At 44.7% G+C, this 144,179-nt stretch overlaps 1 long non-coding RNA gene across 1 annotated transcript; it reads left to right on the forward strand.

Annotated features, from left to right (window-relative positions):
- The first annotated feature begins 39,335 nt into the window (after positions 1-39,335).
- Positions 39,336-110,862, forward strand: LOC128888952 (uncharacterized). The gene is made up of 3 exons (XR_008460351.1): positions 39,336-39,939; positions 70,180-70,232; positions 110,802-110,862. It is a non-coding gene; the product is annotated as an uncharacterized LOC128888952 (long non-coding RNA).
- The last annotated feature ends 33,317 nt before the right edge of the window (positions 110,863-144,179 follow it).

The following is a 144,179-nucleotide window of genomic DNA, read 5'->3' on the forward strand; positions in this document are numbered from 1 at the left end:
AAGTTTGTGCAAAAAGAGTATCAGCGATTATTTTCTCATGGCAGAATGCGTCCACTTGTCAGGAATCGTACGATTCCCTTCTATAAGTTTTCCTTTCGACTCTTAAGAAATATTTCTCTTCCCTCCAGTGCTGCTGAGTTACACAGTAAGTTCCACTGAATATGTATACCGGTGATCCCAGCTAAACCGAAAATAGAGATTTCGAGGGATAAAAGCGGTATTGATTTATGAATGTTCCCAAGCGTCTATCAGAGCGAAATAGGTTGCTCGAATAGCAGGTTGCGGGGTAGTATGGCTGTGATATGAAAACGATATTTTTGCACGTATATCCCTTCTTTGTTTAGTCGAGGAATTTATATCTACCTTTGAATCGATAAACGGGAACATCATTCACTCTTTTCATCCGCCGGCCAATATACCGCGGAACTCTCATAAACATTCGCTTTTACTGTTCGACCTATAAGGACCGAAGGGTTTAAGATTAAAAGAAATATACACACGCGTATGTATTACGTGAAACTTTGGGTCCAAGTTGCACGCGTTCGTCCTAAAATCTGATTAAATTTATCAGCTATAACTTTTTGTGTTTATTTTACATTCAACGTCCGCTTTTTCTTTTGTGTTAGTATCCATCGAAAATCGAACTTTCGTACTAGACACGTCGAAATAATAACAGATATAATACACGAAGAACAAATTTGTATTACTTCGTATTCACAGAGTACCTGGGGGGTGAATTAGAATTTAAATTATTGAATGAAATATTTCACAATGTACGGCATAGAAATTTAACTGCGGAATCGAATAAACGTCACGAATAAAGTGCTATACGTTGCTTTTACTCGTTATCCACTATCCGACTAAAATTTTGCCCATCTCCGGCCGAGAGTGTGGCTGGATTACCCGATGAAACGAAATTCACTCTATGGAATAACTCGGCAACTTTCGCGTTGGATTTGGTCGTCGCAAATGGATGTAGGGAGTCCCGTCGATCGTTTCCCGGAGACTTTCGTAACTTTTACTTGGTTCAAGGGAGCTAACTTTTGTTTCCATAATGTATTAACGCAAACGTTTTAACGCGGCCGAAGATAGAGGACAGTTCGAAATGTGTATCTTTCTGGAACGCGGTATATTGGCTCCTCTTCAAATGTGCCCACCGAATGAGCCGAGAGATAAAAATTGAATGCTATCACTATTAACCGTATAACGGAATTTTGTGACGCGTTCTCTCTTTTAATGGGACGCCCCAGAAAATATTGCGCGTTTTAGCCGCTTCGCTTCCTCTCGTTTTTAAACCGCGCATCGAAACAAGGACGGTGTACTAACATATTCTGGGTTACCCCTTTTTGCGGTGATTGCGAAAATATTATACAACTTGCTTTGTATTAGAAGAGTTCAAACGTTGGTGTTTCGCGCCGTTAGCAGAAGCGAAACAAAGACACTTTATCACATTTTATGATTACTGACACGTAAAAGTACCCAATAATATCGGTACACAAGTTTCTCACTGTAAGTAGACAGGAAGCTCCCGCGTTATCGATGTTTACAATATGGGACAGTGTCGTAATAGCACGCATCGACAGAAAACCACTTAACTTTCATAAATAAAGCGTAGCACGTCCGGATGTAATATGGCGCGATAAATCTAAGCGCCAAGGACGTGGAAGGGGGCGGAATAAATTCAGACTCGCCTAAGGCTCCACGGCGGCACTGAATCCAGCAATGTATAGACGGTTCGCGTGTAACCGACACGCCTGAGCAATATCATCGATGTAATTGTATGGAAATAAAAAGTATTCTTTATCGCTTACATCTACAACGTGGGTGGAAGTTCTGTGTCGCGGGTCGAGGACGAGGGAACGTAGGTACCGATGAGGGCAGGATGAAGGTGGAGAAAAGGGGGGGGGCGGGGGATTTATGTCTCGAGTAATATTACTCTTAACCATAGCTTATTATGGAAATTTCCTTAAATTGTCGGTTGCCTCCGCGGAGAACAATGCAAACAGAAAATGGATAATTATTGGACTGTAAATTGTGGCGGGTATTCGGTAATTTATGTTAATACCGATCGTAAAGTAAATTCCAGTGCAGTGCTATTGCTGCACGAGTGTACTTCTAAACAGAGGTGGACGGGATACTTGTATAGGTAAAGGTTTAGAATCGTGAGTTAAGGGGTAAAACCACTCTAGAGGCACAAAGAAGATCTAAATTTGACAATTTATTTTGGGAGTGTGATCAATGGAATAGAATCTTTTCAGAGGGTTTATTTAACACATATTGAAGAACGAAAAACAATTTTTTTATTGCCATTTTCATACAAAATGAAAACAGCTTTTTTGAAAACACCGCCACGGGAGGACGGATTTCTCGACATCGATATGAGTCATGGAACAAAAACTAAAGAAAATTTATAATCTATATACAATTGGCTTTGGAAGTACGTAGGGTTTTTCTTCTTAATCAATTTTTGTGGAAGTGGCGCACTTTTTAAGCAATGAATCGATTTTTTACCCTAAAAATGAGCATTAAATTGTTTATAAAAAAAAGTTTACATTCAATCAAAAAACGGCTACGTACTTATTAATAATGTTTAATCGAACACTGAATGATACTGTATGTATCACAAATGCTTAATTATGTCCGAGATATTAAGTTTCAGTTGTTCCGAACGATAGATATTAAATTATAGAAAAATACCTCACGATTACTTATTTAAATTTTATTCTCAACTTTTCGTGTTCGGAAATATTAAATCGCTAAAGTCTATTCAAAATTCTATTGCCAGTTTTAGATCCACCTCTGTTAGATCACCCCGTAGCTGGAACGATAATTCGCTTGCTAATTAAGGATGAAATTATTAGTGCAGTCTTACTGTGAATAATTGTGGCAACGAGGTTTAATAGAAATGGATAAATAAGATAAAAGTGTTGAATTTAGGCCACCAATAATAGCCTTTTCTTGCTTCTTCCTCTTTTTTTTCTTGTGCATCAGGCAGTGGTGCACCAAACCATAATTATTCCTCGTTGCATCAAGGATAGTAGGCGACGCGAGTTTGACAAACAAGAATTTCACGCGTTATAGTGACCACAGCAAACACCATTCAGGCGTACGTCATCAGTTTTGAAATTGAAACGATCCGCGGGCAGCGTTTTCGAGCTCGCATCCCTCGGCGCGAGCGTAGAAGCTGTCGCTATCGAAGCCTCTTCACGAGGGCAGCCGGTTCGTCGATCCCAGCCGACAATCGCAATTATCCAGTAGATAACGATTCCCGGGGGACCGCCGCTAATTAATATAACCGGCGACGACTCGTTCGCGATTGACAGGAAAACGCGCGAAGGCTCAGCATCGTGGCCGCTAGCACCCGGTCGCCAGGCTGGCATAGAGCAGCGTTTCCCAAACTTTTTCTGTCGCGAAACACTCTTCCCTTCGCGGTACGTCTAAAATTCACTCCAAATCTTCTCCTGGATATTTGATTATTAAAATAGATAACGCTTGGATACATTTTATTTCTGTGGACAAAATAAAAATGAAAATTTGATTATGAATAGATTAAAATAGTAATTGTATTTAACTGCATGTAAATTGCTAGTTCTTCGTGTTCAGAGTTCATGCAAAGCCTGTCAAAAAAAAATGTAGTCTGTATTCTAGCAGTCTGTACCGAAAAAGAATAAATATTGAAAGTAACAATGGCGGAGTCCACTAGAAGAGCCTATTAATTTTATCTTATCTGTTCAACTATCGGTACCGATTTTTCACGGAACACTAGTATTCCGCAGTTTGGGAAACGCTGGCGTAGAGGGAGCTCGCCGCGTCGGGTGGAAGGGTAACTGGGGGGCTCGCAATTTGTCAGGTGACAGCCGAGAGACTGGAATAAATGGACAATTACACAAATACAATGTTTGACGTCATTTCAATGACGCGAGAGACACCTGTGATTGATTGTTAATTGCCTCGGTTTGTTACCCCGACCGGCGATGGAGTGGGGCAAGGGGGATGGGCGTGTGGGGGACGTGTGGGTGGGCAGGTTGGGGAGTTTGGGTGATGCTGGGTGGCGGGGCCTGGGAGGCGAGAGAGGTAACACAGGGTGGGCGCGAATAATTTAATTGAACCGATCGATGCGCGGAGTGTTTTCACCGCTTTTTCCGCTACTTTGCCTCCTTCTTTTTATTCAAATTGAGCTCATTCGTCTTTGCCAGAGCCCTAGTGCCGCTTTCAAATTCCACGTTTCCATTACTGGCCCCGATAGGGAACGGTTCAGCTGACGAGACGTGTCCTGACTAGAAGCGCTGTTTAGGTCAATTTTTTCGATAAGCATCAGACGTGATGCTTCGTGCTTTAAAGAATCCATCGAGTTTCGATACAATGAAAAGCAGGTGGCATTCGAGATTTTATAGGATACATAGTTGATACGAGTATACTTTTATTATTTCTTCCAAGCCACACAGTTTAGCCATGATAATACCAAATTCTTAAAGATATTCATTGTAATCAATACACTCAAAAATAATTCAAATGAGAAATATACTAATAGTAAAAAAGATAATCTCTCGCGTTTCACAATATTTTCTCACCTTTTCGACATAGTCATTGTACCATCATCTATGACCGTTAGCAGTGTCCCTAGTTTCGACACGTGCTCCGTCAAGTTCTCCTTGTGTCGCGATTCCGTCGTTTCCTCTTTTTTCCCGTTTTGACTTTGGAAGTTACGACCACGGGAACGAGCACGGAAATTTCGCGTGCGACGTTTCGGTGGACGTTGGGCTGAATGTTTGAAAGGAACATAACTTGCCGGCTAAGAGGTAAATAATAGAAACGTCGTAAAACGAGGGGGTGGATTTGAAAGATACCACGCGAATTATTCGTTGCCCATAGGGAGGGATATTGCAACGTACGTACGGTTGCGATCAAAATATCGCGACGTCTATGAAACGAATGTTTCATTTCCGAATTACATTATTATTATCCGCGTTTTCAATGGCTGTGGAATTTATTAACAGACTCTTTGTTTGCTTCCCCGTAGATTTGCGTGCATGAACGTTTCTGCCACGAGTAATTACGAGACACGCGAATAAATTATACGGTTATTGTTCCTTGCTCGGAGTTTCCGTATAAAATATGCCTCCGTCAAATGTTATTATAAATCTCGCGCATTCCGCGATTATGAAGTCTCTGGTAATTCATTTGATCGCGACAGAGTGATTTTATTGGGCCGAATCGTTCCTTTAGTTGATTTTATCGTTATTATTTATTTATCGTCGTTATTCTTTCGCCAAGGATTTCGAGCAAAGATAAATTTGTACACGAATGCTTGAGACATGTTAACGAACAATTAAATCATATAAACTGGAGAGTATAAACGTATAGAACGTTCGAACGCATTCGTCAGTGCAACTTTGTTAAGAACGCGTCTACTTGCTTGCATCGCATAGGAACCCGCGCAGCTGCTCGATTAAAACTGCCAAACACACGTTGCTGCCTACCCATCGTTTCAGAACGTTCGTATCGGACGCTTATAATCGCGTAAATTAAAAGTTTCCATCGCGCAACGGAAACTTTCCCTCGCAGAAACGCACGCAATATAAAGCACTGCACAGATTGTGATCCGTTATGCTCGGGGCGAGGGATGTTTCCACGGTTCCAGGAATTTTCCTTTGTGTCGTCTTTTCGGAAGGCACTGGGTAGGAATAACGAAGCACTACATTTATTATATTCATAGATAATGTTAACACTAAACCTACCGCGACCGTACAAATTGCCGTTTTTCAACTTTTATGTACAGCTCTTATATGTATACAATACTAGCTGTGCCCCGTATGGAATACTATTCTTATTATGTAATATCTATTTAGTATCATGTGAAATAGTTTTGTATGCAATTAAAAAAAGTGTCTTGAAGACCAGTCATTTAAGCGATTACGATAAAAATAAATATCGGTAGATTTAGTGTTAAGTACGCATTTCGCTTCTGTCCGTCTTGTCCGACCGTGGTTGGACTAATGTACTTACCAGCCTTCCGTCTACGGTGGTCCCTAATGCGATCTCTCATATTTACCGTACAACCAACGGACAAACGCTAGTTTACCTTTCACTTTTCATTCGAAATGTTGTAGCCAGATAAGAATTTCGCTCGTCCTCGTCCCTGTAGACCCATTAGACCCATTTTCGCTCGTTTATTCGACCCGATGCCTCTTTTATTCGAGCGTCAATATTCTCCAGCAGAATAAAATCACGCGAACCGATAAATTCTACGAGCGTGGGGTGGTAGGGGGAGGCTGTTACACGGGTATACATTTAATTTCCCATTAAAATGCATGCACACGACCACGTTTATTTACCGGTCGACTACAATTTCGACTTCTCTCGCGTTATTACGTGTAAGCAGCGGTCGCAATCGGCCGCACGGTAGACCGTGAACGAGCGTGGAACGAGTGTGGACGAGCACGTGGAACGAGTGTGGAGAAGCGTATGGAAGGCGATAGGGGAGCCGCAGGTACGCGTACATCAGAGATTCCTAGGCACGCGGGCAAACACAGATAGTGCGTCAGCGTGTTAATGGAGCTATCAGTCAACATACACGGTTGAGCGACGTCTCAATCAAACACCGATGCACTCCTGACCTACGTTACACCAACCGCCCTGTTTTCGCATCGCCGTTCGATTCAGCATCGACCAGATTTCTCGGTCCCACCTTTTACCTCATTATATACGGTGATTACGGCTTCCCCTGGCCGGTAATTAATGCCGGGTTCTCCTAAGTTTTAATTGGTTGATTTCGACCGAAACGGCGGGGTAACGATTGTAATTCCGAGCGAGCTCGAGTGGGAACGAATCTTTTGACGTGATATTCCCGCTACGTGAGGCCGGGTCGCGTCCGCACGAAGGCGGATAATCGTCGATGCGACCGGAATTGGCGAATCGAGCGTCGAAGAATTTCTATTAAGCTCCGTGGGAATTTTTTTTTCTCATCCTCATAGTCGCGTATTACGGGGGTTAACAAGTTTTTTTTGGCATTTTTAAATGGAAGTATAAAGAGCGTACTATGAGTGTATTATCTACACCCTCTTACCTCTTAGAGTGCATCGAAATATTAACCCTTTGCACTCGAGAGGTGATCCCGGTCATCAGGTCTGCTGAAACAACAAAGGTAACCGGAAAGTTTACGGATAAACGATGACGTATATTGTCGACCAGTCTACGAAACAAGTTGATAGAGAAATCGACGCGTTCACCGCCGCTGGACGGGGTAGCGCGAAAAAGACCGGAGGCACGGGGACGAGAAAATTAATTTTCCGCTGTCTGTATTTTACGTTTGGACAGTCTACATCGGGAAATCCCATTTAATCGGTCGTATTTCCGCGTCACCCTTATTACGCGATTTTATAAATTTTCCGTGAATTTTCCCTGTAAAATTAATTAATGTACATTCTTGATTCGTCGAGCCAGGGGGAGCCCTCGGACGCGTCGGTTTGAACCCGTCCCTTGCCAATTTTCTTTCCACGTTTTCCGCCGATGATTTCGACCTGGTCGCCATCTATCCGTGGAAAATCCTCTCTGTCCCACCGAGGGGTGGGTGCGAGCGAGAGGACATCCGTCCGGGGACGGGTTGTCCGGTATGCAAATTCGTTTTATTGTCGCGGCACAGAGAGTCGACCAGACGCGGACCCGTGTAAACGGCCATCTTCGCTACCCGCCTTAATTTCATTCATGCCCTCTGTACCCTCAGGGTGGCCCCACCCGTCCCACCCTCTTCCCCACTTTAATTACTGTCAATTGCCCTTGCCGCACGCGAATTATGTCATTTCCACATGAGCAGCACTTTAGCGAAATTTTCGCTAGCTAGTCAGAAACGAGACGACTGAGCCCGGCTTTTCTAGCCCTCATTCTACTTTTCCGTGGACCCCTCCGTCCCTCTCGCGTGCCCTGTCGTAATAAGGGAATAATTAATTAACTGCACTTCCGTACTTCGTTTTTGCGCTTCAACCTTCCCAGGTATAAAATTTATGTGTATCCGGGACCTTAATTAAATGGTACAATTTGACGGAACTACCGTATGGAAGTTTATGTTAATTTGCGAACGTACTTGCCCGTCGGGGCACAGCCAGCGCTATGAATGTCGCTAGACTACGTTCTCCTTTATTCACGCCCTTAATTAACGTTCGAATGCCGGTTGCTTACGACGAGCTATTCGGTCGAGTGATAAGTCTGTCGTTTTTAGACCAAGTGGTTTTATTTAATCAAATAAAATAGTACCAAAGAGACTTGTAACATTAAACCTTTCGATGTTCATTTAAACTATTTTTATATCGATGGGACAAATGACTAATTTTAGAGACACTTTTTTCAATTGAATATAAAAATATTTTGCGTGGAACTAAAATGAATAATGGACGAAATATCATCTAAAATCACTTTCAAACACACTTAAGTGTTCTTATTACTATGCAAAAGATATGGCTAAGTAAAATCATCGTTAATCAAGCCAATATTCTTTTCCATTTTCATTAAGGGTTCGCCACTCGTAGGTCCTAGGGGACCGAGAATCCCACGCGAAATATTCCCACAGCGCTCGATTCTTTTCACTTTTTGTTTCCCGTACATTGAAAAAGGTATTTCACGATGTTTATCACGGTAACGCAGCATTTCGAAACCCCGGTAGATGAAATAAGGCGAGCGCTTTTATTTTTTATTCGCGCGCTGGCTACAAATCAGCACCGTTGCGACCCGTGTAGTCAGACTAGCAGAATGCACGCACGAGAATAACACCACTAATGGAGAAAAATCACCCAGGTATGATAACATGCCTCCGAACTAATGCCGTACACGATGCTACAACTACCGTTGTGCTGTAACACCGAAAAATTTTCCCGCTACGCTCCTTGTTTTCCCGGAAAAAAAATCTGCAGACACGTCGCGCGCAGAAAAAACCGTGTTGAATTTAGGAACGTTGCGCGAGCCCGTGTTCGATTTTACTCGAAATCTATGTGGACGAGGAACCAAACCGTCCTTCAACGCCGCGACGGTAATTTGTAATTCTCGCGGCGACGCAAACGGTGGACGTTTCTTGGCCGACGGATTTTAATAATAAATTTTAATAATACGTGCCCTAAATGATAAATATCAGCGCCGAGTAACTGAAAGTATTCCGGAAAACGTAACGGTGCATCTCCCGGGATTACGAGAATATGAATTGTACGCAAAATCGTAGCAAAGAGGTATAATTTTAGTAATGCATGGAAGGAGAGCTTTTGCAGAAACTCAAATGAAATTGGAACGAATGGAGTTTATTTTCCATCTCATACTTTAAGATAGATCATTTATTAATAATCGTTCAGCGAATGAATTTTTTAATTACTTCGTACGCTATAGATTCTCTTTACCTTAGTGTAATAATAAGGGGAAAGACATCAAGGATTATTCTGAATATCGAGTTTGGAATACTTGACCACCTAAATTGAGTTCTCTTCCAAATATACTTCAATACTAAGATGGAATGGACAAGAATTGAATCGTCTAGCCCATTTACCCTTCTATTCCGTTCCATTGAAGCTAATGCGACTGATTGATCTAGAATGACAAGTGCACGGTGACCATTCATCTAGGAAGACGGATCGTTTGACCTGATTTTCCGCGAAATTACTTCAGGATTTCCCTTCGAATTTGCTGGAATTCCGATATTTAGTGCTCCCAACATTCGTAGCCGATGAGAGAGGGTGTTCTTCGTTTATTTTACCGGTGTAAAAACCAAGGGCTCCCTTCTTCGATTAAGCATACGCGTCGGTGTGTGACGCGGGGTTAAACGGGGTTGAATTGGGACGAAGTCGAGGGAACCCGGGGATCTTTCGAATTGGTCCAAATTGAGAGACGTGAAACTTTTATGGGACTTCCCTTCGGGGTAGTTGGAAATGTTGAAACGTCAGTGCTGACCGTTCGATGGAACCCACCCCTCCGTGCATCCTCGTTTAATAACTCGAACGAGGGGGTGGCTTCTACGCGCGGACGTCGGATAACAAGGAGTAATTGTATCAGCGAACGAATTACGTGTCTTTCAGACGTTCTCCAGTTTTCATGTGTTATTTTTAAACCGACCAAACGACTCTGGCTTCCCGAGGAATTATATCGCCATTTGTAGAAATTTACGATACAATTAAAAGTATACATCGTTTGAGAATTATTGAACAGAGGTGTTTACGGAGTTTACGGAAGAAAGATAAATTATTTAAGAACGTAGGTAAATAGATATAATAAAAAAGCGGTGCAAGTTACAAACATAAAAATTCATTCATTTCATTCGATACATATTTTCCAATATTTTAATGATGGAAAATGTCGGATAATTAGAGGCACGAATAACGCGGTTACCCGCCAAATATTTAAACGGAAAAAAATACCACAAATGTGTTTCAGCTTTTTCCTTCAATTCTTCGCGAGCGTGGTACGTTCATGATTTGCATAATTGACGTTAGCCGAGGCAGCCTAAATGAAATATCCAATGTCTTTTCCTGGAACCTTTCAGTCAATCACGTTCGCCAATTTTATTTCGCTAATTAAATCCGTATTTGAGTTCATTTTTTACGCCCGTTTGAAAGCCAGACGGTATAAATTTAGTCTAGCCTTTAAATAGGTTTCGCAATTGTGTTTGCAGCACGTCGGCTAGCCATTCGTACAATCGGTTAAATGCAAGCTAGTCGCTGAAATGTTTAAATAATATTTGTTTGATACACAGAGAGAATATATCTTTTTTTGTTTTTATGGTAGCAATAAATTTCCTAGGCACCTCTGGGTATTGTAGAATTTCATTTCTTAAGTTGTGCCACTATCACTGCTTTCCATGACTAGAAGATTAAAGTCTGTTAAAGAGTACCATTTAAAAACAAAACCACGTTCGTTCTTCGGCAATTACATCGTGCAACGACATCAGTTTTAAATGTAGAATTTACTGTATGCTCGTCGTTGTATCGGCTTAATTAAAAGCCAGTGACAGAATAGGCGTGTAGGTCGATAAAACTGAACAATCGTCGCGTTTGAAGAGAAATACCGAGGACGGGGTAGAAATCGCGTAAATCGGCAACATAACCCCGGAAAAGTTCGACGACAGTTCCTGATGACTGTATCCGTCGTCGTGCCCGATCCATTAGTGTAATTGCAATTTATTTAGTAATTACTTTAATTAGTGAGCACCCAGCCGTGCTCGAAGAGGTTCGCGGGAGTTTCACAGAGGAGGCGGGCGGGCGTAGAACACGAAGAAGCGGCGGTACGGGGACTAACGGAATTAATTAATGAATTAGCCTTAAGGGATAAGGCGTAAAAACAAGTGGAAATCGGGTTGAAGCGGCGCAGAACGAGCGCCCGATTAAAGTAAGTGGTCTAAGGAACGTAAGTAAGCGAGTAACTAACTAAGTGACGACTAAACTGTTGCCGTGTCGGAAAAGAACGAGGGAGATTGCTGCGATCGGTAGGGTCCGAAGATGAGAATTAATGGCGACCTACCCAAATCCTTTCTTATCCGGCTCGCAGTGATACAACCGGGACGATTTGATGCAAATTAAATGGATCGGATCGCCTCGATTTTTTCCACCGCGATCCTTTACACCTCCAACCTTTTCTAACGCTTCGATTCGATCTTACTGTAGAAATAACTCGACGGGACATTTTGACGAGATTTTCGTTTCACGTCGATCACGGCCGGTTAATTATATTAAAATCTTTGACGAGATCTCCCTTTTTCTTGTGGACAGAGAAATATTTTTCTCGAAAAGGGCATGCCAGATTTCAGAGAGTTTATAGTCGTCGATTGTCAAATAAACGCTACCGGTGTGACGCTTTAATCGCGACTCTTACCTCGTCAAAAATTTTCTAAATGACGCGCTCGATAAACTGACAGCTGCAACTTTATTATTGGTCAATCGAATATTTCAACCGAACTCGGACATTAAAGGCTATCCATATTTTTACAAAAACAAAGTCGCCTAACCTGCTGGCGTGCGGTCCTTTCCAAATTTCTCGACTATCCGAAATTTTTCTCCGACTGTGGTAAAAAAAAAAAAAGACAAAACATATACACACGCACAAAGAGTTTCACGCATGAGATTTTGCCCCACGGTGATCAGTTTTTCAATTATTGGTCTGTACACGAAGACTAGGGAGGCCTTTGATCGAGTCGCGTTGATTTCTGCACTCCGCGGAGGCGGGACGGAGAAGCAAGGGAAAAAAGAGTAGAACCGAAATAGAGAGGAATAAATCGTTGCTGCCCGCTTTGTTTGATTTCGACTAAACAATAATAATCGGTAATATCGACTTGTTTATTGTACCATTCCACGGTAACGCGGAGCATCGCAGTTATTTGGAATTTTTCGTCGGGCTTCATAAAAATGAATAACCATTCGTTTCTGTTCCTATCGTTCTGTCCACTTTCCCGAACTCTGTTACAGAACATTCGCGTTCGTTAGGGCTTCGTTTCCAGCGATATTGTTATTAAGACCTAGAAAAAACATCCAATATCTGACAAACATTTATGGGAAGATATTACAAAGTGAATGGAGTAACTTAGGGTGTCAATATCGACAAGAAAATTGAATTATTTTCTATCATTACCAAGGAGACATTAACATTAAAGTTACCACACCGGACAAGTGATCGCTTTCAAATTTTTGAAAAATAAGGTAACGTGTCTACCTCGTCTACCTCGTATGAAAAGATTTATTCTGTATTTTGAAACGAATACTGTAACGTCGACAGCCATTACTCCACCTTAACTCTTCTCCATGTCAAATATTGCGCGGCGCTAAACATTCACGGATAGACGAATACAAAATTGACAATCCCGATTGGGTTTTAATATCCGTTTCAATCGAATTTTCCGGCTCAGTTTATTGAACAGAAATTGCGGAAAAGTACCGTCCGACGGTGTGTTTCATACAGTTTGCGGCGAGCAATACGCTTTTTTAATCGCATCCGTCGCGCGTAGGCATAGCCCGCACAAAGACCGAGAATTTTGTTATTATTTTCAGTGGGTTACCGTTTGTTTTCGCTGATATTTTTTTATATCGAGTCGCGCATACCCGTTGGGTCGAAAATGCGATCGCCGGATATTTCATGGTTGCTTAAAATTCAATAAAAAACATATTTCGACGAAGGTTCTCGGGGCGTTTCGACGATCGGCGGTGTGACGATCGCGACAACGATCGCGTTTGCATTTCGCCCCGGCTGCGATATGCGTTGTCCGAGGCCGATTCTGCGCTTTGTGACGGCAAATGAACTGGAAATCAGGAAATATTTCGGGCGTTGGGCGCCCAGCCGATTTTACCGGTGCGAAAGGTCGTGAACCAATCTCCCCCCCTGCCCGGAAGGAAGACGATCGATTTGTATGTATCGTGGTTTCGCGACCGTTTTCGAATCGTTTTTGCATTTGCGCTGCTGCACTCTGTTCCGCTGTATTTCGCGCGGCCCATTTTATTTTATTACGCGCATCGTAATCGGTATTCTGGTACGCGATCAAACCGTGCACCGTCCAAGTGCGTTCCACCGTTTAAATCGATTAGAAAGCACGGCAAAATGTAAATTCTGATCATTCGTAGATTGACAGAGGAAATGAAATTTTCTCGAGACGGACGTATTTATACCATTATATCTCAAAAAGTCTTTATACGTACAAAATTGTACACAGTGTCCTCTTCTCCCGAGGTATAGAAATGCTCTTTGATATCATTGATATAGAGATATCTTCTCAGTCAGATTGAAATAGGATCGCACAGCTTCGAGAAACGCTATTTGCATTTTTCTACCATCGGTACCTGGCTCGGTTAGACCCTCGCCACACCGCGGTGCGTGTTCGCAAACGCGATCATGCTTACCACGTTTATCTCTCAAAGGGACCACACAAGCTCACCGTGTTGCGAAACGTCGCCGTTGTCCCCTCCGTTGAAAAGATCGCGGTCTAAACTGCGGCGCAGCTCGAAAACCTTACTTTGCCAGCGCCTTGGAATCGATCTCACTCCCTTTCGCGTGGAATCGAAGGTGTAGACGGACGCATTGAAGAAGCATTTGCGTTCTGACACGCTCGGTTGCCATAAGCCAACTTCAATTGAAAGGTATTCGTGGGGGTTGGGGGGGGGGGGTTGGGAAGGTGAACGAGGACGGAGGATGTGAAACGAATCGGGCAAACGGACAGACGTGACAGACATAATTCCCCGGTAAGCAGTACTTAGGGGGTACCTACCCGGGGGACACCTGTCGATTCCCACTGGGAAATATTGCCGAGCTACACGAACTGTCTTCTCGTGTTTGGCTGATACTGTTGCGGGGCCGAGTGCACATGCGTCTATACGGGCTTCTCGCGGAGAAGGTTTCGTTCGACCGAGTTATTCGGTTATCGCGCGAACACGCCGACCTTTCAGTTTCTCCGCAATTTCGTATGCAGCGAAGGGAAGCTCCGCGTTTGCGATAGTACTTATTACACACTAGCTGTACCTTCTGATGTACGCTAACTTCCGCTTAATGCATGATAAGATATGAAAAAAAATGAAAGATGACGTTAATCCATGGCAGTCGTCAATCCTATGATAGCATCATCGTGTTTTGGAGAATATAATTGTGAATGATCGTAGTTTCAGTGGTTACTTGCACGCTACGCTATTTAAAATAATTTAGAAACTAAATGTATACATACAGTCAGTTTCATAAATATTTGTACCCTCTACTTCTATCAAAAAAGTGTGACTAAATTAAATAATAGTTTTGATATTACCAAATGAATTTTTCATTATAAATACGTATATGAATAAGCTTATACATGTATATATTCATATTTACATTAACATATTTATACAAATATATACTTGGAACGTCAAGTCTACCATTTGATTTAGACAAATTCTTTCAATAAACACAGAGGGTACCAGTTTCCTTAAAGATTCCGTAATATCTCTCAAATAGGAAAATACAGGCCACCCTATTCGGTACAAACAAATCCATACTTAATTTTTCAAATGGAATCCGTGGCTCCATCTTAATTCCGTCAGTAAAAGTGTATTTTTCCTTAATTAAATGGCCGCGTTAACGAAGGCTGCAATTTGTTTGCATCTCGAAAGAACGCGTATTGGCCGAAGCAGTTACGCCAGACGTTAATTAATGCGCCAGCTACAACTTATAGCTAGAAATACGATACGGCGGTGCAGTTTTCGCTAATTAAGCAGTGAGAGCTGCCACGGTTAGTGTTAAATAATAAAGTGAGGAAATCTACGGCAGATTGAAGCGTTGTTAATGGGGGTTTATTAAATATCGCTAAGGTAGATTTATCGCTACGCGAGCGTTTAATTTTGCGCGATATAATTGGAAAGAACTTTGGAATCGCTGAACGCGGATGAAATCCTAGGATTACGTGATTTATATCGTACGTTGGTTGGGGGTATCGGGGTATAAATCTCTTTCCTGTTCTTCGATTAAACGCGCCTTCTTCTTGGACGCGAGTAGGGGAACGTACTCGGCGTTGTTGATGTTAAAGTGAAAGTCGAAGTGCGAGCGAGCCATTGTTTGCGAATGTACACCTTCGTTAAAGTAATCACTCTTCGGTAATCTTATTTCTGCGCATTCGCCGGTGAGAGTATACTATAAACGGAATATTAATCGATTTTCACGATAATATCGGCACGATAATACACACGGTGCCGTTTTCCAATGCCGGAGAAGGCAAATCGAGTGCCCTTTGGTCGCCCTACGTCTGTATAGCCGCTTCTTCCATGAATAATGTCGAGAGAAAAAGTGAAAGGAACACGGAATATAATGCGAAATTCACGTCCTTCCTATAATAAATGTCAAATTTTTACTTTATGCCAGCGATTAATTTTTTTCTCTCGGATCGGAGGGAACCAGATTTGTCGTATCTTGTCTCCCACAAATCCCGACCTAGGCCATTTAAATCACGCTGATCTCTATCGTGCTCCGAGATTTTATTATTAAGTAAACGGGAATTGTATCATACGAAAGAATTTGAAGAATAATAATTAAACTCTGCTGTTTGAAATCTTGGAAGACGAAGTTTGAGAAATCCTGTTCCAAACAGACGAAGACCATTAACGATAGAATCATCTCTCTTCGGTTCGATTACCCAGGGAACTTCATAACCGGTTCACGAGGTCCATGTTTCTTCGAAGAAAACGAAACCACGGATTCCGCGTTATTTCTCATACAGATCGCTCCCGAGGCTGCGTTGCGCTGCATTATACAGTTTCCCTTGTCCCGTCACTATTCTAAGCTCGGTCAAAAATTTTCCCGTGCGGTCTTAGTCCTTTTTTATCCCGGGCCGTGTTTGCTTTTGAATAATAAAAATATGTTTGCCTCGGCGAGTCTTGGCGCGTACGTTATCTACAAAACGGGAAGGGACCACGAATACATTTTAGGTACACAAAATGGAAGATACGGTGCATACGGCGAACTCAGTCCGGATCTCGCCACAAATGGATGTAGCTCTATGTTCTTGGGAGAATATTATATGTCAATAGCAGTATAAGCGGCTTACACCCCCCGCGGCGTCGTCGTAGCCGCCGCGCAGAAGGAACCCCGCTATTTCTGCGTGACGCAGCCATTTAGATGGTACTTTGGAAAATTCCCGTACTTCATTTTTGTGATATTAATGTAACGATAAATGTACATAGAATAAAAGTACTATCAGTGAAAATGCACGGGTAGAAATGGAAAGTGTTATCGATTCATATTTTCGACATCGATATTACGCGTTGCGCAGCTTTTATTCGTTATTAAGATTCGCTCCTAACGAGCAGCTCTCATTTTGCAATCACCTGTACAGATATGCATCGGAACTTTTAATCGGCGTTGTATATCTACAGAGATATTTCTCCACTCGTCGCAGGCGTTCAGCCGTTGTGAAGTGAACAAAGCGTAGGTAAATGCTGGCCGACTAATGTGTCTACCTCCACCTTTCACTCACACGCATTCACACACGTGCACGCGCTCTTTTTCTCCCTCGTTCATTGTCGATCTCCCGCGTGTTCATCACCTTTCTCCCTCTAGGGTTCACGTCGGCTACGTCTCCGTCTCTGTTCCTCTTCGTTGAACCAGCTTCATTCCTCTGGCACGACCACTTAGAGGCACTTAACCTGTTTGCTGAAAATATTAAGCGCCGACAAATATCGTAAAATAGAACAAATTCGTGTCGAGTGCTTTCGCGTGTGACTGGCTGGCGCGAGTCTCTTTGTGGAAAGAGATTTTTTAAGCGACATGCTGCCTTCCACCCTTTTAAACTTTCGACCTAGCTCAACCGCCGGCGTGATTATATAGGGACGCACAGACGGGTATAATATATACGTTAAATCGTTTTAAAGGGGAAAATATCGTGAATTAATTTCGGAGACGGAACTAGTTCGAAAATCTCGTTAAGTAGCCGTCCCGTTTCGAATCCGAACCTGGCGACCCTGCAATATTTACGGCGCAACTCGCCGAGTTCGAGCAGGTATGCTCTTTAGGATAATAAACGACTCGCGCATTGGGTACTTTGATACCGAGTGTCTCCAGAAGAATTTAAGCCCAACCCAGAGACCGACGTTTTACACGTTTCGTTTCGTATGCTTTCGTAAACATACTATAAGTTGTAATTTTTTACTTTTTAAACACCTTATCTCTCTCACCTTTAACCTCTTCAGCTACAACCACGTGTGAGACTTGTGGTCGGATATTCGGGACAAACCTGATTAGCACCAGCCTGACCGGTGTTCGGTCCAAATGGAAACATCACATTTTAAGGGGTTCATCAAGATTCTTAGCTTTTAATTTATTCCCTACCCTATTTCATTCCCTTCACCTGTTTCATTTTTCTCTAGAGATGGTCATCCCCTTCTTATTTGAAATTACGTCCTGTTACAGAGTGACGCAGTTCGGAACCATCGAGAATCCACGAGGAACGGTGCGAGTGAAACGAAGGGAGCTTTGAAATTTGCAGGTAGCAGCGAATCAAAGGTATCTTATATCATTCTTTGCATATCGATGGTTCGTAATATCCGCGAGCACTGGAAGCACTTCATATTCAAAAATTACTTCAAAATCCCCCTCTAAGGTACGGGAATAATTAAAATATTTTCTTACAACCAATATTGTTCTTACGGAGCGTGGTAAAGCACACAGTGGGCCTTTGATCTGCAATGCAATTCGAAAGTTCGACGTCCGAGGTTTTCTCGGCCAAATACCTCGGATAGACGCTAATGGGACACCGAGTATCCCACGTAGGCGGTTACGTTCTGTCAATGTTTGCCTACCCTTATGGCGATCTGCTTGCACGGAGTGTCTTTTTAAATTGATTTTCCTTCTCGTTTAGGGCTTCGCGCGATAGTTGAAATTACGAAGGCACGAATTACTTTGGTTCCGCCGTTCATTGTAAAATTCCACTGGTTTATCTACGTTTTCCATCGGGTCGACGGTGCGGTTTTTGTTATAAAGTTACAGACTGTTGGAAACATTTTCTCTACTGTTTCGCGAAAACACGACTGCTCTTTGCTCTGCGACGGTTGGGAAAAGCTGGGGCGATGGAAAATACTTTGAATTCTGTCGGGAGATTTTGCCGCAATATGTAGATATCGTAGATATCAATAAAACACAGAGGATTCCTGTTCTAAGATCAAGGATGTTTAACGTCGCCCTTTGGAACATGTTTTTCCCCTTCTCGACCAAAATTAGCTATTACTTGTTCTTTCGCCGAGGAAAGCGTCCGGCTACGAACGGTTAGCGGTGCTTCCATCGCCGGGTGTTGTTACGGAGGTAAGCATTCGCAATCAATGTCTATAATTCAATCGTAATACATAACGCTGCCCGGAATACAATCCGGCTAATTAACTCCGAGACGTGCGTACATAAACGTACGCACGCTTGGGGGACTAATTACTTACTTACTTGCCCGCCATACTTGCTTAATTCGAGACACAATGGGGGTCGGCTCTCATTTGCAATCGTAAACTGGAATTCGTGCGCGAGACATTAAGCTCGGGGAGGGTGGGTCGACTCTCGCTCTTTCTCCCGGCCCTCTCGCTTTCCCTCTCGGTCGGCCGGATCTCTTTCTCCTCGTCTTTCGTTCCCCTCACACTGTTCCTGTCCCCCCACCTCCCGTTCCCTCTGCGGCGCACGCTCCGGGGTTAATTGCAAATATAATTAGCGGCTCGAGTCATAAGCGCGGGCGTTCGTATTTGAATGACTGCCTCGGTGTTCTCACGACCCCGATTGTCTATGAAGTGGATCTCGGGGCCGCACGCGGCAAAAGTAGCGAAACTCATTGCTAATTATCCGTGGAACGCCGTTTAATTAAGGCTGCGGCAATGACGGAGGGTATCCAGATATATAGAGGTGTAGGTACGTGGCTGCATGTGGAGGTAAGGCGCGCGCTCAAATTAGGTTTCCATGGAACGAATAGCCTGTTCGTTCGTTCGCTCGTTCCTACGACTGAGACTCGAACGTCGCGTTTCGAAATTTCTCTCGTTATTTTCTTCCCCTCGGCCGCTCTTCTCTCTCTCAGCGTATCTCTTTTCTGTTTAAATTTTCCTGCGCGCCTCTCTGCGCTCGCTCTTTTCTTGGCCCTCTGACTTTTCACTTGGGTTACGACCTATCCCCGCCCCCTGTATTTTTTCCTCTCGGGCTGCATATATTTTTATCTGGCTGAAAATGGGACGGATTGATTCGTTTATTAGTTTCAAGTATTACTCCGAGGTATTCCATACAGATTCTTGAAACTACGGCAACTTATCGCGTATAATATTTGTATTTTTCGAGCATCCTTTCGTATCTTATGGCAAAGAGAGCAAGATCGATATTCGATATTTAGTTTCCGTTATCTCACTCTGAGGAAAGAAAAGAAGCGTCTTCGGCGAGTTTAATCGTTCGGATAATTTCATAGGGGTGTTGTCTCACTCCCCTCCCCAAAAGGTTTACGGACGATCTTCTTTTTGCTAATTAATTAGTAATTACTTAATTCGGAAAAACTCGGCGATCGCGCGGAGTAAATTCGCGAGAAGGAAGGCCCCGCGGACCGAGGATTGTAATTGACTGGTAATTAAGAATTGCTAATTATTCTTGGTTGGCGAGCGGCGTCAGCCCTTCACAACCCTCCCTGTGCACCCCTTAGTCTTTCTACGTTTCCGAGCCTCCTTTGTGAGGCATCATAATGAGAGGCCGCACACCACTCGAGACTCGCAACTCTAACTCAGAGTCGTGGCATGGGAAGAGACGTATTATTATTTCCTAATTGGGCCATTATTCACGAAACTGAGACCACGTGACTGCGGCGCATTGTGCGCTGCAGGATGGCGCCGCCGGTCATGGTATTACCATTCACTATGTTTACACGTTACTTTTGCCACGATTACCTGGGCCTCATTTTTTTTCCTCGTTTTCTCGACCATGTAACAGAGAACCTCCGCGATTACCATTTTCATTTACCGCGCGACGTAGTTCTCCCTTCTACGGAAATCTCTAGAAAGCGTGGCCGTCTCGAAAAGAAATACTTCCTCCGAATAAAAGAATCGTAGCAACTCGACGGTTTTATCGTTCGGCGATACACTCTATCGTAGCATATCTCTTTTCAAAGCAAACATCGAAGGTTTTCCAATTAAATTTAATTGTATATTTAATTCTAACATTCATATGCCCTGAAGATGATTGAAAGCCGATAAAGCTCGTTGCGAGACTGTCAAATATTGGTCCTTATTACTTTATCGAATTTTAACCGCGGCCGATATTTAATGCAAGCGTTCCAAAGGCCATCGGGTACTCGTTACCAATCTATCGACACTAATAGCCGCTTTCAATCAATGTTTCGTGATTGATTTTCGATTATGCATAAGCAAGCGCGTTTACCCGGCGAAATACATATTTTGAAACGATCTCGTTACTATACCGCAACGAAGAAAAGGGTTACCACGGAACGGAGCACGGCCGAAGGGCGGGAAGCACACTCGAGAAAGTCTGGACCGCCAATTATCGTAATTACACAATTATTATAATTGACCGGTCTCTTAATTTACGCGTATGCTAATACGAGCGTGTAGCCCCGCGGGCCCACCCACAACGTCCGCGTATGAATTATTAATTGGAACTATAAGTCGGGCCGCGCTGTGATTATTTATTAAAACTAAGCTCCGCGCAACGACTAAATTCGTCCCGCGCTCGTGAAAGCCGGTAATTGTTCGCCGAAGACGAAGAGGAAACGTGAAAACAATGCTCACGACCGGGCCGTGACGAAAGTTCTCGCGCGATAATTGTAAATTCTATTCGAAGCTTTTTCATCCCAGCCGTTCGCGAGTTGTTTCTGATTTTCTATTCCTTCTATCGTAAATTCATCGCCGTGAGAACGAAGCGACAGCTTTAGCTATTCAACGCGGAGCTTCGGGTTTCGTTCGACTCGTTGCAAACAACATCATTGGGGGGCGAAATTTAATTTGACTAGTGGCTAACCGATCGCGACTGTGAATTTTAGTTTATTCGCAAGACCACTTTCATCTCAAAACCAATAATACAATGATTCGTATTATTATTCGGACACTATAGTATTTTTTTTTATTATTGCAATGCATACCTGACCATAATTCAGTTTATATATTTTTTGTTGGGTGATATATTAGAACGTATATTCTGTACAAACAATTCATTAGATAATGAATTATTTCCGCGTCGCATTAATATTTTTTATTATAACTCTACGCCTTGGTTACGTATATCTAGAAAGTTTTGCAACAGTGTCGTCAGTTTTTCTTACGTGGAGGCAATAATTTTCGTGAGCTTTCCTTTACTCGTCCTTGGAACTGGGTTGAAACGAACTTCGCGAAGAGCTGATCCGTAGAAAAATTTCCCAGTAACCGCTAGAAATTGAATAGAAACCGATGAAAGCGTCGCTGGAAATCGGCAAGGATCGTAATCAGCCGCATAGAGCGCGAACGAAATATAGTCGCTGATAGATCAAACAAACGTCGGATTGGATTATTTTTATCGTTGTTAATGGGGATGGCTCGACCAGGTTTCATTTCACAAAGCCCGGCGCTAAAATCAATTCCCCTCGCTGGGATCCCCACCCACTTTGAATCTCCTGCTCGATCAGCCTCACTAGGCTACCCTCGCGCTTCATACCTATACACCTCGCTTATATTTATACGTCTCTCTCTGCCTCACTGCGTGTATGCCGGCGTACATGCACACCTCGAACTTCTACATGCTCGTCGAACATTGGTAGCCATTCGTTTGTGCGATTCGACGGAATCATTTGAGCGAGCCGCTTCGCTATTAATATCGGCCTTCACGCACCATCACGAACCGCATGTACTATGTAAACCCACGAATAATCGTTGTACAATTCCTGGAAACTATTTGCGCTATTGCTGGACGAAAGAAGTCAAACAAGATTGATTAATGGACTCCTGTAAGAATCAATGCATGGATAATAAACGACGTGGGAATTTTTCGTGTTCTTCTTGCGCTTGGGATTCCTTGGGAAACTGGAGCAAATGATTTATGTAATTTTGTATTTTGTACACTTTTACATTAAACTACGTGTCATCGTTATATTAAACACAATTCGTATGCTCACGAATAATTATCTACAATCGCATAGCTTATGATTTCAAATGAAATTCGCACATTAACGAACGTGCTCTTGCTCCGCAGAAATATGTCTGCGATGGAGTCAAAGAGCGACTTGTATATAACCACGGTGTTTCAACGGAAAGCGTTTCTATCGAAACGTTTCGTCGGCACTGAACATCAAATAATACATCCACAGACAGCGGTCGTTTATTTTTCGGAATGGCCCTGGAGAGGGTGGAATCGGCGCGGGAGTATCTGTTTCCCGAAATCGATACATTGATCTCGAACGACGTCGAATAGAGGGGGCGTCGTGAATAATTTGGCGAAAGACAAAACTGACACCGCGATCGGGGCTGCGCCGTGTCAACAGGAATCTTGGCAATGGAAGGTACACAGTCAAATATTTGAGGCAGGCTGTCGAATTTCAAAAATATCGGCCGCGCAGTCTGTCGCGAGCCGATGGAATGTTTAATTCGCTGGGACGGGAACAGTGACAGTCCCGTGGAACTTCGCATAAATCTCTTTCTATCGTTCGACCTTTCGCCCTTCTTTCGTGTTTGCACTGCTCGTGCCTTCCTGACTGGCGATGGAGGCCGAAATCGGCTCTCGATTCTCATTCAGTCGAGGGCGGAGCACGACGGGTGCTTTTGTTCGATGGCCGTTTCGGTTTACAGTGCTCCGCACGGGTCATTCCCTTTTGGTCTTCTATTACGCAAATTTATAGCGGATTCGGGACCGAACGGAACCTTGCACGTCTGTTTTTAACCTGCGCCTTGTCGCTACGTTTTCCGCTCGTGATGTAGTTTAACGAACTGTTGTCAGGTACTCTGGTATCTGGTGTCGAGTTGCGATTGGACGATACGGGGGATGTCTTTGTAGCTGCGTTCAGTATCCCTCTCTCGTTAAGGAACTAACGAGGAGTCGCAGCTGACACCGATTTCAGTCGATTTGGTTTGGGACGGTATATCTACAGTCAGTCTCATAAATAATCGTAACCTCTATGTCTATTAAAGAAGTTCGTCTAAATTAAATAATAGGTTTGATGTTTTTAAATAAATGTTTCATTATAAATATGTAATGGATAAATTTTACACTTGTATACATATAATGAAAAATTTATTTGGAAACATCAAGCCTATCATTTAATATAGACAAATTCCTTCAGTAAACAGAGAGGGTACGAACATTTATGGGACCGGCTGTATACGTAAGAAAACCGTGGGTACAATACTGTGATCGCATCGATGATCCAAACCTTAATCACTGTCAAAAATAGAATAAACCCCACTCGTTCGCGAAACAGGAACCCCCGAAATCGGAGTACGCGGCATCCAGTGCGACCCTCTACGACGAGGAAACGTCCTTTAAAACTTTCCGCGGCAATTAATAAACGATTACATGGCGCATCGCGTGCAGCTGCAGACTTGGGTGGACGAGTCGCGGAGATAAAGCGAGAAAATAAAAAAAACGTTTACCCGTCAGTCGCCCTCGTGCCACCGCCCGGTCGTCGGCTCTCGTGTCCGCCTCTCGCCCATCGCTGTTCTCGCATCAAAAGTGGCAGGACACGGGAAAGCATGGAACGTCGTTCACCGACGGATAAAACAAGTGTCAGTGCCGTGCCCGCGAGTGGGTGGATTATCCCCCATAAAAATCCCGGTGCTGGGAACTATGGAACAACGGGGCGGCGAGCAGAGGTGAGTCGGGGAGAGAGAAACGGTCGGTGCAAGAGGGAGCGAAAATTACGCGATGCGCCGGAAACGACAGAAAATATAAACCAGGTGAATTTCACAGGGAATATACCGGTTTTGGTATAGAGAGTACAAATACTGGGAGGCTCTTCCACTTCTGTCTCCATTTCGCCGATTCCCGCCCTATCGCTCTCCTCCTCGTCGTTTTTACCGTGTTCCGAGTTGTGTGAGGGACCGCGGCGTTAAATGTTCCATACCGGCGAATATTTCGCGGCGCTTGCACGCCAGGGAGCCAGGGACCCCTTTATTCCCTCGAATAAAGGCATAAACTTCCGATTAGGCGGGAACAGGCGCGCGGATACCGCCAGGACGCCGCTGCCGTCTGCAGCCGCGCGAAAGTGACCGTTAAAAACAAAAGCCCCGACACTATGTTTCTTCTTCCTCTCGCGTTCTATCCGTGTTTCGTTCCGCGAGCCTCTTAATCGAGTGCTCCCGCGTTCCTTCGCGATCCTTGGATCGTAATACTGGAAAAATGGGGAAATTGGGAATCCCTTTGGTAGAATTACGCTATCGAACGAATCGTTCCTTTCGGATCGGATATTTTTTTCAGGAACAAGTTTTCCGTTCGTTCGCGATATTTAAAATTAATCCGGATTCTTTATGCGAAGTACCTCGCGACACCCGTTGAAAATACGATATCTTTTATCTTGAAATTTTTCGATTCGATTTCACGGAATTGTAAGGTACCGCGCGACAAGCCGAGAGAATTTCCCGCATCGTATTTCCTCCGTTTTCCTGCCGGTGTAATGCTAGATTAAGGTGGATAATGCCTCGCGGAACCAGATTCGTGAATGGAGAATTTCCCTTCGTTCGCTATCCGGGAGAACTTTATTGTTGGCGTATTTTTAAAAATTCACGATCTCTTCTAAGCCGACGTTTTGCAGGCACTAAACGTTCCGCAAACGGCCCGGCCGAATGTAATTCCTACTTGGCTTTAGGTGCGTTTTACTGGCCCTCCGAATCCCGCGGATATTTCACCGTTTTCGCGAAACGATCGAAACGGTACGTAGAAACGTTTATCGCGCCTTTTCCCGAAAATTTTCCGCAATGAAATTATTTAAAACGCGCTTGTACGCAACATTTGCTCTTGGGTTCTTTCTGCGTCGTCGCTTATCACTCGCTATCCGTGCAGAAGGGAATCCACGAAATTATTTTTATAATTTTAACTCTTTGCTAAAAGTCAACTTTTCAGGGGTTGTTTTTCTCTGCCGTTTTCAATTGTACAATAGAGGTTCGGTTACATTTGAATCGGAATAGTCCTCGCCAGTCTTATCTTTTTTTCACCCTTGAATCATTTATGGGTCCCAGGCTTGCGTCAGAAAACGTTCGTCTAGACTCCTGACTTGTTTATGATGGCGGCCCCCGTGCAGTTTCATTTCAGTTTCGCGCCTCATATGGACAGAGCAAATAACTTTTCCCGATAGTCGGGGCTCGCGCTCGCTTTCTCGAAGGAGAGCAAACAGGGTTCTGCAGGGGGAAAAAACCGAGATAGAAACAGAGGGAGCGAAAAGAGCAGCAACAGCAGGAAGGAGACTCATTCGTAATTCATGAGTATCGGGCCGACGTCCCCGTCAAAACTTTGGATATTCGTCCGTCAAACGTTTCTCCCGTCAACTTTCCCAGTGTCTAAAACCACCTATCCCCCTGGTCCTCGTCCAGCTGACGGCTCTTCCAGGAGAAAATGATAACCTTGTTTCCGTCCACTTTGCGCACGCCACGTACGAGCCTCGCCAACTACCATCCGCGCGATCCACCTCTGTGTACCCGACGTAATCGCGTTACCTTCTCAGCTTTCTTTCTCTGTCCCTGCTTTTCATCTCGATTTTTTCTCCCCGGGCATCGTGGATAATATCGAAATTGTTCTACGTGACCGCTAATCCGCGACAGTTCGCCGAACACGTAGTCGACCTATTCCCGTCAATTTGCCCGCGTCAGACGATTTCGCGAGAACAGAACGTTTCCAGACGCAGAGGAACGATAGAGTGCTCGCGTCAACGATCAACCCAAATCAACGTCCAGATAATATTAGAGGCGGTTTAAGTTATTTATTTTTAATCAAGTCCCGAGTTGCATTTTCTTCATAGAGAAATATTCAATGTCTTCCCATATGTATTCGTACCTTGTGTGTCTGTTGAAGAAATTTGTTTAAATAAGATGATCAGTTTTATGTTTCCAAATAATATATTTATGATGAAAAATTTATTTGAGAACATCAAACCTACTATTTAATTTAGACATATTTTTTTAATAGGCACATAAAGTACGAATATTTATGTGATTGACTGTATATTTCTCAAATAAATTCGAAATCGCCGAAACGATGACATAAACCTTCCCTAATACAGCTTGGACAAGTCGCGTATCGGTGTCACGAAAATCCCAGACGGTGATCCGAAAAACAGATCGACTTGTCGTGTACGTTTCCCATCCTCGAGGCTATCTGTTGATTCGCCCGAGCGATTGCGGCGCACAAGAGCCCGCTGACATGTGTAACCGAGACTAATATTTGAGCGAACTTCGCGGAACTTCGTCGAACGATCCCATCACCGTCTTAAATAACAATCGGGCAAACGTCGGGGAACGAGTTTGCACGATGACGGCGCGAACGTTTGCCTCTGGAGAACGGAGATTCCAGCGAGTATTCCCGACGAGACGCAACAGTAAAATACTCGGGTGTTGTTCCTGGTCGGAGCGAAGAAATCGAAACAAAAAGGCCGCGAAAATGCGCGTTTGCAGAAGTGAGAATGAGATAGCGGCAGGTATTCTGGGGGAGGCAAAGAAGTCGAACTCGGTGCCTAAGGCGTCGTTGGCTGGTCCGCTTCGGCGCGCTCTGTACTTACCGCGAAATGAATCAAGTCTCTGGTTCCAAGGCGGGCAGGTGCTTATTACTCACTCGCAGAGACCGCGGGTACCCAGCCCTCTTTCTTCGTCGTATCTTCCTCTGGTCCCTTCTTTCCCTCCATATATCCTTGCGCGGAAACCTCCCTCGCCCTCCGGCATCGTCTTCGAAAACTCCTCCCTTTATCGTTCGCGCCTCGAATGCCACGCGAATGGGACTTTCCTACCCAGAGCTGGGCGAAATTTTAACCCTTTGCACTCTGCACCATCTCGTTGCAAAATATGCGAACAGGAATCGCATTACAGGAAATACCACTGTCTTCTCTGAGTATTTCAAAACAACGAATCCTCGGTAAATGATAACTTCAAAAGATTTCAAAACAAGTTTCTCTTGCCTTGACGAGGATTCTTTCTGGTTCGCATTCAGAGGGTCGAGGTATCGCGCGTTCTTCGCAGCGCAAAGTGTTTACGTATTACGGCGTGGTCGCGCGAAATTTGGTCGTCGTGGAGTTTGTCGTTTATACGCTGTAAGGGAGGCACAAACGAGGAGAACAGAACGAGGGAGATGAGGGACGCGCTCCTAATGGCGGTCATCTCGAATGCCCTAAGGCGGCTATTGTCTCGGTTTATGCCCTCCTTGCGCATACCGGTACGTACACGCTGGAAGACCTACGACAACCACCCTTCCGTTTCAAAGGACGGTCTGACATGCACGCCGTTTACGTACACTAACAACGTTCGCTCGTGTGCGCCGCCTTATATTCCCTCCGAGGCACTGCTTCGTTACGTTAATACGCGCGATAATAATCAGCGGTTTGTAATATTTCGAAGCCCGCTCGAATCCTTAACAACGCGTAGTCAGGTAATTCGACGTTCCAAGTGCTGGTATTACGGGCTTTGCAGCCCCGTGTCCGCGGTGTTCGTGGATCAGCGTAGTCTTTCCTCTTTGACGTCGCGGACAATGTACCAGCGATGAAGATAGTATTATGAATGGATGAGATGTTATTTGCGTCGTTGATGGACCATGCAATTTTAATAATCGCGGTAATGGCGCAGGAAGAGGAGGAACAGAGGCTGGACAAAAAAAGAATAGACCGTTGGATGACCAACGCAACTAATCACAAATATAACAAAGACCATAGACTCATCCTTAACCAAATATCCTAATCTCCTAATTCCTCATTCATTCATCCAATATTCACCGACACATGGCGGACGTAGTTGTACGAATAAAAACCGTTAAGAGTTTCTCTAAAAAAAAAACTTGTCAGTTAATTCCTTTCGCTCAGAATCTAATAAAACCATGTAACAGCCATCAATCAATTATCGTTCTTTCTTTAAAGTGCATTTTGTCTCTAGCTTCATAGAGGGTACGTCTCGTCATTGGCTACGTGTAATTGCAGTCAGCCACTTGTGCGAGAGTTTCGGGCGAGGGTGCGCGCAGAGGGAAGTTGAACTCCCGAGCGCCCGGGGGGACGATTTCGATCTCTTGAACTATCATCCGCGGTGTGCCCATAATGGTGGTTTGTGTACGTATCACGCGGTACCTGGGTGCTTTCTATCGACGATGTAGTCGCGCGTAATAACCGCGAACGGTTCGTTCCTGGCGTTCCGTGAATCAGATTAGAAGGTTCCCGGTGTGGCGTGCGTATTAGATCCTCCCTGGCCGAGATTTTATCGGTGCGACGGTAAAGAGGAAGCCTGCTCCTGCTAGGATCCGTAGACCCTCGATCGGACACTTTCGGCTGTCCTATAAAACGGCTCGATTAACTGCTTACACCTATGTTGCGGGATAAGACAGATAATCTCGGTGTCGTCGCCGTTTCCTCGCCATCCCCTAAGTCCCGAGGACCGTTAGGGCGGTAGTAAAAGTCTTGATCATTTGTGCCCCCCAGCTGGGTGCTCCAGATCGGATCTTTGGATCCTGGAAATAAGGTTCGTTAGATTTTCGACCTCAGATTTTAGCTCCTCGGGCTTTGTCTTCTTTTCCTTTTTCTTGTTATAGCAGGTTTGGATGCAGACACGTGCGAGCTGGACAATTTTGTAGGGCAGTACTTTAACAGATTGTACGCGAAATCTGGATCGAGTAAAGAATTAACCAGAGCATCGCAAAAGTGCTGGAGGGGCTCACTTTGACGCCCCCGCGGCCGCCGAAGGGCGAATGACACGAACAAACTCGCACGGTATTATATTTCAATCACGTTTGTGCCGGCTTTGATTACTCGCGATTCGAGTGGCGACGGTAACTGGGAGACTAACGAACGATCTCTCTGATATTATTGATCGAGTTGTCTAATAATTTTATACGTTTCTCTGCTTCACTGATGTCCTTTTTTGCACGGAACGAGCCAGCGGTCTCTCGAAACAATAGGATGTTCCTGAAAATATTGAACATATCTCCTTTCCGCTTTTTCTGCTGAATTACCATTATTGACCAAATAAAATACCCGCATTTTCAAAGTAATTAAAAATGATGTTATCCCAACAATTACGATTTATTCATTCAAATTCAGATTGACCACACGATACAATTTTCTAGCACCGTCTGACCTGAAAAACTTACGCATAACCTGACAATAATAATAATAATACGTTTCTTCAGTAAGGTTTCACAACGTCCAATTTTTCTGGAACACCCCGATATTCTCCTTTCCGGTCGTTACAATATAAAAGCGTAATTCGCCGCGGAACCGAAAAGGAGACGTTTCCTAAAAATGATTCGAAAGCGCGTCGTGAACTGTTTTCGTGCAAATGGAAACGAAAATAATCGCCTTCTTTCGTCGAACGTCACGAATTACGTCCCATCCAGCAGTTTCTGCAGAGTACCGTTCGGTCGTTTATTGAAAACTGTCGAAAGTCAGATATTCCCTTGTTTTATTTCCTTTTTTTTTTCACCGGCTACGCCAGACGAAAGCGGGGACGTTAAAAGCCGACTTATTTTCATGAGCACGGGTACTTCATCGCTGCGCGGATAAATTCGGGAGCTCGGATATTGCGAGCATTAAGTACTTGCTAAATCTTTCCGTATCGTCGAGTGCGATAATTGTGCCTACGGTTCCCTGCAACTCTTCTTTTGTTAAGGGAAGAAGAATAGGGTAGATTTTACACGACTCCGGCACTAGAATTTACGTACAGCGTCGAGGAAATTTAACCGAAAAACGAAAAACAAAACGGAGTCACGGACATTTAGGGGGAGTTACATCTGCACTTGACACTTCCATGCACGACGAGCGAAACGAGCGGACGGGAACAGCAACGAAAACAATGCGAAGTTGGAATTTAAAGCACAGTTATTCTACGCCAGAGGGTAACTGGTAATCGTTATTCCGTATTTTTCTCATTTGTCCCTTTGAAATCCGTGGGATGCTCTAATCGCTATCGACGCTTACCATTCTGAGCATTATTGCTATGCAGTTCCCAATCGAGGCTCCAAAAATGCAGACTGCACCTATTTAAATTACTCGATCTAAAATAAACGAACACTCTGGTCGACCGTACTCCGTCTTCTTTGAAAATAAACAGAGAAAATGAATAAAGTAACTCGTTTCTTCATGCTTAATCTTGCATAGTGCATCCGTTTGGAGCCCCGCGCATCAAAGCTCCCAGTTGGCTGGTGAAAAGTATTTTAGGACGAGGTGGTCCGTTGCCGGAACCACGCTTATCGAGAAGCAGCTACTTTTAAAAAAGGGATTCTGAATGCCCGAAAAATCGCGCATCTTCTCTCACTTTTTCATTGCTCACTTGCTCTTGTAATTTACGGGTGAGAATGCTTGAGGAAGCTGGGCATCAAGGAGCCGTCCAACGTTTTCCACCATCTCCGTCAGCATTTACCCGACGTAACCGCAACATCGACGCAAAAAAAAGCATTTCTTAAAACTCAGAGCCAGGTCCGACTAAGAGGTAAGCCGGATAGTCCCTTCTCTTCGCTAAAGCTGGAACAATGGGGGTAGATTTCACCGAGATCTGTTTTACGTCCGCGTATAGGTACGCATGGCCTCCGAATGGGTTAGCTTCTCCGCGAATAAAATGAAGTAGAACGTAACGTCGACCTCGCGTTCGCTTTTTTGCTCGTAATGGCACACCCCTCATCCTCCTGTATCTCTTCATGCACCTACTTTCATCGTTGTACCTGCCGGCGAGATCGGAGCGCCGGTTTCCTAGGGCGAACATTTTCGTAGCTGAGGCGGTTGTTCTTCTTTTTTTACTGAGAGGCTAGCATTCTTCGAGTATTTATTTATTCGAGGGGAGTGGTCGAGCATGTTAACCATCAAAGAACTGTTTTTGAGATTTCTGAGCACGAGAAATGAATAGAGAAAGCCACGAACAGGTCGATCGTATCATACATGTTCGTACGAATGTTTGTTCAGGTCTGACGCAATTATTTTTCCTTCTGCGATGTGTTTCTTGACTGTTACACTGCCGTGGTTTATGCAAATTCATATTTCGCTTAAGCGAGCGATTTCTCGATCCGATGATATCCAGGCTCGAACATATATTTGTCTTGATTCCCGGTGAAACGTTAAGCGCGCCATTATCCATAATTTTTCCCGTGCTACTATCCTACTTGCAGCGGTAAGTGGCTGATAGTTTCACGAAACAAACGAGCGAAGGGTGCTCTTCCGCCGTCTACGTAGTAGAGTTTTCAGTTTATGAATTGCAAGGGACAAAATGTTCATCCGCTGTGCAATCATCGCCCGGAAGTGAAACAGCGGCAACTCGGAAGCGGTTGAATGACGCAGAATAAAGCTCAGTTCGAAAAGAACCCGCTTCCCTCGTTTTCTCCTTTTTCACTTTGAACGGTATATAGAATGAGGTCGATAAAAAAGCCGTAGGAAAATACAAGTTTTCGAGCCTCCTGCTTTCATTTTTTTTTTTTTTTATATTCGTTGCCGTTGTTGTTGTTGTTCCCTTGTTTCATCCAGAGACGCGAATTACCCGCGGATTTCGCTGAACGACCGCTTTCAATACGTTCACGGGCGGTTAATTTTCTAAACGACGGAGGGAGTAGGTACTTTTCGAAAATATAATTTGCTTATTGTTCGTCCGTTCGCGATTCAATTACTCTCGAACAATCGCCGGTATAATTACTTCGGAGGTTCCAACACAATCGAACCAGGTATTGGAATAGCATAAAGCGTGCCATTTAATTGCCGCGGAGCCGTGCTTTTTTAATCTTCGGAATTGCGCTCGTTCAACCGTCCCACGCCCCCGTTCTTCGTTGCACTCGAAAATTTGAGAAACTCCGGGCAATAAGGACGCGTATCTTTCGTTCTTATTCACCCCGTAACAGCGATACGCATTGTTTTTCCACCGCGCTTTATCTCGCATTATGAAGCCTTTCGCCCGTACTGCTCGTCGGTCTACAGCTAATTAATCCTCAGCAGCTATTTAAGTAAAAACCAGACGAAAAATGAATGATAATAAAAAAGCAGTCGCTTGAAAGGGAATTACGCGGAAGAACGGCCAAGCGTTCCATAAATCTGGGATGATACAGAGGATGATTGAGTGCTTGGTCACTCGCGGAACGTTAAGGTATACGTTAAAAACAATGTAATTACGTAATCTTACGTAATAATTATCTTCGAGCACTTTTTTCTTCCTGATTCGATTACCCAATCGAGAAAATCTATAGACACTGAAAATGTTTCGGAATAGATTTGCTAATGTACGAATAAGGATTCCATTTGGTTGAAACGAGAACTAGACGCGACCTGCTTAAGAACATGTGCTCTATATTTTAGGAGCTGGTCTCGCTTGGGACCTCATATTTCATGGAAAAGATCTCATCACGAAGTGAATTCCGGCGTGCGATGTTCTTTGCCTTCCGGTGTACATTAGCGAGTCTACGTAGGGTGAAGCAAAGTACCTGGTAATGGAACCGCATTCTTCCAATTAACTCGAACCTTGCATACCTACCCGTGTCGCCATCATTTATCGTTTCTCTTCGTGGAGAACATTTCGAGTTCCCTTTTTGTCACTTACAAACCCGACCATCGATACCTAATTAAAATTCGGGCGAGGTCCTTTGTACGTTTTAAAATCGAGGACTTTCGAGGATTTTCAAAGAGACTCGCGTGGACGACGTGGGCATTTAAAGTCGTGGCGGGTAAAATAACAACGGCTGACAGACTGCTGCAGCGAGCGGGCTCCTTCGAAAGTGACACTGGTGCGACAACAAAGAGGAGCGTATCGACAAGAACGGTGAGAAGAACAACGACAGCGACAACGACGACAGCAACAACGTCAACAACGCGACGGCAACGCCACCAACGTGCCTTTCTATGTAAAGACAAAAACTAAAAACAAAATAAAAAGAATTAAAAAAAAGTGACACAGAGGAAGAGAGGGAGGGAAAGAGCTGGGAGATAAAATCGTCGAGCGAGGAAGCCGTTGCCGAGCTCGAATTTAACAATAAACCTTCGTTGAAGAGAGAGCGAGAAACGGAGAGAAAAAAAGAGAGCCGGAGGCGAGTTTTCACATTTAATTCGCGCTCGTCGGAGTGAAGAGGGGGAGGGAGGAGGCCGGCTCAGGGATTAACGTCGCGAAATATCACGAAAATATGTAAATATATCGAGAGACAGGCAGCCCGGCCGGTCGTAGGTAGGGTTGAAGTGGGATGAAGTTTCGAGAGGGGTTTGCAGAATCGGGAGAAAGAGAGTGAGCTTTCCAGAGCGTAGAAGGCCCATTGAAAGATTAAAAAACTCGCTCGCGTACTCCATGTCGAATCTATACTCGCGGATCTTGCTGTTTTTTACCTATTCCTACCACCCATTCGCCTCTCGCTCGCGTAAGCGTACAAGTGTGTCCGTAAGCGGGACTATCTCGTGGAAAAGACAGCCGAAAAACGAAGTGAAAAGATGTGGGGACAAATGGAAGAAGGGAGGAACAGGGGCATGGGGATGAGATAAAAATTAAGAATGAATGGAAAAACCTACAAACGGGTCGATAAAAAAAAAAGGAATGTTTGAAATCCGTGATTATGTTGTAATCTCAAAACCATAAAAAATTGCAGCACACTCCTCAATTTAGAAAACCATCCCCTAAGTCGCAACCACACCTTCGCAACTCACACCTCGATCGACGTCGACCAACACGCTTTTTCCTCGTCAAACGATCACATGTGGCCACGGTGAAAACACATGTGTCGTCACGATGCTCGTTATAAGTTGTCACGAAATCGAAATTGCCCTCCGAGCGATTACGCGTACTACAGGTGGCGGAGTTTTACTAAGCGACCCCCTTCTCGAAGGCGTAGTAAACCCGTCGGGGTTGTAGTAATCTCGTTAGCGAAGTCTCTTCAGGTACCAGGATGGCTCTCGTGCATCTCATCTTATCTCGTTGTCTTCTCCATTCGTCTCCTCGTTATCGTTGAATCGCTCGTAAATCGAACGTGCTCGTAGAGGCCTCGTTCAGGTTGTTCGCTTCGGGGGAATCGATATCGCTCGTGTTTGCGGGACGGCGATCTCAACCTGATCTCGTAGACCATCGGGATCCCTCTTTGACTCCATAGTCTCTCAAATCCTCCCTTCCTTTTATCAGATCCCATCATGGGGTGAAAGCCAAACGAATAGGCAGACCGATCGGTCTAGTTCGATCGCTGCGAAAAACTGCTCTCCCGTGTTCCCGAGATCTTCTATCGAGCAACTTTAAAATAGCATCTTAAATAGCTTTTATTTTACCCCTCCATGAGCCGAATTTTGTTTCGATTTGTAATGTTCGGTACACCAATGTACAAATAAGTATTCTTTGTCCTCTTGAAGCTACTACACAGAATTCGCGAAAGGAAGCTTCAATTTCCATTGAATAAAATTCCAAAAAGGCTCCACTTCTCCTGACCCCCAGGAATTCCTGGTTAGAAATATGAAACTAGCAGATCGTGGCTCCGGCATTGATCCCGAACAAAGGTACTGGCTATTCAAAAACAATGGCCGCGACGCATTAACCGCGGTCCGAGAACACTCAAAGCTTCGCGGATGGTGTGTCCCGCTGGGCGATTAAAAAATATAAAAGGAATAACTTTGGTCTACGTATATCCCCCGGGCTAGCGGGTATCATTGTTGGATAGGACGGCCACGGCTTATTAGAATAATACGGTCGCCAGTAGGTCCTGGGCAGGGACGATGGCCGGCTAAATACGGAGGTAATTGTTCGAGGGATTGTTGTTCCAGGTTATTCTTATGTAAATCTTGACCAAACCTTCCATGAAGAGATAGAAAGGAAAGAGGTAAAGGGTTTCGGGGACGGAGACGGGACGCCCGGGGGGTGGTCTACGGGCGCCGACGAATATTTGCACGAGGTAATTATTTCGTTCCCGGAGGAAAGCCGGATTTCCGCCGGGGAGTTTTCCACGTGTTATTTTGCGCCGCGGCGCTCGCCCTCATTATATGAGCCATTGTTCTTTCCCTTAGCGCCTCGCCGACTTAACTATGTCCCGTCAGCCGATCCGACGGGGCTGGCATTCGTTTTGGGGGGCCATTTTATGCTTTTCAAGTGCCTTTTAACTCCCTGGAACGCGCATGTAAGCCCGATGACAAGATAACGCTGTGACGCATGGCCACCCCTGCCGAAAGTTTAACACTTGCTGGGGTTAAAAATCAGCGAACTTTCCTGCTGTTAGTTTGGAACATTGGAACCGTATTTGCTCCTTTTTCGTAACTGAGCGAAAATGATCGGGCTAACGAAACCCTACTTAATTTCTTTTCTCTTGTTTTCAAACTTTAAACTATAGGTAACGTTCTAGTATACTCTAGGCTTCACTGCTTACAAATAATATTTTCAAACTTTCTATTTTCGAATGTTACTGAAAATCACATGCCACGCATAAACATTTCAGTCACTCGTGTGACTTTGGGGGACAAATGAGGCTGACATGGAACAGAAACAAAATATTCAAGCGTAGCGTCGTTTATACATTACAATGATGTGCTTTGGATTAATCGACACCTAGTTCTCGTAAACCACTCGCCACGTTAGTAATTCTAAAACACGTTTACTTCATGCTCGACTGCATTCCGCGGAATGCATGCGACATACTTTTGGAGGGAACACGTCGCGCTTGCGTAATATTCTGACGTTTAAATAATTCATGTCCACGGCGGTCGGCCTGGCGTTCGCTCTGTTTAAATTTTATGGCTGAGGCTATTGTTTAGGGCTGTCGCGCCTGCTACAAATTTAACCTCTTAGCTGAAATATTACTGCATTTTTCCTGTTGTTTCGGGACTGTCGCGCGTTACGCACATTATTTTATTTCTGGAAATAATTTTCTAGCAATTACTTATGATACTTCCAACTTCTTTATTATATTCACACGTAGTCATAAGGTAAATGAGCTATTACACGCATGAATAATCTGACAGCTACATGTTCCCTCGAGCATGTCAGAATTGGCCTTCTTAATCTTTTACGTTGTTGTCTAATATTATAAGATAGCGATTTTGAAAATCATGCAACGTACATATTTATAATGAAAAATTCAGTTGGTAACATCAAAACTATTATTTAATTTATTCAAACTTCTTTAATAGACATATAGGATACGAATATTTACGGGTTTGACTGTAAATACTCGTATACAGAATGATAGTCGTTGCAGTTTTCCAGGGCCAGATAACTCGATAGCTTAGATGTTGATAACATTATTCGGACGTGTTGCGTGCGCTCTGGAAGTAGACGGTGGCCGTCCGTCTGTCACGTAGGTTATCCACTGCCGTAGGTGGTTAGCTACGACTTGCGCTCAAACGAGCAAAGTCGATTACCTTGGCCCTTGCGTGGGTCGCCGGAAGCCAGTCGGACATCAAAGTGCCGCGTCTGGCTTCCTGGGTAATTAATTCCTCCTGCTGCCTGCCAACTTTCATCGTAAGGATCGTAACTGCCTTCCGACGAGGCATCATTCGAGACGAAAACCCAAGACTATCGGTATCGACCGATCTCTAAGAGCTGTTTAAGGCTATAAGACTCGAAAAGGAAACATAAAATTTAGCATTATCGCTAGTATTACTCTTGACAGAGCGCAGCTTCGGCGACGGGGCATCGAATTTTAGTTTTGGACACTATGGAGGATTGGTGAGGGAGGTTATTTTTCTAAAGACCTCAAGATTGTAAGAGTTAACCACATTGGGAGAAAAAAAAGTCCTAGTTATGGTGCAGGAGGGAGGTTATTTTTCTAACGCTTCGAATGGAGTTATTTACGTCTCGAGATCCCAAAATTCTAAGAATTAACCACATTGGGAGATGAAAAAGTTCTATTTTGCCGATTTCCTACCTCTAGATTCCACATTTAGAATCTATCGAGAATACCTCCATTTCTCCGTGTCTTTTCGTATCCTTAATTCCGCGGGTTAACGAGGGCCTGTCGTTAATGGGAAGCTACAGAATAATGAAAGCCGACTGGCGGTACCAGTTTAAAAAATACTTGAGCACGGTCCCCAGGAACCGCGCGCCCGCGATCAATTAAAACTTCCTGAATGGCGCGAACGGTGAATCACGGTTCCTTCAATGGCTTCCCTCGGGGCATCAAAATATTCGTGGGATTGGCGGGAAATAGGTCGGCACATTAGGAGCCTGAATGTCTGATTATCAGCGGGGGCGAATCGATGCACGGCCCCCGTACGTGCACGCGTCATAAATTCATCATGGAGCTGTCGTCGTGGCTTATTATTCCGCGAGCGGAGTCCTCAAGACGACGTGTGGCTGCGTCTCGTCGGTCCAGGAACCGATGCGATCGTGTAGAGAACGGAAGATTAGCGTGAGAGCAGGGGAAAGGTGATTACTAACATCATGCAGGTGCATTAATAGATTCCGTTCTGGGCGCAGGAGGGGGAGTTCTGGGGGCAGGAGAAGGGGGATGGATCAGGGGAATGGAGTGCAGACGGCAAGGACATGGGGACCAAGCAGGTGAACAGAGTCGCCAATCACGAACGGCTCTCCGAATGGTCTTGCGTCTCGCTCCTCCCTGACAGAGCTTGCGGAGGTGTGGTTTGCACCTGCGCTTGCGCCGCACGCCCCGCCTCCCGCACCTGCGGCTTTTCCGCGCTTCCGCGTACGCTTTCCGCGTTTGTTGGTGGGGCATACAGACTCCCGACCGGAGGAACCACGAGGTTTCGACCGCCAGTATCGTCTGGACCGTTCCGTCCGAATCTACTTTTGTAGCTGAAGCTACTCCAGGCCAGACCTGAATTATCGATGACGAGCGGGCCTGCGGCTTTCACGCATTTATAGACCCATGTCGAAGCGGAATACCTTTCGTAAATTAATATAAGAATGTTCATTTGCTTATTTCGTTTTGCACGAGAGCGTATATTTCGCATACTTTTAGCAGGAGTTTTTCATATTCGTGCACATCGAACGGGAATTATTCGCGGGTTGTTTATGCAGCGATTTAGTCTCGATGTTTATTGAATTAACCCTGAAAGGAATTTAATTATTAAGTTTTTGGTTTATTTCATTGAAATTAGATTGTTAGCAAGGGAATTGTTAAACAAAAATTAGCGTCATATCTATATAAGGTTTCATCAATACAAACATTGATTCTAGATTTGAAAACAATAAAGTACACCCTATTCGGTGCAACACAAAACTATGTATCGCAGAAAAATCATGTGTGTGAAGTAAACATTGACGTAGTAGTCACCCTTCTGTAACATGAATTTATATTACGTGGTTTCCTGCGAATTTCCTGTAGTATTGCCACCTTTTTACTACTCATTCGCAGAACAAATTTCACCGACGTACATTCCTACTGATCATCATAAAATTAAAAGCAAAATTCCATTGAAAGTGCTTTCTCAGAGCAACTAGAAGCTATATTCGCCACATTAGGTATTCATCCAAAGAATTGAATTTTGTTATTATAAAATTAAGGAAAACGCAACTACGATCGCGAAGCATCGCGCAAGTAACGATTTCGAAGATCCCCTCGTCATTGTCTGAAATCACACGAAAGTTTCGTCGTGGCATTTAGGGAGTACAATAGCGCGGGCATTCGCAACTATCCCCCGAAGTAACAGTGGAAATGGATCGCCTTCCCCTCTATCATTTCCCCCTCCAACCCTGCGCGGGAGAAGGGTTGCGTTTTCAAGCGGATACCGCTAGATGGCACGTAGGCATACTCAGGCGGTCCCTCGCAGTCGCTCCGCGCTGGCCAGACCGTGCGGTTGTTCGTCTCTGCTACAAAAAGACCCGCCACGAGTAGCCTTATCATTGACGTTCTTCTCCACTGCGAAGAACCGATACACCACCCTCAGAATTTGATCTACGTCCGTTTCCCACCCATTGATTATCGCGCAGAGAATCCCTTGGCAGATAGAGCCATCGAAAATTCTGCCCGGACGCGTTCTCGCGGTTCCTGGAGATTGGAGCGCAAACTCCGCGTTCCTGCCTTCAACGTTTAGTCACCCGCGGACAGGCGTCGCGGTGTCACGTGTTCTTGGCCCCAACAACCGTGTTTTGGATCGGTGGCGCGCGTAAAAGCCACCGCTTTTAGTAACTGTCGCCCCAGACAGAGAAAAAGACACTCGAATGACGAATGCCGTATAGATCGTGATCTTTGAATTCTCGCGGGGCGATCGAGCCTCGTGCACGATCGTTCGCGTTTACTTTCCCTTTCCACGCGCTCTCGCTCCCCATTGGACAGCTCGCTCGTGATCGCCACGTGGTCGTGTCGCGATCGATGAGTGGTGCATATCCTGCAACCGGCTGAGAAAGAACCCACCACGCATCGGCGAGAGAGAAAGATAAGGAGAGGATCATTCGGAACTGGGTGCTGCTAGGAAACGTCCTGCCAGCTAGAGTGAGTACTCTTGTCACAATGAACAAACTTGTAGCATATTGCCACGCATCTCCCTCCACCACCCCCGTCCCTCCCATTTGCGTCTATTGTCGATGGGCCTTGAACTTGCTTTGCCAAGGGAATGCGTAGGGTAGGTCTTCTTTGTCGCGTCAAGCTCGACACCCCCTATCAGCACGGCTCCGTTTTGCTGTTTAGACGGGTCTTTAATTAGCCGTATTGTCACTGAAAACCGTATTGTAGAGCGATATTTCGGAGCAAAGCTTTTGTTATACGCTACAGGAGCGATTTTCAAAGTGTTCGCACCGCGTAGTAACATCATTTTTAATTTTATGTAGAAACAGCTTATTGGTTACGAATTCCTATAATTTTTGGCGAAGTATAGTAACTCTAATCATTTTGGAATACGTAAAAAAGTTAATTCTGAAAGTTGAGCGTAAAAGAAAATAAATTGGAATGGAATACTTAAATTTCGATGAAATTACAAAAATAAATAGCACAACCAATGTTTGATTCTGCAATTTTCAATAGTCCATGAACAAAATTTAATCACAGTAGAAATTTTCAATAGTATTAGTCTGCCGGTCGATGTGTTAATTTTGGAGTCTGTTTCCATATCACAGCAATAGCTAAATTATATTCTTCAGTAATCATTCCTCTACAACCAATACCAAGTTTACAGGAAAAGGATACTGTTTCAAATTATTTTTAAATACAACACCGCATTTAACTCTTTGCTTCGCCATCCTCGTCGCCCGTGAAAACACCTTCGTCGTACGTGTAATCAGACGTCAGTTGAGAAACAGCCACAATTTCCACGAACTTTCCGAACTAATTGAATCAAACTTTCCGCATATACGCGGGGCCGAAATTTCGCAGCCTTATCGTCCCTTCAGCGGTACGCCATCGATCTAATTGCATCGATTGTCAGCAAACCGCGTGAAGAGACTAGAGCAACCTCCGCCGCGCAGGCTTAGCCCTTTAAATGACTTAGCAGACAATTTGCCCATTAACTCAGCCAGTCTCTACCCGTAATGGAAGCCATTGTTCGACCTATCTTGTCAGTAATACACGGCCCTCGCGTTCGTGGTGTGTGTGCGTGTGTATGTGTTGGCGCGGGTTGGTATTCGCGCGCGCATGTTACAGGTAGCTGCCGTGTGCACGCGCAGGGACATCGGGACACTCGTGATATCGGGTAGCCTACATTGTGCGTCAAGATGAGATCGTCTCATTATGATTACGTTAATTAATCTATCCCATTATGGTCTGATAGCCCCTTAAGAAGGCTTTCCTGGAGCGTCGAGGAGCCCCAGCGAGCAGCCAGCTGACTCTTTCCACAATATCCGATGGAAGGGTGGCTGGAGCGAGAGAGTGAGATAGAGTAATTGCATGGTACATCGAGTTCTGGCAAGATCGTGTGTCAAAAGATACTGGCTGTGCATCAAGCGCCGGTGTCGGGATCAATGTATTTCAGGCTGGAGTGTTTTGCAACGAAACTCCGGTTTCCATTCGTCGCTCTTTCACGCTCTTGTCGAGGGGGAGCTTACACGGGTAGGCGTTTGCATTAGCGCCAATCGCGATGGATACGAGGTACCATTTTATTGGCGAAACTTCTTCCATCTACCAAGCTGTTATTGTTTATTTCGAAATTAAATTTGAAGACCTTTCGGTAGACGTCTCGGTTAAAAATTCCGCTTTTCAACTTTGAAGTGACCTGAAACAGAACTATTAATAAAATATCGATACATTGTTGACTGGAAATTTTACACAGAAGAGATTTCACGTTATTGGCTATTATTTCGTAATCGAATGTGAAATTAAAACAATCTAAATAAATTCCAATAAACTTTATAAACTTTAAATAAGAAACCGACAGGACTAAACACGATGCTCAAAGCTTTTGCAATATTTTATATCGTCGACAATGTGTTAATAAAATTGACGCAGAGAAAAATTAGTTACCAAAAATATTTACCAAGATAAAATCCACCACCCACTTCTGAGAGGTTGCAGGGTTAGGCGTACGCATTAGCGCGAACCGCGACGGACGCGAGGTACCATTTTATTAGCGAAACGTCGGTAGGATACACCGCCGAACTTTTAACGACATTCCGATGAATTTTTTCCATTCGTTCCAATTTTTTTGTTTACCGGGCGGGGGATAGAGGCCGATGTGATTTATTTCGAGAAAAATATACAGAGGGATAAAAGAGATTTCGCGATCCATTCGAGTACGTTCAATGGCAAATGCATTCTTTTTGCTTTCATTCCGCATCCATTTTCGGATCGTTTTTTTTTTCTCTAGGAAAAACCGGTTTTGGTTGCGGCGGTTGATGCATCGCAACGTTTCGCGTGAAATTTTACAGAAAAATCCCAAGTGGGCGGACTCTCGATTCAATTCTGCCATTGTGCTGTTCAAAACGATAGCCAATGCCTCGGTGCTTTAAATAATGTTAAAAGCGTGTTAAAATCGCTGCGTATCTAACCCCCCTGACGTCGATAGCAGTCCATTATTACTAGTAATAAGGTACTCGAAATTGTTCATAGCTTTGTTTTTCAATTTCCAAGCATTGGTAACTTTTTGCGTAAAATACAGCTAATGAGATACCGAAATTAGAGCTTACTTCATTTTGCGAGTGATTATAAAATTTCCCCTTTCAAGGGTATCATCATACCATTATAAAAACGACGCACAAGGCATCGTTATCGCGTGGCTTATAGATTTGCATAACGCTTTGTCAAAACGCTGTTTTTTTCAATCGTGTTCGTCTACGAATAACATTACCAACAAACGATGTCAAAGTTTGATGCTATCATTCTGTTCGTTATGATGGCCGTGGCAGCTCGTAATAAGCCAATTACTCAACCCTTCTCTCGGGGAGCATTTGAGTGAAAAACAGACATTACCAGTGAATATGGGGAACGCTAGAAGCAACACGCTGGATCGATAGCGTTTTAAGTGGATACAGTGTTCAACCACAATTCGAAACTTGCTACGTTAATGTTCGTAATGATCATAATTACTAAAGCGAAAGGTAGGACAAGATAAGTCATTTATTTAGAATGTTACAGAACTTATTCTGTTACATAGGTTTCGGTTATTATCAGATTATAAATTCCTTTAGAAAAAATTAAAAGTTCCATAAGGCTTTCAATATTCATACTTGTGTTTCATATATCAAACAAAATTCTCCACAGTCTCTCATCTTATTTGCTCATCTAGGAACTACTCTGTGACCACCTTCTTCCCTAACAATTAAAAGTAACGAAGAAATCACATCTTTCTTATGAAAACACATAAAAAACCATACAATAGAGGGAAAGAGTCTCGAATATCCATCTTTCATAAAAGACTATCATTCCAAAGATGGTAACCCTATTTGTAGACCATGTCACTGCACCAAAATCCTAATTTTAAAGAAGTAATTTCTTTTTCGAAAAACAAAACAAAATTCATACATTTGACGCCAGGATTAGATCCCATAGCTACGCGACCATGAGTTTAGACGGGCTTGCAAACGGTTAAAGGGCGCAGCCTGCGAAACAAGCCGAAGAACGAGCTCGATGAGGTGCTCCAGTACGGATCCTTCGCCGCGAGGATTCGCAGGCGACAAAACTCTCGCTGGACTGGAAGTTAGGAGTTGCGAGGTGGTGGGGGTTGTGTCGGCGCCACCGGCGGGCGCAGAAGGCGCGAAAACGTCCTGCCACGATTAGGCTGGCAGCTCGTGCCAGGAGGTGGCACAGGACTAAGCTAGATGGCGGCGCCGATCACCGAGAACACGAAGCACGAGGATATGGTGAGAAGGAGAGAGAGGGAGGATGTTGCGGGCATAGTCGACCGCGGTCCTTGAACGCCCGAGGAACAAAGACGCAGGATGCGCCCGGAGCGCTGAACCAGGACGTTAACGCTGGCCAAAGCAGCGGAAGTGTGTTAAGGACGATAAGGACTGTACCTGATTTCCAGGCTCCGACCGTCCTTGGTCAATCGAACGTAACAAAAATTAATGTCGATATTTTAAGTTTCAATGTCCTGTTAGTCGAGCGTATATTTCGCAATTGTGTTATATCTTTGTTGGGAAAAATCGTAAAATTTTCAAACTTAACGCTACTATCGGTCAAAGATATTTTTTAGTTAATCGTCGAACCACGAGTTAATCTATCAACGATCCCAGCGTCGAAATACAGCAAAGGACAGCGAACGCTGTGCGACACACGGTGTCCGATCGATGGTCGCCGAGCTCGTGAAACTCCGAGAGTTCAATAGGTTACCGGTCTAATTTAATTCTCTTTGAGAGGCGAACGTCGAGCGGACCGGCGAAAGTCCATTGTCCGAAGTCGTTTAAGAATTTAATAGAACGTAACTAGAAAATTATACGAGTTTGATTTTCGACCCACGACCGCCGAGGTCCTGTCACGAGCCGGGGACGGGCGCGAGGGATGAGACGAGAAGTTCGCGAATCAAGATTCTTCGTACAGCGTTTATTGGATCGTGACAAGTGGGGAATGGGAAGAGGGCACGATGAAACGCTCCGGGAGAGAGGCTGGGAAGGGCAGATGGCACAGGCACTCCATAAGAGAAAAGATGAGCAGCTCTCATTAAAAGTCGAGTATTAATATTTTAACGGACGGTCGTCGCTTGGACGGGGGTTGTGGTGCCCAACCGAATTCTCCTTCCGATAGAAATACATAAAAACTTGCGATCTTTGAAGGGTCGAAAATCGAGCGTTTAAAGATTCAAGTCATTGAGAATTTTTGGGGATGTGGCAAAATAATAATTTTTTGAATCTTTGTTCAAAGCGTTGCACTTTAATACCGTGCTCGCGTAAAACTAGCGGTTTCGCTATCATATCTATCCTCACTAATGGCCTCGTTCCTCCGACTCTTGGAAAATTCGAGACACTGGTAAACTGACTTTCGTCAATCGATGAAACGTGCACGGATACTGTTCTCGGATCGTTAACTCTGTCAAATTAAAGAGTCGAAACGTAAAGTAAGTAACATTTTAATATTATTACCACCATAGTGAAAACCATTATTAGAAGACAAAAATAAAATATACATAGTATACGTAGTGGCAAAAAAAGCAAGGAACTTGCCAACTCAACTAAAACTTGTATCAAAAGTCACCCACTCTCACTAACTAAATAATGCTTCGACCAAGCAGGTCTTAACGCTATCAGATTGCATACCTCGCGGTTAATTTCTCATAACCAGATCCTGTATCGCAATCGAGAACAGAACTGACGAGTAATGGGAAGCTAGCACGATGAAAAAAAAAAGGCAGAGGAATACCGAACAAATTGCAGCGGATGCGATCGCGAGATGAAATGATGCGATAATCGCTTTACGGATTGACGGGGCAGAGCAACGCGGCGGTTGTGCGGAAGCGTGTCACATCGATGCTCCGTCGTCGATCCTTTGGGAGCTTACGAAAGCGACGCTTGTTTCCGTGACGCTTGAGCACCGCTGCGTCCGCTCATATTACATCCGGGATTAATATTAAATTTCACACGATGAGTGCAATTTCATTACTCCCCTCCTGACGGCTTTCCCGTCGTCCCGCCAGCATCGCTTCTCGGCCTTTCAGCCGAACCGTACTTGTCGTCGCCCCGTAACAAATTGCTTCCTTAGAAAAATTGCGGTACAGTCGAAGAAAAGGGCTTCCCTCGTATTCTATTCGAGGACGGGCTCGCGTTGCGATACGCTTACGGATGGAATCGAATTTCCACGCCTCTTAACGTCGTGAATTATCGAGACTTCGAGGACAGGCTTCTGGTTTGCGTTAAAGAAAAATTGATTCGTTAATGACATTTTTCATAACTGTGGAATGTTAAAATTAGCTTTGGTAAACTTTTGATCGACAGGTAGGAAGAACAAGTGCCAGATGGGAAGGCAACCAGACTTGTACCTCCGCTTTAAAAAATTCTCAAAGATGACCCATTTTTCTGGACAAGAAGACACCTTAAAGAGGAACCACCTACTTCTCCCAAAAATTGCGAGTCGAAGATTTATATCGCTATCAGGCTCTTAAATTTAAATGCACTTAGACATGATCCTCTTGCCAGTGTTAACAAAATAATTTCAAGACGAATATACTTAAAGTTTGTACCTACTAACCCACATGCCACCTTCCACGAGAACTTCCATCGAACGACTCTTTCTCAATTAAACAAAATTTCAGTAAAATATTCCCGCAATTCTAATCTCTCACCTCCTGATCGATTCAAAAAATTCATTTTTCTAAGTCTGTAATCCTGGTATCCCTTTCAACCCTCCGAAGAACCTCTCGAAAGTGAAGAGTCCGACGCTCGATAGGGGTAGTCATCGTCGAATCAACGCGGTAACTTCTTTCGTTCGCGGTCGTCTGGAATTTCAGACAAACGGGGAGGTCCCGCGAGGCTTAAAACCCAGGAAGAGCCGAAAGTTAGACGTTAAACCTTCCACCTTTCGCGCTCGTTTGCGTGACCTACAGGCACGGATGCGGCAGACCGTGTGCAGGTGCGTGCACGTATATGATTTTACGTGCAAGGTTTACGTACGTGTAGGGCCGAGAGGGTTGACTGGCTCTCCAGTCGATCAATAGCACCCCCACGTTTGCGTCCCTGGGTGAATGCATGCGATAGGCACCCCATTGCTATGCCACCCCGAAAGCCACTTTATATTTTAGTGGGAATGTTCTACAACCCTTCGAAAGACACTCTCGAACTGGTTCGAACCGTGGAGACCGACGGCGAGTGCCGCTATCCACCCTTCGGCACCGTTTCGAGCCTCCCGGATGAATATGGCAAGGTCATTTCTCTTGTTTAATCCGCGTAATTAGCCCTTCGCCTTTTTCTCGCCGTCTCTTGTCGCGGAAATTGGGGGACTCATTCCCTACAATTCTTGAAAAAAAAAAAAAAAATAGACTATAGCCTTTGCGCTTCTAAAATTAATTTAAATAACACCCATTCGCTAAGTCTAGGTAATTTTGTTGCTCAGAAATTAGCCCATTTCATTCTCTGGTAATTGTTTTCTCCTGTTGTCGTTCTCAAGCGATAAGCGAAGTCCGTTCCACGATTTATGATTCAACTTGGGCGAACGCTGTTACCACGTCAAATGTTATTTTTACGAGCAAGCTACCGTTCCGGTAATTATTTCTGCTAAAATTGACAGAAGTGACAATCAATTTAAAAAGACGGCTATCTCTATCGCGTCAGCCGCGACGAAGAAACAGAAGCTGGCGGGTAATTATTCCGCATCGGGCAGCGCCGCGCGCGCATGGTAGCGAATCAGTACGCCGATCGTAAAAAGCGAGATGAAACGAAAGAGATAAGTTATATACATGGAACATGCGACGGTGAATTGGACGACACCGGCAGACAATGTTTTAAAAGCTACCGTGATGCCATTAATTATAAATTACGAACATTAAACCGTATTGCGTGCATTAATACTTCATTCGACACGAATATATCACTGTCAATGCCCTGTTAGGCGCTGAAATATTAAAACAAAGATAAATTACACGATACCGCCGGCAAAGGTGGCCATGTTAATGCCGCACCAGCTGAAACGGGACGCTGAAAATAATTCAAACCGCAAAGGGTTAAACTGTACTGTATGGAAGCGATAAATATTTACCGACGCGGCCAAGAATTTACCGTTTCGGGTCAGCGAATAATATCGATCACCGAATTCCTTCGAAAGCTGCGTTTCGTAACGAATTTGCGATGCCGTGGCACCTAATTACCTAACTGATTCGGCACTACAATGCGTATCTGAACTTTAATTCCATTTTTCACTAGAAGATCTCTTAAATCAATAAAGTCGATTTTACAGCCAACTATAAAGCAGGTACACCTTCTTTAAAGCAATTGACGAAAATATTTCCATTCTGTAACTCGATTACGTTTGACGAAGCCTAAATAACCGGCGGCACGCGAAGGGTACTCTTTCCACTCGAAGGGAAAGATTGAGGATCGAAGAGGTTAAAAAGGTGGCCGCGAGAGGTCGAAGCAGCGTCGCTTTAGCGATGAATTAAGGTCGCAACATTAATCCTGGCCGGGGTACACTGGCATGCTATCACGACATGTCGTAAATAACGACGAAGACAGGGGTGGGGGACAAAAGGATCTCTAAAGAAATGTAAATCAAGGAATAAATTGATCCGTGCTACTTGGTACCAGCGTTAGTTAGCCCTAACTGGCCGCGAGGAGTGGCTTCTTGCCACCCGCGTACTTCATCGACGCAGCCGGATCGAAGTCACGCAAGAAGTTAACTCAGTCGCAACACGGTTGTAGATTACCACCACGTGTAACGTAATTATATGAATCTACGAAGCCGACTCCACGCTCTCTCCTCTTTGATAATAGGGGCCACGGACGCGACGATTTATCGTCGACCAGATGCAACGATAGTCACGTCCTGTCAGACGTAGCATCGATGTCTCCTGGAAGATTAATACAAAATATAACAATAATCGTACGGTTGGAAAGTATACATGAAACGTCATTATGCGCATGGCTAATGATACGATTAATCCTCGAGTGAAACCACGTTTTCTTCCAAGCTTTCGCCTCGTTGAGACTCGTGCATTTTCTGTGGGATTAACATAAGATGGCCACTCTACACGAATGGAAATATCCAATCCGTAGATTTATGGGAAAACCACTTTCCTGTGTGGAGAATGACGGAAGCCTTTAAAATGCCAGTGAACATAGTGGTATGTTAATCTATAGCTATACTGAAGAGATGCGTCTATGCTTTATCTATTAAAAATTCATTATATGATGATAAAAGTAATATTCCTTTTAACATTTTTATTATAATATCTATAGCTTAACAATTTACCTTAGGATTGGTACCACTAATTTTGTTCACGATTTCGCGGGAACTCGTTCTGTGCGCGACGCCCGGATGTTTTCATTTTTCCGGCTCAGATTTCCGTCGACACAAAGCTCGCCGAAGGAATCCCATCGGTGAGAGGTTTCCCCCAGTCGCGGGTTGGTGTTCCAGGCCGCGTCCACGGGTGAATTTTCACTTTGGTCGTGGAACAAGCCGCGACTGCGACGGTGATTTACTTAATGAGCAGAGCGAGATGAGCAGAGATGGAGCGGACGGTGTCGGTAGTCGGTTCGACTAAGCGCGATAGAAAAAGTTTAGTAGCGAGCGAGCATTGTCTTCGGCGAGGACCAGGGTGAGAGAAACTGTGTCGAAAAAACAATGGCGAGCACCCTGCCCGCCTCTACCGTTGCTGCGTCTTTCTTCCTCGTTCTTCTTCGGTTCCCCTTTTCTTCCCGGATCAGTGGGATCTCGTCTCCAGTCTGCGCCTCGAGGTCTTGATGAAAACGTGACCCAGTATGGTTCTCGCGGCGGATACCTGTCGTATCGGCCGTGTTTCACGTCATCGTCGAGAAAGACGCTCTGGGATTCCCCTGGTGCGCTCGTCGCTGTTCGTCCCGTTGCCTCGCGAATGGACGATAACCTTTTTATCGCCTTGCTTACGTACCCGTTGGCGTCTTCGTGCCGACGCTTCGATGAATTTTTCAATTTTCAGCAGTCTTTTAGGGGGATGCAATTTTCCAGCAGTCTTCTAGGGGTTGAAAATTCATTTGACGACTTAAACTCTGCTTAAATGTACGTAAACTACGTGAAGTTTCATGAAATACATCGCTCTAACGGCCGACTTTCGTTCTTGAAGCCCTTACGTAAGGAGAACGGCGTTCGAGATAGAGAGGATACGTGATCTTGTAACGAGACGAACCGGGCGCTTTAACGAGGTAATGAGAATAACAGCGCATCGTCCTGCTAGCGATATTAAATGGCCGTTCGAGAATCTCGTGCGCGATCTGTCCGGTTTCGAAGAAAGTATCACTCGCGGCGAGAGAACTCGTGAGAAATAATGAGCCTTCGTTGATCGATACCCCGCGCCGCTAACGATGCAATTTCGGCCAAGTTATAAACGATCGTTCGATCGATCAATGAGATCGAGTCTCGCAAACCGGCGCGTCGAAAGGATCTCGTCGGCCAATCAAACGATACGATGCAATGGGATTCAATCCTTCATTGCGTGAATTTTATTTTACGAAATTGTTTCTTTTTCGTATGTTTGTTAATGGATTAATTAACTCTCGATCCGAGCGATGGGTGGCTGAAGCTGTAATAAAATTATTAGATGTGAAAAATAGGCTTCCAAGATAAACGAGGCAAGGCTTGACGACGACCAAAAACACCATTCTAAGGCAACATAATCGATTAAGGTAGACACTGGAATTAAAAAATTCCAAATAGGCTCATCAATAGGATCTCGATAGATAAACTGCTAAGTACTCGCTCGGACTATATTTTTCTTCAAGATTTTTCGGCGTTTTTCCTCCCCCTTTACTTCCTATTGCCTCCCCTTCTCGGCCAGCGCTCGCGTGTTTGCGTCCCGCTTCTCCGTCTCACTCGCTTTCCTTCCTCTCACCTTCTGGATTTGATTGAATTTTTTCCCGAGGAAGAAATGTTTCCACCAAATGAATCCGTCGAAATATTGCATTCCGACAAGCACGATCCAATTTTTCGTTTAATAAAAGAGAGCTTTTCTCTGCGCAGATCTTTCATTTCTTTCTCGCGCCTTTTCCGTAACCTTCCGGCTAACCCTCGCATTCCCTTCGATTCCCGATTTATCGATCCCGCCCGCGACTCGACCGTGTGTGCGAGCCCGTGTTCGCCCCTTTTTTTTTTACAGCTTTTGCTAATTTCTTTTCCGAGTATCTCCCAGCGGGCAAGTTTGTTTCCCAATTTGATTCGGGATGGGAAGTTTCGCGACGGTTTTACTAAGTACTCAGGGTGAAGGATGGGAACAAACGTAAGGAACGATAGAAAAGATTTTCTTATCTTCTCTTTCTTTGTCTTGAAAAAGGCTTCCCACATTTGAGTCGAAAGCGTTACAAGCGACAATCATTGTCTTCACCTCCAGCTTTATATGTATATGTTTAAAATTGATATTTACCCTCTGAAAGGATGGACAACTTCCTGCATTCCGTAAAAGTGTAAATTTCCCTGCATTCGTGTAAAAGTTTGTCTTCTCACGTTTAATAGTTTCCAGTGAAAAAATTCCTGAATTCAGAAATTAAATACAAGGAATACCCCGGTAATTGGAGTGGTTCGATTGCGAGGCGAGCCGACCGTCGATGGAATGATTTTTTATTAGTCGATATCGCTCGTGGCTTCTACTTTTCAATCTACGCGACATTTTAATATTGCATATCGTTGCTTCGCAGGCTTGTAAATACGGCTGTCTCGCTTTTGCGCGATCGCCACGAGCTGCGCGCAACTTCGTCTCTATCCCTGCGGCGTGGCGGCAAATACGAGAGAGAAGAGGGTCTGATAGTACTGAATAAATATAAACGACGACCAATAATACCTGTAAAATTAATAATAATCATGACCGTATCGCGGAGGTTCGTCCTTGCGACCCTCTTCGCCTCCCATCAATCGTATCAAAAATTCCGAGTTGGTCGATACCAAAGCTTGTGTGTGCGCCCGAGGATCGAAGGAGGGGGAGGAGCAAGGGGGTGAAACGGGGGATGAGAACTCATTTCGATGAGTTTGTAATTAAAAAATTAATTAAACGAAATCGCAGTCGCGGAGTAATTTTTTCCCTATATATCACCGCCGTCATTGTGTACACTCACACTGCATATCGCGAGGTCATTATGGGGACTGGATTTTAACGATTCCCCCCCACCCCGTCGTCGCCCTTCCGCCCACTGAAACGCTCCTCTTCCACCCTTTCGTCGACCAATATACACGCATAATTGCCTATGGACGATATATTCGGCTTCTCTGCTCGCGATTCGAACGATATTTTTCTCGATGATATTTTTAACCGATTCAATATCCTGAATTATTTTCCTCCCGTTTTATACCAGGGATATTCATGTAGAATATTGGCGATAATCTAACGACATGAGATTTAAGCTTCTACGAGGGGTCAGTGTTTTATTGTTTTTTTTTTTTATTTTTGATACGACGAAAAATATTTGACACCTCGACGAAGGATTGTATCGTTCAACCCTTCTCATTTCGTTAAGAACTGGGATCGAGCGTAATTACCTACGCATACACGGGATAATTAGACAACGGGATCCCCCCGTGGTCGCTCGGGGCACGAGTGGACCGAGGGGATCTCTCTCGTCCAGGGTCTGGTAATTCCTGGAGGACGCCATCGTCCGGCGACAATAAATTTCTAGAAACGCGGGGGCCAGGTAGGGCCGACCGAAAAAGTCTGAACTCTAGCAACGCTCTAGGATCTGAGAATCGCTTCGAAATTAAATAACTTCCCAGGGGGATTCGTCGGCAGAAAATTTACGTCTGCCAAATAAATTCTACGCGGTCCAGCATTCCACGACCCGCTACTATTTTAACTATGTGTATAGAGAGCCGGGGGCGCGGGGGGTCGGAGGAGTTCCGACTTATATCGCGCGAAACGAAAAAAAATAGCAGGAACAGAGGAACGCATATATCGGGGCCATTTAGAGCGCCCGGTCGACAGTTCGAATTGTTAGCACCCTGCGCGCCCTGTAGCGGCGGTTTAATTTACTCTTATTGGCCTCGAATGGGATTGCCTCTGGAAACTTATCCGTTCTTCTTTTTCCTGTACGGAGACACGGTTAGACGCGTTCGATCTTCGAAATGGCACTTATGAGAAATTGCTGCCTCTTCCTGTAGATTTCCTTTTCGTGTGAGCGTACCTCGACGTTTGTCACCGTACATTACGTTGAAATTAACCCTTTATAGAGCAGAACACCCTGGGCATTTTTTGCACTTTCTTTTTATGGATGAGCGGAGAAACTTAAACATACAAAATATTCCTTTCTTAGTGGTAACAATGAGTACCAGTGACCTATAAAGGGGGTAAATTAGAAGAAAAGTGATGGAGTTGGACTAGATTATTTAAGGCCATCCCATCGTGTTCTACCTACGACCTACATCGAAAATTAGGCTACTACCAAGGATAGATCCACTTCTGACCACTTTTCGCTTACTCGGTTTCTCCCGTTTTATCCGAGTAGCAATAAGGGGATGGCGACTGATTCTGTTCACTTTCCCGCTATCTTACCCTTCATCATGTCCGCCTTCTTTTTTCTGTTTTCATTTATCCCCTGTCTTCTTATACTTTCTTCGTCTAGCTTCTTTCACTCTCGACCCTCCATATCTATCAGGTTTTCTTTTTCCTTCTTCCGCTTCGCGTGCACCCTTCGTTCCTCCGTCTCTCTTTCTCTCTCTCGCCGCCCTTCCGTCCATCCCTGTCCCGTTTCTTCGTGGCCAGGAGTGAGCCAGTGGTCGTGTGGATAGGAGGGCAGGGGGTTCGGATTCAATTATCCGATATTAAACTGCCCCTAACCACGTTCGTGTCGACCCCTTTGGCTGTGTGAGTTGAAATGGTTGTTGCTAGCCTCCACCCTCCCTCGTCCGCTCGCAGAAGTATTAGATCGAATGGACTCGGTGTTGTAGTCGCTGTTAACTCGCCAAAGATACGCCTATAGGTGGTAGTTATGAAATCGCGTCGGATTCGTTCGTGTACACCGGTTTTCTTTCCGCCTGCTGCTGTTCCTCTTTCGCCCCCTTGCTTCGATTCGTTTGTTATCGCACGACCCGGTAATGGCGCCTTCGCTGTAAGCGGAACTCTATTCAATTTTGCGGCAGTTTAAAGGGTGTAACATCGGCTCCGCGAGATATTATATAAATCAAGCGGCACGGATTAACTCTTTGCACTCGAGAGGCGACTCTCAGCCAGATCTTGACGTAACGCAGTAACTCGAGACGTGACTCTCGGTCGCCACTAGGTTCGACGTAGTAAATCAACCAGCAATAATGTTTGTTTAGCTTTAATTTTTTTTTAAACTCCAAGTGTCAATAAAATGATGAGGTAAAGGTGGCCTGATTTTCGTATTTCAAATTAGTTTGCGATCGCGAATCGAGCTTTATCCGCAGAGTTCAATCACTCTCAAATTCCAATAAATCGAACGTAGATTTTGAAAGCGACTGTAAAGTCGAGAGCTTAAATACTGCTCGCTTAGAGACTCCCAAGTACTCCTTCCGTTTCTATTAAATATTCTATGTAGCTAGCGAAGACTCTTCTATCTTTAAAAAAGATCTATCCAAAGCCACAGTGAAATATTACTTTCATTTCCTTCGCCAAACGGCGCTATCTAGCCGGTCGATGAGCGTGCGGAGCAAATAAACGAATAAGATACTCGCGTCAACCGAACGAACTAATCGAATCGAATTACGTGTCCCCTTTCGCCGTATTAACAACATAATGTCTCGGTACATACCGATTGCCATCCTCGTGTAACTCGTCGAGGCATTTGCGGCACGGCGAAGCAGCCGTGGAGACCACTGATCTTGCGGCTCCGATGATAATTAAATTGCCCCGCGGAGCTAGCAGTGACTAAACAGTCATTACAACGACTACGTCATAATTGCTGGGACCGGCAACGAACATGCTGGCAAGATAATCGCCCGGCCGAGATATATCTATCTACCCACCTAGGTCAGCCGTTAATTTACCATTATAATTGATTTGCATATAGATTGAATCAGATAAATTCGCGTGGCGAAGCGTCGTGCTTTCGAACGAAACAAGCTTGGAAACCATGCTCGCGGGAACTTGAATTTCTGCTCGTTCAGACGACGGGGGAAGGGGGCGAACGTTTTTCTGAATAATCCTCACACTCTGGGACGTTTAACGGAACGTTCGTCTTGTAACTTACGATGAGGCATGAGTGGCGATTATTATCGTTGCTATACGAAGAAGAATTTTTCCAATGTCGGGGGCTGTTAATTCTCATCTTTCAGTTGTTACGCATGCATATACAAAAGCACGATAATACAAGGCAAGATTGAGGATAATACTTGGGAAACGGTAGGATCTGAAACGAGACATTGCTGTACGCGTTGGAGCTTGTCCTCTGCGAGCAGTTGCAAGATGCTATGAGTGACGGGGAAAAAAGGGCGATGTCAGATAAATAGGGGTCCAAGGGTACTGCTTTTTGGAACTGCGCGCGTGACAAGCCCGCAATGAAGACATTCGTGGACAATTTAGAAAATGTAGCAGTAATTGGTTGGACAAGTGTTGATAGATTCGATATAAATATTCAAGACGCGAGTAGTCGAGTGGATAGCGAGAAACAGGCGGTATCCAGGCGCAGACAGATCCTTTAAACCGGAGCGGTACACAGGCCGATCTCGTTGGTCGATTAAAAGCAGCGCCAAGTGTCGTCCGTGCGGACGATAAATAACGCCTCGTCGTTAGAGACCTTTCGATCTATCGAATGGAAAAGAATGGCCGCTCTTAATCGCTCTTCCAATCGGTTAATGCACCGTTCGCGGCGGCGCGGTAAGCTAAATAAATGGTCTCATTCTCTTTCCCGCTCTTTCCTCCACCGCGAGCGATACCCCGCCGTTACCGAGGTTCTCTGTGCTCCTTTCAAAGACATCGGCAGAGATTCGAATCGATGCTGAAATTGAAGTTTGCGTCGCCGATACGCGTCTAAAAGCCCATTGTAATTCGAATAACAGTTGCCGCTACTCACCGACCTCTGTTCACTTGCTCGCTTAAATAATCCAGCGACTTTAACGGATTTCGAATATTGCTTTCCTTTTCTGGACGGAAATAATGGCAGCCGCTGGCGGGTACAACTTTTGATCGTTGGGACAGATATTGGCTGGGATGGGGTAATGAGGGGTAAGCTCTGTTTTATAAGCTAGAACACATTTCTATATACAACCAGTCTCATTAATATTCGTACCCTCTGTGTTTATTGAAGGAATTTGTCTAAGTTAAATGATAGGTTTGATGTTTCCAAATAAATCTTTCATTATTATATAATACAAGTGTAAACTTTATTCATCTACGACAAACGTGGTTGTCCGAGGTACGTGGTTGCACACTTCATTACATATATCAATAAGAAATGCTAACCATCTTATTTATGTAATAATTACACTATACGTATCTTGTAATGTTCTTTTATTTTTCAAAGAAAATTTGGTATATTAGCGAAGTATTTAAAAAAGCAAAACATAATGCACTAGGCATGGCGTCGTAGGTGTGTATTCATATTATTAAACGTGCCATAATCGACTCGGACAGGGATTTGAAATTGCCAGAAGATCGAAGTCGCGAAGAAAGAGGCCGCGTCGTGATTAATCCTGCGATAGGCGTTAACAAGGCATCGAACTCGGGGCGTTTCACGTTTCGTCGAACAATTTAAATTTTAGCCTTGTATCGAACCTCGTCTGACCACGATCCATGGAGAGATTTGGAACAAAAGGCCCGGTCCACTATGATTTCGTGGCGCTCTCGGATCTATTAGCATCGATTAGCCTTCTTGCCTCCAGGATATCTGATCTTTCGGTGCCGCTACTCGGCTGGTACCGTTGCGTCGCCGTCGACGACTCGTGAATGCTGAAATCTCCAATCGTATTAATTATATTATCGAGTCTGCCGTTTAGATCGTTCCACGAACGGACTCTTCGGGGACGGGCGGTTTCGAGTATGATTATTAGCCTGTGAGACCGCGTGCCAGCGTGAAAATAATGCTGATATACAGATTAATCGCTGGTATTATATTTTTTAATCGAATATTGCACATGCGGAAGTGTTCCCTCCACCGAATCACGCGTAGTCTTTCGAAATTGGACATCGTCGAATTTGAAAAAACAGCTTTTAACAATTTTCCAACGGTTAACAAACAGAATATCCCGGCCAACCTGTTCTCAAACGGTTACATTGAAATTCCGTTATTTTGCTTTGAGCTTTGATTCTCCATTATTTTTGTATCCGCGCTGAAAAACCGTACAAAGGTATGTTTTACGATTATTCGAATTACGTTTCGCAACCGGCGCGAGTGTCAAAGTAACTGAAGATTAAAAAAAAAGGGGGCGGGGGTTTCTGTGCGATAAACCAGCCGACGCGTAATGTTTCATGCCATTAACCATAATTTGTTAGCAAAAGATTATCGGCTCGCGATATCGACGGGCTTTTAGCGAATGCATTGATATGTCGCATTTCAATAGTGCAATAGCACTCGGGGGTGGCGAGTTAATGAAAAAACATTTGTAGAACTAATTGATGATTGTGACACCCATCCCGGAAATAAATCGATCCCCGCGCCGTGGGTGTCGCAATTTTTTGTTTAGGACGATCGGAATGAGTATTGTGATAAACGTGGATTCATTTTTCCGTGTACTATCAGATGTTAATCGAAGAGAATTAATTATTCCTACTTCAAAATATTTCTCTAGCTTGGCAAAAAATATATAAATATGTGTTTAAAGTTTGATGTTGGTACTCTCTGTGCCTATTGAAGAAATTTGTCCAAATTAAATGATATGTTACTAAACATTACACATGTATATATTTATAATGAAACATTTATTTGGAAACATGACGTCTATTATTTAACTCAGGCAAACTTTTTCAATGAACATGAAAGGTACGAATATTTATGGGATTGACTGTAAGTGGAGGTACAGCTGTGTACCTATAATTAGTGCTTCGAGAAAATGTCCCTAAGAGGAGAAGCAATTTTTTCGAAAATTCCAGACGAAAGTGCTCACCTGGAATTCCCTAGGAGGAACAGCGACTACCCAACCGACACGAAACACTGTTAATCGATAGCGGCGTTTGTCCCAGCCTCCTCGTGAAAGCTATTACGGGTATTAAATGGCATTAATTGAAAAGTTCCATGTAAAAAGGCACTTTTCGCTTGTAAATCAATTAATTTCACCTACTATCGCGAAAACACTTCGGTAGGTCCACCCATCTATTTTCTTCTTTCCTCCGCTTGTTTTTCTTTCTTCCATATCGCTCTCCTTCTTCAGCCGGTGAAAATGTCCTTCCATCGGTGCTCGAGTGTTACAAACAGAGCCGGGCCGTCGAATGCAATGAATCGGATAATTAATCTGTGCTCCTCTCTCGCATACTCGCAATATTTGTTCGCGAGTTCGTTGGCGAAAGCCACTTTAGCGATTATTTTCCACTCAAAAAAGCCCATAGAATAAACCCGTGGAGATAGACGGGCTACGCGAGAGAGATGGGCCCCGGTTTAATATTTTTTAATTGCGTCGCTGGCTGTGCCGGCCGGCTTTATCACTAGCACGTAATTAAACTTTATGTTCAGCTGTCATATTCGCGTTCTATCTAAACTAGCCATTTGAAAATTAAAAAACGCAGCGACGTAGGTGACGGAGAGTGCGTGGGACTAGGGCGATGGTTTAATTTCGTGCCCCGCGGTTACACTCGAACGGTAGATTGTTTACGGGGAATTTACATAAAGTTGTTCCGTGGCCGATATATAAACTTAACGAATGAATATTCCGTTACGGACACCAACGACGCTTAAACTGATTTTTTATTAGACGCGTTTGCGTGACGCCCGCGAAGGAACGAGTGCGTTCCCGCAAATTGCAAAAGTTAACCCGGCGACCAAGTGAAATTTCAGATTTCTCCAACCGAGGAAAAAGGTCGCGGAAAATTGCGGGAGGCGCGACCCCGCGCGACTAAACGCTGCGAACTTTTGATTAGATAATAAGTTCGTTTGTGTAAATAGAGACTTCGGTAGTTCAATTTTAATAACGAGCAATTTATCAACGACTATACGAGTTTCTACTTTTTCTTTTTTTTTTTTACACAAGTGCTCGCTTTAACGCGTATTTTTGTGCCCGATACGAACCGACCCGATTGTCCCGCTCGACAATTTAATATTAAAACAAACGTACGGAAAAATTACTCGAATCACGCGGTAATTAGAGATAGACAGTTGCTGTTGACGCTTATTTTGGTTGCACGGAACGCGAACAACTTTTAATGAGATATGTCTGAATTATAGAAAGCCGTTACCGAAACGTGGAAGACGGAAAGATTAAAGCGGCTGTAATTACTTCATGTTCATTAATTGCTTTTCCAAACCTTCGTGAATTAAATTATTGCGAACTTAGGTCACGCTAACCTAGACGCTCGTTCGAAATCCATTGCGAGACCCGTTACATCGCGCATGAAACAATTTCCAAGTTAAAAACCACCAGGTCTGGTCAAACTTTACATTTTCCTTCGTAGGCGAAATTTTTTGATTACTGAACTTCGTATATAGATACATTGTAATTCCCATCAGGTTGAAACAGAATTCATTTCTATACATAATATACAGTCAGTCCTATAAATATTCGTACTCTCTATGTCTATTGAAGATGTTCCTTTATAAATATGTACCTGGATAAACTTTACACTTGTATATATATAATCATTTAATCAAGACAAATTCCTTCAATAAACACAGAGGGTACAAATATTTATGGACTGACTATATTAACCGAACACCATGGACTTTATCCTTCAAGATAGGTTGAATCACTTTACATAAAATAAACTACAAAAATTTTTGACTTACGCTCTAACAGTTGCACGCAAACAGTATTAAACGCACACGCATGATTCGGTAAATAATGACCCCGTCCGATGGCGCCAGTAATTATGAATCGTCATCGTCACTGATCGAGAATTTAATGCAGCCAGGAAGCGCCAGGGACTGGTGACCGTTGTCAGAGTGGACGTCGAGCGACGTTTGCGTCAACTCCTCGAGGAAGGACGAGAAAACGGAAGGGAGTCGCAGCTGCAGGACGCGTTTTATCGTGAATGTGCTAAAAGCAAAATCTCCTTGATACACCATGGAACCTTTTAGCGTCTCCTCGAGTGAAAGTCAAACGAGGTTCGAACGTCTGCAAAAGGCCAGTCACGACTAACGCGGGCCGTAGACGAATGCTCTTTGCGAGTGCTCCGCTGCCGCGTCGCGTCCGCTTTTATTTTGATTCGCGCGCCATTCTTCAAAGATCCGCCCGTCGAATCCTGCAGGATCGCTCTGGAAAAGACAGCGGGCTCGTTTGAATGTTCGAGCTTCCATTGAACTTCCAATTCCTTGCAGGCTTTCTCGAGGAAAGTCCAGGCGAAGCCACAGTTATCTTACGCGATAATTTTTCAAAATTACGGGGCATAATTGGCCTTTGAGGGCTGGTCGTGAATTTTTTGTCTTAAATTTGAGATTTATTTGGAAGAGAACTGCGATAAAGAAGGGGCCTGTCCCGTTCGCGTAATTTGGGAAAGGAAACGTTGATTATCGGTCGTTTCGAAAAGGGGAATCCCAAACGTCCCAAGACGTCGCGCCACGAGCGTCTCCTTTTAATTAAAATAAATTCCGTCGCGAGGAATAGTGGCTCGCGCAGCATCGCCACGGAATCAGAAACCGAGAACGGGCAACTGGATGGACAAAGGTGAGGGGGGTGGCGCCCTGCTAGAGAAGACAACGCGCACTCATCGATGAGACGAACGCTCAATTATCAAGCCATCTTGTTCGAGGTTCCCGGGGAATTCCCTGGTTGCTTTTTTCCTTCTTTTTTTTCCCCTCTTCTTTCTTTTTCTTTCTGTTTTTTTCCTCTCCTTCTGTCTCTTTTTTTTTTTACCCTTTTACCCATGAGATTCCGCTTCGCGCATTTCGCGAATGGCCGATCGCTATTAAACGGAACGAAACAGAGTAGGGAGAAGGAGAAGAGAAGCGAACTGAAAGAGAAACAGACAGAGTGGAAGGACAAAGAGAGAAGGAGGCTACTCTGGGCGGGAGAAAGAAAGGGGTAAAGCATAGAAAAGGAGTGGAGCGACGCGTGGGTTAAGGGGGTGTGGGGCAGAGCTTTGGGTGCGAGCGAGAGGGTAGAAAGCGTGGGCGAGGGGGGGCGGATGGAAGAGGAGGGAAGCTCGCGCATCGTGCCGGCACTTAGGCCTGGCTTTTAATCTTCGAGCCTCGAGAAGAGCTCTAATTAGAGCTGGCTCTAGCTCTAGCTACGAGCCCGGGCTCCGTTATAAGCAGGAGTTAGAGTAGGTACCACCGGGGCAGGAGGAGGTGGAGGTATGTTTAGTTTTTAGCCGAGCGAGCAGTTACACGCGGTGGTAATTAAAATCTTGATTAATGCACGTGTCCATCAGGGCTGCCTCTAATGAACTTTCACGTCGCCTGTACTCGTAAGTCCACACGAAACCGTGATCGTCTTCCCGGATGATCCTAATCGTTCTAGACGAGAAACTGTCGGCTCGGGAGAGGCGGAAAAGAGAGCCAGGGAGAGCGGAGAGAGAAGGCGAACACGCTTCTGCTATTGTCTTTCGTCTTTTTAACTCTCGAACGGTGGTATTTTTCGCGTAACATTTTTGCCAGAAACGGGAAACGCGTTAGAGCGACGAGCATAAGTGGAGTACACAGAGACACTCTTCGCTTTGGGTTGCCTCGCGAGTTAATGGCGGAAATACAAAACCTAACAGGAAGCGTGGTTTTTCCACTCGAGTCTGATTAAATAAATGGCGGGAAGAGCGATAAGATGGATGAGTTGTTAATCAAATGTTTATTAAAGATGTTGCATCTTTATCTGGTGAGGTCTATTTACATATTTACAAAGGTTTTTGTACATGTCCTACATTGGCACATTTCACCCCTTCCTCCACTCGCACGTTTACCCAGGGCAACATTTTAATCCTGGCGATAGCTAACGAATAAAACCACCGCATACCAATTTATTCGTAACGTTTGCTGGACTCAGCTGTCCCCTATGAAATATTTTCTTGAATAATTCAAATTCGAATTTTACCCAGCCGACTAATGGACACGCGCCTAATCTTTTATTCCATATTCGAAACGCCCATCCAAATAAGAATCGCGTCAGGATCTCTGATTTCATCCGCGATCCTATTAAATGAGACGCGAAATATCGGAATGGTGTTTTGAACATCGTTTTTAATGAAATATCGTTTTAATTACCGCGCCAGGCTTTGTCGATGCTCGATGAAATTTCCCCTCGCGCGAAAGAACAATGCGCCGCGGAGCGTTTTAAATAATTTCACCGAGCGATTCTTACGGTCGCGAAAACGCTTTATCGGATGCAAATTGATTCGAGTTAGGAACGGGTTTAAATTGGAATTCAAAGGTGGCATCGGATTTCGTTTATTAAACTTTCGTACAACCGATTAAACTGCCTGGGCCGATCGAGACAATAATTGTAGCGTAACAAAATGGCGCTGCGTTTGTGCGCCGCGGCCTGGTTCGAATAAATAATGAGCTGGAATTCGAAAAATACGACGATATTTAGTTCCCCTTATCCCGTCGTCCGTAGTTAATTAAGCTCGAGTTGTCGAACAATATGAGCGCGCCCCGGGTCTGAGCAGATGAAACGAGTTTGATGGAAGTCGCAGCAAAAAGTGGGCGACAATCGGTTCGAGTTCTATGGCGAAAGTGGCGTTTAATAACTTCGGTGTAATTGAAATACGCGCCGTTACGAATTCAACGGAATCGTTATTTCGCCCCACTCGCTCTCCTCTTTTCACTGACTCGTTCCACTTTTCGCGATTAATTTTCACCTTCTTTTAACCTCGGGATGACGTCTGCAGAGTTTCACTTCTGAGGGTCGTTGGAGACCCGTTTGAGCCTTAATTTATCGAACTCTTTGATTGTTCATTCTATTGCTTCGATTAAAAGAGTTTCATTGGACGTTGTCATCAGCTGAGCTAACTATGTTAGGATTTGAGGTAGCTGGGATCTGAGAGAGTTATCGTTCTTGCTCTTATTGTAGTCGAGTTGAGTGGACGTAATAACTCGATGTAATTTTGAATTAAACGAGTGGCGAGCGTTTAAAAATCAAAGTTGACCTCTTCGCTTAGGTGTCGAGGCTAGGAACAATTTTATTGTCCTGGGCTTCTTATTTTTTTCACAAAGTGTCGCAAAGTGTCTACATTATTTATTGCTAGATCATGCCTGTGACCCGAATTTTATTTTAATAAATCGTTGCGTCCTCAACACCCGCACGCTTGTCCAGGCGTAGAATGAACGGCGAGAAGAAGGAGAGAATAGCGCGTTAATTAAACACTTACCCTCTCGAGCCGGTGGTCATCGTTCTAAAATCGCGATACTAAGGGAGCGTCCACTCGAGGTTCGACGCGTCCGTCGCCTTTTCAGCTGAAAAGTGAAAACAGGCAAACAGTCCGCCGGCATGGACGTTGGACGCTGAGGCAGATATCATTAAATCACAGAAACAGCCTCTGTTATTGACTCCGTGGACAAATTTATCGTCAGCCGGGTACGCGTTTCGTTGTATAGTGGTCCTCAACGGCCCTCCCTTCCCGCTTCTACAACGTTCGCGTACGTTCCTGGTAACCAGTCGTCCCTCTTCCACCCCCTTCGCGCTCAACCCCTTCCGGCCCTTTCGTTCTACACCCCTTCCAGAACCACCGTCGCCCACGCTACGTCATTGTTCTGGTTTATTCGGTGATTTGTGGATTTTACTGCCTCCAACTCACCGCCTGGGCCCCCTCCAACCCCCTCCGACTTTCACGATCCTCTTCCTTCCCTCGACGAGTCGAGCCACAACCCCACGGTCGCTGGCTTCTTTGCGCGCGCTCCTCTGTAGACGCGAGCAGCAATATTAGGCAGTTTTATTTATTTTTATTTTACCGTACTCCTTTTATTTTACTCGTACTCCTTATTTTTATATATGCGAGCATCTCTATTAGTGTCCTTTGTAAAAGGCCTCTTTACGAGGTAATGTTTCCTTTCATTCCGAATGGGAAAATGTTTTCACTCCACGCGGAATCTACTTTTCTCCTTTGCGACCGAGGGTCGAGAATAATTGGTGCCTGACGATGGACGCACCCTCCGAGGCACTTAAGAAGCAGCGAAGGGAGTGCTTGATACCGTAAGAAGATTTTTGTCGTTTATTTGATCCTGGACGCAGTGAACATGTGATCTCACATCAGAGAACATTCTAATGCATCGAACACCACCTATGAAGCATTCGCGTTCACATAGATTCTCTAAAAATTTTATTTTGCTTTCCCATTTCACAAGACCCAGAAACCGAGGGTCGAAGACCTTTTAACAAGCCTTGTTCAGAATACAGTGATTACACTTATTCCGCGATTAATTAACCAATATTTCTCTGATACCTGTGCACAAGTATGGTTAAATCGCATTGATCTTCATCCTTCGTCGCGTCTCGGCGAGGACGTTCCCTCCATTATGGCGCGGGGCGCGAATAACGCGCGGCACGGGTCGAAGTTTATTTTTGAGAAATATGGAGGGGGTGTATGAGACAGGCTCGTCGAAAGGCGCCGTTAAAATGAAAGCCAGGGGGGGGCAGATGGGGGATGGAAGCCAGGGCTGGAAACCAGCGAGCTTTCCGAAAATCCGCCTTAGTATGGTAATTGATTTAATTTGGGGGATGAATCCGCCCTTAACGAACGCACCGCGGTGATGGGGTTGGAAGGCTAAAGGGACCGTAAAAGCACTGCGACGTCTATTTGAGGCGAGACGAGCGAGATTTAGAGACGGAGGAACGTCCACGCGAGAAGACGAGCGCCTGATTACTAACGATCTGATTAATTCATGATTTTTAATTAAGGGGAAAAGCGAGGGGGGGGGTTAGGGTATGCCGTCGAAGCACTGGGTTATTTAACACTCCGCGCTAGGCGAACTTGTACGAGTAATCATTACGAACATAATTACTGAGAGTGTCGCGTAATGATTACAACCTTTTATAAGGCATCCCCCAAGCCACCCCGTTCACTCTTCTTCTTTACCTTATTCCTGGAAAAAGAAGTGCAGCCCATTGGGTGAAAATTCGAAATTAAGACCGACGGGAAAAAACGGAAGTGAAATAAGACATCCCTACTATCGATATTCGGCCGCTTGGCGGAAAGTCAGAATAGTTCCTTTTTCAATTATTTTTTCATTTTTGTACGTTCAATTTATTTCTAATTCTATTTGTCCAGTGATGTGGCCTGTACGGTAACAGGGAGCATACCAAATGAAGCACTTCAAATTTTGTTTTAGGAGCGTGACCCGATGGTTAATCAGCCGAATAACTAATTAGGTAAAGATTAAACGCTTAACGAGTTTGACCCGTTAATCAACGTAATGGCGTGGACCGGATTATTTCGGCTGAATGATTTAGTCATTTAAATGGGAACCCGTTAATAACCCAACTGTTTTCTGAACTGTACACCGTCGCATTTGGTCGAATTTACTGCTATCTGTAAATGTGCTGCGATCATGCCCCCCGACCTCTGGCCACGTAACTCTTCATTAGAAACTAATTATCCTAAAACGAAAATTTAGCTCTTTCTTTGCCTAACATATTATCACGAAGTTGATTTAAAAAATGACCTTTTTGAACGGTGGTTAAGTTTAACGAGTTAGAATTTAGATGTACTAGTATTGATGTATTAGATGATGGGACCATCCCCTTTAAGGGAAAGACTGACTGAAAACGATTCTTAGCACTTGTAAATTTTAAAATCGAAATACATAAAGTAGTCGTAATTTTGATTATTTTGGGGTTATCTAGAAATACATTTCCTCTTCGTAAATTATAGTAGTGTGTAAATAAATTGAAATAGGAACTTAGAAGGCTCCGTACTTTTGGAATTCCATTCTGCCCATTCCTGGTCCCAAGCGTAAAGGACCGTTGCATCCTTGTGCAGCGGCATTATGCATCCTTTTCGTTACTCTCCCGCCGTGGCATTATCGCGTAAATGGCCGCGTAAGTGTATTGTGGATCGGCATATCTGCCGACGCACCAAACGATTCATATCGAGACGGTAGTCGCATTTTTATCGGCGTGGTGCCAAGCGCTGGGTATAATTGGGCTATTGTTGGCTGGCAGGTGGTAACTAGTACCCGACGCTGGTACCAACCTTGACAAGAGAAAGATCGATCTCAGATTAGACTACGAAGCGGCCAAACCTTTCTTCATAGGAGCAAGATTTATACGCGGCGAGCGTCGCGGTGTCAATGGCTGGGTTTCGCCAGCCTCGATCGATAATCGTGCCGGAACAATGCGAGAGATCGTTGCTGCATCTGAAAATCTAATAAACCCGCAGCCAAGACGCAGCCTGATTTATGTGGTTTATCCGCTAATCGGTTGAAAGATCTGGAAACAACGGAGTGGACTGAGGAGGATTAATGAAGCGTCCGAAGTAAATTGGACTTTGCATTTTGCCATTTTATGGAGGAGAGTGCTAATGCTTTGATCCCCGTGGGGCACTTTTCAAGGAAAATTATTATCTGATAATGAGTACTAAATACTAAAATAGAATCGCAAAATGAATCTAGGAAAACATGCAAATAAAATATATAAACTCGACCCAATTACAATTACGTACCTTCCTTTTAATTTGTCACTTTTCCTTTGTCTTTCGACCTTCCCTTTCCCAGTAGACAGAGTCGAAAGGATGACAAACGCGTCTCCATCTTGTGACTATTCGACGGCTGATTTGTATTCACCGTTTCCAGCGATTAATCTCACGACTTTTGACCCCGTCCGGCTGTCACTCTTTCGAGAGATCTGTGAACAGACTCGCCGTCGATGTCGTACGTCTGATCCAGTGATCGATCGCGCCGTTCGATCCGTTATACACCACTGTCAGATATAGATCTTCCACTCCTATCGACGTGGATCTCGTCGGTATGTCGGTGTTCTACATTTATACCCGCGGACGTGAAGTAATGCCTTGTTGTCGAGCGCAGCCAGCTAACGATGAAAGAAAAATGCCAATGGTTTAAAATTTCATTCGCAAATTACTGGCTGATCGAAGGATATTCTAATTGTGAGGCAACCAGGACAGATATCAGACAGGCTCATCGAGGGCTGCTCAGTATTTCATCGCTCGGTCTGATTCAAAGCTTCCTTTGGCTACCTTTTCTCGAGAACTGCCAAGTTTATTTATTTCGTTCTTTAAAGGGTATGGATTGTAGCTTCACATGTTTAAGTTACCTTCTGGAAAGTTCTTGCTTTGAATTTCTTCACACTCTTTTTAAGTAATTTAAAAACACCTTAAAAAATAGGAGATCTTCATGCTCACTCCTCCCTACAAAACTCGTCTCATTTCGAACTGAAGCTTCTGGAGTCCAGAAATAATTTTCTAGACAGTGCGAGTCTTTTTCTCACCAAAGTCGCATCTCGAATTTTTGCAAAAGAATCTGTGGACGAGGGAGGGTTGAAGGTGGAAGGAAAGGGTGAACACGAGTGAGAATGAGCGCGAGAGATTAGGTGTCTTTGTGTTGGCCGGTGGGCGGCGGAGCGCGTACGTCGAGTCCGAAATCGGGATATTGAATTCACGCCATTTCTGTTTTGACGTATCGCGGCCAGCGATACGATCCGTCGGGGTTTATCAGCGCCCGGGCACGAGGAAGTGATTTTTTCATTCTAACAAATAGCCTTTTGCGGTTTATCGGATTTCACCGGGATATCCGCCGGCGCGAAATCAAGCGCGCGCAGCGAGCCAATCGAAAAGCAAAGCGGAATCATTGAAAGGTACACTGGTTTTCGTTTCGCCTATAATGGACCGACTTGGAGCCTTTTTCCTTTTGCTTTTTGATTTACGTCGCCGTTGGCGAGCCGTTACTCGTTTCCAAATCGAACCACCTTTTGAGAACGCGCCAGGAGCAATAGTTAGGGGTATCTTTTTGAAAATTATGGCATAGGACAAGGCCTGGCAGAGTTCTTAATTCTGAGCGGTAGGAAGGATTCTATTTTACTTATGGAACGTTAATTAAAATTTTCTTAGACCCTTAAAATAAGAATAAACATGATTGATAGTAGGGCGAGTAGAAATGTAATCTGATTATTCATAGTAACCCAGGTCTGCTTAAAATCCATCAACGTAATGTGTTCTTAATAAAGTCTGAAAGCTGAACGTCTCATTTTTACCCGTCTCGAGCTTCCTATCGAGTTGGATTGCATTCAAGATTGTTTTGCATTATGAAACGCCAGATATGCCGCCTGGTGTTCACTGTGCGCGGCCATACGTCGTAAGATATCCTTATGTTTTATTTTTTTTTGCACGGTGCTTCGGGAAAGCACGCCGCGGCGCAGTGAAGAAGGAAAGAGTGCAGAGCTCGATCGCGAAATGTCGGATGAAGCTTGATTTATATCATGCGGGAAGTCAACAAACCGGAACGGATCGTGATTGCCGCGTCGCGATACATTGTAATATATTTAAACATAATGTTTCCGTAACGGATAGAACGAATAATTGTGTTTGCACACATTACACCCGTGTTACGAGTTTGCGTTCGCGTTCTGACTGGTAATGTACTGGTTTTACGTCACGCGACCGCCGATGCGATGGAAAGAGTTCATTTTAAATAGAGATGTGAGCACTTAATTGACTTCGAATCGAACGAATTGCAGACATTTTAAGGGTTTTTGTCAAACGTCTGAGAAAGTAAGAGTTATCTACTTGGAATTATAATATTATTATAATATTATTATTGTATCTGGGAACTGTTTTTACGATCACTGGATGGATCACTTGTCTCACGACTTTCGATCCATCCGTCTAACGAGCCCTCTGTCCCGTGAATTCCCCCGATTTTTCGCCACCGGACTCACCGAAACGCACCGACCGATCCCAGTCCGCGTGCAACCAATTTTCGTCGCGATTTCCGTCGCGTCGCGTCCCGCACTTCCGTTACGCGCGTTGCTCGTTCCTAGTCGTGCAGGGGAAATTGCAGGGGAAATTCGAAAGTTCGCGCGATACCCTATGAATTCCAATCGACCCAGCGGCGCGACTTCTCTCGATCTGAGAACATCCTGCTCCTCAATTTCGTGCTAATAAAACAGGTTCTTCCAATTATTAAATCAATTTCAGTTCGTAACGTATTTCCTACAGGAAAATGGATTATTTTTGCGCGGGAACAACTCATGTATCTACTTAATTCAATCGGTTTTCTACAGATTAAAATGTCATTGTTTGTACGGTTAAGTGGTAGATTTACAAAGGGAATAATTCCATCGTTACTTTCCATGGTAATTGCGCGTTGAGGATAGCAACGTTGATTAAAAGCCTAACGGATGAATCGCGCCTATAATCGAGTGACAGTGATTTATGGTACAATCGACGAGAGGATAGTTAGGGCTTATTAATAGGCGGACAGACGGGCGTATCTTGCGTGTCGCACCGTTAATTTTCATTATCATAAGCACACAATGCTGAAATATCGCGTAATATCAACGGAGATCAGTTAAGGATCTCATTGCGGCGAACTAATCCCCGAGCAATTGGAGCCCATCGTAAGTCCGCCAAAATCTAAATGACCGCGTCCATTAAAACGTACGTTTGAAAATTCACGCCTCGTTTCTGCGACAAATGCAATGGCCATCCGACACGTGATAGCTTCGTCCTCCTTCCGCGCGTTCTAAATCACCCGTAACGATTATTACTTGTATTAACCGTGGTAATTGTAGCTTTACACTCGGGACGCAATTACGCGAACGGATGGGTACGGCGTCGATCGAAACTCGTTAAAAATTGTTTCCCTTTAATTCCCCCCTCTCGCGCACGATTTTCTCGTTCATCAAGGGAGATTAAGAACGAGGATCGAACGGAAAGCCTCTGTTTTTTTTTCCCTCTGTCGGACACACGCCGACGCGAGAGAGTTGCCCAATAGTACGCGCTGCATCATTTGCCACGCCGCTCCTAGGCATTAGTCAGTTGCACGGACTGACATTTGTTGAGGCAATCGTCTCTCGTTTGAGCACGCTTTCCTCTTAAGCTGATTGCCTGGCCCGTAAACAGGGCGCTGTGCCGCGCAGCGTTCGATTACCGCCTTCTAAAATACATCTAGTCGCTTTTACAAATTGAGCGTCGTGACTTCGAAGACAGTTGCGATCATACTCGTGTCTGCTAATGCTATCGAGACACCACCGAGCCTGGGCACGATTAGGTATTAATTTCTATTTGGATTAGGTTCCTGAGAATGTTTCACATCGAAACGTGTAGGAAGAGGAATAATTCAGGAGATCGTGAAATGGGAGTGAGAGTGTGGACGGTTTGATAGGACTTTTGGCCAACGAAATTCTTTACCTAGAGCTTCAATACTAAAATTTCTTGCAGCATTTTTATCTCGATACCTTACACTACGATTTCCAATACTTTCAGTTTGAAATTTATACATTTGATAAACTTCAAAATTGTGTTTCGCCGGTCATCTACCATTACCGATCAATAGGTACATACTTTACTTCAACCACGACGATTTCATCCGATAATCGAACATTTCGAGCATGTCTGATGGTAGCGTTCTGCGGAGAGCGTGAAATACGATTATTAAAATTGATCCGGTAATTAGCATCGAGCGTTCATATGTTGGACGATTCTAAAACCGTGTTATCTCGTTTCAGTTTCAGAGGACGGCTACCGTAGGCAGCGCAGAGGGTCTCCACGTCAAAGATCGGTGAGTAACCTTCGCTCTATAGGGCTAGACCGATAGGAAGAGACAAAACAATTAGAAAGGAGAGGATGTATTTCCCATGAGGGAAAACAAAGGGTACTGCGACGGGTAAAGGTAAAAGAGGGACTGATACCGTGTTGTACGTTGGGTACGCTAATGGAAAGGGCCTCGATACACATTTGCCGTCTACGTACTCGTGCCGATCGATCGATACATCGATGGTCCCTCTGTCCCTGTATCCGCGCTGCATGCTTGCAGGGGTGGTTAATTACGTTTAATACCCTCGATTAGGTGTTTGCACCGAATACACACACTCGAATCCGTTATACTTTCCGTGGTCTAAGCGTTTCGTGGGTTTCGAGGATCCTCTGCTGGCAACAATCGTCCTTAACATTTATTTCCTACATCATACTGTACAAAATTTAAGAAAAACGCACTGTAGATTAACTCTATATGGAGATTCGAAGTATCCACATCGGTTCTTTTTTTTTTTTATTCTTTTTGATCACGTTTACGTCCATTATCGTAGTAAGCTTAGCGTTTAGCCTCAATTCAGAATTCTAAAATCCTTAATTTTACAAATTTCGTAATAAATCGCAAGCAACTAATCTTAGAAATGTTTAAGAAGTCGCAAATAGAAATGAACCTCTTTTACCCTCGCACCAGATATACCCTTAAAGCTGCCGAAAGACACAGCAACAGGGTGATAACTCACAAGAACCTGCGTTCTTCTGGGCTATTAGATCCACGAGACCACCTATCCAGCTACGTGTTCCTAAAGTATCGTCCGCGAAAGAAACCACCTCGGTTCGATAAACGTCTCGAGACTCCATCTTTCCTCGAACGGTCTGTAAATCGCGACGTGACAATCCTCCGGAGCTTTCGAAACGCAATTACGATCAATCCAACGCTTGTTTGCGCGCGCGGTAAACTCGAAGACGTTGCTACGGGGAGGCGAGCGAGCGGGCATGCCGGGAGTAAAAGGGAAATGAGAATGAATGTAATAATATATTTAATATTCGCCGGGTCCCTGCCTTCTCCACTCTCGGTATTACAAGTCAACCAATATTCTCGCCCCCGTTCCGAGTGTACCCCACCCACGTGTCTGCCCTTCTTTCTTTCTCGTCCGATCTCTCTCTCTGGCTTCTGTAGCCTTACCTTTGCCATACCCTTCCCGTTCCTCGGCGAATCCTCGTCCCTTCGTTCCACCCCCGACTTTCAAAGTGCACCGACATTATTTCCGTTGTAACCAACACGAGGGGGTTGGTGCGCGAGACTCGACGAAAGCAGATAGTGGTTTTCGCGAGGCGCTCGTGATCGCCCCGGAATCGAAGTGAATTTCGTTGTTTGCGTTTAACGATCCGCCTCTCCTTTGGAAATGAGGAACGGTAATTGGGGATAGGATCTTTGAATTCGACGCGACCGTGGAATCGTAGTGAAATTTGGATCGATGGATGATCGATGCGAAGGATATTATCCCTGAACGATCGCTTGCTTCGCAAATAAGGGTGTAAGGTATACGTAGCAGCGCGAGGCGTTAATAAAACACGTTCAACATCACAGTGGCGCCGACATCTTCGATCCTCAGCATTCGCAATAGGGAAGAGAGGACGAATAAGGGCGCGGGTTGGCGCGCACGAGTGCCGCTGCGTTGGCATCACGTGCCACGTGATATTAGTTCATATATATCGCGGGGGTAAACATGCAGCGACGCAGAGACAGGCCAGGGAGGGGGTGGTTGAGGGTGAAGGAAAGAGTGTGTGTAAAAGTAGCTGGTCCGCGAGGCCCTGCGGAAGAAGGGCACGTATTCGATGTAAACTATAAAACGTACCCCGTTTGCGGCCTTCCCCTCCTCCCTGAATACTGCCTCTCACCCACGTAGACCCCAACCCCCGCCGAGCATCGTCGCAGAGTCTGCCCCATCCCAGCCTGGCAACCTGCTCGCTCGCGTAGCATATTGAATCTTATGAATTTGTGGCTCGTGTGGTCGGGGCACCTCCGAGGAAAAATTTAATTTCCAACGATTTCGGGCTTTACGCTGACGTGGGCAGCACCGCTGCCTGGATCGGCTCGAGCATCTTCTTCGCTCCTCGCGATGCCACGCAAAATGCGAGTTTCGTTATCGATGTATCTAGGTAATGGCGCTGCGAGATTAGTTTGATACGGCACTGCCTCGCAGGATGTCGCAGATCGGGTCGTGACAGGCCGAGGATGAGGGTGGTGAAAAGACTGTTTTGAAAAGGAGCTTTAAACTGGGTGGAAATGTTTGTTTATTTGTTTCTACCTACGTCTTAGCAAACAGATCTTCTATCGAGTCGGCTATTTGAGAAAAAAAAAAACATTGTTAAATATAGTTAATATTCATGCGTTAGTAGCTTCACCCCTTAAGACTCGATTCTTCTCCACCTCTCCACTTCATTACTGAAATTTCGTTTATCCGGATGGGCGATGCCAAATCGCACCGTTTTGCAAGATATTAGCATGATCGCATCGCATTTAAGCATCGTCAAGGAATAGCTCTTCGCGAGTTCTCGAAAACGCTTCATGAATATAAACGCCAGTCGTCCACTCGAATTCGATTATGTCGCGCGATAAGGTGGCACGCGATAATAAATATCCGGGAAAGTATGCACTTGCTTCGATCGTGACTATGCTTATGCATCGAAATATTGAATTTCACGTGTCCCGTGAAAATCACCGTGCTTACGTCCAATTAGAGGAGGTAAGTCCGCCTTTGCACGTGCGCTCGGTAATGACAGCCCATTACGTTGCGTTACACTCGCCAGTTTTCGCCCCGTAATTCGAAATTGCGAGAAACTTTCTTGTATCGGTGTCGTGGATCGGGAACGTAAGCTGAAAGCGGCGATAGTTGATTGGGCGCCATTAGTCGACGCTTTGCAAAAACAGAAACCTTGATAATGATACTGGCGCTGCGATATTTTTCAAACAAAAGCAACTCAGTAGATCGTACGTTCCTTTGAATTCTGATGATGATTTCTAATGTCAAAAAAAAGAACAATCGACTGCTTCGCATGTTTTGCATCGGGCATCGAGTTTTCCAGTAGCAAATGATACATCCACACCGCGCACTCTTCCATCCATCCCTCGCAATCGTATTTTTTTTACGTTTCCGCCGCGCTGTTACATATTTAAAGTCGATATACGATCTAATATCGCGTCGCGCGCAGATACAACCAGAGACGAGGCTGCGTATCGTCGGGCACGCGCGCTATCCCCTCCGGTTATAAAACAAATCTGTCAAACGCAAAAGCCAGGTGAACCGTTTTATCGTTATCTTCGACGGGGACCGTCGGATGATTTTCCAATTAATTTTTCCCTCCCGATTGTTTTGTTTGTTTTTTATATTCCTTTTCGTCGGATTTCACCGGGGCGATCGCATTGTTCGCGCCTGTCCAGGGAAATTACCATAGAAATTGGATGAACTTCTCCTGTTTAACAAGAAGGAACGGCCATCGCTCGTACGCCTTCCCCCCCCCCCCTCCCCCGACGGATTCGAAATTATATTACTCGCGTAAGCGATAAAGTAAACGGTGTGCCTCGAGACGGATGACGTTCAGGGAGTGGAAACCAGTCTCCATCTGATATAACTGTAATTGCACGGCCGTTTAGACACGTAGGCAGATATACACCCAATACGTATTTCGATGAGCAATAAATCACGCCCTGGCGTGGCTTATTATGACCGCTCGTTTATGTTCCGTAAGTTATCGTCGGTGGAAAGATTGTAGAAATTATTTACTCTACCCTGTGCACAGTGTAACGACCTACACCGACAAACCCGATGGGGGATTTTCGTTCCTCGGTCGTTTGATTTAATTTCTAAATTACGATCCTTGACTGTCGAACACCGTGTCCGTGTGGGGCAGCTTTCTTCAACCTGCGGGTCGCGACCCAACGGTGGGACGTGGAATCGATATATGTATCGGGTTGCAGTGTCGTAGAGTAGGTCTGTGGGGTATCCAAAGGAATAGAAATTTGGTTTGGGTTCCTTATGGTTCTTCGTTTTCTTCTCTCGTTACAGTTCCCATGTATCTGAAAATCTCACTCGCTATGTTCTCCATAAATACACCCTCTTAAATTCAAAATATTTTCAATCTTAGTCTCCATCGTTCCCTCCAAGCAAGCAAGTGATCAAACTTATTAGATCGTTCTAAAAGTGTATGCTACTTATATTTCTGCTACTTTATTATTTCTGCTACTAAATTAATAAAAGAAACATACTCTTAAATGTTATACAAAAAACCAATCTCGGTCATTTTACAACATTTTCTCACCTTTCTAACATAGCCTATATACCGTCACTATAAAATTTCTGTAGTTCCTTTTATTAAATATTAAGACAGTCCTCAACACGAACTAATGTCATCTCCCTCTGTCGTACACCAGATGTGACGAGAATCGCCACGCTCATGAGTCGCAAATTTCCCAACAAATGGCCGAGACCACACGGCACTCAACTTAGTTAACCACCCATCATCGACCAGCGTGATCTTGTAGTTTCAGCTCCCTTACAAATTGACTGACCAGCCAGCGTAATCGCGCAAGGAGTCACCTGTCCCCGAGGTCCAAGCACGGAGCTTGCGTCTGCGTCGTCTGATTATATAAATACGAACGATTAAACAAGCCCGCGTTAGCCGCTGGTTACCATTAATTCCGTCGTCCGTATTCCTCGTTACGACTCGCAATTTACATGGGCGCACGCACGAAAGGGTACGCCTGTAAAATTATTCAGGATTTGTAAATCCTTGAAATTACGTTGTTACGAGTTCTTACGCGAACGAAGCATGATGGAAACGAAGCGTCGGTATAAATATTTCACACGTGACGCGTAACGAGTGAGCGAGAGTAAAGCTTAAAGCTCTCCCCCCTCCGTACCCCTCTCCCGTTTCCCCTGATGCTCCTCTTCGGTCCCCAGGACGTTCATCGCGACGGCATGTCTTGATTTACGCGAGGGAGGCGTGCCTCCACGGAAGCCGCAATTAGTTTATTAATAATTAGTAAACGAGCTGCCGCTCGAATACACGCCGCGGGACTGCGACGCCTGCCGTGAATACGAAGGAACGCGCGTGACAACGCCGGAAAAAAGAAGAAAACTTGGCCAGACCAGCCCGGCGGCCTGGAAAAAAGTACCGCCGGCAGCCGCGCCGCCCGCCGCCGTTGGGACGTGTATCGGTTTTTGTAGAATTAAGCGCACGTAGTTAATGAAGATATTATCCGCGATCGTTCTACGAGGGCCAAACGACTGGATAATTGTTCGAGCGTAGCCTGGCCACCATCGATCCATCTGCCCGGAACGGAGGCGAAAGTAATTTGTCGAGTTAGCGACTTTCCGCGACAAATCCTGCACCGGCAAACGCGTGTTACAACGACGGCAACAAAATCGGAGACATTAGCGACTAACGAAAAATGATTTCGGAGCTTCTGTCGCACCACGAGGTCAGAATTGACCCAGCCTCTTCGACAGACGTTGAAAGACACAGATGTCCAAAAGGAACAGTCGAAACGGGCCTCGCCCCCGCGGACAAAATTACTCCAGACCCCAGGATCCCCAGAAATAGAATCTCCACTGTCCGCGCACTCAGTGCAGGGGAGTAGTAATAAAAAAATAAAAAATAAGAGGAAGCGTACCTCGAAGACCAGTTCCCCCAGTTACTTTCTTGCCCTGCGTTACCCTCCGAGCGATGACAACCGTCTCTCCTATCTCCTCAGCGTTCGTTGGGCTCTTCCGGCGAGTTTTATTCATAGCGTCGTCCTGCTAATAAAAAAGTGCGCATAGGGACATTAAAGTCTCGGCGGATGGCAATCCTAGCTGGCTGGCTGGGTCCACCGGGTGTTTCAGCGGTGCCTCGACGACTCGCGGAAGGAGGTCCGCAGCCTCCGTGGATACTTTGTGCGTGGCGCGTTAACAAGGTGTGCATTATATCGCTAAAACATACGGGGATATTTGCTTGTGTACACGCGCGCGTGACGCGGCGATAGCGGTCGTAAAAAGGGTCGACTCCGTGCCACCTTTTTCCCTCCGTCAGTTTCATTCCCTTGGCCCTTCTGCCTCGTCTTCCACCTTCCTTCTCGTCTCCGCGCTGGTTTTGGTCTCCTTTTACCGTTTACGTACGAGAGCTTACCCCTGCCTCCCGTGAGCTGGGAAAGTACTCGCGTTATGTACCGACAAACTCGAATCGAGTGCGGTTTACGATCGGTTTATTCGACCGACGCTCGCGAGACGCGCCTTTCAGGCCTCGCGACGAGGTGTCTCTTTCGGCGATTCTTTATTTCACCTCGTTCCCTTTATCGCCGCTCGAATTCGGTTTGAATACTTACCGACGTCCGCTTTAGGTCTTTTTCACGAGGTGACACGGTTGATGCGTGACTGGTAGGGTGAAGTCCGTTCCGTTATTTTTTAATCCTTAAATGCCCTAAGTTTCATCAGCAAAAATGACCCAAGACATCTTGATAACAGCTGGCGACTGGAGTCTGATAAACTTAAATCAAACCTACAAGTAGGATTTGGTTGATGTTTACCAAAGGTGAGGCGTGCTGTTAGCGTCCATCGATTTTGGATTCGAGACAACTTAATTAAGCGTAATATTGTCAGGAATTTATCGTCGTTCATAAAAGTTGCGAAGAGTTTTAATAAGACTGGGAATATTAATTTAACGGTCAAGTAATTCTCATCGGACGGTCCAGAGTAAACTGCTTACGTCTTCAGACAGGGAAGAAGGACCAGGCTGCAGGATATGCAGATAAAAGAAAACTCGTTACAGAGCGACAAGTGCTCGGCATCCTCATAATTATCACATCCAAAGTAATTACAGAGAACGTGCCTTATCCTAACCTCGCTAACTCTCCGGGACCATAAACGACTCCTGCGCGCGCCCGGATATCTCTTCTTTTGTGTACCCAGGAGAATATTTCAACACCCGCCGCTTGTCGAAGAAAATATTATATTTCTCGAATAACGAGCCTCGCGATCCCTAGAAATTGACGACCAATTTTGAAAATTAGTGTTAATTAGAAAACTGTTACTTTTATTCGTATCGCTCGCATTCACCATCACCTTTCCGAAGTAAATTGCATAGTTTCTTCCCCCAGCAGGACAACGTGGATCGGTTGACTCAATTGTTAAATAAGGCGCGAAAGAGTTCTATCGTCCTGGTTTAAATAGATGGAAATCTTTTGAGCCTGATATTTGTGACACCTGAATCAAACCGAGGATTAATGGTTAGGCGACGCGGCCACGTGAACGGCACGCTTATCGTCGCCCACAGCTCACTTTTATACAATATCGTCGAGCACGTGGTTCGACGATCTCTTTGAAATCGAATTAGTTCCGATCTGGCCGACAGATACCGCGAACGATATCTTCTCCTCTAGTACCGCGATACAATACCGTGTCGAATCGCTTCGTCATTCCACGCTTGTAATACTGCGTCATTAGGCTCCGCTGGTTCTCAATCGACCAATTAAACCAACAAACGAGAACCTAACAGTTTGTCCTAGTATCCTTTAGCGCTCGCATCCTCTGCTCCATAATGCTGCTTTCTCAGACTGAATTAAGTACCTCGTACTTTTCATAAAGGTGTTGTTTGACCTTCTATTCTAAACGTTCCTGACTTCCTGGACACCTCCATTTTTCTTTTCATTAAATTTATAATTCTAATTAAACTACATTACCTTCCCCCCTCACTTGAACACTCCTCGATTAATTTCAAAACGGCAGACAGAGATTGTCTAATGAACGGTGAAATCGGTCAACGACATCGTCGTTCTTTCCCGCTCTGGTCCTGGCCGCCGTGGACCCTCTTTCTCCACTATTCTCCTTCTATTCGCCTTTCTATTTCTCCCTGTACGAGGCAGACGTTAATTTTCTGGTTTAATAACCAGGCTGCGTTTATTAACGATCCGCTCCGAAAGCGGGCCAACCGTGAACTCTGGTTATTTGTTTCTTAATTAGAAAGAAAACTTTGACTCGCACCGAGGCGACGATTATCGTTCCCAACTCCCATTAGAACTCGTTAACGCGGTATTGGAACGATACGTCTCGTGGGATGGCGACCCGATGGCCTTCCGTTTAATAACAACGGTCGAGGATACGTCGTTTTCGGATACGGGGCGGCTTGCACCAGGAAAAAAGAAACGAACCATGATTAACCTGGGTGGCCTAAGTTTCGTTTAATCGCGGGACTGAATTTTCCGTGCGGCTGGTTCAATTAAAACGGGACCCTTGGAGCGCGCGAAAATATTGCCACGCTGACCTGTACGAGCAGTGTTCGCCGGTCTTTGGAACTCTCCTGTAATATGCGTGCAGTCGCCCCTACGTCCCTTGGCTGCGCGAAATTACGCTCGTTGCCGCTTGAAATTGAAACGCGAGAGCGCATACGGGGAATGCACTTTTCGATAACCGCGCGTTTTCCGGGCCGTAACTTTGATAAATATTTGTGATCGCTAGCTTATCGTTCAGACGCGATACCACTGTTAGGATTCCCACGGGGTTGGGTCTCTGATACGAAAGCCTGGAATGTTGTGTGCTTAGCTGAGCTAGGAGGCGCACGCTAACCTGACGGTGCTTTACTGTTACAAAGACCAACGAGGAACTGTTTCTACCCTTTTCCTCTGAAAATGTCACGAACCACTGAAACACTCAAAGCTTATCCAAAGGCGGGAAATTCGAACTTCAGTATTCAAACTGCCTTCGCGCAGTCCAAGCTGACCTTCTCCAAGTGTCCATCGCTCGACCGTGATTTTTCCATCGATGAAATTCTCGCCTACGAATCGCCTGCTCCGCCGTCTTTCGACGTCGTCCAATAACACGAGCTATTTCACGCAACGAAAGGGGACGCGAAAAATGATAACACGATCAGGTCGCGGCATAAAGCGTGCGTGGCTGCAAATTGCGCGCACAACATGGGCGTGCCTCGGCCTCGGGACAGATAACGGCGTTCGATCAGTGTTTGCGAGCTAAGAAAATGCAAAAATCGTCGGGTCTAGCGACTTATTCGCCGCGAATATCGCGGTTATGGCTTAATATCGCTAGCTCGTACGTTCTCGTTCCGGGTGGAAGGCTCCTAGAGCGCGTAAATACGCGCTGGAGAATATAAATAGTGTAAAATGCGCCTGGTGGATTCCATCAGGACCGATCCGAGCTCGACGCCGCGCGCCGCGCGAGTTCGACTCGCGAGACTATCTCGGTTCACGAATAATCATAAATGCGATAAAAGACTTAGATATATGTATGAATATATCGGATTAATTGGCCTCGTTACAAAACTGCTCGAAGTATGCAAGTAACCACCTCTACGAGTTTATTTGACAAAGTCAATGGTTTCTTTAGAATCCTTAGTCACCAATTTGTTTTTGACCGCAAGAGTCGGCTACCCTCCGTATAAAATAAATTTTCTTCAAGTATCACCTCGACAGGAGTTTCTTTCAAATTGAAGTCTACGGCCCCTTTAAACTCGCAGAACATATAAATTTGGCGCGTGCGCGAGTAAACGTGTCCCTAGGATAGTGCACGCCGGCTAAAGAATTCATGCGAAATCCGTACGCGGTATCGGGTCGATTATGGCCGCGCAAACATTTGTGCGTCTCGCCGAGAGTATACGCGGAACCTGTAGCTCCGACGTATCTGGGTTAATGTATATACACGCGTGCGTGCGTGCACGTGTACACGACGGATCCACCGTAGGTAGTAGCTGCGCGTGTAATCAGTGCTAATGCGTCCCTAATGGTGACTAAATACCAAATCATAGTTTGATGTGCTCCCATCAACGGCGGTCCATCAACGGAGTGTTACACCGGCAAACAAAATCAAGCGGATCGACGCGTGCGACTGGAAAAACCGAACGGGCCAGCCCGCCACGAGCGGATTATAATGAAATTTGTACGATGCTGGAATTTCTGATGAGGGGAACGACACAACGAATGCATCGAAGGATTGGGAGGGGAAAAAATGGCTGCGTTGTTTGCCGAACTTCCCTGGCATTGGCGCTATACGGATCGAATTTTCCTGCTCTTAATTGTCGATGCTCCTAATCGTGATTTTGAGAAATTAAAAATATTTCTTGAATTTTTTTTACTTTTTTTTGTCACTCAGTGGTGATCATGCCTCGTGTTTAGAAACTACTGTATCAAATTGCTTGATTTTCAGAGAAACCTGGGAAATACACATCCATCCATTACACATCTCTTGATCATATTTAGGTCGTTTAATTTTCCACCAATTCTCTAATTCGAATCTCGTACTGTTCACCAATCTTAACCCAATTATTATCATGGGAACATTTGCGATTGACCACTTCGTACGGCCTCGACCAGTCTCCTTCGACCTTGTTCAGGATCATGAGAATTGAAACGTTTCTCCAACAGCCTAGACGGTTCGACCAGCGCTCAGTGCGCGAAGGAAGCGTCAACGTAGATTGATGGCGATGTCTATCGCGCGCGATTGCGTTCGAAGCGTTCGCTGGGTATTTGCTCGTCCGAATGGTAGAATAATTTGAGTGTCATCGCGTCGGGATCCTCGCGTCCATTAACGTCTTACGGTTCTATCGCGGATCCGACGCGCGTCTACTTATAAATCACCGATAATATCTCTGTTTGCCCATTGGATGGGCAACGGATAAGGTAAATGGTTCCAATTATCGCCGCATTTTCCGACGATCGTTGCTGGAAACGAGCGACGGATATTATTTCCCTCGTGCCATAACGAATAAAGTTTAACTTAATTCAATCTTTCGTTCAACTATAGTTTCAGTTTAATTTAAGTTTAATTCAATTCAAGAATTTCAACTATGATGTTCTATTGAAGTAGATCAGGATGATGAGGAAGTAGTACTATTATATTATTTTTCGTACCTTCCACTGTATTTATAAAAATAATAATTCATTCCATGCCTGAACTCCTCTGTTTATTTACATCTAGAATGAGTGAAGATTATTACTAACTCCATCAACAGTCCTTGAATCAAACGTTAGAATATCCCACATGCCAGTACCTGGGACCCCCCGATCTATCGATCTTCCCTCCCCAACGTCGATTTCCTTTAAATTTGTTATTTATGATCGCGAGTCCGCGACGGTTTGCGCGTATGCAAATAACGTCCTCGAGAAACGAGTTTCAATTGCACGCCGGGATCCGCGGATTCGCTTTTTCGAAACACGAAGACGTGAAACATGTACACCGCAGGAAACGATTAATTGAGTCGATTATCGGAGAACGGCGCGCGATGCATTTAATTAGGCGCGTATAAAGCGGAGGATTCCTCGGCTTCGTTTTCGACGCGATACGGTGGCGAGAATCGAGCGATTAAAAGAATATCGGGATTAAATGTGTGCATAGAAAAATTCAATAGAAGTAAATCCAATTAACCGATGGGAGGTGGAGTGTGGGATTCGAAATTTGTATGTTATTTAATATTGTCGGGATTAGGTTGAATGTACTTGGGTTTTATTGGACTGTCTAGCGAGGAAGCTCTTCGATCTTCGATTTTAGTTTAGAGTGGTACTTGTTGAGGCTTTAAAAAAAGTATAAGATAGTGTTAGTAACAAAATTACAAATTGAATTACCTATGGTTGGACACAACTTGGTCAGCAATGTATGGAATTCCAATCGATCGTTTATTTCTCTTTCGCTGGCACCATCGTAATTCTCAACCTGTCGAGTGACGCTAAACATTAGCAAGAGAAAATTAAACCTCACACCTGATAAGCCGCTAAGACACCATTATCATTAAGGAGAGAAACATATATTGTTACATGCCACGGAGAAAGTCGAACATCGTTTGTGAAAGTCGGAAGAAACTCATTCGACAGTCCAGCAGAATGATTTACTCTAGTGTTGCAATAAACCGTGTAGTATAATTCTAACGAACGAAAGGTACAAGCGTAGGTAAAGAGGCCTGCTCGAACGAGTCTGTTACCCGCGTCAGCCTTTAACCTTTGCTCGGCGACCGTTCGTAACAGTCGACTTCTTTGTTCAACGTTCTTTCGCTTGAAAATTTCACGACGTTGATTTGCATAGCAACGCGAACAGTGCAAAATGCGTGTAACTGCGAGATTAATTCTCGTCTAGGATGGTTAGATGTTTCATGGGAATGAGAAACTTTTTGCAGCGTGACACTCTACGTTGAATTGATTAGTTGTTGTAAATTGATATACGTTGTTGTTCGAGTAGAATTAGGGTGGGTTTAAGTCATCGTTTCTTTGGGATGGAATTTTTCTGAATAGAATGTCAAAGATTGTTATCTTTGCTCATAGTTGTAAAAGCGGATACAAAGTTTACGAAGTTCCTTTTTTATTCGTATTCAGGGAGGTCTCGAAGAGATAAGGAAATACCTATTTTGTAATCTTCGCTTCCAGTACAGAAACGAACCTGCAAAGGTCTCTGAAATCCATTTAAAGACTTCTCAGGGTACAGCTGGCCAGTTTATCGAGGTTGTCGATCCGCCTAGCCGGTAGATCGCGACGATTGGCACGTTACCGTCACCCGAGAGTATCCTAGACCAACGGAGGAGGAGGATCGAAGGGATCAAAGGTGGGCTCGCGAGCAATTCCGCGGATCAGCACGTAAAACACACGCGAGCGTATAAGTGCACCCTGGGAGATGCATCTCGCACGCGACTTCAGTATTCGGTTCTTCCTCATCATATCGCCGCGTTCTTTCCTTTCCGTCCTTTTTTTCCGTGTTGGTCGACTGAGGTCACGGGCCACGACTCAACGCTATACTTACCGGCCTCCGAGCTCATCATCTCACAGACATTTCATTATACGAATCAGACAACGGCATCCCACCATCGCCACCACCTAGCCCCCTCCCCGCGAGAGTACACCTCCATTTTTATCTTGCAACGCGTTGTTGCCGAGCCGAAGATCGAGGGAGGCCCCAAGACCGAAGGCTGAACGAAGTCGGATGATCGAATGGAAGAAGGGTTTAGAGCAGTGATTCTTAACCGTCAGGAATGGGTACATTGCTGGATTTGACATAATTGCTGATAATTTAAAAATTGAAAAAGTCCAAACGAAGTACCACGAGTCAGACTCGTGCTTATGGCTTATGGACAAAATTCCTTACCACGAGTCTCATTCGTCGTTGTAGGTCAAAGGGTTAAATTTAAAACAACATTTCAGCATGTTACATTTACACTTGTATCTTATTCTTTTCTACCTAGTATCTTTGCATACACCACCAGCAGGTATGCACCTACATTAATTAAAAAAAAGGTAAACAAATAAAATAGCCTGTCTCTACGTCCAGATAATACCATGTGTTCAGATAAAAATCCTCAAGAGCTGAATCCTCTTTCAAACAGTGTCGCGAGCCCAAAAAGGTTAAGAACCACTGGTCCCGTGGGAGAGGTGGAGAAGAAGAGAACACCATTCATCTCGCCATCTCCGATAGGCCCAAACTTAATTTCTGATTGGAATTGCCTCGCATGAACACCGCGGCTCGCGATCATTACCTCAGGAGAGCGCCGTGAGAGTGGCGTCACGCGTTTTTTCGCACGCGGCGAAAGCTTAGCCCAGACGGAATCTCGCGGTCGGCCATTCGACCTGGATAATATCCATCGACCCCCGGGTCGTTGAGAGAATTTTGGAAGCGATACATCGCGTTTCGTTCAATGACTCGAGATAATTGAAACTCCTTCGATCGACGATCTTCATAATCTCTTGGTTACTCCATATTGTTGAAGTCTGATTTCTCAGAAGTGAAGAGGTTAGTTTAATTTTCCTTAGCCTCTTACTGCGATGTTTAGCAAATACTTGAAATGTTATTTTCTTTATTTTTGCAAAGAAGTAATATCTCCTGCAGTGTATATATTCCTAGATACAAAGGACACCATTACCTGATCTCTTCTAAACGTGAAGCCCGCAAACTTTCCCCAGAAACTTCAAGCGTACCAATACATCACGCACACTTATCATCGGGTAACCAGTTTTCCTTTCCGCAATCGAATAAAGAGCGCCAGGTCCGCGGGAACGGCCTAACCCGCAGTACAAAAAAAGGCATGAACAAAAAAAAAAAAGGTTTTATCGCCGACGAGCAGCGTTTCCCTCGTTCGCATTATTCATTCAATTAACTTGCCGGCAGTCGAGGTAGTCGCATTTGTCTTCCGCTCGTCGACTTTCTCATCTCCTCGGCACACTTTCCCGGCCGTCCTAGGCGTCCCGTCGTCGAGTTTCCCGTGTACCACGTTTCCCAGGGACACAGCCACCAGTCGATCACCTCCGATTCAACGGGATCCCGGCCACAAATCAATCGTTAATCAAACTAGAACCGGGGAGCCGAACGATCGAGCGCGTTCCGCTGGAGAATCGCAGAGCGCAGCAGCGTGGTTTCCATCGTGTTCCCTCCTTTTCTCTTTCCAGTTTCCCCGTTTTTTTTTCTCTTCTTATTCCAGTCCGACCACCCCCTCCGCTCGTTTCCCTCGGTTTTCGTCGTCAAATTGTCGTCGCGTGCGGATTCCCTTCGGGTTTTGGGAAAGGACCCTTCCTCCTAGGAAGGCGGTCTCGAATTTCCATACACGCACCGCAGACCGCCGCTGGAATATACTCACTTCCGGCAATAGATTTCCTCCCCCCGGTCGCCGCGCGTCCTCCACGGGCCAACGGTTCGCCCTACCCTTGGCCGTGTGCGTCGGAACTACAGCGGGATAGTTAGTTAGGGGTTGGTGGCTCGGGGGGGGGGGGGGGCGAACGGAGGGTTCGCAGTAGCGTACACAATCGGGGCCATTGTGCGCCCGTGATTTGTGGGGGCGATTTTTTGACTTCCGCCCCCGGCGGGGGGTGGCGCGGCCCATCAACCCTCCTCTGTCTCCTTCTACGTAGCCGAGTCAGGAGATACAGCTAAATTATCGGAAGGCAGCGGGTTAAAGGTCGATCGTCGGATTTATTCTCGTCGACGGAGCGAGATGGGGAGGTATCGAATTTGGCGACGGAGGTGTGGCACCGAGGGCTTCCTCCTGAGAATCGTATCGTTTTCTTCCCGTTGCTTAGAGTGCAAGATTTCTTCGCGTGCTCGGAGTTCTGGGGGCGGAGTCGCACGTATTTTTCTCGATTTAATATTTCCACGAATACTTCAAACGTTCGTTTCGCTATTTCTGTTGCAAATTTCGCCAGGAATGAGACCAGAGTTCGAATCGACCATCACCTCCGCTCTCTCGCCATTTAAAACTCGTCTAAATACGCAAATAACCCTCGAAAGAAGAGAAATTGGCCGCTCCATTAAAAGTTTACGTTCATTCGGTCGGAGTTGGCAGTAATGAGGCTGCGTTTTATACAATTTCGCAAAGCCGTATCGCGTCTATGAACAAAGTCTCTTGTTTTTGCAGTATACATATAGGCGGGCGTGTACGAACGAATGTTTCCGTCCATCGCCCGTGTAATTACGACAGCATAACTTTAGATTTTAATCCCATTTTTAAAAGTGCTCTCTGTCTTTGCGCGGTGCATGTAAGCAATATCGTAATTAAGGGAAATGAACACCGTGTGTCAGCATAACTCAACGTTACATGGCCCTCTGTACTCTGCGTCTGTGCGGACAAAAGCATAATATAAATTTATATGCATTATTAACGTGGACTCCTGTCGTGGTACCATCGCAAAAACATGGACCGTGAGTTCTGTAATTATGCCAAATACATATTCGGTTCGTTACAGTTTCCCAGTGATTCGCTTTCGTTGTTATCTTAGCGCCAATTAGCGAAAACCCTGCGAATCGATTAAATGTGCTCGACGATAGAAACTCGCTTTTAATAATGGATAGAGGTTATTCTTATTTTCATTTGTTTTCATTTGACTCGAGTCGAAGTCGTATACAAATTTCCACAGTTTGGAGTACTATAGATAAATAAATATGCAATGTTTGAAATAGACGAATTCGATACTTCTCTACCTAGCAGTTCAAACGTCTCGAAATTTTTAGCTCTTCAAGCTAAACAGACTTTTTCAATTTCTAGGAGCCCCGATTCGAACCTGGCTGAAAAACGATTTCTAATTAGAACAGAACCTCTTCCACAGATTTCCGTTAAAATATCGTTTTTGTGTTTTTCGTTCCCCATCGAGGCATTTGTTCAAACAGAAAGTGTCACTAGCGCGCAACGTGCGATTTCCATGGAAACAGAAGCGACGCCAGCGAGCTGTTTTACGAGCCTGTTTTTCGTCTATGCTAATGTACGACTGTGACGATCGTAATCATCTCATACCCCTCGCGGCCCCTCGTCGCTCACCGCGATATTATCCCACCGGCTCATAGATACTTTGGGAGTTCGCTGGATCCGCTTCAAAATAAGTTTGCACGGATTTAACGAGCCCTCTACCAGACAGTACTCGTTGGTAATGTTATTATTGTCTTTCCCCGATCGTAAAAAAAGTAACTCTTATCAATTCCCGTTCGACTCCCCTTGCGCGACTATCCTTCTCCCTGTCGCTCGTTCGGGAAGTAATTTGTATACATTTGTCATGCGGCCGAACGAATAGTTGGGGCGAGGGGCGAACGAGACTAATGGAAATACTAATAGAATTTAAATAGCAAAAAAATTGGCTCGCAGAAGTTGACGTTCGTCTTTCTCACAGGGACCGATGATTGAGTTCGTTGTCTAGTAGAATTGGTCAACTCTCAAAGGCTGTGTAAGTACGTCTGATTCTACTTATCGCGAGACTAGGAAGCAATCTTACATTTCCTTTCCGTTTTCAAGTTTGGTTAAGCGTAGGGTTTATTGGGTATGTGTGCGCGAATGTTAGAGGGCAAATCGCCGAGGGGAAACGTATCTTTCAGGTCATCTGAGATTTCTTTCACGAGTGCTTAGATCGATTTATAAGTCAACTTTCCGAGTCGCGTGGACACGCCTGTTTCGTGCCACGATTCTCGATTTGGTATTCGAGCAGGGCTCCTCCGACGGCGACCCCTATTTATTCAAGATCGTTTCGACACCTTCGAGGTACTTAAGAGTCTCTCACGGTTGAGAGCCGAGAGCTCGACATGGATCCAGTGGGGGACATGGATCGTCGCCTAAGAAATAAATCTCTCCATTCGATGGCGAATTTACCAACAGCTCTTTTTATTAAGATGTTTGGACTAATTCGAAAGTGTACTGTTAGGTAATTTAATGATAGTTTTTTTTTTATTATTATTTTATTATATAAAAATTTATTTGGAGAAAATATACCCATCATTTAATTTAGACAAATTTCGTTAGTAGACCTAGATGGTACGAATAGTTATGGGACCGACTGTAAACACTTGTGATATACCACTTCTCTCACTTCGAAGAATGTAGAAAGCGAAACAATGGCGCACAGTGGGCGACGAGAGAACGTTAAGAGAATCTCGAATTAAATAATGCCGAACTAATGACACGGCTGGTCGAACGGACAACGAATTAGTTATTCTACATGCAAATCCGCGCTCTTTTTGTCGCGGCTGCCGTGGCTAAAGCGACGATCATGATCGAAATCCGAATCGGGCCGACCCGACGCTGGTGAGGGCGTTAACGCCGCAAGGTATACGGCTGGGTCACGAATTTACGATCGTTGCGCACCTCCATGGATGATGGAAAAAAAATACAGGCACCGGAGACGGACGGAGGAGGGCGGACGAGACACGGAGACAAAAGGGCGACACCATTAGCGGACGAGAGACGGGAGTGCAGGCTAGAATGACAGAAAAACAGGCGGGAAAACGTAAAAGCATGGGGTGCAACAGATAGAGGGAGAAGAAAATGTATCCGTGTTTGATGCTATTGCAGGATTCAAAGGTGAGGGTCCCAAAAGATGAGTAACGTCACATTATATGTGTAACATCGTGAGTGTTCTCGATTACATGGCTGTTGCGGTTGGATATATGCAAGTTGGTTCGCTAAAGGAAGGATGGATTTAATGGCTCCTCTGTTTTCCCATGGGCTGAGTCTAGCGTGCTCTTTTCGTGTCCTAAGAGTAGACGATTTCAAGCTGCAATAATCAGTCGGAGCATCAAGGTTTACCGTAGTCTCAAAATACACACAGACTTTTACCTTAAGCCCTCCGTGACCCAACAGTCCAACATTTTTTAAGCTTTCTATAGGGAAAAACGAAATGCAAAAGAGACACGCACGAAAAATAAAAATGATTACGTATCCCGCGCGCGCGCGAGAACGTCGAAAACGTGCGTCGCGTGATAGCGACGCGTACGCGTACACGGCGTTTATGCTAGCGCGGTACAGATATTGGCCGGGTAGGCGACGGTAGGTGCGAGGGGGTGGGCTCAAAAAACGGGGGTCGTGGGTGAACGCGGGGAGCCCGTTACCGCGATGTTTTGTAATTTAAATTAATTGAAAAATATGCACTGTGTGCGTTGTCCGATCGCGCTCGTGTCGTCGGAGCGAAACAGCGAGCGAGACCCTGGGCGAAAAAAAGAGCGAGAGACGAGTGGGCGGCCACAGGGCGTAAGAGAGAAGAGAAACGAGGCCAGCTCGACCTGCATCGAGGAATCGAGAGGCGTGCAGGTACACCGCGGGGCCAATCATTCGCGCTGGCCTGGCCAATAACTTATTGGTTTTTCACGTGCGATTTGATTCATTATCATTCCGTTATTTATATTTGCCCGGCTGTGCCGGATTTCGAGGATTTTCCGCGAGGGAGGACGCCGCGACACGGCGAGGGCTTGAGGGGGGAAAAATGTGTACACGCCGGCTCCGAATGGAAAGAATTGGCGCCACGACGCTGGACGCAAATGCTATTTTTTTTTTTCGTATAAAAATCGAGGAGCTTTTGGTCAGAATGGAGTAATCGAAAAAATCTTGGTGGAGCTGTCAAGCGATTTTGGGGGAAAATATAGAGAAAGACACTTGGTGTCTGAAAATTGTTGGGTCGAGCACGTTTCATCTGGATCGGAGTGCTCGAGGGAAAACTCCCAGCACTATAAAATTACAACGACATTGTTTTTTGCCCTGTGAGTATAATTTATAATTTCGTTAAGAGATTTCAAATGCCTCAGAGTAAAATACGATTACAATGCTAAGCATCAGTCGTGTTTCCAATACGTTTCCACAACTTGTAAACCAACACCAGTTCCTAAAAAAGTAACAAACATGACTTCAAACCAAAGGAGACTTTCATTACTCTTCTTTAATCGCAGGACTCGATTTACGGGGGTTGGGGCGGGGGTGGAAGTAAATTCAGAATCGTTTCCCTCGCCGTTGGTGTTAATTACACTTCATAATCCATTCCCTTTGTTGCCAGCTGAATTTCTTCTCCGTGACGGCGAGCCTCGGTGGCGTTCGTGTATTATCTGAACGTCGGCTGGAAACAACATTCAGCAACGCGTTGGCTCGCCGGGGACTTTTTGCTTATGGCCAAAGGAAGTTCTCGAGTTACGATTATTGTTTCGTCTAAGACTTTCCGAGGCCCCTTATAAATATTCATCGGTTCGCTTTCAAGCGGCAATTGTTTTCAGCGTACATAATTCCGCGATTTGTGAACAGAGTCGAATTACTGAAAGGGGTCCATTGTTGCTCGGGTCTCTCTCCTCTGATAATGCTGCCCATTCACGAATGGACCCCATACGGTTCGCGAGCATTCTCCTTCTCTCCTGGCCGCTAATTATTCTTTTTGTCCGGCTCGATTCTTGCGCGCGATACGGCGTTACCGAGTATCTGATTCTACGTTTGCAATCATAATTTTAAACGAACGTTAAATTTACTGTGTTGATTCCGATAATTTTTTTCAAGTATTGATAAAGAATCGTTTTGCTGACGAACCTACCCGACATGACAGTCTACAATGACGAGCGAAATCTACTCCGAAGTGGGCGTTTTCGCGTTATTATTCAGCGCGCTGTGTTTGCCCAGCGAAAACATTTATCGAAGTTTGTGCATAAATTAATTACGGTATTTTAGTACAAGTGATGTTATCAAACATCGCGGGGACGGTGTATAATATAGCTCATTTATATATGTTTTTAATGCGAGTTAACGAGCTATAAGTACGTTAAACATTTGAGGGGAAAATTAGAATTAACAATTAACGCTTTGCCGACGTTAAATATGTTGATTATCAGGGTGCGTTGTACTCTATTCCAGCTCTCGATCGCTGAATATTTCAAGCGCCTCAACTTCTGGCAATTTTGTACTAATTATACATTCTGTTTTGATGTCTTTAATTCTACTGAAACCAGATCTCCATTTGAACGATAAAATAAAAAGCATATAAATATCAGCATGCATGTCTTGCACACGACATATCGATACGTGCCCGTGGATTTTGATTTCCAGCGTTATTTTCCAATAGCTGTAGTGCCAGAGCGACAAATGCCCCTTCAGACGATCGTTGACATACATCAGAATCCGAAAGAGATAACCACCCCGCTCGAAATCTATTCTTTTCCCGAATTGCTTTCCCAATCCAGTTCAGAAATTGTCGGGTTACTGAAATTTCCAAATTACATCCATTCGGAGTAATTTAATTGCTCAGTCTCCTTGATCGAACGATCCATGACGAAGGTAATTCTACCTAGCGGTTTGTCAGGCTCGTGCTTCAAATTTACCGTTCCTGCTATCAGTAAACTGCCACTGGAGGATCTTCGTTGACTTCATCCGTGCTGTTGGAAAAAAAATTCTCTATTTATACGCGAGCCAGGCCCTGACGCCGATATTTCGTTCTGGCGTACGGTTTGCACGTAGACAATTCCGGAAAAAGTCTCGCCAAGACGCAGACTCCGCTTGCTCCTTTCCAGGACGAAGCCGTTTTAATCATTCACGAGGGCCCGACGGCGGGCGTACCTTTAAACGATCCAACTGAAATTCGTCCGGACGTCCAACGTCCGAATTTAAATCCCCTCAAATATTGAACGTGCATCCGGCACGTATGTACGTGTGCCCACCTACATAAACCCTCTGCACCCCTATCCAACCACCCCGTAACTTCTTTCCTTCGCGTCCCATGCTCATATATATATATATATATATATACACATCTATACAGGACCATGCTCTGTTTCCACCGACGAACTGTTTAAACCCACTCGACGAGCAGTGGAACGGTTTGTATCTGGTCCAGGTCCGCTGGCTGCGACGAAAAGCGGATATAATAACGTAGGAATTATTCGGGGGTGGGGAGGGACGAGAGAAAAATATATTTCACCACCGTGGAGATCGAGGATGGACGCGTACTGGACGGAGGCCGTTTTTGTTCAAATAGGGATTAAAGATCGCGGACCGGAAGGAAATACGGCTACAGGGGGAGGGTGCTCGTGTTTTTGATCCTGACGACCACAGTTGACGAACCACCGACGTCGTTTTAGGGCAAATAATTGTCCTCCGTTAGCTTGCCAGCCGTTTTGTTCGCGATCGCTTGGGAATGTTTTCTCCCATAATTTGTGGAATCCCTGTGGGATGAAAGAGTTTTTGAACGAGGGTTAAAATGTTGGGGTGTACACAGGAGCCCGTTGGAACTTCGCGAGGCTCAAGATAAACTGGAATCATTAGGGAACTCGTAAACAACGAATTACTTTGTTAATGCTATATTTAACCTCTGTATTTAACCCTTGTTTCATTTTAGAAAAACTTGGTTCCTTTCTATACAGCATTTAATTTTCTAATCATCAGTACAAATTACTCGAAACGTAAACGAAATTAAAACAAGAGAATCCGATTCCATTTCATATATCATAATTATGCGTGACCTCTTTCCTTAACTCAATATAACTTATGCACACTGTAATGTCCACAGTCTCGTTTCCAAGGCTGTAAACATTACCTAGATACCTGTGGCGAGTGGAGAAACTCGCTGGACACCCGGTGCACCGAAGACGAGCCCTCTCGGGCTGGTGTGCGCGGTTCATAATACAGCAGTGACGCGGTATCTCGCGGACGTTCGAGCAATAACTCGGCCGGGTCTTAATTATTTTAATTAATTAGGAAACGCGGCTTCGTGGAAGTCCGATCTTACGACTGCGCGGCGTGTACCTCTGGCTTCTGGGATGTGTAGCCCCGCAGAAGGAGGATGCTTTCGCGCACGTAGGAAACTCGGTGCGCGAATAACACTTGTACTTGCATGGACGGGCACGAACCGCCCTCGGAACGTCTTCATTAATAATTACCGCTCGAACGATTGTGCAACGGAACCGCGGCGTGTAAAATTGATTTTTTTTAGCAACGAGCAGGTGTGTGTTTAACCTCGAGGCCATTTGGCCGGCCGCAATGGAGATTGGACGGTGGATTATTGAGGGTGCATGCACACCTTGGAGGGTCAGAAACGCGTCAAAGTTTGTAATTTTTTTGAGGGGGTGACGAAGAAATTTATGAAGTCGGGATCTTGGGTATTTATGAAGACATATTTGGAGAGTTGTTTACGGGGTTGTTTGGCAGAAAATAGAATAATCACAAACACGGACGACCTCTGATCATTTTATCAACTTCCAAAGCCTTCGCACATCGCAAAACAGTTCAAGAAATCGCGAATCCTCGCGAGTCTCTTAGCCTGCCCAAGCGATCGGTGTCTACGACGTCACTCGACGACGTTTAATCGCGGCTGGTTAGCCCAGCTCCCGAGGGCGAGCGTCACAAAAGAAACAAGTCGCGAGCCGCGTGCCGGGCGGCCGCAATTGAATTAACCTTAAAGAAATACGCAGCCGGGGCAAGGAATTTTATCACGACCGAAAATACTCCGGGAGAAAATCCCAGCGCCGAGGTTACGTTAGGTTAATGCTTACCCGAGGAGCACAGGACGAGGAACGAGGCAAAAGGGCACAAGAGTTAACAGAGTCGTTTCTGTAATTGTGTGGTGGTACACACGAAGGAACAAGGAAGAACCATGGAAACTTGCGGCGCTGGGGAGGGACGAGGGGGAGCACGAAGAAGGGACACACACCTTCGTGAATCTCAGGGTGTCTCCTCCCGCGAGGAGGATAAAATGTCGTCGTCGAAAGGAGCCGTGAAAAGGACAGAGAAGGAGAAAGGACACCGGACGAGAAAGAAGGACGGGATCCTCGCAGACGACGAAGTCCGCGGCCAGCGGAACCTGGAGGAAGAGGACTCTCGGTACTTGGTGTGGAGGAGACGGGAGGTGGACGATGTCGCGGGCGCGACGAAGACGGCGAAAATGTGGATGGAATGGAAGCGAGGGAACGCGGAGGTGTGGTGAGCTGGCGAAGAAAGAAGAGAGACGGCGAGTGGAACGACTCGATGGCATCCCAATAAGAGCAAAGTCGGCGGGACATTATACCGGCACTGTTGGTATTGCAACGTCTTAAACGATCCTTCGCGTGAAGAAAATGTTAGACCCGCGCAAATATTTCGAGATGCGCGCGAGCGAGCGTTCTCTCAAGGCCGATGATCCTTTCCAGAGGACGACGTTGCCTTAGGAGGCTCCGACTGTCGTGATCGCTCCATTACCTCAACTCTGGGAGAACATCGTCTGACTCATTTATGCAGAATTTATAGCTTATTTTAATTTAGTCGTGACCCACGCAAACAAACGATCGTGGCTCCTTTAGGATCTTTGGTGACGTTGGTGAACGTAGGCAGATCACAACGTATCCTTAACCCTTTCACACTTGAATTATTTTTTTTTCTCATACCAATGTAGTTTAACTTTTAGAATTAACTTAGACTAAAATCAGTAGGAAAAAATGTTTAAAAATCCTAAAAGTGTAGTTTTCGAGGAAAACTGGCAATTTTTAAATTTTGTGTCCTAAATTGTTGACGCTAGGTCTGAAAGGATTAAAAAGAAATAGTCAATCATACATACATGTACAAACATCTGGATTTTCAAAACCCAATTTTATTATCGTAAAAAGGCTACGACAGATATGTTTACATTTCCGGTACGAAGGCACGCGAAGTATGCGCAGTGACCGTGTTTAAACTAAAATTAAACCTGCAACAGTACACAAGGCACTCCGGGAAAAATATCGTGGAACGAAGGAGTTAACAGAGTTAAAACTGTGTCCTCGAGGCTCGATTGTCAAACGAAACGGTTCGTTGAAAATATCGACGAATATCGCAGGACTTTGTAAAAGCTGTCTTCACGAACGCGAAATTAATTGGCGCCCTTTCGCTCGACCCTGATCTCGCATGAAATTATTTAATCAGAAATTTACTTGAATTAAATTAACAGGAATCACGGCGGTGAGTTCAATTAACGATGCTCCCCAATGCAATATAAGCCGCGGCAGCAATAATTCTGCTATAATAACGTAACGTTTACGAAGGGCTATGCTGTTCCAATTTCTTGCAATATCGCAGGCGTTTCTCATCCGGTATTATAACCTGAATTCCTCTCCGAGCCGTTGTATCTTCCTCGGGGCTCGAGATTTTATTGCCACTTTTATTGTGACGGTATATATGTACGACTAATTACGTTTCTCTTTACAACGTCGTTGGGATCGACCGAAGTAAACTCTTGCGCGGTTTAAATCTCAATGGCGAGGACTCCCGGCGACGTCCATTCTTTTGCCGCGCGAATTATTGAATCCACCTGCTGAACAGCTTAACCTAACCCGGTAACCAAACGCTAGGGTTCGTAATTGAAAGTCAATTAATTCTACGATGCAATATCAATTGTAATTTATTTTTAACTCTTACTTTCAGACGAATCATTATTAAATTCGTGTTTTTAATATACAATTAACAGATCACCCTCCTTGGCCGAGCCTTTGAATTGAAAGCTAATACTAGAACGCGCTAATGGGCATATCCGAAGGATCTGAAGAATCGATCTGGCAAAGGATCTCAGCGCGATAATCTAGAATGTCGTCATTTTCAGCGGTTAATACCTGTATGGCACGACAAGAACGTTATTAGCATCGACCACCGTCGTTCTTTCCCTTCCGTCCTGCCTCGTTCACTTTCGCGTTCCTAAATTTAATTAAATTTCAGGGTTTTTCGCGATTAAGGGGCCGCGGTGGCGTAGGAGACGCGTTACAAAATTAGTTTCGACCGGGGATAATGAATTTCGTTAATTATGCCTCGCAAATCGTCGATTCCCAGCGTTGGCCGGTTAATCATCTAAATCTGCGAAGTCGCTGGTTAGCGTTCCCACTTACCGAGCAATTTCTTTCACATTTCAAGTCTTTGGATAAGCAGTCGCTGGCAAAAATTATCTACGATTTATTTACTTTTTTCTTACCTCGGGAAGGAAAAGTTTCCTCCAGATATTTGCACACTGCTCATCGAATATAGCGCAATGATAACTTCAATTCCCCCCAGCGCGAATCAGTTTCGTGAATCGTGTACGGTATTACGCCGAGCGAGAACAAGTTCCGTACTCCACTTATGTGCACGGAGAGGCAGATTGACGTCTTGGTGCTGATTAGTTGGGAGCACCAATGGGGTTTCTCTTCCCTATGGGGAAGCCCTTACGACACCGCGTACCCTCGGCCAACTGAAGGCCTTTAAGTTCTGATTAACACAGCCTGAACTCTCCGCCAATGTCATAATCCCTTTGATAAGGCCATTCTACGATTATTACGGTCCCGCTATCCGTATTCTACCTCTTCCCTGTATCGATCATAAAATTGACTCGCCTATATACTATTCATAACTTTTATGTCTATCGAAGACTTTTGTCTAAATTGATTGATAGGTTTGATGTTTCCAAATGAATTTTTTATTATAAATATTTACACGTGTGAAGTCTATTTATGTACATATTTATATCGAAGCATTTATTTGGAAACATGACATCTAACATTTAATTTAGACAAACTTCTTCAATGAATATAGACGGTACGAATACTTTCTTTTCCAGCTTTAGACCTCAATGCGAATGCTTCCGCTGAGTTTAAACAAAGTCGAACTTCCGATTGTTCGCCCTCGTTGCGTCTTGATCGAAATCTTCTGCCGGCTAAGCTAACCGTACCTGTCTAAGCGCCGCTTGAGAAGCCGTTACGATCCCCCGTCGTCGAAGGCGAACGCTGTCAGCCTTCTTATGCTCGTCGCAGGTACGCCTAAAATTGAATCGCGACTTCGGCCATACAGGTAGTCAGGGCAGACTCCGACAAAGACTCGCCCTTAGACGATCGCAATTAATTCGCGACTGGAGAGTAGATGGGGGGGTTGGGAGGGTGGCCCGGAGAGGGGGAGGGTGGTGGTGGTGGCGTAGGAGATGGAGGAGACGGCGGCGGGGGGAGGTTAATGGATTTCCACGCCGCCATCCGTACGGTCGTTCCCTGGAAGCTCGTCAGAGGTTCCATAATGCAGCACTGTGTGCAATTTTAAGCAACCCTTTATCCTGGCAGCCTCTTCCCCCTCCCCCCTACCGCCCTCCAGCGGAGCTCCACACGTATAAGACTCCGGTCCAATTACCTCCTTGCTACGCCGGCTGCTGCTGTTGGGAAGGGGTTGCATGATAGTTAATTACACCCCCTCTACACTCCCCCGCATCGCCACCGCCAGCATTACCACCACCACCGTCTCCGCTACCAACTCTCCTTCCAACCCCTCCCGCCCCACCACCAGTCACCCTCACCCCCTACCCTTCGTCTACCTCCTCTGCCAACCCCTCTTCTCTTCCCTCCGTCTCTTCATACATCTCCACCACCTCCTCCTCCTCCTGTTCGAGCTTCTCTACCACATCGTACCCCCTTCACCGCCCCGGTTCCACCGTCTCCTAGTCCTCATCCTCCTCCAACCTCCTCCTTCTCCGCCTCCTCCTCCGCCTCCACCTCCACCTCCACCTTCTTCTTCTCTTGCCGCCACTGCTAATTACTATTTTTAAAACATTAAAAGTAAAGTTTGTTAAATGAGTGGGAGTTAATTATGAAGCTACCGGGAGAGGCCGGAGGTAATTGGAGCGAACGACAAACAAAGGCTCGTACCTACGGCCGCGGACTATACCTATACCTATACCGCCAACCCAGCTACCTACTTTATTTTCGCGGAGAATTTCTGATCCATTCGCCATCGTTAATCCCGACCACTCGTCCTCGTCCGCGGGGCTCTTTCATTCGTCCTGCCAATTACGAGCTCGAGGCGAATGTCGAACCGGTTAAATTGCGAGGCTCCTCCGCAGCCCGAGGCGAGGGCTGCACGCGAGTGTGTCCTCGTGTGCGTGCGACTACGACGCAGCCCCTTCGGATCCCCGCACCCAACCCCCTCTGGCCCGTCACTCGAGCCACCCCCTCGATCTGCCGCCCCCTCCACACCCCGCCGCGTTCCTCCGCCGTCTCCTGTTCCACCCTAGCCACCCTCGCCCGCCCGCGACACCCTGCGCGCTCCGTCAGCCCGCGCCGCGTTTGATTCTCTTTGCCCGCCGTTCTGTGTTTCTTTCTGCAATTTTCCGGTTATTAACGCGTCCGCTCGTTAATGGAACCTAATCGATAAATTAGGTCACAGACGTGCGCGCGGGGCTTTAATTATTACCGAGCGTGTGTTCTTCCACCCCCACGCATCATTCGAGAAGTTGCGCCGACTGAATCGTTAGACATTGTTAAAGAGTCTATGATCGTTTTTACAAACGCTCATAAGTGTTAGTTTATGGGAGTTAGTCGTTTCTTAGATATGTAGCTTGGAATGTTAGACTTAGAAAATTTGGGGATGATGTAAACCATTAGTAAGCTTCTCAGGAGGATGCGAATTTAGAAGTGGTTCACTCCTATCTACAAGTCGAGGCCCACGCACACGTACCGCGAGGATATCGATCCTGGTAAGCGTATCGGTATAGTAAACGGTGCATAATACCTTGGACAACTTGATAATAACTTGCGGGCTCGAGTTTCGGATCACCAAATTTATTTTGCGGTAATCGAACTGTGCGAACCGCAAAATATTTTAATGGAGGCTGTTGGTCCTAGTTAAAGTAGCAAACCCTATAACATTGGTACATTATTTTGGTTAAAAATGTATAGATTCTGGTGACTCAACGACTCATCGAATACGAGACGATTGAATTTCAACGCAAAACGAAATAATCGATGTGGGCAAATACTGTTCCACGTGAAACTTAGGCAGCCCTCGGCACCCTTGGTAGCCATTACCGCGTCAGGAATCCGTGAAAGGGAAGAAGGCGTCTCTCCTCGACGATCGAGGAGCCCGTCCGACGTCTGACGTCAGCGGAAAAAAACCCGCGGATCTGTTTTCATTAAATAATTCGCTAATTAAGACGAGCCAGTAGACGCGTATAATTCATGGAAACGTTTCGCTGAAGCAGGGGAACAAAGGCCGCGGTAAGTAACGTTACATTAACGAGGAAAAGTATTAGGTTAAAAAAGCCGCGAAAGGAACTTATTATTCCTGCAAGTTTTTAAAGCATCGCGTTTCATGCCATTTGTGCGTGCTGGATGAAAGAGAGAAAGAGGGTGAGAGAGGGAGGGTAGGAGAGTGAGTATCTCGAGGAAATCAAATAACGCGCCGCGGTGCACGAACCGAGGGCAGAGGGTTTGAGTTTTACGGTTATTAATTAACCGATACCAGATTTCTGCATTAGCACTCTGTCCCCGCTAATGCACGGAATACAAGTACTCGGATAATGCGTGTCCTTTTCGCGGCAGATGGATGCGCCCGATACGGAGACACCAACGCGCATCGACAATGCTTACGCACACCACGGTCCCGCGGCATAGTTCAGCGAGGTGTTTCCATGAGAAAAGAAAACCTGGTCTAGCGCAATTTTCGACGAACCCTCGCTTAATGCTTCGGTGTTCTTTAAATATATCGGTTAAGATTTAAATATATTCCAACACCGAGAAAAAAGGGACACCTGAAACTGGTTTATACGCAACGAACTAACTGTTTAGAATTCTAGATAGAATTATACATTTTTGGTCTTGAAGAAGTACGAAGAAGGGAGTCTTCATTTTATTAACAAGGTTACCTATTCGATACTTGAAAGATTGTATTTCCTCGAGGACAATAATTTAGGAAATCACTAAGAACCCTATCCAAAGAGCTGAATTCACCTGTCAGCCTTGAAGAGGTAGGTCAGTCGTCCATCAGGTGTTCAGAAATCGTTCGACACGGTGGTTCGACGCCAAGACTCCGTCATCCACGAGACACTCGGATTCCCAGACGGTCCGACACCTAACCTTCGTCGATGCTTTAGGTTCACGGGTCTCTCGTGGGCCACGGTGCACGATATCTCGCCTGCGCACCCGTCCTTTTCGCTATTTCCGGCGCTATCCGTCAGACCCGGTTACGAAGACACCAAGCGACGCCCCTCTACGAGGGCTATGCGTCTTTCACAGACGGCGTGCGCCGAGTTATGCCCCTAAAGAGGTTTCTATTTAGATCGCCACTTCCCGCCGACACGGCCTCGTTTTCTTCTTCTTCTGCTTCTCTCCCTTCACCTCTGTTCGGCCCGTCTTCCTCGTGGCTGTCGTCGTTCTTTCTCCGTTGCTACTTAGCGCCGTGAGAAATTCTGGGCTTGCTTGTGGCGCTTGGGATGTTTGATTTAACGAGGAATTTTTTAAATCTCTCCTATGATGGAAGACGTGCAGATGACGCGTGACGACGTCTGGTATGGTTGGGCGATTGTGAATTATGCTTGGGAGGACGATGTCCCTATTGAGGCAGAGGTTTCTTCTGAAAAATGACACATTTTAACTTGTTTGTACTAACTGATCAATCAATTTTAGAGTCTATCGTAAGGGTCGTTAGAGTAGAATAAATAAAAATTAATCTGTCAACTGCGATAGAGAGTGAAATTCTTGTATATTTGGGCACACGCCTCATCGTTCACCGATCAGGCGGACGCACGTGGTCCAAATCGGCGAACGTTGATCCGTAATTACCCGATTACATATTTTATTGTTGCGCGAACACTGGCTCTATTTGCCCGCCGCATTTCCAATTATTTACTTACCAATTACATTAATTATATCGTCAATAATTAATCCAATTGCAAATGAAGATTGTCGTTGTCTATTCCATGAATAGCTTTGTTTCGCCTCTGTTAGCGTAACCTCGTTCATCGCGTTGGCTGGTTTGTTATTGTTTGGTATCGTTGTTAACTCTCCCAGCGTGCGTTTATTTCCTATTGTGTGTATCACCGTGCTCGTTAAATTAGCCGATTTTATTTGTTGTCCTGGTTTATCGCGATGGTTCCATATTATACACGCGCTGGAGGGTTATTCCACGCGAAATCGGACACTTTTTTGGACAACGTTTCCAATTTCGCTCAAACTTGTATATGCCGCAGTCTTTAGCGCTATTTACACGTATGTTAAAGGGCTTTTCAAAATTTGATTTTATTCTGGGATTATTACTCGCGTTTTTTTTTATTTTATTTTCGATATGCATAGTTTGTTTTAATCTCTATTTTTGTACAGCGTTCATTCTCATATTCGTTATTAATTAGACAATTTATGTGATCCTGCGGAAGACCTCGAGGGAGGTAAAGAAGGATTAATCTGTATAGTATGTAAAGTAGTAATAATAACAATATGGCGTTTCGTTTCTTCACTAACGTTTCTTTCAAGGTGTACCTTAAATAGTCCCATATTAAATTATTTTTCGCGACACACCTGATTCTGCATTCGTTAGAATATTTGACGGACCATCCGACAAATGAAATTTTCGAACGAACAAGCAAGCGCACACATTATTTCTTTTCTGATCCCCGGGGGGACTCTTTCGCGCAGTGACGGTAGATCTCTCAATTTCCTCTCTCGTTTGCTCTCTGACCTTTCCTCCCTTTCCTCCCTTCCACCTCCATTACCCTCTCCCCTCTGTCGGTGTGCAATTTTATTTACGATACTTACATATTGAACACGGTATAAAATAAACGGACGGCGGCCGCCACCGGCGAGCGCTTCCCATATAACGTAAAAATAATACGGAGATAAAGCAATATATTACGAATTATGTAAAAGTAGAATTTGAATTTTAATTAATTGGAGGGAAAAACGTTGGGTGTACGGTATCCAGTAATTACGCGACGGGGCGGGAAAAATTCCATGCCATCGTCCGGGAAATACACCGTGATAAATACATGTATTTGATTTTCAGGATGTTTTCCCTGCATACTTTGAATTTTGCTTTTATTTTTTGTTGCTCCCCATCCGCCCCCTCCACGGTCGCCAGTTAATTGATTCATATGTGCAGCGTTTCTAATTAAAATTGTAACGATTTGCGAATCAACGGGACTTTCTGCCAATATTTAACGTTCCTCTTTTTAAAATAATAATATTTTTGCCCAACGGCCTGGAAATCTACCGTCGACGACGCACCGTATTTAATTTCCGATGAAAAAGCGAATTGTCCGTTTCATTATGTCCGAGATTTTATTTTGCGAACGTCTGCGATCGTCCGTTTAACGCGAATTTGTCTCCATTAGAACGCTTTAATGGCTCCGCACTTATTCGGCTCACAGAGAGTATTATACGCTATGAATAAATACAAGAACCAGCTAAAAAATTAATTCAGCCTGGAAAAATTTTCTGTCACTGACTGATTCAGCATGGCGTCCCTTAAAATCGAAGGTTAGAAATCGACCAGCATTCGTCTAAATGATTTCGGGGGGCAGAGGGGGGGGGGCGACGGCGACGGCGGCGGCGGCGGCGGCATGTGAGCTCACCTTCGTCATCGAGACATAAATTCGTCTCCTAATGATCTATTATGCGCGCCATTACGAGCGATTAACGTGCCAGCTAAAAATCCACCATGTAAACGCACCCCCTCACCCTTCTTCAGAGCGCAGCATTAGAATAAGAAGCGTGACGGGGTCACGGTGTCACGTGGCCCTGACAGCTATGAAATTAAATGAAAATTAACTGTTTTCTATTCACTTCTTCCTCCATCGTTCCGCTGTTTCGCTGCACGACGACATGTGCCCGCGGCCCTACTCGTCGCAGCTTTCCTGTCCGCCTTTCCTATGGAGAAAGTTCGTAATTCGCCGGCGTATCAGGGTGAATTACGCTATTACGCCTCGCGCAGTTTCCAGAGAATACTTTCAGCCGTTAAAGGCCAAACGAGCTTGGTAATCGAGGATGAGGCGAGTTTATTAAAAAACAACTTATCGGTGGAGAATCGGTAACAAGATTCTGTAGGGTATTATGGCGATTTCATCGAGGTACTAATAGTTACAAGAAATATTGGTCTTGGGAAGACGACTATTTAGAATTGAAGCCATTTAGGGTTGAAGCTATTTAAATTCGAAGATGTTTATTTATTACATTAATAGACATAAACGGCGAAATTACTTAAGGGATGATTCGATAGTATTCTAGTAAAAATACAGCTAATTGGAAGTAAAGGAACCATAGCATATTTTATATAAAAGAAAATTATGTTCATTATAAAATAATTCACCGATACATTGATCGAAACTATGAAATGCCTGAGAAAATTCGCGGGAGGAGATTTCTAATTGCGCATTGTCGTGTTAAACAAGGCTTAAACCTCTTCATATGTCGCTGTTGACGAGACGACACAAACACTATGAAATGCGCGAGCTAAAAGCCCCTGCGATGGAGAGGTGGGGCGTAGGCGAGCTAGGTTTACTGCTAATTGCCGTTGTATTACGACGACCAGTCAAAGGCAGCTCTCGACTTGCAGAGTGGCGACCTTCCTTCTGCTGTCCCCAGTCCTCGGTAGTTGCCTCGTATTATACTCAAAACTCTAACGGATACTCGACAATAGATATAACGACGGCAATAGAGCAACAACGGACGTCCCTTTATTCGATTCTGATCGCCGACCACTCCCGTATAATGATCAAACGCGAAGGATCCGGCTGCATTTTGCTCCTCGAGCTTGGGAATCACGTCGTCTAGAAGAATTTCTTTCCCTTTGACTTTCCGGAAAATAGAATTCAGGACCAGAATAAAATAAGATGGAATTAAAATAGAATTTTCTTTCGCGTCGAGACGTTCGATCCATCACGTTCAACGCCGAGCGAGCATCGGAAATAATTTAGTCCCAGGCTGGTTCGCGAAATCAAATTTCCTTTTTCAGCACGCTTCTCCCCTTGACGTGGTCTCCGTGTGTATCGTTCCGTCCGACGAGCAAATAAACAACCGCCTAACAACTATTTCGCCAACCAGTGGACGCTGCACGGCCGCCAAGATGCCGTCATCCGATAGCTGGCGTGGCAGTAATTTATTGAATCTGCCAATAACATTCTTCACCGTAATCAGCCGGCGCATTACGTCTGTTCGCGTGGACGCCGTCGCGGGATATTTCTTTAAATACACTGCGAAAACCGTCCCAGCCAGGAGATTGCGGAATGTGGCCGAACGATACCGTGTCTGCTGGCGCAATTTATCACGGGCACGTCTTAGGCATTATGCACCGCATGGTCGGTGACCGGGGTAACTCGAGGTCGACGGACATTAGGTTCTGACGGACACTCGATTACTTTATTCGTTAAAAATGGCCCTGGGTCGTCCTGTAGCAGGGTGGCCTGTGTTAAGTGTTATTCGCGCCACCGTATGGTTGGGTTAAGTCGGTGGCTTGAAAGTGTAAGGGACTTTTTGAAAAAGGGAAGTTTTTATAGTCCAGGTAATTGGTGAATTTAGGATGATGGATAGGAAATGTACAGGAACTCTTTGGAAGTCGATGAATGTATCGATGGAAATAAACGTTTGAGTTGTTTATGTCGGAGATGGTATTCAAACTTTTCTTCTGTTCACCCCCTGAGATGAACCACCCTCCTGTGGGACGATTATTCTGTGTGTAGGATGCGTAATCATCTTGGAGAACGGTGTATTCAAGCTATTTAGGGGTTGGAGCATTCTTGGATAGAAGTATTTTAGGACTGAAGCTAAGTATTTAGAATTGAAGCTATTTAGGGTTTAAGGTGGGGTGGCGAGCAATTGAGTCAGCGAGCGTAACGCCGAGCAGCGAAATTTTAATCATCGTAAACGCCGGACGAAATGAAGCTTTCAAACAAACGCCGCAATGATTTCGCAATAAAGGCTCGTCAACGGTGCGCTGCCCTGGCGAGGCTTATCTCTTTATTCTCGTCGTAATTTATAACTTCGTTACACGAACCGTGGCGCGACTCCTGATCGAAATCTGAAACGGACCGCTCCGGAGTCACCTGTTCCCCGGCCATTGTGTTTCCACCGTGGTTCATTGTTCCGGGGTAGAGGGAGTAAAATATTTAGGGTCCAAGTCGCCGATGTCCTGGCAATTAAGCACCGATACGTTTGTCCGATCGAAGCAAAGATCGACGCTGGCTCCGATCGAGATCTTAAAAGCGTTTGAAGCCTCACCTGCCCAATTTGCATAATGAGAAGCGTCCATTAGCCACCGCGGATTCGACGTCCAGGACATTAGAAGAGGAAACTATTAGCTCCGAGCTATTAGGCGTTTTAAATAATAACTATCCATTACTTTCATCGATCGCGAGGATAACCTAGGTGTCGGGAGGCTTCGATCAACGTCGACTTGACAAAAATATGAATTCGCCGAGTGAGGATCCGTCTCGTAATTGCCTTGGAAAGTTACGTCTAGGTTGGTAAGGAACGAATTATATAATTTATTAGTGGTATGATTGTGCTCCTTGATCAAAGCTCTCCTGATGTTATTTTCGCTCCGATTCAATTATTTCTAGATCGAAGATTAAAAATAGTGACGTGTCTATTAGCCTTAGATTTAGCCATTGATCTCGTTCCACGTTCTGCAAGCCCATCTGCTCCTCCCACTTCATATAAGTTCCCCCTTCGCGTGCGTTTTTGCCTGTAAATCACCTGACGCGGGACGTTGTATTACACCTCAAGTGGATGACCTCATTATTTCTTTACACACGCCCGCTCGATGCTTCTCCTTTCCGTGCACGCCAGTCCGAAGCATTATTTATAATGCAGCGGTCGGTTCCTTAAATGTTTGAAAAAGTTCCTGTCGCATATGCGCGGGCGAGGGCGCAATTCGCGAATTGCGTTTCCGTTACGACTTGAAGGGCAGGTGTCACGAATCGTGACGTTGCACACGAGGTACATTTATTTTCAAAGGGTACAGAATTTAAGAGGGCCTCGTGCTATTTAGAATTGAAGCTACCTAGTACAAATTACTTTAATATTCCTCGCAGAATTAAACGATATTACCTTGATCGAAACAAAAATAAGTAGGTTCATTTAAACCGATTACCAGCGAATATCTAACCCCATAAACACTACCATCGAGTTCTGTAAGAACGGAGACATAAATCAATAATATTCTTTATAAGCTATGCATAGACTCCAGAGTCAATTTTAGTTCAGGGTGACGGAGTACGCAGTATTCCTCGACTCGACCGAATACGGACACGTAGAACCGTGTCCTTCCCTAGTCAGACAGTAGATTCCGACTTGCGACATTACCATAATCCGGCTTAATCTACTTGCTTCCATAAGGCAGCCATAGCGAGGCCGTCCACTTGCACCTTACTCGTCCGTCCAATGGTAAAAATCTGAGAGACACTCCACCAGACATAGCTAACGCCGCGTTTTGAATAATTTGTCCGCGCGGACAGCCTTTGACGACGGAATTGATAGCCGTGGGAGGAAAACCGAAGACATCGACCCGTCTTTTATCTACTGCCTTCTTTCCCTCGAGTGAGCTCTTAATACTTTGTAAGTATGGCGAGCATAGGTGATCTTTTGAAGAAGAATATATCTATTGTCTATCGACAAAGAAGATTATCCTCAACTGTCTACATTTCCACACCAACAGTACATTTATTTCCTTGCTAATATTTTTGGTGAATTTCCAAGTAAAAGAAGCAGCCATTTGAATATCCATCCCCAAATTTTAATTCTCCACTGAAGCTTCTGTTTACCAATCGAGCGATCGTCACTTTGCACGATTTCCATCATTAGATTGATCCCATTTTTGGGTGTTGCGTCAGGTGCCCATCCTCCGCAGCACACGTCTTCTCGGTGAGTGCATGTGAAAGTGCCTTAAAAGCCGAGGCATTGCCGCATTCTGGGAGTCGGATCGATCGTCCGTCGATCGTGGAACAGAGGAGGTCGCAGACAGTAGGCCTTGCGCCTTCCATTAGCTTTCATTTGTTTGGACAGCCAGTCCCGTGTCTCGATCTTAAGAGGGATAGGCCGGCAGAGGCGCGGGATGGGTTTGTTTTCTATCGATACCGTCGCCGATCGAAGCCAGCCGGAAGTCCCGATTAGCATCGTGGAACCCGCTTTGAATCGCTCGACCCCTGCCTTTCGGTTCTTCTATTTAGTCGATTGGCTGTCCCGCGACCACTTCCACTATTATTCCGCATGGGCTAAATGGTTTGTTCTGCAGCGAAACGCTGCCAGTTTTGTTTCGCCACGATTGAAAACTTTCTCTTGTTTCCACGGACATTGGGATGATAGTGTGCGAAGAAGATTAACACTGTCCGTTAGCGTGCGGAGTTTCAAAGAAATCTTCAAACTCTGGGAAGTCTACTTTCAATCTTGAGAATGTTACTTGAGTACCGAGGAAGGATGTTTGCGAATTTACCGTTCAAACACTGTTAACGAGAACCTTTCCAAATTTATTATATTTATGGATTCACGATTACCAAAATTAAATCAACTGCTGAAATAAAATAGATACGTCCGACTCTCACGATAGAGACAACAACAATCATCATTCGCATGGTTGTCGGACGGTCGCTATTATTTTCGCCCCAATGCACCGACATAACCGAGATCATTTGCAGTATAAAGTATAAGCACATTTGACTCATTTGCCGCGAGGGAGCCTTGCCAAAAAGCGTTCTCATTGCACGTGCAGGCTGTAATGCTGATTACACCTCGCATGGACAGAGTTTCTCCGGCGTTTCTATTATATCTCTCGCATGCATCTTATGGCGTTTACACTGTATAATTACTCGATTGCGATCTTTTCTTGGAGAACCGGTGAACGAAACTGTGCAGAACTTTTGAAACGAAATTGTGACCGGGGACTACGATCGATAAGCATCTTCCCGCGTCCTATAAAAATAATTGGCTTCCCATCTCGTGCTGAGGTACTTAGCATTTATTAAACTGGGTGAAAAATGCTTGGCCGACGAGAATAGAAAAAATTGGCTAGAGTTGCCAGCGATTTTCTCTTTGTTTTTGGAAAATGCCGAAAGTGTAGCCTGAAATCCTATTTTCAGCTATCGATATCCGCCACGGTATCGCGAGCAGCGTTCGTACAAGAATAAAATGGTCCCAGCGGAAAGTGGCTGCTAGAGGAGGAGTTTGTCAATCGGTCGAACTGCCGCGGTTAAGTGGTTAACATAGGTTTAAGATTAGAGAGCAGAAGCGGCGATTTAAGAGCTGTCGTTTGCCGCTAAGATGTTTTCATTAGCGGAGGCCGGTTCGCGCGCGCCGCGTGTTCGTAAATTCGATTGGGAGAGCAGGCTATCTCACACTAAGGAAACGCGCTTTTAACCCGTTACATCACGAATTAATTACTTCATCGAAAATAAAAATATTCATATCATTGGAAAAATTTCTCTTATACAATCGGAAACTATGTAATTTAAATTTAATATTTATTTTTGCAACCCCCTCAAAATTCACGGTACTTCTCAGATTTTGTTTCTTTAATATCTGATCTCTAAAATTAAATTTTTAGTTTCTGAGTAAGAAACTCTGCCAGTCATGGTCAACGTACCTGTTGATGTCATTACATAGACATGGATTTCGAATACTTTTAAGCGTTAATTAAAAATTCAGTTTTCTTTTTCTCAGCATCCATCTCCTTCCTTCTCATAATTGATGAACTTATCGCGTAACTGGATAATCTAGCGCTACCGAATGATCTCCAAATTCCTCGAGTATACTAAGCAACCGATTTTCTCCCCGCGGTAACCAAGGACGCGTCTCCCAGGATTAAAATTCCCGGCCATTAATTCCGTCTCGTAAAGTAAGCTTCTTACGGGCGCGTTATCTAGGAGTGGGGAAAATACACCAAAGAATAATAGAAACATCCTTCGCTTAATAACAACGCGATAGCGCCGGAGACAGGGCCATTTTCGCGCAAACGCTGAGCGAAGGTTAGGCTTCGGAGCCGGACTCTCTTCCTCTCCCAACCTACCGTATTCCCAAGGATGAACACGCCAGGTAGACACGGCCCTGAGGCAACACCGGCGGACCTTGATAAGCATTCAGATTAGCGTGACGCCTCGAATGTGTTTACGTTTAATTACGCTAAGAGTCTCCATTAGGCTGGACCGCTGCCAGCTTCAATTCGGAGACCGGTCTGTTTTACCGAGCGTAGGTGCACCCACTTAACTTCTTTCTTGTCTCGCTCGCATCCTATCTCTCTTCGGCTCGTCCTCGTCCCTCCGTGTTCGTTTTCTGCCCCCTTTTCGCTAACGTCCCTCTCCGTCGTGGTGCTTTCTTTCTCACCGTTAGATTTCTATTCCTCTTTCAAGCCCCACCTCGGGTCCCGCGGCTTTCATCCTCTGCGAATGAAGCCTCCTCCGAGCGGGAGGAGAGCTGAGAAGCTTCTCTCTCGAAGCAGGTTGCGATGAGCCGGTGGGCTCGTGAATGGAGCCAGAGACTTTTTGGTAAACAAATGTACCGTGGGGTGATTGCGAAGTTGAAGTATGTTTTATTTTGGTAATAACTTCTGTGTAGAAGATGAAGTAGGTGTATGAGGTCTAGGTGAATGGATATCATAAAGTGTGAGATAAGTGTGCTTGGCTAGCGCGACCTTGAATTTAAGCTACTTAGTTTAAATGCAGAAAATTCCAAGTGCAATTATTTAACAGTATTCTGGCTCCAAATCTGCCTATCAGAACCAGCTGAAAACACCATATCTAACAACAATATAAACTTTCTTCTATTTTATATTTTTAAAAAAGAATTGAAATCTAAATTTCTCCATAAATCTACAACGCAATTTAAATTGCCTAATCGGTATCACGCCCGCGGCGCTGTATTTTCGAGCGACGGTGGGGGACAGATGGCCTAGCATAGCAAAGTCCAGAGGGTCGGTAGAAGGGGGGGGGGGGGCTGGGGGCAGAGTTGGCGGAATTTAAAAGCGCTTTTAGCTTTTAGCCCGGGCGATACCGCTAAGAAAACGTTTTAGCGGATTTCATTTGCCCGTCGTCGCGCTCTTCGTGGTGGAGTCCTGAGACGATGGATCTCGGAAGACGGCGGCGTGAGGGGTGCGAGACGTTGGGTAGAGGGTTGGGAGAATCGCGGCAAAAGGGTGAGAAAAAGAGGCGGCGGCGGTTGCTCCGAGGGACGTCGGCAACACCGGTTATTAAGTAGATGCTACATCGGCGGATGAATATTTAAGACGTTCAACAAGTTGCGGATTTTTCTTTAATCAGCCTTTGACTCCAGCCACCCCTGTGCCCCCACCCCTGCGGGCTGCTCGAATTATTTTTGCCGACCACTTAGCACCCGGTGTACACCTTGGGCAGGATTTCCGTTTAATCTTCGACCTGATTTTTATTCAATTTGTTCTCGATGCGGTTATCAGACATCGTTCACGACTGTAGTTCAGATAGAAATATTTAGAACGTTGAAATGCGTTTTGTTTTTACAACTATATCGATTAACTTCATGGAACAAAAAATTGAGAAATAAGATGAAATGGCCTCTAAAATAAATTATTTATCACTCAATGGCCAAACAAATTTTGTCGTTTAATGGTGTTAATTTTTATTATTTAGGAAAGTTATTATAAATATAAAAAGTTATGATTATACCAAGTGCTTTGACACTTAAATTTAAGATTTTTCAAAAAGTAGAATTAATCGATTTGTGCAGTGGTTCGTGTGTCCCTTCTTGGAGTGTGTGACGAAGGAAACTTTATAAAGTAATGGACGTTGCTCGAATTATTCTACGTATTTATTTAATCGTCCATTTATTATTCGCCTAAATACGGCGATCGTCGCGATTGATTACCGTCGTTTCTCTGTCGAAGGAATTAATATCGTCAGTCCGTGGGCGTGGCTTTTAATGATTTCAGTAACGGAAATGGAACCGTATTTTTGCTCGACGATTGTTATTGGAACATTCTGCGCTAGAACGATCGACGATTTCAATATACAGGGTACCTCGTGTTGAATAATATTAATAGTCACGAGTAGAGGGAGTGAAATATGTTCTTGTTGGTAAAAGCATTCCACTAGAAAAATTTTGTAATAATTTGTCAAGTTTCAGTCATATTAATCACAGAGACTCTTCAGGATCGTTCAGAAAGGAGATATATAAGAGAATATAATTTTCCTGGATATATAATTTTAATTAAATGACCAGGACAATCCAGTACTGTTACAGAAATTGAATTAAATCATAAATTAAGAGATAGGCATGTGCATTGCGAGTGCATTCGCAATAAACACACATGAAACACGAACACGCGTATTCTCCCATCATCGTTCGATATTCTCATTAGCGGAATCTCACTCCTTCGATAATGACGTAATCCAATTCCGGCGTTCAAGACGCTTTGGCTTGCGGACAAAACCGAAGTTCCGTGGAAACAAATTCGTCTTCTAAACGAGATTGCGTTCTGCGCGGATCAGCACGCCCACGCGAACTCTGATACACCATAGGGTGGCTCTTCAACCCTCCGACAGTACGTATTTTAAACGAGTAAAGGACAATTACAAGTTTCTATATAGTATTGTATTTATTTCTCCTTCTAAAAAACATTTGCGATATTTAAAAAAAAAATGTTCAATTCATCCCTTCACTACTCTAATGGCAGCCATTCTTTTCTGTTACAGGATTCACAAAGTTCTAACATACGCAAACTATAATAGCCCATCTCCATCGCTCGCCAGAAAAATGGTATGTACATGTTTACATATTCGAGTAGCATAAGATAATAATTCAATAGACTCTGGAATAAGTGACAATTTAATGCCAAACAATATCAGACAAACACGCTACGTAATTCGTTCCTTATCAAACTATTGTAGATTCTGGAATATGCGAACCCGCGTTATCTTAATTAAATCAGTTCCCATACTGTCGAGAAAGAAAGTAGCCATTCCCGCCATAGTTTCAATTCCGAGGGACTCAGTTACGCAGCGATCCCAAAATAGGAAAGTTCGCGATACAGGAAATTCATAACAGTCCTCGATGGTCCATCAAATGCTTCCATCGTTGCTTCTTCTCAGCCTAAGACAAAGACTTGTTCATCAGTCGTCGCTCGCAACTAGTCATACGTCCTCCGAAATTTTTTACTTTCATCTCACCCTAACGATCATTCCAAAGAAACAGCAATCTTCGTAAGACGACGCGATACGCGTACCTCCCGATGAAATTCCCTCAGACATCGCCAGAGCCTGGTGCCGTGGTTGGCCTCGCAGTGATTTAAATGTGGCTCGCGGCGGCGGCCGAATCGATCGATCCCTCGTTCCCTGTCCATCTGCCGGATTGATTCGTAGCAGCGGATAGGTCGATGGACAATCGGCAAGAATGAAGTTTTATTTGCCCCGTGTATTACTCTTCGTGAGATGGCGTTTCGCTAGGAACGCATCACCCCCGGCCCGCCCAGCTTGTCCCAGTGGTGGTAACCGATTCGACGTCCATGATGCCCGTGGCTGGGTGATGGTGGTGGTGGAAGGTTCGCGAAACACTCTAAATCCCCAAGGCAAATAGTTTTTCTTCGATATCCGTGGGCCAGAAACAAACAAGATTCTTTATAGACGGAGCAAACCACTCTTCCATAAGTACACCCTCGCGCTGTCCTTGTTCCTCGGTCCGCCACCCTCTCGCTGTCTCTCCCGCTAGCGACCCGGCGAGTGGTCCATCTCTACCTATGCGATTGCTCGCGCTCGCAAACTTTCCTTATGTGTTGCCACCCCTCCCGCGCGGGGGTGGCACGCGTACACCGATTTCCCTCGTCGATGTACCGCTTACCAGGCCACGGGATGGTCCGCGCGAGCGTGTCGTCGTTAGGCTGCTTGGGACGTGTACAGGGTGGTCCTGGAACATTTGACGAACTTCATTTTTTAGACTGATTTAGGTCGATCGAATTGTGGTTACCTGCTGGTGATCACCGAGGGTCGGAGGAGAAGCTAGGGTCAAGGATGATTGGAAAAATGGTGAGGGTTGGTGTGACTTCTGTCTTGGGTCTGTCAGAGGATTGATGCTATCGCTCTGTTCACTTGTTATTGTTCTCGTTCTTGTGTCAACCGAAGAAGTCAAGATGTAGGGTAGTTGATATTTGTCCCCCGCGGGCTTCCTTCGTTTCGAAGGGGTTGAAGAACACAGTCTGAAAGTGTTTTTTCAAGAATAAGTATATCGATCTCTTGGTTGGTAAGAAGATACCAACTGCATCGCAAGTACATTCTACTTATTGAAGTTTTATTGATTTATCCTCGGTAAATATTTGAAGTATCCGCTGTATTTTTTTATTATTTGAAGTCGTTGGGATGTCTCTATGAATGTTTGATGTCAGATTTAAAAATAGTACTTCAGCTGCGAATTGTATTTTTGCACACTTTATTGTGTTGTGTTTCTTCTTGGGTAGCAAACGAATTTAGGGTGTGTAATTTGTTCAGTTATTTCATTTATAATTGGAATGAGCCCTAGTATACAACATACCATGAGGTCATCACGAACTACCATGGTACTCTGTGTCCATTGCGGGGTCTGAGTAAAAGCATACGTCTGGCTAATCTCGTAGGTGTTTTTGTAAGTATTTTAACTGTTGAAGCTTGGCCTCTAAAGGGTAAGAAGAGTCACAGAATTCCTCCAAAAGCGTAACACCAAGACTGCTTTTGTAACAAGTCTTAATCAATATTACACGATCCATCACTCTATAAAAATACTTCATTTCACAAACATCCAAGTTGTTCAAGTCGAAATCAACCCAAATACAGCAGCTTTTAAACATCCCACATCATCATTCCGATTCCAAGCCCACAGGACTCTTCCTCGAGCAAAGTTCAGCCACTCATTTCAGAAACACCCTGTACACTCGCATGCTCCTCGCTATCCCTCCGTGTTCCCCGTGTCTGTACACGATGCGTTTGTGTGCCGTGCCTGGGCGTGTTGGTGCTCTTCGCGCTGAATGGACGCACACAGGCGCGCGTTGTTTGCGCGCGGCCGCAACAGCTAGCCAAAGTAAAGTAAGCTTTTAGCGGAGTGGCTGATTTATCAATGTATTTATTCCGAGATATTGAATTCATCTAGTTAAGTAGCGCTACCGGTGCCTGGCGGGCGCGTTTTCTATAGCTAGGAAAGTTTCACTGTGCACCGTTACTTACTCATATTTCTTTTTTTCAAAACTATTACCGTGGCAGTCGATGCACTCGTTCACGTTGATTTATGAAGGGAGAATTATGACGTAGTTAAGTAACTATGAAGCTTTTCATTTCATCTTCTGTTTTGAGAACTCTTCAGGGCCGTGTATTATATATTTAGGGCCTTTATCACAGCCACATAGAAAATTCTACATGATTATTGAAAATCTAACGAATACGTAAATCTTATTTTGATCTATTTTAATTTATCTTCTACACGTTACCCAAAATTTCTATCTAGATAAGAATGTTATATCTATGTCTACACTCCGTAGATCGACTTCTGGCATCAGGTTTAAACAGATATCAAGTCCAATACTATCGCGACCGGTAAACAGAAATAAAACCCAAAGCTTCATCCCCTGGTCGGCTGAAATGAAAGCTTCAACCCGCGATCGCCGTGGTAATTAACTTTCGACTCGTTATCGCGACAAACGGAGCAACAAAAAGCTCCTGCGGAAAGCTGAACGCGAAACAAGACAAGGCGGTAATCGAATCACGAGGATCCAGCGTTCCCTCGCTATCTTCGTGGAAAGTCGATAAGGAGGAGGAAGCGTCCTCGAAGTCTTCCCTCGCGACGGTCTTAATCTCAGGTGTGGATAATTGTTGGGCACGGTTGTCATCTGTTTATGTCGCGATGGTTCATAGTGATTGATTCGAGGAACGCGTGGAAAGAGTTCCAGGAATGTCTCGTTAAATAAGGGATCAGCACCCCTCTTTTGTACAGGGACTGGTGGTCACAGTGGCGGGGATTCGAGGTATAAATTATGTGAATATTCGAGAGGTTAGTGTCCAAAAAATTGTAGAGTTCGTGGATTAGACGAAGTAATAAACCATTCACCATCTTAAGGATTGTTCTTTCTTTTTTGAGAAGTAAGCATTTTTGGGGAGATTATTCTGAATGATACCATAATTTTACAAGACTCGCTTCGGAGCATACACTTTCATTTATTAAAATTTGAACGTCTTATTTCACGTTGCACGTCTTTTTAGTTTCCACATAAAAAATTCCCCCAAATTCTCTTCTCCCTTTTTAGGTGATCAGTTATACCTTCTATTTTAAACGATCCCTTCGGCCGTTGTTCTTGTCGTTATCGCGACGATCGAGAGTCCACGTTCGACCGATAATTACTGCCAAGGGGTTCCCGACACCTGTATGCCGCAACTTTGTTGTATAATACGTCGTTGAACCACGCGAACGTACTATTTGCATAATTGTAAGTAGTCGCCCTTTAATTGCTGGTTACGTCTCAATTGACGGGTCTGACGCGCGGCGTACGGGTGCGAACGAGTCCATCGTCCTCAAAGTTGTTGTCCAGTCACGTCTCGAGACGGGTATCATGCTCGTGCGAACGGAAACGCGGCTACTTTAACACCCTACGATCGCAAAGAACGTTATCTTTGCGTCAACGCCGCATTCCGCGCTTGCTAATACACAAAACAAAGTTATTTACGCGGCCGTATGCAACACAAAATCAAAGATAACACTGCCAGATACAGGTTAATTGTAAAAGGATATGCATATTTAAGATTGCATTCAAGATGCGTTTAATTTATTCATGAGGACATCTGGAGCGAGGTCGAGACGTTGAATAATAATAAACGCTACATTCGGGAAAACAGTTTGTGTTACGTAAATTTAATTTGCTCTCGTAACCGAAATGGGGGAGTCATAAAACCAGGATAAAGGTTCTTGTATGTATTTAGGATGATTAGGTTACTTTCACACATAGATAAAATACAGTTTGCAAGTGGCTCGGCTGAATTTACGAAAACCAGATAAAAGGGGTGAAAGTTTCTTTTCTCAGCCCTAATTAAAACATTTCACGTTATCAATTCCTGCATCGCACGACTTACAAAACTTTAACTCACCTATTGCGTGCGGAGTTCGCTGAAAGTGTGTCGTCGACGAAGTGTTAAGCTGTCACGGAATAATTGCGTTAAATAACAGATCGGTATCGAGGCCATCCTTTTGGATGGCTCTTTTCGTTCCCCGTCTTCCCTAACCCTTTTGCTCACTCCCCGTTACCCATGTCATTGTTATCTTCGGCTGGATAATTACGCGAAGCAATGATTAACGCCCTATCCGTGGATCTCCCTCTCCGGAGCTGCCCGCAGCTGATCCACGTACGCTCGAAGAACAGTCGAGTCATATCGGCGGCAGAATTATTGCCATTAACCATCCACACCGAGCAACGTCTACGGCCAGCTATCGTTTAATCGTCCCCGTTGGCCGCGAGCAGTCGATTTCCTCGTTTCTCGGTTCGCTGGCATTTCGTGAGCGGCATGTGTCACGGCATACCTGTCGTCTAGCGGCCAGCAGCTGCTTAATGCATGTCCTAAGGGTAAAAGCGACTGCACACGAGGCGTCGCGGCTAATTTCGAGCGAATGGTTTCTTCCACTTTCGTACGCGTTCTCCTTTTTTAACCACCGCTTATCTGCTCTCCGTCTCCGAACAGGCGCCATTCCTTCTTTCTCCCGCGCGTTTGTGGTTAGGGAGAAGATGTCTCTTGGGTAAGGCTGTTGCCTTTTTTTCTTATTTTCTTTTTTACTTTTGTCGCGTATAGTTTGTAAATTTTTATTTTACTCTCGTTTTCCAGACATCTCTTCAGAGAAGTTTATTACAATTTTCCTTAAGAACTTCTTTTTTATTTATTATTCCATAAACTATAAGAAACAGCTCAAATCCAAATTAACCAAGTCTTTTCGTGACGATTTCTTGAGAAACAATAGACAAATCACAGCTTTTTCTCGCGAAGAATATCCCGTTTCTTCAGTTTCATTCCTTCCCCGTGTTTCACGTTTGGAATCTCTGTTACCGTTTTTGCCACGTGACGTTTTCTTTCGTCCTCACCTCTCTTTTTCCCTCGACGACTCTTCGCAGGATCTTCGCCCTGCTTTTCCTTTTTCCACGCGTCGTTTTTTTCCTCCCGTCGCGAGTCAGTTCGCCCTCGTCGGCTATCGAACGCGAGGCTACACCTGGCCTTCATCGAGATAACGAGAATGGTCCCTTACGAGCTGCCTTAGAGGCCGTGTTAATTCACCGACCCGCTATCGGTCGCTCGATTAATTGAAATATACGTTTTAAAACTCGCGGATGAGATAGCACGTCGAACGGACCTGTTCTCGTCCCATAAAATTGAGTCACCGTCGGAGCAGTCTTCCAAGTGAACCGTAAAGGCGCTCCAGGCTGAGTAGAATCTCGGATCGTTTCTATCGTGAAATGGGCGAGGATCTTATCTAGTTAAAAATGGCTAATAACGAGCGAAAGTTAAACAATCCTCTATTTGTCACTCGTTATGCAAAGATAAACAACTTGTAGTACGAAATGAAATCTTTTGGGTTATTTACATAGAAATATTTTATTTGCTGTAGCTTAGCATTCTGTTCAAAATACTATTTTATCGGAATTTATCAATTTATTCTACATTTAATTTGAACGACAGAAATTTTAGATACTCGAGAAAGGTACATCCTGCATATTTTCTATTGTTTCCATATTAAAATTTATTCCACGTATTATAGAATCTTCAAACTTATTAATAGAGCCACATTCCAGTGGAGAACGTGATGCAAAACGAATGCAAGCGTGAACCACGTCGTTACTTTTAATAGGAGCATTGGCCCTAGAAGTGTTCCCGTATTTAATGCTCGAGCGTATTTATGAGTGTAATTATTGTAACATAAATTGCGAAAATAATTTCGCACAGAGGAGTCCAGCTACCGTTGATTAATTCAGTGACGAGAAAGTCGAGTCGTTTTTACGTACAATTAGTCGTAAAGAGGCGCGATAATCCGCAGAGGCAGCGTCGCGCGGCGTAAAGACGCGAAAGCGTCGCTAAATCGCCAGCCAATTACCACTCGTTTCTCTTATTAGGCGTCGAGGCACCGTGTATCAATTAAATTAATAACGATCGATAATTAGACCGGTTCGCCGATAACTTGGCCCGCTTTCTACGGAGATATTGCCTCGCACTCGAAGCACCTCGACCCTGGATAATCGATAATGTACAACTATTATCCCTCCTCGGTGTAATTACACCCCCAGGTTCGATTTAGGGAATTAAGCGGGACCCGTGTCGTCGCGGCTCCCGTCGAATTCCTAAGTCTTGTTATTATTTCACCGGGGATATTTAAAAAGCCGTAATCTCTTTTGCTTTTAATCCGATTACGGGCGAGCAGCACGATAAAAAGGAGGACTGGCAATCTGCGACCGCCGACGAGACAATGGACCGCCGCTTGTAAAGTCGAGTTCACTGCTGGCTGGACGGAAACACGTTTTAATTTCGCGCCACGTGATCCCGAGTGATTCGATGACTTTTTGTGGACGCGTAAATCGTCGATGGTTTATCGATTACGCGAGCAAGGCTGGCTGGAATTCTATTTCGAGTGGTAGGAAATTAATATTCATTTTACATTTCATGTAAGAATTGTCAAACATTATTTGATTGTGTATCGTTAGGGGATGTAAATTCATTTTATTGGATGGGAGTAATTTCGAGGGTTTGATGCTCCATACATTCTCATTAGTTTCTGAAGAATCAGTGTTTTTATTTTTGTCGTCTTCTTCAATTACGTGCCTGGTTCGAGATTACATTTTCCCCGACACGGATATTAGAAGCCCGATGAAATAAATCACAAATAACAGTTAAAAGGTATCGTGAACGTAACCTCGTTACATTAATGGCTGAAACTGAAATTGAAACTGCACGGTGGTATATTGGAAACGATCGAGGGAAAATGTCATATAAAACTTTGATTTCTTTGTTTTTCTCATTTAGCGATCAAATAAGCTCCGGTTCTATCGCGTGTTCGATTTACGTCCGGAGAGCAGTCTCCGCATCATTAAAAAGTCGCATAGTGGCATTTATCGGTGGTTCTCCCTCCTGGTGGCGACGATGCTGCCACAATTACACTAATTGACTGAACGAAGATAAAAGCTGATCGCAATATCGGTAATGACGAATGATAAAAATCGACATTTACGATAACAACTCGCTTTCTCTCCGAGGACGGGAGAAAAACACCGTGCACGTATCACTTCCACGTAGGAAAATAACGAAATGGTTAATAGAACATGATACGTGTGCGCTGTAACTTTTCGGTTTTAACTCTAAATGGATTGTTTATTTTATTGATATGAATAAGGCTAGAGCAGTTGCGAGTGACGAACGATACACCACTATAAAAGTAGTAATTATTAGTATAATACCTCGCGATAACGCGTATAAGTACTGTTCAAAAATCAATCCTCTGCCAACTCAACCTCGAGAATAAAAAATAAGTCGAAATGCTAAAATGTTCCAATTTACTTGTACCGGTAAAATGGTGATTACAAGCTAACCATTGCCGATGAAAGGAATAAACATGTTGCTGAAAATAAAAAATCGCATTTCACGAACGCAGATGCTTGAAGAACAGAAAAATTGTTCGTTCCCACTCGCGTGCAAAATGATCGATGTCCGGCGTACAGCGTTTACAATAATTGCACACCAGTTTCTTTGCGAATCAGTCCAACCCAAAACGTTTGTCGAACGGACCCGACGTCGAGGCCTCCAATTAAGGAGAAAAAAGAAAGAGCAGGCCAGTTACACGGGACAATTTCGAAAACTTCTTCAACATCGTCTTTTTTCACCTCGCGATCCTCGTTTCGCTGGAAACGAACCAGGAACGTTTAACGCCGATATTATACAGGACGATTGCGAGGAAACCCTTTCTTTAGAATTTCGAGACACGTAGTGCTTAAAAGGATAATACAAATTACTCGGTACGTTGAGAAAATAAAATAAAATGTGGCTTCCACGTATAACCATTTATGAGTTAAATAAACGTGTACCACTTCCAGATAACTTCCGCATCAGTGATCAATACTCGCCATCCACTTGCAACTGTCAACTTCTACCCATCCGTCGCTCTCTGGGTCTCCACATCTTTTATCCCCCAAGATTCCGCGGACGTTAAAGTTTCGTTGCGATAAAAGCAAAGGACAGCGCAAAATCGTAACCCGGGTATTGTAAAAACTCTCTTGAAAATATATTTCACCACGAGTTCCACGACGACCATCGAAAATCAAAGCTCCAAAACGTTCCTTTTATTGCGAAAATATTTACAATGTTGCGGTATTATAGCCCGAGCTGGAAAGAATTCCGTTCCTCGTCCGCGTTTTGCTTAATCAAACTGTACATAGAGTCGTTACTAATGGATGACGGTACCCTCGGATGCTATAAAGTCCAGACTGCGTGTCATTTATTCATACCGAGAGACTCGTACGTTGTGCAGCGCGCTGACATGCAAAAGGTTTTTACGTTAGAACGACGCACAGTCATGAAATAAGTTACTCGACTGATCGATACCGCGAATAGGTATATCATCCAAGCTTGTATTGTTGGATATTTATAAGTGACTTTCTTGTAGCGAAGAGAATCCAAGTTGAGAATGTATGACCTGGGTAGAGGGATGGCGAGGACAGATGAGTCCCTAAACCAAAGCAAGTCAATCGGACACATGTTGACCAATTTACTATTAAAATTATTCCATTACTAACAACGCTTCTTTCATCGAGCTTCTATAATAATTATTGAAAAGAGATACAAATTATATAAAAAAAATTGCTTCTCCTCTCTAACATCGAAGATGTCCTCGAGAGTTATGCACAGTTTTCTGTAGCTCCAGTTTTAAGCACATTAAAATCCCAAGACATCAGAGCGGTCAGAATATCTTCGATACTTTTACCCCTGGTTTCCTCTAATTTCAAGGTCAGGGTGGTTCGATACTTTAAAAAATTCCTTGGGAACACTCCGCGAACAGTGCCTCGGTCAGCCATTGTGTGGTTCCGTCTCCCCGCGCGGAATGTTCGACCACCCCAAACCAGCCCACCCCCGAGCCGCTTCGCTTGGCCTCACCGCTCGCTTCCCCTCCAACCCCCGTCCGCCCTCTCGTCTCTCTGTTTAATGCAGTCCATTAGAGTGCATTTAGATCGAGGGATAGTTAAAGCGCGGAGCAGATACGGCGTCGTGCGACCACCGCGCCGCCGCCATGGAAAATAGTGTGTTGTGCAGCGTCGATAGCCACGCGTGTGTACTTAGAAACGACATTAGCCGCGTGATCGATCCCGATTCTTTCGCTACCGATCGTCCCTCGATCTCCTTCCGTCCATATCCGTCCAATCGTCCCGAAAAAGAACTAAGAACGAACAAACTAGGAACGTGGAAGTAGTGCAAATGGAATATTGTAATTATGAAAGAATATTTCTTGAAACAGGGAGAGTTTATAATAAACTAAATTCGTTTGCAATTTATCGTTATAAACAAAAATAATACACTCTTTGATAGCTACATTTACCACCCTTTCTTGCTTACCTCGACTAACCCCCTACATCTCTCGCTACTTTTCACCATCAATTATGCACAGTGTGTCCGTCAGTCCAGGTGCCGAGCGTGAACGAACAAACAGAGGATCCTGGCGTCGATGAAGAACGAATTGAGCGTTCGATGATCGCCAGCCCTCCGCGCCGGGAGTGCCAAGGGTGCCTGGAGTGGCTCGTCGATGATGCGGCTGAGCAGTTACCGCTTCGGGTATTAATTCGTAGCAGAACTCCCGCGTTAAAGCCGTCGAGAGTCGCTCCCCGTATCGCGTGGTCGCGTTCAGGAGTCTCCGGTTCTTTTCCTCGATTAATTACGCCCTCCTCGCGGCGAGGTGGAAAGCGTTGTCGATGGTCGAACAGAAATTCAGAACATCGTTAGGGACGCGTTGTTACGGCTGAAAGGGAGAAGAGGCTTTCCAGCGTCGTTGCTCAACAGTCGATTTCGTTCCATTAGGGGATTATATCGGAGTGACCCAAGCTGTTTTGCGGCAGGTTGTTCTTTTTTTTTTATTTAAAAACGAACTCTCCATAAAAGCCCTTCTTACACGTATTACTTTATGGGATGGTACTAGATTAATCTACCTTTCGTATTTGAACAGAAGAAGCGATAGACGCAGATGACTGACATAAATCTTTGCGATTATCCCAATTCTACGGAGTCAGAATTAACCCAGCAGACCTGTTAATATCTCCGCTGGTATCGTATAAAGTTTACAGCTGGAACGTCCAATGAGTCAACAGTGGAGCTTTGAAGCAGGTGGCTGTCGCGCGAATGAAATACGGCTCAACAAGTCAAATAAGATATCTAGACTCGATTCGACGTCGTTCGACTTTGTCATCCCCCGTCTTACTTGTTTCGAGCAGGCTCGGACGACACTAGGCTAGACAATAGCCTAATCGCTTCGCCTCGTCTCTGCCACTCGCTTATCCACGCTCGAGCAGCCACCTCGGGGCTCTTATTAGTCTTGTCGAGCTATAATTAGGTAGCCAGGCGTGTTCGTTAATAAACGTGTTTGGATTTCGCAGTAAAGTCGATCCAGAAATGCGAAATTTTACACTCGCCGTTATATCGACGTTGTTCTTCGTCTCGCGGGCTTTCCCATTACCATCGTCCTTGGATCATTACGGTGAATAGTTTCAACGCACTGCATAAATCACTTTAATTTTATGGCACGCGTAAATAGTGCTCGTAAACTGTTCTCTAGTGGACAGACGGTCAGTGGCGGGATATCTTCACTTTGGGAGAGGAATACAGTTTCAACTTGCGACGATGAAAATGAGCAACGATTTCAATGTAGTAATTTTCATGGTAGGGAAGTAATTATCGAGATTTCCCTAATTGTTACGAACGTCTTAGGAAAGTTCCCGCAGTTTTATAATACAATTGGAAAATGACGATTTAAGAAGCCTTGCGTGTACTCTCATTCGAAGTTCATTTTCTCAAGAATACATTCTAAAATGCACCACAAATCATCGTATGACTCCAGCTTTCTTTGTCTCGCTTCAACTGCACTTTACTGATATAAGCTTTTACGAACAGTCGCAGGAGAATTGGGTCAATCTTTATCTTGGAGAGATTGCAATCAGAATCCAATCTAGGCGAGATTTAATACGAAATCTTCAGAGGGGAGGAGAGTTACGAATTCAATGTTTCCCTTTAAAATGATTAATCTAGCTTGACAGCCGCTGATTGTAATTCTGTTGTCTAATACTGTAATCTAATAACGATTACTAATAATACTAGACAAAAATACTACAAGTTACATGGAAATCATCCACAAACCTCGACTTGAATATCCTTCGTATAACATTAATTTCACTTCGTATGCTTCTACTTTCAATTAGAACCGATCCAACGATCGCTGAGGAATTCCCATGGAAATCGATCCGCGAACGACGAACGCTCGCGAAGGGATCAGCGGGCATGGTTCCCGCAGGATCGATGATCCATCCGCGGGCACGGTATCGTTGGATTCGGCTCGGCGCACTCGAGGACGATACGGTTTGATTGCGCCGACAACGGCGGGGCATTAATTAGCGTGCATAATTGTTTACCGGCGCTAAACGGAGCTGGATCAATATTTAATTGAATGCCTGCTAAATGCCAGCTGCATCGCCACGGCTCTCAAATCGAGCTGGCTCCTCTGAATAACGGCCGTCGGGATACAATGGCGGGGGCGGGAGGCCAGCTGGGTACCTGGGGGTGTCCCCTTGTCGTACACGATGTTCCGCGTCGTACACGCTATACCTTCTCCCCGCTGACTTCGTTAGCATCAGACTTAGCTCCGACAGCAGCTCCGGCACGGTTTTGAACCATTCTTCAGGTTCTTGAGAATAAGGGACGCGCGACTTTGACGATGACACTGTACGTTTATGTAGTCAGGGTGATTGAATTGGTGTAGGAGATGTGGATACTTTTTCAGAGGGTTTGGGGTTGGTAATTTGCGTCCTTCTTGACGAATGCAACAATCCTCGAATTAAACACGAAGAGAATCCAGGTGCACGCAAGATTGCTTCAAGATTACGCCAGATCAGGGTACGTTACCAGCGCTGAAATTGTAAGAAAAGCAATTACGCAGGATTCATTTTCCTGGTGCAATGCGTAAAGACCTCATCGTCGAGGAAAGGAGCTTTCCTCGCTCGTTCAGAAACAGTTCCACCCTCGAAGAGTGGTGTTCGAGGGTCTCGCAGAGAGTTCACCGTCCAACGGTGAGACTCGATCGCGCGAATTCTTGCTAACCCAGACTTAAACCTTCATAGCCAAGCCCACGCCTGGTTGTATTGTCTACTTTGCCATTCCCCTTGCCTTTAGCTTTACTTCCTCAAGATGCAGAGAACGTCAGGAGCTGCAACTTCATCCTGGAACGAAACCTCTGCAGATTCATTCCAATTTCGCGAATCTTGGTGGATAGCAGCGGAGATTTTATGTGGAAATTAGGCTGAGAAAGATGGGGAATGTGCACAGGTTAATGCAAAGAAGTTTCGGTCGGGGTGGTGGTAGGTTTGATTACGAAAGGAAAGAACTGGGACAAATGTATATCGAAAAGACCACGAGGATAATCGAAAAATATTTTTGGAATGTATGTAATCTATTTTTACATAATTATTAGATAGAATATTCGATAGACGAGAACAAGAAGTGAGGCAAGAAGTCGAGAAAGGGAAAGTATCACGGCACGCGCCACTCCGCCCGAGTTTTCTTCGGCTGGCTGGCCGGCGGAGGGCGCAACAGGGGTGGGCACCCCCTCGAGCGTCGGTGGCACTCTTATTTCAGCCTACGGGCGATACCAACCGCGACCATAATCTCGGCGCAGCTAGGATAACTCCTTGCAACGGGGTTAATCACCGTATACGCGTACACAGACAGAGGGTGCGCGTGCTTACGGAGGGATTGGTGGCGGGGGTGGGTTGTGGGCACCTGTGCATATTCGCAGTTCGCTTCCACGCAGGCAGGCGGCGCACTCTTCGCGAGCTCAAGGGTTGATTTAAAATTGATTTATGCAAATTGGCGCTGCACGAGCAATTAACAATTCCTTGTAGACCGGCTCGAGTATAGCTTTTCAAGGGTGTGGAAGGGCGGCGGAGGCGATGGGTGGCCCGTGGGTCGGAGGGATGACGGCGAAGGGGAATTGTCGGAGGTGTGGTGGGGGTGGTTTGGTAAGGCACCCAGCCAGAACTCCGTGGCTCGAGGAGAGTGGTCGAGGGTGGATGAACGGGGTAGAGGATCGGTTGGAAGGGAAACGGAGACGCGGAGGAGAGAGTAGACCAAGGGAAAAGGGGTAGCTGCGCATAGCCGAGTTGATGAAGGACGAAACACAGAGAATGCGCGATGCTCCGAGAAAATGGAATTAATTTGCTAGGATTAAATCCGCCTAGCGCCGCTACGGAACGCTGAATGTTTCTCGCGTACGTGTGCGGACTTATTTCAAGAGCACACGCGCGGGCAGAAGGAGAGGGGTGTCGGTGGAGGAGGTACTCGTGTGTGCTTTGCGCCATCCACTAGTCCGTTTTCTACGGCGTTAACGTCGTGGCCTCCACTGCCGGGCCTCGGGCTCAAGAAAATGCTCCCTCGGATACGCGTGGGGATGAAGAGTATCCTTTTCAAACATTAATTTAATACGAAAAACCGGAGGAAAAACGAGCAACGCGTCGCGACGGAAGGGTATGGACCCGTGGAGCACAGCCTCCGAGACGTTAAACCGTGCTTCGCGGTTTATTAACGTCGCTATTATTAAGTTCGCCTGGAAAGATGCGTTGAATTATTTTCATCGGCGACTGGATGCTCTTCGCGGCGCTTTGGTTAAAGTGCGTTGCATTTTTCACGCGCTTAACGCGCTGAATGCCGCCGTAGGTCAACACTAGCACCAGCTATTTATGGCGAACTGAACTTATTCGAAGAACACACTTTCCTTTTCCACGTTCAAATAAAATTAAGGAGAAGGGAGGTGATCGTGGAACCGAAAAGGGATGATGCTGTTTCCAAAATAGTGCATCTCTGGGGTTCGTTGTTCCTGAATCCTGCCACCCATCCCTCAAATCCGAGGAAGCTGAAGAGGAACTGCAGAGTTAAAAAGTGGAAGGAAGAAGGGTATCTTTTACAAACATTAATTTACTAGGAAAACGCGAGCAAATGGGAGAAATGAGGAATGGTAGTAAGCTCGTTAGACGGTTTATTAGCGAAACGAGTATTAGATTCGCGGAGAGAAACATCGGGTTTCTTTCGTCGGGTTGAAAATACTGGCTCCGCATATTTCAGGAAAACAATTGTATTTCGAGGCTGATAAAAATGTCGGCGCTAGAGGTAGTGTTTTAATCGACTTTAACAAGCGCCACCAGACGGAGCCTGAAAGCCAAAGGTCCTGACGAGCCCCGAGGACTCGGTTATTTTGACTGTCTGTGCGCCGCTCTCACCCTTAAACTTTTCTGCTCCGCTGCTGCCTGCGACGCTGATCGGTTGCTCCTTTGCTTCATGCTTGCACGCTCGCGCTTGTGTCCCGACATTATTCTACATTATTCTAACCTCGTGGAGGAGAATCCTCTGGATGGAGTTAGTCTGGTCGAAAAGCGTCGCCTATTTCGGACGCAATATAAAGTCGATAGGACATGAAGAATACATCCCTACTTGTTAGAGAAAAATATGTAATAATAACCAGTTTTTTAGGCACATCAATTCCTGTCATTAGGATGGTTCTTAATTCCTGTTATTAAGTAATCCTACATAAATAAACATATGTAGAATTGAATTCAGTCTTTATCAACAGTCAAACAGCATCAGATCTTAGTCGAGTTATGAGCAACGGTTTATGTATCTGGAATATCTTCAGCAAGTTGAACAGGTCCCCGCAGTTCAATCTCAGTCGCTTCTCTTTTTTCAACCCTGTAATGTATCATTGCACCATCTCCCTAGCCAGAGACCATAGATGATACCAGCAGTCCAGCTTTATCCCTTTTCTTACCTGCGAGTCCCTCACTCTTGGAGATACGATTAAACTTGTTGAGCCATAAATTGGACAGATATCGGCGTCCCTGCGTCGACTTCATTGAAATCGACGTCGTCCAGGCGCATCGATCGAAAACTTTCATCCTGAAATAAAACGTTCGCCGTCGTGGAACGAAACAACAGGCCGTGTCCTGAACGGCGCGGGGGACCGGGTCTGCGTTGAGGTAAGACGTTTAATGAAATCAGCACGGTGTCTGTCTCCTCTCGCAGACTCTCGGCGCTGTTTTAATTATACCGGGGCTCTCTCGCTAGTTGCACATCTTCCCTCCGTTTTCAGCCATCCTCGAGTCCCTCCGCGCACCCCCTGGGCTCAGCCGTGCCCCCTCTCTTTCCCGCCCTTGTCTCGCCCATTCCTGGCGTCTATTTGCTGTGGGTGCGGGATAGTACACGGGGAGCGCACACGGACTGGTCCGCACACCGCGGGATCTTTAGGATGATTAGACGAAGACGTTACGAAATTAGTATCCCCGCAGACAAAATTGTCGAAGGAAGTCTGCTGTTAGGCGCGTGTACGTACACCAGGGATGTATCGAGGTGTGCGTAGGACTCGCCGTCTCCCGTTATTGCGAAATACTCGCCCGAGACGTTTGCCGAGGCTCCCGTTCACCGCGTAAACCCCCTCATCTCTTAAACAGACGCTCCGCCGAGGCTCGCCACGAGAATTTCCGATTAAAACGCTGTTTTTCTTTTCGCTGCTCTTTCTCTGTCTCTCTTATTTTTCCTCTAGATGGATAGGTTCGTCAACCATCTACCTATAATACATAGTCGTTCGAGGTTATGCATGGATAGATTTAATTCTTCAACGGCAACGTACATACGAATCCCGCTGATACATTGCGCGATACTTAAGTAAAAGACTGCAAGAAAACCCTGATTAGTATACTGAAAGATATCATTGCTTTAAAAAAATAAATAAAAGCTTGAAGAAACGAGGGGGTGGAAGTGACCGAATTTCACCAAGTATAGGGATAGTACGAAGAGCTACTATATTAAAAATTCAGCGATATTGCCAGTTTCGAAAGGGGTGCAACAAGAGATCCAATTTACATGCTACGAGACTCATTATCGCGAAATAGTGTTTCTATGAATAATTGAAACGGGAAACTCGGCGCTTTGTCTAAAGTTCTGGTGTGCTACCTAGTCTTTCAATCTGTGAATTACGAGAGCCTCTACCCTTACCCACTTCCCGTTTTGTATAACCGAGAACTAAAATCAACCCCTTTGCTACTTAAATTTTTGCTTCAACTAAAAAGGAATTATTTCTTACGCGTTCGTACATTCACAAATTAATTAAAACAGTAGGTAGTAATTGATCGAGTCTGCATGGCCCTATTATGTGTCGTCGTAAGAAAATAATCTTTTCGAGGTATTTAAAGTTTTAATACGGACCAAGAGATCATCGTCGCTAGAAATTCTAACGAAAGAGCGATTGTCGTCGCAAGTTCACTAGCCCACGTCCCGTCTGGGATTGCACCCGCGTCATGCTTTCTTTTTCATCCCTCTCAGGTTTGGGGGTGCAACGAGATCAGTGCCGTCGTCGGCAGCAATAAAAGCGTACAAAGCAACGCCTTGTCTTTCCTCTGAGCGCCGACTCCCAGGGGGTCACCAAGAATGTAATACGGGACCAATTACTTGGGGTACCTAACCTGACCCACACCTACAGTTCCGCCACGACTCTTCGGTGTACTGTATCCGGACGACCGAGACAACAGGTTCCAATTTTCCGTCGGGGACTGCGGAGTGATTTCACTTCTTCCAGGGAATGCCAACCTTACGGGCTCTCGCTATACGTTAGTTCCATCTACTTGGATCACTATCCTTGAACTTTTAGGAAGATTACCGTTCGAGGTTCCCAATCATCGCGTTACGTTTTGATTGTGATTGCAATGGATGGTGTTATGCAAGGTGTAAAGGATGATGATTCCAACGATTTATTGGAAACTAACAAGCTGATAAGGTTGAATTGCTTAAAGATGTAGGGTAATTATTTGATTTCGAGTGTTCTGAATGAATTGCAATGATAGGAGCTGAACGATGTCCTTTGGTACATTCTTGAGGAGGTGTATAAAAATGCTTTTTTCAAATCTAAAATTTATATTTCATTCAGTCTTCGATGTCTCTTGCAAAATATTTGCGACACCCATGACAATATTAATACGACGATAGACACAATTTCTGTGTAATTTAATACACACCCACAATATTTTCTGTCCCTTTTCCCTGTCACCATATTTCCCATTTAATTCCTGCTCCGCGAACGAGTTTAACAATTATTGCTTTTTCAAAATATTTCAAACTCCAGCCTCGACAAACACGTTGATACTCACGGGATTATCGAAATCCTCGTATTCTCTAGGACAATGGAAATATATTGCTTGCGCGTTGATTTTTGTGATTAACTGTACATTGCTCTACGTACCGGTGACTTTGCGCGATCGTTTGAAAAATTCACACCCACACTCTCAAACGTCGTTCCATTCGACGCGGTGCTATTTTGTAGAATGTGTAATCGAATCCCGTTGTAACACTGTTTCTTTCATCGCGAATTCCCTACGCATTTTTATCCATTCATCGAATATCGAATCCCGCCAGGGGCCCGGATTTATTGCTTCTTTAGATTTTTCTAATACCGATACTTCTCGCTCACAAGGTTTCTCCGCGGCGGGGGTTACGCAGTGAAAAGATAGCACGACTCAGGAATCATAGTGCATCCAACTTTGATATTGAATTCTTCATGCATTCTTCCTCGTTAAATTTGAATTCTTCGAGTCCTTTTTGTTCGACGAACTCTTTCCAAATAGAGCATTTCTATATTCCCTGTAAGCTTCCCCTCTACTAACCTCTTATTTACAAAATAATTTAATCCTCGACTTAAGTTTCATATTTCTTCGTCTATTCTCACAGCGACACAGAAATCAGAGATAAACTAACACGCACCGGCGCATAATTTTCTCATCTCACGCGAATTCTACGAATTGTAATTAATTACATGGAGAGTAACATACCTGGAACTGTGTCGTCGTGTATCATGGTTACCTTAGCGTCATCTCTAATGTGTGTTTTTAATAATTAGCCCAGTGGTAATTTCAAAATTCGCCCAGTAGCTTCGGTTTCTTCGTACACTCGTTATTTGTATGAATTGTGAGAAATGACTCAAGCAAATCTCAAAGAGAATTTTATTCTCCGTAAGAAAGTTATAGGAACTTCTTCTCCATCTTCTTTGATAAAGACGAAATTAAATGAAAATTAAACCTCGGCATCTTCGTTTTTAGTACTTCAACTGCATTCGACATCAGGCCATCTCTCTCATAATTGTACACGATATTCGCGATTTTCAATTAATTTGTATTTATCATCTGGTCGAGTAGTACCCACTCGAAGTGACCTAACGTTCTTCGATAATTTTCACGTGTTTTTCACCGGGCAGGAGTTACGAGTGACCGACTTACCGTTAGAAGCTCTTCAAATAATCGGGACGCAAACACGGTAGCCGAACGGGGGCGCAATTTTTCTTGTTGTTTGCTTTGCATTTACAGCGTAGTCGCGCGAAATACATTAAAATTGATGCCCTCCGGATAAAATGTAGTCGCGATCCCCGCGACTGTACGCGCACTGTCCACCTGTATTATATCCACTCGATCGGGGGCCAATGGGGGAATGGAAAAATGTTTGAGATAAAAGTTGCGTGATTTAGAGCCCGGCGTCGTCCCACCTCTGTTCTCTCTTTTTTCGTAAATTCGCTTTCGAGCGAAGTTTCGTGTGAAATATTATTTTTTTAACAGACGGCTATACGGGCCGGGCCACGTTAACGTTCCGCCTAAGATTTACGGGAATCCGATGACGTACGATTACGGAACGTTTTGATAACTAAATTGTAAGTTACGAGTTCGACCTAGAACGCGCGGAACGGATTATCGCGCTCGACGTTTGTCAATGGGAATATTCACTCTCTTGCGAGTTCGACTTCCGTTCGGATTTATAGAAGTTTCGAATGAAATGGACGCGATCAGGTGAGGAAAGGCCCAATTGGGGATGGAATTTATCGTATTTTTTCTGCTCTATCTTTCCATTCATGTTTACTACTGTATCGTTATCGAAGCACATCAGTCGCTATATTTTTATTGACCACGTCATACACGTGTTTATCTACTTGTGCTCATAGAAGTCGAGGCAACGCAAAGTGGCCACTCAGGGCTACTCACCCAGCTATTCCCACTTCTTCGTTTACCCTCCGTGCATCTGCGATTTAAGAGAACTGCGTGCCCCGTGTACCAGGAAACGATGGCGAGTTAACGAGAAAGTTGAAGGACGAAACGAAGGGGAATCCACGTACTCCCACGCATCAGCGGCGGCCATGACGGTCGCGACTCGCCGTTGGAGGCGTAAAAGTCCGCAGCGCCGCGATAATTTACCCGGACACGGGTCCGTCCTGGGTCAGAATTACAGCGTGCGAGATTTGTCGTTACATTATACTCGGGGGCCAATTAATTTCTCAAGCGGGGTGCCATTATGCCCACACGGCCGGTCTAAATATCCCCGGCGATATAATATGCAACGTGGCGTTAATTAAAATCCTCCGGTTCTATGCACTCCAACTTCGGCTTATCTTATCGGGAAAACTAACACCGGCGCCGTCTGCTCGCCGGAAGAATAGACAATATAATTATCCCGCGCCACCTGACATTAATATCGCCTCTACGTGACGCTAATTTATATACATGCAGTCGCCCCGTGGCTCGTTACGAAGTCGAAGGCGCATAAAGTCATTTCGTGAGGCATCGACTCGGTAAAAAAAAAAAAATATTGTAAGGAGGAAAGGGGATAAAAAGGTCGAGCCCCGGGAGCGGGCAGCGCGACGCGGAGAAAACACACCGTGGCCCCCGGGAGCCTTCTCTAACAACCATCCGAGAGGAGCCCGCTCCCGGGGCGAGCGAGAGAGGGAGCCAGTGTAAATCAAGCCGGTAGCAACCTGGTCCTGGACTCCGTTGTAAACGCGAAGGCGGGCTAAAGAGTGTAAAGGGGGTGGGCAGGGGCAGCTAAATGATCTCATTAGCACATTCCTGGCCGGCTGGCCTCGCCATGTGTCAACCGAACTCGGCCTTACCCCTCCGAAACTCTCTTCGGGACGACGACTTCACTGTCATGTAAATAATCTGCTGCTTAGGCGCCTTAACGAACGCTCCCGGCCTCCTCGCCAGCCTCGATAACTCCGGCTGAAAACTTTTCCACGGCAACGTTTGGTCGCTGTACCGTCTCCAGCATCGAGAACTTCGAATCGAACGTGTTGCTTCGCCACTTTTAAGATCAAGCGATGTTCCGTTGACCTAAAGTCGTCGTAGGGATTATTGTTGGGCAACGAATGCATTGGAAGATGGCGAGATGCGTCAGGTTCTCTGCAGTTGGTCCCTAAGTTCAAGGCCGTCCCTAGGGTGGGGATTACTCTCGAAATTCTCTTGTTCTCTTATAATCGACGTTCTGATTTACACCTGGTGATCCCTGGACCTCGACTGACGTGATAAAATCTCCCTCGGTTTTCTCCACCTCCAACGCTTCCTCCCCTGACCTCACTCGTCCCGACACTCTTTACACGCAGCCGGCATAAATAACCCGAGCAAATTTATAATGACAATTACCATAAAAATTGTCACACAATAAAATATTCAAAGAAATTTACGACGCCGGCCGCGCGCTGTTCGCCGGAGCCGGATTTTCTGCCGAACGAAAAGGGAGGAACTGCGCTCGATCCTCCCCCTAGTCCTCTTCTGCCCAGGGCTTCCTCCACCCTGCGCCCTTCGTCCTCCTCACTCGATTCTCCGCGTACGACTTTACAGCCAATTATTTTATACGTCGCTTTATTGTGCCTATATCTTGTCCGTCGAAGGTTCCAGGCCGCTCTCGACCTGAGCACTTTAGTTTGAAGGTAGGTGACTCGCGAGGGACTGGTTATTAATTGTATTGGTGGCAGGTAAATATTAGACGAGGAGGTCTTAAGTACTATTTAATAATCGAATGTCTCATTTTCCCTCCGGTTTTTCTAATTTTTAACCCTTTGCACTCTGCATCATCTCGTTGGAAAATGTGCATAACAGGAATGGCATGACATAATATAGTCTAACTTTGGAAACGTGCCTTCTTTGGTATTATTAGACTTGATTATAAATTTGTATAGCTTTCTTGCAACATAAATTCTTTATGTTTGCAGTGGTGTCACTAACAAAATTTTTACGAGTCACGAGTTTTCATCTTGATAGTTGCACGAGTCTCGGCACTTTCACGACTTTTCACCACCTGCACTGAATTTCGACCCGTCCAACCACCGGAGAAAAGTTGCACGATCCACATTGGAAAATTCAAAACTCACGGAACTAGCAATTCGTTAATTTTTACTGGAATCGAGCGGGGTGTTTTTTGTAGCGAAAACGCGGAACGCCGGGGAGAATTACATTCGGAAATTGCGACGTTTAACGAAACCCAAACGCGCGGAGCGCATTGCGGCATGTAAAACACCCGCTCTGAATAAGCGGGATCGATGGTATTTCAAATAATAAGCGAAACAGAAATAATGTTTTCAATTTTTATCACCGGATCGTCGAACACCAAGCGGAAAGCGCGGCGGTGCGCGCACCTCCCCCTCCCCCCTCTTCCTGGCAGACCGACGCATCGAGTAATTTCAAAAAATACGGGGAAAAAGTGGAATGTAAATTTCCGGGATGCGCTTTGCATGAAATGAGCCGGCTCATAAATATTGGAATTTTATTCAGTAGGTACATTTCGGGAACCGGACGGTCCGACGCTCGTTATAGATCGCCTCTTTCACAAAGATTGCCAAGCATCTGTTGTGTTCCCGCTTTTTCTTTTCGCCCCGCGCGAAATCCATCGACCGTTTCGCCTCTGCCCCCTTTTAACGGCCGCGACCCTCGCTTTCCAATTTCGTCCGTTCTTTTTTCGACATCGTTCGTGTTTTAAGTCTATCGATTCCTTATTCACGATACGCTGCCGGTGTCGCGGAAATTCCTCGAACGTCCCGCCGCTTGCGAAACTTCCTTATATCGACGACACCCCCTTTCTCATCGTAAAAGAAGTCACCGCGCACTTTGTGCAATGTCTAAAATAACAGCCATCATTTTTCTATTTTAATATATAAGGGACGTTGAGGAAATATGCAACGTTTCGTCCTAGACCATTTTTTTATTTATCGGAGTCAATAATTTCAAGTCTCTTGGGGCACTATTAAACATCAGTTGCAGAAAATATTTACTCTGTATTTCTTCCGCGTCTTCTATCAATTTTAATTTCACACCAAGAAGCTGCCAGTTTCGTTCCACTTTATTCTTCATCCACCAACAATTTTGAGAGAATACACAGAAAACAGCTTTCACTTTGAGTCGTCGTCACTTTATGGACAACCCCGCATCCGTCGTAGGGGGAGGGGGGGGGAGGGGGTGCGGCGATACTGTTTATGCGAATGATCAGCGACGAAGGGGAACCCGGGGGTGTCGTTTCGTTTTAGAGTGTGTTTGCTTAAAAAAGTCGCACGTTCAGGGGACACCGTCGGTTCTCCCAGTTTAGTGTCGTTCATTTTGCATGCGAACGGACCACGTCGGTGAACGTGACGACGGCGGCAACGTACGTTTTGAGTTTTGACACCGTAAAAATTTGCAGTTTTATAGACCGCGAGCAGCCACAGCGTCGTGATGCCTCCCACGAAGTATTAAAGACCTTAATAGTTATTTCCGTGAATATTCATACGCATTTGTACTGAGACATTTTATTTTAATCGATTAACTATACTAATATTATAAAGAAGGAAAAGTTGTTTGTATGTAGAGCGGGGGGGGGGGGGGTGTATGTAATCTCTGAAACTACCGAACCGATTCTAAACATTTTTGTCAGTAATAGAAATCTACATTATCCCTTCGTAACATACGCTACATTTTATTTTGATAAACGTAAGGTTTCCTTTCGAAATTTCAATATTTGTGGATAAAGTTGTGGCATCGCGATACCCACAATCGGAAAAACTTGTATTTTCATTTATTTTTATATTTCTTTGTATATTTTTTGGTACATTTGGAACGTGAATTCTATTTCTTTTGGAATTTCCATTATTATATACCGCATCCCTTTCTTCTTTTATAAAGCTTCTATGATTTATTTATTTCTTGGGATCCTAGAGCCCATGGACTGGGAGTAAAAACGTTTAGTTCGAAGAGGGTAAAATAACGTGGGATAACGGTCCGCGATACGATCGTGATAAGTAACCGCGCTAGAGCTGACAGAGACATAATTGAACGCAATTTTTTCGGGCTCGAAGATTGCACGTAGCCTCGGCTCCGCTCGGCGATCAATCAGTAAGATGACTTCGCGTTTTTGACTTTAATTAGAACACTTCCGCTCTATCGGCCCGCTCCATAAATAATGCTCGAGTTTTTGCCGAGCGTTTGAACGTCGCAATCAAACGCTGGCGACGACGACTCTATGACCAATACTTTAACACCATGATTGCTTCTGTAAAATTCAACTACAGTCAACGAATCGAGAAGATTGTTTAATTAAATCAGCGTGTGCCTTACACGTGTAAATCATTTTTTTAAATATTTTTGTTTCAATCAGACGCTAGCTACTTGAATGTTGACTTTGTATTCTCAAGAAAAAGGGTCCAGAAAAACTGGTTTATCAACATCTTTTAATTTTTCCCAACTACTAAAAATTATTCTCATACTCCAATCCACGCAGTACCAGATGCAACCGGATTCAATGGCACACCGTCTTTGGTTTCGTCGCAAAAAATTAATTACAGGGAACACGCCACGTTCCCAACCTTCCAGCCCCACTAACGACCTCGCTCCGCGTGTAACGATCAAGATTGATCACAGTGGCTAATAAGCAGAATCGAAGAGAAAATGGAGCGTAGATTTGATCGTCCTTTAAGCGGCTTCGACGCGATTCTAGCAACATACTAGCGCGAAGAGGTTACGCAGTATTGCTGGCGTGTAAAGGTGGAACGTTCCACGTCTTGAGATGCGCATACATTACAGACACGCGATCCCTCTTACAGAGGCCCGTACTGAAAATTACAATTTAAATGGCCGCCGTCCGTTCCCTCATGCGCGCTTATCTCCTTGTTTTCATCTAAACATCTCATTTTTATGCGCCATTCAAATTCCGCGTCCCTTCTTTCGCCCGGGCACATCGCTCCTCGGTCACGCGATACCCGACGTTGTCACTTTGCGAAACTTTTTCGTCCACCGTTCCTTCGTCCCGTTTCTTCGGAAAAAATGGCCGGGATGGGGTCTAAAGTTACCATTCCTTTTGCAGGGCCCTCAGGGGCTGCAACATGCGAATATAAAGCTGCAGTACGGGCTTAGCAACCCCGAGGTACCTCAGCTAGAATTGGGATTTTAAAATTGCTAATAGTTCCGGGGTTAGAATTAACAGCCTAAGAAAATTTATCGAAATTTTATTATATTGAATCGAGAATACTAGCAACACTGTTAATGAAATTCCTAAGGGGACCAGAAACAGACAAAAATTGAGGGTCAGTGATCTATGTGTACGATACAAATACTTTCTAATAGCAGTTTCAGTTATGTTTTTGTTAATGTGTTCATTAGAGGAAACTAGTAAATACATTTTTTAGAAAGCTAGCGAGCGTATTCTCGCCGGTAAATGTATCTATCTAATAGAGAGCTGGTATGTTTCGGAGTAGTATCAGGGAGCCAGCGAATACATATTTCCATTTGTTGGTCGTTTTCACCCGATTACACCGCGTTTCGAATTCATCGTAACACGTCACAGTTGTTTGCCTTCCGGAACTGTAATTTTTGAGATAATCGCGCATGATATACAACCCCCGTACACGCGATCTTGCCGTACACGTTACGCCGGGCAATTACCAGTATTGACGGCGAATCACGCCGCGTTCTAGCGTTATCAAATTGTAGCTTTATTGCGACCGATAGCGGATAACCCAATATGTCGATTAGAGATAGTTAGCAATAATTAATAACGCTTATCGATATCCGTGACCATAAAACCCCGACGACGGAACAAAGCACGGTTTTAATATCCCGTGTAGTCTAATCGATTGATATGCCAACGCAAAGTTATGTCTCGCGGATAATGTGTTTCTATTATCGTGTATCGATTCAGCGACCGCATTTGCCTTGTCGATTTTAATGCATCGGGTTCGGAACACCGAAAACAGCGAACAAGTTTCTTTTTCGACGAACGTATTCTTCAGACAAATTTATTATTCTAACCAAAAGTGAAATTTACTTTTTTTATTCGTTTCATTTTCCCCGGAATTTTCCGATCTTAAAGTTACATCCTTAAAATTTGATGGGGATATTCGAAGACGTAAAAAAGTTACAGCCTTTCGAAGTGAATTGTATGTAGGTCGACGAAAACGACTTGGAAGCTTGAAAGCTGATTGGGTTGAAAGATTACGTCTGTCTTTAAGAAGTAGCTATTCATGGGGTTTGTTTTATTAATCAAAAGTTCTCCAGTTTTTGGAGAAGATTGGTTTCATGAAAATGAAATGATCGACTTGGAGCCATATTATTCCAATTTTATTATAATTTCGAAATACGCCACAACAACGAATAGGAATTTCGCGCGATAATTTATACCCAAAGCACACGTTCCTGAAAATGACTCATTTTATCATCCAACAAACCGGAACCCTACCTTAACGAAACAGTGGAAATCGGCTGATTGAACTGGCAATAATGGATTTAGGAAACGCACAGAGTTTGATTAATCGCACGGGAGTATCGATTAATTGTTGCTCCCTCCACGAGGGAGAGGAATTGAGTTGCTACGCTTAGCGTACTCTTTGTAAGTCGAGCGAAAATTCCGCCGCCACTTTAAATTGCTTTTCTTTTCCACGAGAGAAACTACTGTTTATCAAACAGTCTTTAATTTTCGTTTAATTAACGACGGAACCGTTGGAAAATTACCTGGAAATTACATCTTCAAAATAACAGCACAGAATTATACCACAAAAATAATAACTGTATGCAGAAAATAGATAACTATATGCACTCTATAAATATTCTATAAATATTCGTGTCCTCTTTGCCTATTAAGTCTAAAATAGGTTCGATGTTTTGTTTCATTATAAATATGTGCATGAATAAACTTTACACTTGTATATACATATATAACAAACAATTTATTTGGAAACATTAAACCTATCGTTTAATTTAGAGAATTTCCTTCAATAAACACAGAGGGTACGAATATTTATGAATCTGACTGTACGTCGATATTTAACTTAACACTTTATCAACAATTTCAAAAAGGTTTTCTACATTAGTACGTGCTAATTTAGGCTGACATTAATTCTTGCATACTGTTACTTTAGTCCAAACCTTGTCTTTGGACTTATTTACTCTCGGTTATTGAAATTGATAAGCTTGCGAATAGTCTCCCCGTAGATAAAGTGTTAATATTCGTTCGTAGCGATGAATCGATAACTTTTTCGCAATTTGTGTGCCCGTATTATCGTTAGGCGACGACTAAGCAGCTTCCGTCGATTAAACAGCCGATATGTACTTTCCATTTCCAGGTACGGTCCCGAATCCTTCGGTAAACACCGATATCGAATAGACAGTTCCGTTCACTCGGACCGAAACCGTCCACTCGACGGTGGACGTTTAACGCTAAAAGGACGAAATTCCGCGTGAATTTCCTCGGTGTACTTGCACTCGCGGTGAAACGTTCATTAAGTCAGTTCGCGTAATTGACGAGCGAGAACGATGGAGGCGTTTTCGATTCACGCTCGCGAATAAACGCCGCGACCACGGAAACATTCGGGGAACAAGTAACGGGGGGGAAACTGTGAGCTGCTATGGGAAATTGAGTCCAATCAGAAGAAATCGAGGACAATGGGAATTGAGAGCCATTGTAGTCCAAATTAAATTATCTTTTGCGAGGACACGAGGTTATGGGGATGTCAATTAATAAATTCGTGTGTCGTCCTTTGGTTGGTGTAATTGGAATAATTTTGAGCTCATGACAGAATTTAAGGTCCATTACAGAAATTAGCCCAGAAATATATTAGAAGTTCAATAGGAGGATTCCATTTCATCCATTACATCTTACAAAATTAAATATGATGCTTTCTATTATCGTTAGTGCCAAAAATCTCAGAGCCGAAGAGTAATTGATACTCGCGCCAATTTTTGAGCCAATGAGAAGTTCCACTCGCTACTGATTTCACAGAAAGAGTAATATCGATGGCCGAAAGAGACGAAACAATCTCGCTCGAACGACAATAACGCATCCGGATTAAGCGTAATCGGATGGACAATCGTCAGCACGGCAAACCTGGCTGGCCGACGAAGAGTGGACATTGCGGCCGCGTTGTTCCGCATAATTAATTTTATACAATTCCCGATTGTCCCCTGGCGGCGACGTTTCGTCGCGACAGCAGAGCCGCCGCCGCGGGGCGAAACTTCCGCGATTGTTTTGAAACGAAAGTAAAATTAATTTACCGGCTAATTATCGTCGGTGCAAAGTTCCGAATTAAACTTGTAATTGGCTTTCGCTTGATTCGAAGAAATTGTACTAAGCTCCGCCACCTGGCCGCGACCCGGGGACTTTTCGCGTAATCCCGCGTGCAGACGACGCTGCGTGTTCGTGCACACGATGTGGGATCAACTTCGATGTATGCCCACGACTCGGAATCGATTCTAGTTGTTGAAAATTAAATATATAAACATATATGCATATAGGCTGGGCTAATAAACCTTCGAAGGAAAGTCGAAGGAAGAATAAACTTACATATGTACTATTTGTTTTTTTAAACTCATTCAGATTGATTACAATTGGTCAGCGAATATTCTTATTGCCGTTCGAGTTAGGAATTATTAAAAAGGATGAATAAAAATTTAATATATTGTAAAATCATATTTAATATCACTTTTTATTATAAAAATAGTAAATTAGACGGTAGGGTTATAACATATTAATTATATACAGTCAATCCCATAAATATTCGTACCCTCTGTGTCTATCGAAGAAGTTTGACTAAATTAAATAATGGATTTGATAGAAGTCTTAATATCCGAAAGATGTTTGTAGTATTCTATCTGGACAGCGAGACGTCACACTGACCCAATTTCCTCCCGAGAAAAATACTGAAGTAAACGTTCCACCGATACATTCGAGCAAAGTCCAAACATCCGAAGTGCGCAGATATCCCGAAAAGGGAGAAGTTTTAAATCGGAACTCGAAGCGCATGTAAAGTTGAAAAGTTGGATTCGTGGATGTGGCCCTCGTTTCTGAAATCGATGGAAGCGCTACCCAGGCGTTTACATCCGTTTCTATGTAACCCTGTCAAGCGTTCGCGAGGCGCGTCAATAGGCAGCTCGGCGTAATGGGTCGAAATGGCTGAAAGATTATTACCCGAAGGCATCCTCCGCGACCGAGAGGGTGGATCGGTTCTTTTGGTTGTACTCGAAGCATAAGACCGTGCCACCGGCAATCTTCTATCTTCTGGTAATTAACCGCTTCCTTAAACCGAACCGTATCTCCCCTTATCTGTCCCGGCGCATCTACCTCGTGGGTGCGCGCACGCACACGTGGCCCAACACACGCCCGCAAACGGCATCAGCAACTTCAAAACAAAGAGTTTGTTTCCCAGAACTTGGGCTCTGTTCATGCGTGTTCCCTGTTCCTGAATCTGCGTGTTCCTTGTTCGAACACCTACCACTTGGTTGGGCGAGTGGTGTCGGGGTCTTTCTGGAAGATAATGAAACGAAAGATGATGATCTGAATCGTTGGTCTTTAGATCTAGGAGGGTACAGAAGTTGGAGCATAGGTCTCGTCATTTTTAGCGAGTTCCTTAATGTAATATCAACTTCTTCGGATTTTTAACAGAAGAAGATTATTTTCCAATGGTAACAGCAAACTTTCGAATACCACGTCTCAATGCATCGTAACGTAAGCTTTACTGGCGCGTGCAAGCATTTTTTTCTTCATCGTTTCATTCAGCCCACGACTCGACGCGAGGGTTCATTACCTTGGAAAGCGAAAGTGGATGTAATTCTCGTTTCTTTTTTACGGGACTAATGCATGCGTCCTATTATACCTTCCGCGAACCACTATACGGTATTGTTTCCCAAGTCATTCATATTTTACGACAGCATTAGCCGAACCTATAGAAAACAGATAGAGGCCATGCCTCAACCCGTGACACAAGTAGATTTCCATTCCAGTCGTGAATAAAACCAGACTCACTCTGTGGGTGCGTTACAGTAGCTCGTTATATGTATCGCCTCTCTCTCGATAGTTCATTTTCACCGTCTCATAAATTTACGAGTGCAAATGTACCACTGGAACATGGCGTCTCTGGTTAAAATCTGTTACCGAGCGCGAAAGGAGGAAAAGAAAAGGTTTGGCTTCTCAAAAGACATTTTGGATTAAAACGTCGTTTACTCTGTTTCGTATATACCAAATTGTTTATTAGAAAATTGGCAAATTGAAGCTGATAGCTTTGATACGAGGACCATCGATGCTCCTAATGTTTAGAAACACTCAGCCGTGGGGTAGGGGAGGTTTACTCTAAAAATATGCGCATAGTCATCTTGCATCCTTGAACCATATGCAACTATATTACGAAAGAATACTATCTATAAATTAATTTTTTATTTTCTTCTTCCCTTTGAAGACGAGCAACTCGCCCCGATTTTTGGAAGCACTTTGTGCAACCTTGATTTCCATTGGTCGACTCGAACGTGTCGTTTATAACAATCGCAGTCGCGCCACACGCGACGCGTTCGGCGAGATTATTAATTTCGTTTCGGCGAACAACGAATTACAAACGCAGTAACAAGTGTTCGACGATAAGTAGAAAATTAGGCAAATTTGCGCCATTACGGTCCCCACGGTGAACGGACGAGTAGATTCCGGAATTTAGACTGAATTACCATCAGAAATTCCAGGACCGCCTGCCGCTACGACTACGGTTAGTTGATGTGAATGCGGCGTATGCTGGAGATTTGAGGTCTACCGTTTTAATCGATATTGTGGTTATTATATTTTCGTCACGCCATTAGCCAATTAAAGCGCATATTACTTCTGATTATTATCAATCCGGTTAAAGCGACAAGGATAATAGCCGGCGGTCCTTTCGCCGTTTCAATCGATTATTCTGTTTGCGCTTAGGCCGCTGGAAAATTATCCGACCGTTCCCCGTTGTTTTATCGCGTGATCGTTTTCACCGACGGTATTATTGCTTGTCCACGCGTTCCTTCGACTAATGAGGCGATCAAAAATTTGTAATTTACGCCAGCGACGAAAAACGCGACGACAAGAACACATACACGCGCGCGAATTATCGAGCCTCCACTCGTACTTACACTGTAGATTTCATGGCAATTCCAGCGACAAATTTTCTTGGTAACCGGCAAATATTAACTTCCCCTTCCCGTCACTTTTCATTATTACCCGGGCTGTTTCTCTTAAATCTTTCATGAAAACGGGCAAAGACTCCTGGAAGCTTTCTTTTTTCTCCTGGCCCCGATAACATAATAGAACACGAACGGCGAACGCACAAAGGCTCAATTACGCGGCTGTTTGAAAAGCGAAAGCTCGGAAAAATTTGCGATTATTTAACATTTTACGAAATCGTGCGGGAAGGGAGGGGGTGGGAAAAAAAATGGAGAACGGTCGAGGAAAGACGGTTAACCGGCGGCACGATTTTAAAGTCATTTGGCACGGTTAAAAGAACGCGCAAAGAACTCATTACCGGAAAATGAATGGCTGTTGAAATTGTCATTGTCTTCGAGACTTGCCTCGAAGTGTGCAATTCGCGCGAACGAAACGACGCGACGGTTAGAGAGGGAGGGTGGCGGGAAATTGGAACGAATTCACGGGGGCGAGTGTTGCACGGTGAAAGATACTTCCAACCACTTGACTTCGATGGCGATTCGATTGTTTTATTTACCTAAACCCTTTTAAAATTCCCTCGCTAAATTATTCTCGCGGCGGACCTCCGTATTTAGAGCCCCGCTGCTTCGAAATTTATCGTTTTCCAATATGATGTCGTATCGCTTTTCGCGAGGAACACTTGTTAATCGGTGGAGGTGGAGGCTGTTGTCGCGGGGGCTGAGATAAAATTGAATTTAAGAGGCTAATTTGAGGAATCTTTCGTAGACTTCTTTGGATTATATAAGAGAGAATATAAAAATAATAGTACTAGTAAAAGGTAAAGGAGAAAGCTTTGATACGCATATAAAAAGAAAAAGTAGGATTTTCCCAGTGGACTCGGTCCAAATCGAGTCAAAGGAACCTTCGACTGTTGAAGTCCTCACGACGATTCTCGGTTCGTAAAACAGACGATCAGGTTGTGCTGACGTCACAGGACACGTCGCTCAAAGGCCGAGAATGGCCGGAAGTCGTGAAATGGGATTACCTGTTCCTACGTATGCAGCCGTTTCAAGGTGATAATTGAATAGATAGCCACCGTCGTTCCTTCCACAGTCTCTTCTTCGATTTTCCTTCGTTAGCCCCGTGACTGGCCATCGTTTTGCTTTTTGCCGTTGCTCCGGAAGAAACAATGGAAAATCTTGTCGCTTCGCCTGGAGCAGTGACTCTTAACCACCTACGAAGCTGTCCATAATATTTTCCGTGTCTGATTTAATTTCGTCGTCGATCGAGCTGTCGTGGTACCGAAACTTAATTACTCACACGATGAGAGGGACTTAGAATTCCATTCAGTTCTTTCCGACGAAGATAGAAAGTAAGGTACTATTTACAGTTAGTCTCATTAGTATTCGTACCCTCTATAAATATTAAAGAAATTTATCTAAATACAATGATGAGTTTAATGCTTTCAAATAAATCATTTAATTTAGGCAAATACCTTCAATAGACATAAAGGGTACGAATATTTACGGGACTGACTGTATATGTTCTCTCAAACCATCCACAGAAAAAGAATATATATAAATACGTTCATATTTTTAGAACAATACAATTTCTTGTACAACATTAACAGAATGTGAGCTCTAATTCGTCCACCTATGGTCTCATACCTTGCATAGCGTATTTCTGTAAAATTTCTCTGTTACATTCACATAATCTCAGCCATCCGAGTAACGTTAGCCAAGTGTGCCGCGATTCCATGATGTAACCGAGGGAAACGCTGGTCCAGGGGTTAAATGCATAAAATTCCCAGTCTCCTAATACCTTCCAAGTACCTTCCAAGCCTGCAGTCCCCGACGAATCCAATTGTAATTTCGAGCAAATGGTAAACGTCAAATTGAATTCCCACCTAAACGCGACACAGAGGTCAGCAGGAACCCATGACCGTCAGTCTGTCGTCAGATTTCGCGTCCATCTTCGTTCGTTCACCTGCGACTCCGCGTTATCAAATATTCAACTACCACGCTGTCCGTTGGCCGCAACGTCTGGCCCTTTGGTCAACGGCAGCCTTGCACCTGCTAGTTTCGATTAAACGACGCACCCCTTCATTAGGACCTCGTCACCCAGGTCCAGCCACGTCTAAATTGGGAGCTCTGGATTTTTCTCTACGTCAAATTCGCCTCTGGAAGCGTTCGAGTGGTGATCCTTCGTATTCCTTTGGCTACACCAACCACCCTCGCTAAAAGCTCTCTTTCTTCATCTTCTGCAAAATTCTTTGTCATCCCGTAGCCTAACCATCGCATTTTTCTTCAGCTACGAAATCCGATTAACGAGGATGGTTTAACACGCGTCTGCGAGCCTCTAGACTCGATCCAGCTCCCCTGTCTCCCTTCGTGGAGGATGAGACGCGTGTGCGTAGGTGGCCAAGTACACGTGTCCTCGTGAGTCGCACGCAGCATTCCACGCAGACACTCCAACACGGTCGCGCTTGTGCGTGGATATTTCTTGCAAACGCGGGAGCCTCCTTTTGATCTCTTTTTAGCCGTCGAGTGCAATCGAGCCACCCGTTTCCGCGGGGTCCAAGCACCACCGACGGCTCAAGAGGGAAAC

This window comes from Hylaeus anthracinus, unplaced genomic scaffold (genome assembly GCF_026225885.1).
Source record: "Hylaeus anthracinus isolate JK02 unplaced genomic scaffold, UHH_iyHylAnth1.0_haploid 11994, whole genome shotgun sequence".
NCBI lineage: Eukaryota > Metazoa > Arthropoda > Insecta > Hymenoptera > Colletidae > Hylaeus > Hylaeus anthracinus.